The sequence below is a fragment of the Rhea americana genome, unplaced genomic scaffold (genome assembly GCF_003343005.1).
Source record: "Rhea americana isolate MKP2758 unplaced genomic scaffold, rheAme1 scaffold_248, whole genome shotgun sequence".
Lineage (NCBI taxonomy): Eukaryota > Metazoa > Chordata > Aves > Rheiformes > Rheidae > Rhea > Rhea americana.
Window position 1 is genome coordinate 173,227 of NW_028186366.1, and position 133,405 is coordinate 306,631.

At 37.2% G+C, this 133,405-nt stretch overlaps 3 protein-coding genes across 7 annotated transcripts in view; 1 reads left to right on the forward strand and 2 right to left on the reverse strand.

Annotated features, from left to right (window-relative positions):
* The window catches only part of INVS (inversin), a 101,425-nt gene extending 77,897 nt beyond the window's left edge, over positions 1–23,528 (reverse strand). Inside the window, exons 1-2 of the mRNA XM_085306805.1 lie at positions 23,402–23,528; positions 15,377–15,543 (exon numbers count right to left, since the gene is read on the reverse strand). Of these exons, the coding sequence (XP_085162931.1) occupies positions 15,377–15,543; positions 23,402–23,507 (273 nt within the window). The 5' untranslated portion in view covers positions 23,508–23,528. The remainder of the gene's footprint in view (positions 1–15,376; positions 15,544–23,401) is intronic.
* Positions 23,529–28,571: 5,043 nt separating this feature from the next.
* ERP44 (endoplasmic reticulum protein 44) lies at positions 28,572–83,453 on the forward strand. The gene is made up of 12 exons (XM_085306798.1): positions 28,572–28,936; positions 53,491–53,563; positions 55,290–55,329; positions 58,274–58,389; positions 67,210–67,394; positions 67,905–68,020; positions 71,018–71,075; positions 72,362–72,478; positions 76,390–76,501; positions 76,938–77,079; positions 80,447–80,549; positions 82,865–83,453. The coding sequence occupies exons 1-12, from the start codon at positions 28,880–28,882 to the stop codon at positions 82,964–82,966; spliced, it is 1,221 nt and encodes a 406-aa protein (XP_085162924.1). The 5' UTR covers positions 28,572–28,879; the 3' UTR covers positions 82,967–83,453.
* Positions 83,454–85,322: 1,869 nt separating this feature from the next.
* STX17 (syntaxin 17) lies at positions 85,323–120,763 on the reverse strand. 5 transcript variants are annotated; one of them, XM_085306803.1, is made up of 9 exons: positions 120,592–120,763; positions 119,255–119,319; positions 114,078–114,259; positions 107,436–107,501; positions 96,180–96,402; positions 91,074–91,192; positions 90,906–90,956; positions 88,603–88,689; positions 85,323–87,823 (listed from the first exon to the last, which is right to left on the reverse strand). In XM_085306803.1, the coding sequence occupies exons 3-9, from the start codon at positions 114,198–114,200 to the stop codon at positions 87,584–87,586; spliced, it is 909 nt and encodes a 302-aa protein (XP_085162929.1). In that variant the 5' UTR covers positions 114,201–114,259; positions 119,255–119,319; positions 120,592–120,763; the 3' UTR covers positions 85,323–87,583. The 5 variants fall into 5 exon arrangements, with proteins under 5 accessions (XP_085162929.1, XP_085162925.1, XP_085162930.1 ...); XM_085306799.1 differs by having other exon boundaries at positions 119,255–119,360; XM_085306804.1 differs by having other exon boundaries at positions 96,183–96,402; positions 119,255–119,360; positions 120,592–120,760.
* Positions 120,764–133,405: the final 12,642 nt, after the last annotated feature.

A 133,405-nucleotide genomic window follows, 5' to 3' on the forward strand; every position in this document is an offset into this window, starting at 1 on the left:
GATTTATCATCTTTAGAACAACATAAATCTTCTCCAAGAAGCAGAGAACAATGGATCGAAAGCAACAAGAAGAAAATACAGACAAAATTCAACTGGTTATACTGCTGTACAATGCAGKACTTGATATTAGTGCTTATTCTCTTACAACATCAAAATGATTGCTTATACCTAGAAAAAATATTGGCCAATTTACAACAAAACATTAACACAAAATGATCAGTTTCTTCATAGCTTCTGCTAAAGTGATTTTCTCCACTAGTGAGTATTTACCTTCTCTACATCATAATCTTTCACATTTATATATCCCATTTGAATATTTTACTTGCTTATTCTAGAAATATAGAATCAGTCTGACGTGGTATCATGCTGCCAAATCTGTTTCACACAAATTCTGTGCATGCATGAGTGCATGTGTACACGAACGCATGTACATGTGTCAGAGAGAGACAGATAGACAGAAAGGGAGAGAAGGCTATGCATCTTCATTAACCGCAGAGATATATAATTAAACAAACAGAGGTTAAGGTATACATTAGCCTATTCTACTTCTCTATTACTTTTTTCAAAGCTTTCATATGTCTTGGTCCTCATTTCTGAAAGCCCTCCATCCCTTCTTCCTTTCTGTAAGGCTGACATTTGACAGCTTAACAGAGCTGACAGGGTTACAAGCAGCCCACCCTCCCTATTCTMAATCCAATTAGACCTCTAATCCTCCAGATGAAAGGCCCAGCTACTCACGTTCCTCATGACAAGGACAGCTATTGATTATTTGTCACTACAGCTAACACCTTCTCTGTCGAGGCCACTCTGACAGAAGCAAACCTACCAAATTAGACAGCAMTTTATCTGCCCTGGAGGCCAAATGGCACAACAAGTAAAGGCTAATAAATGGTATAAAAACGAACAAATCATAACATTATGACAGGCTGATCGTTGCCAGCAGCTTCACAGCTCAAGCTTGATGCTCTGTTAGACCTGTTCCTTCTCTTTTCTCTTCCTCTCATGCTCCAACTTTGACTGAATTAAAGGCCAGAACAATTAAGGCATTTGACCAGCAAAGATAAGCTAGGATAGAAGTATCATCAAGGGACACAAACGTCAATAGCAGACTATCGTTTGTCAATAAAAACTTTCCAGAGTTGCAAATGCTCAGGACTTTGCTCTCCACTAGGCTGTACTGACTCCCTTTGTATAGCCCTCTTCTCAAACTCATACAGAAAGTCTGGAAAAATTAACCCCACAAAGTCAAGCTTGAAGTGGGAAACATTCTTACAAGATGAGGATTGGCATCATTAAAAAATGGAACTCTACTGAGCTACATGCTACAGAGGTGTTATAGTTTCAATTAATTTCTGTGAAGCTCTCCTTTTCTTTTTTAGTGGAGTTATATAAGCCAGAAACGCATCTTTTGAGTTTATCATTATAATAGAAGTATTCTTAATTTTTTTCTCAAGAAAAAAAAGCATGTTTCAAGGATACGGTACAGCATCTAGTAATACAGGACCTCACAAGTCATACCACTCTAAGGCAAACAGAAAAGTAGAACTACCAGCAAAACTTATTAATTGTACAGTAGCTGTATTCAAAAGCTTTAATACAGATCAGAGGCAGTGCCTGAACTAAAACTGTATAATGCAGTAAATGAGAAAATTAATAAAACAAAACATAAGAACATTAATAGGATTATGTAATTATAGGAATAATGTGAGTTAAAAAACACACATGCACAGAGTTCTTGAAACAGTTAAAAAGCAATTACCTCTGCCCTACAATCATTAATTAGTTGATTTCTTAACCATAGCAAAGAGCATGTATTTTCCAGTACAGGATTCCTATGCTTCTGAAATTATTTACTAACAATAAAATAAAATAATATTAAATTACATTAAAAGCAAATAAAAGTTTCATTAGTTAAAAGCATGTACAAAAAACGATTAACAGTTACTCTGTTTTAAAAAATCTACAGTTGAACTAAGGAAAATATTATTGCATTACACCTAGATTGCACAGATGCATATAAACTTATATGTAAGTACAGCATAATTTTTTTAAATCAATACTTTAATAAGATTTCTTCAGTAATAAAAATACTATTATGTAATATTGCCCTCAAAGTTTTTTAAGATCTTACATTTTAAAAAATATTCTATTTAGATTTGCAAAATATTTTGGGGTATGAACAAACATTTATTAACTTGTGCAATCAGAAACAGATAACTACACTCTAAAAGACGTGCATTTCAATACAATAATATCATGAGAAATAGATATTAAAATTAATAGTGGGATAAACATATCCCTTARGATTTCTATTGCCCTGAGAAAAAAGTGAACCTATAGGACATTTAGATAGTGGAGTCTCAGAAAACTCACACAGATAGTAAAAATATTAAAAAGCTGAAATTGTATGTAATATTTCTAGGAATAAACTTAAATCATTATTACACCATTCTAAAATGTACTCTAAATACAACAAAACACTAGAGATGAATACTTTAAATTTAAATGACATTCAGTCCTTTTCAAACTAGAGTAATTCCGAATTTGTAAAATCTATCGATCACAAAACTAGCTATGCTGAAGGGGACCTCTAGTGGCTTATCTAGCTGAATCCTCCACATCAGGGAGAATTAAGCATACTCATTCCAAACTATTCCTAACAGATATATATCTCGGTATGCTGGAAATGGTGAATCCACAGTGTTCTTAGGGGCTTTTCATGTTTTCCAGCATGAAAAAATACCTTATTATATATTAGGGGTGTATGTGTATGTATATATACATATATATAAAAAATTACCTTCTTATAAACCTCCTTGCTATTCTAGGTTATATTCACTACTATTGGCTTTCTTATTTATCAGATTCTAATCATTTCTAATACATACCTTATTTATAGATTAAAGTAATATACTCTATCATTCTCCTAACTTGAGTTCACCTAGTTCATTAAAAGTACTCTATCTGGGCTTTTTTGTCCTCAAAGACGTTTACCATTTTAAGAGTGTTTTATTTTTAACTGGAATGGACAAAAGAAAAGCAGTGTTATACTAGAGGACTACCTGGTGCCAAGCAGTGAATAAAATCTACTGTTCTTCTTAATTTCTAATTGTATCAGCAAAACCTGTAAGTAACTTTGTATAAGACTTACTGACCCAATGAATTGGCTCCTTCACGATTATCCTTTCATTTTCTTCTGCAACCCTTATTTATATTTGGCTTACGATCCTTACAATAAGCATGAATCTTCTATTAGTATTGGTCAGGATCAGAAATYATATCACAGAATCAGTAAGGTTGGAAGGGACCTCTGGAGATCATTCAGTTCAACGTCCCAAAGAACTCCTGGTGCTGGTTCCACTGAGGCTTGAACCCAGGACCTTCAGTGTGTAAAGCTACACTATCCCTCACCCTAATATGCTGTTGTGTTTTTCAAGTTGTGTTCCAGGAGATACGCCTGAGACTCACACTTGAACATCCTATACGCATAGTTGCATAGTAATTCATCTATTTATAAAAATCTCAGATATATTTATTCTTTGTTCTGCTTTTACATAAGGTTTGTAATCCTCATAATTAAGAGGAAATATTTCAAAGTATGGATGATGCAATGATGGCTGCCACTCTGAATATCAACTTTCAAAAATTCTAACTGCTCCAGGCAATCAGCAATCACCATTCTGTGTATATGAGCACGTGAAAGAGAATGCACCACTCAGTCCATCCCTCTCCACATACATATATTCTACTATGTGGTATTCATCTAAATAGTTAGCAGTACCCTTGGTTGTGAATCTCTTCAAAAGTGCCCCTCCATCTTCAGCTCTTGTTTTTACTATTTTAAATTGAGAAAGATAGTGTTCTGCTGTTATAAGTGGAAGTATAGAAGCATACTGTCTAGAGCAGGCTATACAACAAACCCATCAGATATTTATAGTGTAATGCATTTTAGTGCCTAAAACTGCTTTACTTTAGCCTCTTTTGCATTCCAATCCTATCCCAAGACAATGGACAGACACTACTTTCCTTTAACTAGACCGTAATTCCTGTGATGTTCAAAACAACTGCTGGGAAGTATATATATTCAGGGAGGTACCCACAAATTGCAAGTTATATTTTCAAAAATTTACTAAAATAAATTAAAATAGTCTATTTTACATGTACTATAGTCTTTAATAATGTTCATATCAAATTTGTCAGTGCAGTCTGAATAGGGACATAGGGCTTAAGTCTGATATTTAGATACTCTGAAATTCTGATCTTGAAGTCAAAAAAGCTACTCAGTCATGCAAGTTTGGGCACAATCTTGTCCTACACTGGGATTTTATACTAACATAAAACCAGTGACAAATCATATTCGGTTGTTTTGGTATCTCCTGTGTGACTGAAACCTGACATGTAAAAACAGTATTTCTAAGGTTTTATCTCCTGCAGACAAGAGGGCTGTCTAGATTTTAAGGCACAGTTTGACACAAGAGACAGAARATTGCAAAATCCCAAATGACTATAGCAACTTACCACTTAAAGAGACAATAAGCATGCCTTTGTCCCATTACAAATGCATGAGGAAGTGCGTAAACTGAAAATCTACTGCCTGAAAATGGGCAGACCACATACTGGTCTTGCAAAGTAGTGCTCAGGTCAAGCTCTCCCTATCAAAAAAATTGTTGTCCATCTTTTATAGAAAGCTAAAGTACCCACAGAAAGCTGGGCTCCAATAGGTTTCAATTATCCTACGCTATAATGTTTGCTATAACTGACTTGGAAGACCTTCCCTCTTCTTAACAGCTCTGGTGCAGCAACTAATCACAAAGTAGAGTTTTGGAAGCGAGAAGTATACAACATAGTTTTCTGACCATTTTCCTAACATCTAGTGTTGACTGATTCCCCAGAACCTTTTCAGATTAATCATTTTTTTCCCAGGCTAAGTGCAAAAGGGCTTGACTTCTTCCTTGCAGTATTCTTTCTGTAGGATCGTATTCCAAACTGCCATGAATATTTCAGTGGGTAAATGGTTAAATTTAAGATGCCCTAAAATTCAATTGGGATGCTGAGTTTCATGACTTAATACTTTACTATTTGCTCACTGATTGTGACAGGTTAATGCAGAAGTAAATTAAACTATTAATGAAAACTATAGTGACAGTCTAAAGCTGATCTATAGAGACACACAAGACACGCAAAAGAAACCCACACCTTCTATTTATCTCACAAACAACTTCAAAAGAATTCTCTTGTCCCCCCTCCACTCAACTAACAAAGTGCTAATTTCTTATCTAAGGTTTCATGAATATTTTTCTCCCCGTCTAAGTTTGCTTAGGAAGTTTCAGCTCTGCAGAGTCTCTGGCTGTTTTATTCTCCTTCCTCAGTGGTGACAGTGATTCGGTGGGATCATATAGTATATGACATCCCTGGAACAATATGAGTTTTTTCTTAAACTTTTTCTACAATTATTTTTAACTATTTAAATTATCTGGCTTATAACAGGGATCAACAATAGCATCAACACAAGTGACAATGAAATGTATTTGGGAGTGTAAGCACTTGTGCCAAACAGGCAGAAAACAAATCATTACTTTGTAGAGATCATTTTCTATTGACTCACTGAGCGAAAACAGCACACTACAGGGTAAGATACCTAGTTGTGAAAACAGTGGGGCGACTAGGGAGGGAAGAGCAATCCTGCACATCCATTTAACTGGTAAACAGTAGCTAGATCAGCTGGTTTGTGTAGTATAACACATAGAGCAAACTGTATCCTCTGTCCTTGAGCACATCCTGCACCTTCACCTTCAGGCTTCACTCACAAGAAAGAATCCTTTATTTGGTAGCGTAAAGAAAACATTTGCATCACAATTAGTGTCTATGGTATAAATAAACACAAAGGAAAAATATAGTCCTGCATGTAAAAACAAAAATCCCCTCTTCTGTCTGTTTGTTTAGCATCCCTGTTTCGTACCTCAGTCTGTTCAGATTTTTCACATTAAGTCAAATCACATGCTTGAAATGCGAAGTTTATTCACACTTCGTGAAATCAAACRCATAGAATTAATATTCACTCATTATAAGCTCCCACTTAAGATTATCACAAAAAGTGACCAGTCTAGGATAAAAAGAACATGAATTGTCCACTGTCAACTCCAAAAAGATATCAGGATTATTTATTTTCATGATACATATTGGGAAATAAAGTTAGAAGTGCATATGATCTTTTCTGCAGTTCAAATGATGCCTTATAAATAATTTAAGAGACTACAGCTCCAGAAAATACATCTTGAAAAAGGTAGTGAGGTGAAAATATATAAATTGCTCCCAGGCAAGCTTTATTCAGGATATAGACATCATTTACTCGAAGCAAAAAAGGGGGAAATAACATTTCTGTTTTGGAGCTCTTGGACTACCCTGACTGTATTCATTAGCTAAGACCTGGGAATAATCTTTCATAAAATAAGTGAACTAAAACTACCTTCCATCACTATTTTTCTTCCAGTCCCCGTCCTTGCCACAGGCTTGCTTCTCTCCTTCATCTGCATGGTTAATAATGATAGGTTCAACACYTGGAACAACACTTTAGCTGATCTAGTAATTGTAGGTCAGATTTAGTTCTATACGCGTTGAAAGTCTATAAAAATTATATTCAAGTCTTTGGGTCACATTATTTATACTGTACACATTCATTTCACATTAGTCCAAATAAACCATCAGTGCAGCATACAAAATGGGAAGAAATTATCTTTCTGGATAGGAAACCAGCTGAGTTCCATTCAGCCTGAAAGGAGCCTTTCATTGTTCTTGAAGTGTTGCCTAAGTCACTGCACTGCTTCTCTTATTACAGTATCTAAAACATCATTAAAATACATCCTCCTACTTTTCACAAAATTTCTAAATGCATCCGAGATGTCATGTCACCTGCCAGTAACTGTATCAGCAAAGAATAAGCTATATAATATTTAATGCTTCTAGATAATGACAGCTGCATTTTCCAACTGGGATGGTATTAATCTTTCTGAAACTAAAATTTATATCCTCCTGATAGTTAAGAATCCTGACAGATTATTTTAAGTGCATCTTAATAGTATTCAACAATAAAACTACTGAATTTTCTCTTCTATTCTTGTTAACACAAAAGGCTGTGCTTGAGGAATTCATAGAGACGGTTATCTCCCCGGAGAAAACAAATTCCTAATATGTGAGCATCCTTTATGAGAAAATCTGAAAGAAGTAGGTCTGTTTTTTTCTTATCTTAAACTGAAACTATATAATGAAATATTAATGAAAATACCATACACAGATAATCTGAATATGCTAAAATACTTCTGTTCAGAAGTATCACATGTGAGTATTTAAGTAAGCAAAACTAGAAGCAAACTGCTACCAGAATACCTACAAGTGAAAATGAAAGTCTGTAGTTAAACTGCAATGCCCAACACTCATTTCTGTCTACATAGCATATTTATTTCATAGTAATCTTAAGTTCTCTCAGTTTAAAAGATCTGGACATGCACAATAATACAGTGTGAAATTACTGGCAAATTACATTAATGATTTTACTTCTGTTACAGTCAGTTGCAATTTCAACTCCTAGTAAATGACTTCCGCGTTCATGATGTTACAACTATCCCCTGAAACGCCTGGCAATCTCCACAGGTGCACTCTTACAATACATTGCATTCTGCTTTCTGCTTAGCCTTTWAAAAAAAACACATGCACGCCAAATCCCCAAAAACAATTGTTCTGAAATTAGGAATTAATTTGAAATACTTGAAATATATTAACTGTTGCTCAAACCAAAATTCCAGATGTGAAGCAAGTAATGGCATGCTCATTAGCCATATTCTCCAGACGCTGGCAACAATAGAAGACAAATCAGGGAATTTGTGGTGGAGGAATAGTACATGAGCCCAAGCCATCTGTCATCCATTGAATCAGACTCATTCCATCAATAACAATAAATACTTTAATGAGACATTTGCAGAAATTGCAGAATGTGTCTTAGCACTTGTGTTATTAGCAAAACAGGAAGCTGCTTAATGTTGTAGAATGCATGCAGTACTAAACATTTACTTGGATTGATCAAGAAAAGGTGCTCAGAGATACAACATAAAACCCAACACAGGCATTTACCTCCACAACATAGCTGTAGGTCAAGAGATTCAGCCGCAAAGGAAAAAGAAAAAAAAATCCCCCCAAAACTAGAAATAACCTCAATTCCCCAACAAACTATACAGACCTTACCAATAGGTCAGTTTATCAAATTCTCATTTTAAAATGGAAGGGAAAGAAAGAACTACATAATGAAGTTCTGTACAAGTCCACCTACTCCAAATTGGACATTCAAACTAGTGTTAAAAAGAAATAGAATTCTAAATCATCTCATGAGAAGAAAGACTTACGTTATTTTGTATGAACTGTATGATTCATCACCAAAGGAATGCACCTTGTGCACTGTCATGGATTCAGCAAAGATCTGATCTAACTACTGTAACAGAAAGTTGGAACATGGAGCTGGAGAAAAGTTACTTTCAATGTGCTTTTTCAGGATTGATATGCTCAGAGAAAAGACTGGTTTCCATGTCTTATACTCTACATTATTAAAGTCCTAAARTTCATATAAACCTTTGCTGAGTTTTGACATGAACATAAACTTACATCAAGCCTTTTTTCAGAAAACATCAAATTTCACATACAGTTGATATTAGTGCAGTAAGCACAAAAGCAAAATTGACTTCATTTACATGGCCACCTGCCCGCAAAGACTGAAACAGATTGCTGTCAAAGAGCTGATGAACAAAAAAAAGGTACTATGAAAGATAATTTCAATGAAGATTTGAAAAAGATGACTTTTAAAAAAACATGTATCTTGGGTTAGATTCATTTGTCATAATTTAGACATCTACAACATAGAAAAATACATCAGGTAGATGTCTAAAAGGATGCCTGAGCCAATCACTGCATCCCTAGGATGAATGAACTGCACCAAAAATCTACCTACTTTTCTGTATTAAAAGTGATCTAGACAACATTAGCTCATGCTCATATACCTGCAATGCACATTTTTACAGTTACATGAAATTGTTCTCATTCCATCTTGCATCTTACATACAATTCATTTTACAGTTGCATTATACTATACACTTTAAATATTTTCCATCAAGATAAAAGATCATATTTGTTACATTTAAGCAAGGAGTTTAACTTTCTACTTCCTTATCCATGTTAAGAATTTATTTTAGATCAATAGGTAAGTAAAGCTTAACTGCTAAATGCAAAGGATGTTTATCAGCAGACAGAAGATATCATTGGAATTGAAAAGAACATACGGAAGGGCATGCATCAATGTGACTATGCAAGCAGAAACATTTTTGACAGAGATCATGAATAGCATCTATATCTAGTGCAGAAATGTTGACACTGTTTATTGATGTCCAAAGCAAAGTACAGTTATTTTTGTCACTCCCAGTTTTGAAAGATGGCTCCTAGGACATTTGTGAGACAGTAAGAAAAAGCACTTTAAGTGCMTCAGAATACCTGGGAAGAGATCAACTACACAACTGCAAATAGTAAGTAACTACTTAAAAATGAGTTAGAGGTGCCACTGGGAGAAACTGAAGCAATAAAGAATCACTAAGAGACACTCTATCACATCAGATCATGTTTTGTATGACCATATGGATAATGTTGTAAATTTAGCCTATAATTTAGAAAGAATTCTATACTATCAACAAATGAGGATTTTAATTTTGAATACTGGGCATGTTTATTAGCATTTTTCCCTATTTGAAGGAGTGGAAGAATTGATTTTAAGAAGGAAAATCTTTACACAACAGTAACAACAAGTATGACAGGTAGCAAAAGTTTAAAGAGGTAATATTCTGAAGACAGTGGCTGAATATGGATATATGGATAAAAAATGTGGAAGTTAAAAACAGAAAGACAGGTGGCATGTATACACACATACATATCAATTATGGCCATGTAACGTAAGTGATGCATGCTACCACATGTTCCAGAAGGGACAGACAAGACTTCACAGTGATAATGGAATGATGGAATGATGTTTCTGGTGTGCATTTAAGTCCTACCAATCAAAAACTGCTCCTAGAGAAGAAAGACAGTTAAAGTCCTAATTCACTACACCTAATACTAGTGACTGAATTCAGGATAATGCTAGATTTCTGAATGTTTGTTCTTAAACCATAGCTAAAAACATACAAAATATTTTACTAAGACTGAATGATTGGTGGTCCAGTCCTTTCTTCGTTTTTTCTTTTTTCTTTTTTCTTTTTTTTTTAATCAGTAAAGTCTCTAGATAAAGAAACAAGAATAGTTTTATCTCAAATGAGCAGGCATTTCTATCAGTACCTTAGCAGAGTTATTTGATACTGAAGAGAAACTACAGGAAGGAACCTTACATTGTCTGTAGTCTTAACTGATATTGAAGAAAAAGTACTGCAAGATCTTCATATAGACAAATGGCAACCATCCTGCAGATAAGGAAAACAAATCTTCCTTTGGATAAGCAGGATTATTAATAGTAGAGCCACCATCTTTAATCTGAACCTATTAGTGAAAACATGCAGTTTCCCTCAATCCAAGATGGCTAAATCATACTTGGCATTAGAAGAACACTTTCTCAAAAACCCTTTGCATCTGAGATTCTGAGGGGCCAGTTCTGCAGCTCCCAAATACAGCAGAAAGACCATTTTTGGCAAATCAAATGCAAGATAGAGGAATTCCTATAAAGGGACACATAAAAAAGCCTGTATAATGACAACAAGGAAAAAACATTCAAATTTTGTGGCTTCTCGGTGTGTCAGTAAGGTGTTCCAAAAAACTCCATGAGAGAACAAAAAACTGCAAAAAGCATGCAGATGTTAATCTTGGTGACAATTCCTTTTTGAGCAGTTTAAAAACAGTGCCCCAAAAATCTTTTTTTTTCTCCTGCTTTTCAAGTCTACTCAGTAAGTATATTTTGGTACGAGGTCTCAATATCATCCCATCAGAGCTGAAGGCTGTACCAGGAAGTAGTCCATCCTTGTTGCAGAGGGCAGAATATAACACACTAAGCAGAAGAAGGAGTTGGCTTTTGGCAAYTGGGATTGACAAAATCTGTCATGTTTCATATTTGTAAAGGAACTTTTTCAAAACACAACAGAAGAGCCATTTCAGAAGAAATGTTTGAAATATTAATTCTCATTTGCAGTGAAGGAACAGCAGGGAAAGTGTAAATAAGCAAACATGAATACATTCAACATATAAAAAATGTTGACAAAATGTAACAATGAGAAATGCCAGGGAAGCAAAAATCCTATAACGAGAGCTACACAGAAATGGGGGGATGGAAGAGAGGGAATGAAGAAATGGCTAACTTTTGGTCTTAAAATAGCTCCTTAATATTTAGTTAGGTAATATATTTCCCAGAAACCTTTTGGAAATTTTATCATAGTACAATAGTTTGAGCTGTATATTTAATATGCAACCAGAAGATGAATCCTGTATTGTCTATCGTTTTTTTCATCTCTATACTGAGCAAGGTTTGGAGTTACAAAGAAAGAGGAAAGAAAGATGAAGAAAATTCCTTCTCAAAAACCGTGTATCCCAGAATTTGGACAAGCTAAAAATGCATTTTTTTTTAATTTAAAAAACAAATACACATACACACAGACACTGCCAGGCAGGAACTTCTACCCACTGTCCAGACCTCTTGAAAATGCTATTAGTCTTGTCCCCAAAGGTAATCATGAATCTATTAAATATCACACACACATGCATGCATGCACATATATCTGTATATACACACATGTGTATATAGATATATATATATATGTACACACATACATGTGTGTGTGCATATATATATATGAATGCATGTATGTGAGGGGGTATTTCATACATAAATTTTTTTTAATATTCCACTTAACAGTTCTCCTCCTCTTTCAAGGAAGAGATAATTCTAGTACATAGAAAMGAATGTTCCTATCCAGGAAATCTAACTAGATTTTATGTCTATCTGCTCTAGTTCAGATTGTGTGTGAGAAGTTCTGTGTTTTCACCCTCCCCCCCTTTTGTGCCTGTGTATCTTCATCAGTTGCACATAGAGGTCTGTGCTTTAATCTTAATTTCTATCTCTAAAGAAAGCAAAAATTAGCATGCAACTTAAAGTGCATTTAAGACTCTAAATCTCTAAGCACGGTTGCTGAAAATGCCCTGTATCTATGACTACAAATTTACAGAGAATTACAAAGTCATGTAAAGCCCCAGAAACTGTTAATCTGTTTTTGAAGAAGCACAGGACAYTGAGTGACTGACATGCAAGCTTGCACACAAGAGAAGCATGACAGTGGCCTTGATAAATATGTAGACTCATGATTAACCAGTACTGACAGTAAGTTTGTAAAAATTGGTAATTTTGTAGCATTTTTTCTCTTCTTCCTTCAAAGCCAACTTTCAGTACAGCTTACAGAAGAGAAACTCAGCATTCACTTTGAAAAAAAGAATTTTTAGCCCTCATGTTAGAGGGAAACATAAACCAAAAGTATGAAAGAGGAATAATGAGAATGCAAGACATTATTCAAATAACCAAATCYGTATGGAACAAAATTGCTTTGAATTTCAATTTTAAAAATCTGCAGAAGGTATTCATGACAGAAATGTAGATCTTAAAATAGAAACAAGAAAAGAAAGACAACAAAATTTTACACTCACAAAATCTTAACTTGATAAGCTGACATCAACAGTAAATAACTCCTCAGAAGGCATAGAATACAATCTGAGAATACAGTTAAATTAGCTAAATGAAAATCAGATGCAAGGACTTTCTCCTGACCACTTTTGGCCACACTAGCACTAAGACGGCATAAGCAGCTAGGTGGCCATGTGGTGAACTACGTCCAGCTAAAACATTTGCAATAGAAAGGTATTTTTACTCTGACCTGGTTAAATTTTGCCTTAGTTCTTCACCTAGGAGTGCATGAGGTAAAAATGATACCTCTCTTTTCAGCTGCTGTGTCAACTGGAAGCACATCTACAAAGGTCCGACAGTATCACATGGTATAAACTGGCCTTTCGTGATTGTGGCACAATACAAAGGAAGAGAAAGAGTGTAGGCAGTTAAGGTATATTGTGATAAGACAAAACATCTCTGCCTTGAATAGCTAGAACACAAATACCCAAAACATGAACATACAGACAAACATTCAAACAGGAATTTATCTTGTTTAAATATGGTTAAAAATATATATATCTTTACCTAAAATATATGTACTTAATAAAATCAAGTTTTCAATATGATTAAAATGTTCATTTGTTTATCAGGGTCATAAAATCTAAAGATCATATGAACACCAGGTAAGTCTAGGTAAATATAGTATCTCACAGCAATTTTAAGTCTCTGACTTTGCTATGTTTATGGAATGCATTGGAACAATAAAATTCACAACAAGCAAGCTAGTCACTTAGAAACATGATGTTAACCCTTGTACATTAGGGACAAGGTTATGATGATGACAAGTATTTCATGAAGATACCGGAGAGGGAAGGTGACTGAATAAACCATTTAGCCTATTCTTACTAAACTATAACTTACTGTAAGTATAGTATTAATCTAGTTTCATTTATTTAGTGCATTACTGTACACATTTTAAGAATGCATTCACATTAGCTTTAAACGGCTAACATTCTCATCTGAGTTTGCCTGCAGAACTCGTGAATATAAGACATTATCTGAACATTTAAATCCCCAATACAAGATGCAACAACACAGACCACACTGTCTCTATGGAAACCCATTCACTGGAAGTGTGACTGAGCATTGTCCTCTGTAGTGAGAACACCTGTGGAAGACCTGGTGAGGAATCAGTGAGTGTCAGAGTATGTGATAACAGCCCCAGAGCATGCTCTCTATGCACTGACTGAGTTCCTGTCAAGGCTGGGCATGATGCATACTCCATTTTTTCAACAATGTCTAGCTGCTTCCCAGTCAGTAGATACTCAAGGCTGGGACACAGCCCTTAAGATAAAACAAGTTGAGTCCTGCCTGGACATCCAACCTGTGTGTCTAGCAGCTCCCCAACAGCTCCGTGCAGTTCTCAGGGCTCCCCAAACAGTTTGGAGCATAAGCAAGCCCTTCATTAAACCTATCCGGTTTAATATGCTTAAAAACCCAACAGTATCTTTAACTACCTGAAGTAAATGTACTTAATAAAATTAAATATAATTAAGATTAATTAAGAAGTAACTCCTCATGAACTTTGAGTGTCTCTCTACTCTGTAATCTGCCCTTCTGTTTTCCATCTTATGGTCACATCAGCTTATTATAACCTTATCAAATGCTTCTCTATTCAAATGTATACATCCCATCTCATTAAATACTGTACCACACTATGGCTACCTTACATAACCCTGAATAAAATAAAAACAGAAAATTGCAGAGTATATTAAAAACTATTAAAAATAGCTGAAAACTGTGAAAGATTATGAACACGTGAAAAGGTATTATAAATAGGAGTGGTTTGGTACAGAAACTATGGCAAGCACTCTCTGCCTTACTTGTACCAAAAGACACAACTTACATTGTCAAAACAACCTTAATTTTTGAGCAGTTACATTCTCAAACATAAGTATAAAAAGAAAAATAGTAAGTACAAGCTGTTCCTTTCAGTTTGAGCCTTATCTTCTCTGTGGACTTGTTTTTACATTCAGTTTATGAACTCACAAGTCTTGACTAGGCAGCCAACCCACTTTTTTTCTCTCTCCATCAGCAGTTTGCTCATTTCCCTGTTATTGTGGACACTTCTGCCCGAGTCCTGAAAACACTCAAAATTATTGAAACACTGAAATTAAACTTTAAATTACATTTTAATGGTTAAATTCTTCCTTTAGCACCCTTTATTGTGACAATGTAATTCAATAATATTATAAACTGAAATTTTAAAAAGAGCAACAGTTCCTTCTGTAATGCATTTCTCTCCTGGTCCTGGCACTGATTTGGCCTTATATCTGCTGAAATAAAAGGTAATATTCTAATCAGTACTAGTGTATGCAAAACTAAGCTCTAAGTCTTTACCTAAAACTAATTATCCCAAAATAGACAAGAATTGTTTTTTCCCAGAAAGTAAGAGTTCTTAAAACAGACCAAGGAAGTCAACTGTCTCCTCAAACTGTTACAAATACACTGAGTAAAAAAGAAAATAAATAAATAAATAAGTAAACTTCCATGTTGATTTACTTTGGCATGGGCCTTTTTTTTTTTTTTAATCTCTAAATATCGTAGCATTATTGGTCTCTAAAATAATCGAAGTGTCCAAAGATACAACATACTATTTGCTTATTTGCTTCTCAAGGCACTATAATGGCAGAGCTCTTTTCATTTTATTACCTTTTGTGCAGCAAGATGGAGAGCAGTCCTTTGGCTATGATCAGCTCTGTTAACATCTGCTCCTGCCTTCAGCAATGCTTCAGCACAGTCCAGCCTGTCAGCCAGTACGCAGTACATAAGTGGAGTTCTTCCAAATTGGTCCTCTTTATCTTTCAGCTCAGAGTTTCCTTAAAAATTATATAAAACAATTAGGTCTATCACTAACTAACTGCCAGTAGTATTCTTATTATTAAAAGGGAAATACACAAATGAACAGGGTGATTAAAATAAAGGAGCATAACATAAAAACAAAGTTTCCAATTTTTAATCTCACCTATTGTTATTGACGTAGGGAATTTGAAAATGTGTTTACAGAAAAAAAATACATGCAGAAACCATGAACTCCACAAATGCACCTACAATAAGTAACTTTATGCAGTGTATATCATTTAACAATAGTTACAGAGATTTTGGTTGCAAAGATTGCTTAAAAAAACATCAACAGCAAATAAACCAAATAGTCCTCCTGAAACCTATAAATTTACTTTAACTGAAACAAGTTTTGAAACTTCCTCACCATAAAATTCAGTTTTTGGATCATATCCTCAATATGCCATTCACCCAATACTAATGAGAATAACATCCATTACTATTGTGATTCCTGTCAATTCAGCCTCTCTGACCTCCCTTAGCATATCACACGCATCACCATCTGGTTTGATAGACAGTAATGCAACCCTAACACTATAGATTCTTATTTCGACTTTAAATTTCAATCATTATATTTTTTTTTTCTTAATTTATATGGCTATTTTGTTAATTTCACTTGAATCCAACATATGTTTTCTGCTTTAGTTTTTAAACATGTATCAGCACTCTTTCACCTACACGCCTTCCACTGAAATACCAGAATACAAACTATACAGGAAAGAGAGTGTCCCTCATTTTTTATTTTAGAAGCTTTCTTATGATGAGCATGACAGCAGAGTCTTAGATCTTTTTTCAGTAATCTACTACATAAATAAGTGACGGACATATTTTACTAGGGAAGAAAAATCAAATAATGGAAAACTTCATATGTAAACTTATACTTGTCATTTTTTCCTGCGGGGCCTTGAATAAGAGCTGCATAAGATTCTGACTGAATCTCAGCTAAGAACGAGAGAATGAAGTGTTGTATACGGCTTATTCCTTACTCCTCAAATNAAAAAAAAAAAAAAAAAAAAAAAAAAAAAAAAAAAGAAAAGAAAAGGTCAAAAAAAAGTTATAAGTTTATTTTATAGTACTATAGTTATAAGTAATTTCAAAGAAATAATTTGTAATAAGTTTCTAAAGGTGAGTTAAGAGTTGTGTAAACATGACCATGATCCCAACTAATAAGCCAGTTTTTCTAACAAGCTAACTATAGTCAGGTGTTGTTCTAGTATTAGCTCACTCAGTGGCAATTCAGACATCACAAAACCATATCCCACCGTTCATTGTTAACACAGCCTAAAAATCCTCTTAAATTTGTTGAAGATAATAGGACCTACACAGTTACATGTATTAAAAAAAATACAGAAACATGCAGCTTATAACAATAACCTGTTTTCTTAAATCAGTACTTTGCAGAACAAGTCCCTCTCTCTCAAATTCCAAATTGCCTTTCTGTTATATGAGACTATACAGAATGTACAGACTAAAAGAAAGATGTGGGTACAGGATCAGACTAGCAAACATGGCCTCAAGTAGAATATCAGCTCAAGTAAAGCAATGGACATTTTTCCCCCTTCAGCAACTAAAGAGTGATGTAGCTGATGAATGACAAAGGCCTTGAATGAATGCAAACAGCCTGGCTGAAAAACAAGCTAGACCTTGAAAGCTTGATGATAGTGATTTGCGTGAGGTTGCTACACTGCTTTTCAGGTAAAGAAACTATTTTCATCTAGCAGACTGCTTTTTATTTTGTCTTTTTAAAGGCCTCTCAAAGCCTTCTAATAGTTTGAGTCTTGCAGGTATTTCACTGGAAGCATGTCTGTGCTCAGCATAAGAGATAGAAAAAGGACTAGGAGCTACTATATTACTATCAGATGCTCAAGGAGACTAAGCTCATGAAATACACTAACTGCAAAAACTCATGGGTATCACAGTTACAGTAAATTACTGTTTTCTGGAATCAAGAAAGTACAGATAGCCTTTTAAACATTCAAAAATGAAGTAATTAATAAACTCAGAACTCACAAGACTACTGTACAGTACAGTACAAATACAGTATACAAATACAAATACAGTAGCAAGTATTTTACTACTTAATTCAGACATGAATTCATTGGTGTATCTGAAATGTGCCATTGCAAAATTAAATTATCTTCTGCATGTGAGCCTAAGAAAGGAATTCTGTTTGATCCTTCCACTTTCAGGATCAAACCTTCTTCACTCTCCCACCCCTCTCCCCAAAAAAGAGTATGCATTCCATAGGTTTGTTCACAGGCCATGAGTATCACAGAATCAAGTAGGCTATTTCTGAAATTTAATTTATATATTCAGATTTTATCACTTCCTTGCAGTCTACATAAGCTGTTACATCAGATTGTATAACATCTCTATACACTGTTATACCAAAAAGGGGAGTGGAAAAGTGGTAGGAAAACCTGAATTTTGCTGAATTTTGTGAAAGATGGCCTCTTGCTACTTGCACGAATCTTGCCTCTTTTTAATACCCCATTTAAGTTTTATTCAACATCCTACACTGACGAACAAGGAAGAGAGAGACAGAGAGGAGAATCAGAAGCATACATCTGCATATTTGCAACTCAGAACTTGTAGTTAACGTTTAAAATAAAAGATCTTATTGGAGATCTAAAAGGTACTTGTATCGCAGTGGTAGATAATAACAGTTTTAGAATGAGGAGTTAGACTGAATGGACAGCTCAGTGTAATGCCTATTTCTTTGTTCTTGTAAAGAGATTCTGCATGCTCTTTAAAAACAATTATATGCATCTCCCTTAAACTGTATATAAAAACTTTAAATGCAAAACAATCCTCCAACCATAAAACGAACTTTTGCACCCTTTTTGTCAAGGATTAAAATCATGCAGAGGAGTTTTAACATGGAAATACTAATTCAAGACATGTTCAATGTCATATAAAACACAGGAAACATCATACTGTGAGCATTCCCCAAAGCCTTACATTGTAGGATTCTAAAACAATGTTACACAGTCCTAGGCAACTCATGCAAGGCAAACAATTAGCATACTTTTTGTTCAAACATGGATTACACAATACAAACATGGCATATACTGTGTTTTGTGGTATTTATACCATAAGGTGCTTTAAAAGCCCTGTAACTAAGTTTCAGTAGTGGTTAACATATAGGAACAGTTTATTCCACAAACATCTTTCTCACTATAAATGGTACTTTTTACCTTGGATTCTGTCTATTTAGGTCTCTGAACTGGTAAAGGAACACAGTATCTGAAACACACTGTACTATTTCAAACATCGGTGCTCCTTTAAAATTACAAACTACGAGGGGAAAATTATGTATGTTCCCCTATAAATGAATTACATGGACATACAGTGTATATATTTGTATACATTCATGCATGCTTCATCAAGCTACAGTAGAAAATGGAATAACTGCCAAACAGGTTAGAGAGGCTCCTATTTTCTTAAGAAACTGATTAATCAGATTCTCTGCCCCTCATATGTTAGTAATTGCATGGGGAAAACTTGAAGAGGAATGTATTAATGAATTCAGAGGGAAAGGCTCTCCCTAAAAGGAGGAGAAAGTGATATTTTATCTTAGTGGATATACCTCTATACATATAATCAGATATAAAGCTTTGTTATGTTAATAGAATGTTGTTAAGTGATCCAGGACACACATACATAACACTGAAGTACTGTCCTAGATTACATGATGCTACTAAGTGCACTCATGAAGTCCAGCACATCAACTGCTCAATTTACTTCTGGCCTCAATTTATACCAACAGTGCCTCAGAAAAATCTAAAAATACCACTTTGATGTCAGGCTAGGCATTTCTCTTCTACTAGGCAATTACTTTTTCTTTTCTTTCTTTTTTTTTTCATCCTGTCCTGGCATAAGTAAAGCCTGTGTCATATCCTGTCAACGCATGAAAAAGCAGAAGAGACAAATGTTGCTATTACAGCAAAGACTGCAAGAATCATGCAGTTTTTCCTTCCCAAACACAATAGCCCCTTGGTTCTCATGAGGGACTTCAACCACCCTCAAATCTGCTGGAAATGCAATGCAGCTAGGCACAAAGAGTCCAGAAGGCTCCTGCAGTGCATCGATGATAACTTCTTGTCACAGGTGGTGGAGGAGGTAATGAGGAGGGGTGTCCTGCTGGACCTCGTACTAACCAATAAAGATGGACTGGTTRGAGATGTAAAGGTTGGAGACAGTATTGGCTGCAGTGACCATGAGATGGTGGAATTCAGGATCCTGCATGGAGGAAGCACAGCAATAAGCAGGATCGCAACCCTGGACTTCAGGAGAGCAGATTTGGGCCTCTTCAGAAACCTACTTGGAGGAATCCCATGGGCTGAGCCGCAGAAGAAAGGAGGGTCCAGGAGAGGTGGCTAGTATTCAAGCATCACTTCCTCCAAGCTCAAAAGCAGTGCATCCCAAGGAGAAAGAAGTCCAGCAAAGGGGGTAGGAGACCTGCATGGATGAGCAGGAACTCCAGGCCAAACTCAGACAGAAGAGGAATGTACACAGAATGTGAAAGAGGGGACAGGCCACTTGGGAGGATTACAAGAACGTGGTCAGAGTATGCAGGGATTCAATAAGGAAAGCTAAGACCCATTTGGAATTAAATCTGGCAAGGGACATCAAGGACAACAAGAGGAGCTTCTTCAAATACATCAGTAGCAAAACAAAGACTAGGGAAAATGTAGGCCTGCTGCTGAATGGAGTGGGTGCCCTGGTGATGAAGGATTCAGAAAAGGCAGAGTTAGTGAATGCCTTCTATGCTTCAGTCTTCACTGCTAAGGSCAGCCCTCAAGAATCACAGAGCCTGGAGATAAAGGAGAAAGTCTGGAGAAGGGAAGACTTTCCCTTGGTCAAGGAGGATCAGGTTAGAGATCTATTAGGCAAATATGATACCCTCAAATCCATGGGCCATGATGGGATGCACCCACAAGTGCAAATGTTATTGCTAGGCCACTCTCCATCATCTTTGAAAGGTCATGGAGAACTAGAGAGGTGCCTGAAGAGCAGAAGAACACCAATGTCACTCCAGTCTTCAAAAAGGACAAGAAGGAGGAATCAGGCAACTATAGGCCAGTCAGCCTCACCTCCATCCCTGGAAAGGTGATGGAACAGCTCATCCTGGATGTCATCTCCAGGTGTATGGAGGACAAGAAGCTGATCAGGGCTAATCAGCATGGATTCACCAAGGAGAAATCACACTTAACCAATCTGATAGCCTTCCATGATGAAATGACTGGCTGGGGAGATGAGGGAAGAGCAGGGGAAGTTGTCTCCCTTCACTTCAGCAAGGCTTTTGACACTGTCTCCTATAACATCCTCCTAGGCACGCTCTGGAAGCGTGGGTTAGATGAGTAAACAGTGAAGTGAACTGAGAGTGGATTGAGTGGATTTCTAGCTGAAAGGCAAGCTCAGAGGGTTGTCATCAGTGGCACAGAGTCTAATTAGAGGCCTGTGGCTCGTGGAGTTCCATAGGGCTCAGTAGTGAGGACAGTCTTGTTTAATTTATTCATCAATGCCCTGGATGAAGGGACAGAGTGCCTCCTCAGCAAGTTTGCTGATGACACCAAACTGGGAGGAGTGGCTGATACCCCACGCTGTGCTGCCATGCAAAGGGACCTGGACAGGCCTGGAGAGCTGGGCGGAGAAAAACCTCATGAAGTTTAACAAGGGCAAGTGCAGAGCCCTGCTCCTAGGGAGAAATAATCCTAGGCACCAGTACAGGCTAGGGGCTGACCTGCTGGAGAGCAGCTCTGCAGAGAAGGACCTGGGAGTCCTCATGGACAACAAGTTGAGCAATGTGCCCTTGTGGCCAAGAAGGCCAATGGTATCCTGGGGTGCATTAGGAAGAGTGTTGCCAGCAGGTTGAGAGAGGTGATCCTCCCCCTTTACACAGCCCTGGTGAGGCCACATCTGGAGTACTGCATCCAGTTCTGGGCTCCCCAGTACAAGAGGGACATGGAACTACTGGAAACAGTCCAGCATAGGGCTACAAAGGTGATTAGAAGGCAAGAGCATCTCTTTTAGGAGGGAAGGCTGCGAGAGCTGGGCTTATTTAGCCTGGAGAGAGAAGACTGAGGGGAGATCTTATCAATGTCTATAAATACCTTAAGGGAGGGTGTCAAGAGATGGGGCCAGACTCTTTTCAGGGGCGCCAAGTGACAGAACAATAGGCAATGGGCACAAACTGAAACACAGCAAGTTCCACCTGAATAAAAGGAAGAACTTCCCTACTGTGAGAGTGACAGAGCCCTGGACCAGGTTGCCCAGATAGGCTGTGAGTCTCCTTCTCCAGAGATATTCAAAACCTATCTGTACATGATCCTGTCTAACATGCTCCAGGTGACCCTGATGGTCTTCAGAGGTCCCTTCCAACCTCAAGCACTCTGTGATTCTGTGGTAACACACAGTATTTTTATTTTTTTGCAGCATGATCATCATTAAAAGAATAGTGATTTCCATTCCTGGTTCTAATGGCTGTTTTGTGGTATACTTGACAATATTTACCAGCAATATAAAAGTAATTATTCCTTCATATTTTCAAAGTACTGTCTTTTGGCTGTCATTAAAAAAAAACACACCAAATTCAACAAAAATTCTTTATTGTAACTTCTACTTGTTAGTAAAAATTTGAAAACTCAGCCTTTTTTTCCCTCCTTTAATGGTTAGCTGAAAGTTTTTGTAATATGCAGAGAACTTCAAAAAACAGGTACTTGAAGCTACTTTGTAGTGACATTCCACAGATTCCAGAAGTGTCAGCCTTTTAACTGCACTTCTGTTGTTTAATAAATGTTCTACACAAGAGTGACTGGATATCATTAAATGATCAATATGTTGCAGCCTTAGTTTTATCATAAGACAAAATAAAGCTGAAGGCCCAGCAAAAAATACTTCTTTCAATTTAAGGCGCTTCTGCAATGTCTGTTCCCTCAAACTTTTCCTTGGTTTAGTAAAATCATTTCTAGACGTCTTCTGTGAGAATTAGATATAGTCTATAAAGACAACCATTCACTGCAGTAGTTTGATCAGCAAGGAGAAAGAACAAAGTCTCAGATTCTGAAACTGCAATTAAAATTCTGCCCAGACAATACATTTCTGAAGATGCAGATGAAGTCTTACTACAGTGATACTTAATAATTTAAGATTATTAAATACATGTTTATCTAAATAGTGTAAACTACTCACCATCAGGTCTCAAATTTAAGAATTGGTAGGATACACTATTTTAAGTCTGCAAGATTGATTTGCTATAGCTACTGGTACTAATTTTCCTGTCTGCCTCAGCTTTGTATCTTTAACCAAGGCAGCATGGCTTTCTATGTCACTGACACTATAGATTCATATAGCTTACTATCTTGTCTTCAGCACAGGTCACCAGAAGATACAYAAAGAAACTAAAATGTTTAATATGATTACCATTAAATCCTTGATACCTATTAAAATTGACAAAAGACAGCATAAATACAGAACGAGTTTCTTGATATTTTAGTCCTTCATCCTCATCAACACCCAGAAATGAGATTTGGAGCCAAAATGCTTCAGCCCAAAGCATAATTTTTCCAGAATTTTAAAACAGACTCTTAAAACAGGAGTCTTAAATAACTCTGCTGGTCATATTGCTTTTACCAGTTTCCTGCTTCACATAGAAGTACAGCTCAAAGGCAATGGATGATAAAGTAATAATAAGCAGTTGTATTTTCAGGACTGCATTTATTTTAGAAATAAATTAAATTGAAAATGAAAATATTTTTTGTTTTAACTTATTGCTCTGATCTTTAAAGCTTCAGCTTTTAAGTCATCAAATTCACTTACAATGAAAACATTTACCTGCTATTAGCTTTTGGAGGGCACTCTTATCTCCATTAACAGCAGCAGCATGCACTTCAGATGCTAATGAGGAACCACTGAAGAGGCAGTTCACTGAAACATTCATACTCTTTCAAGGTATTATCATAGGTCAGATATGAATCAACAACATTTTTGTAGGAATTCAGTTCTAGAAAGACAATAAAATATAACCAAATTCATAATAATGTTAAGATTATTAAGGCAATGCTAAAGAAAATAAATTGTCCTGTAAAAAAAAAAATGTTAAATCCACCTCAGGTCTAGGTTCAACTAGAGAAAGCCTACTTTAAGGATATATATTATATTATAGTTTTGTTGCCTTCAACATAAAATTCAATCTGTAAGCTTTGCAAACAGCTGCAAATAGGATAGTGTATATACAAATACACTAGTTAACTTGTTCTTAAGGTGCTGGCATGCATGCTTCAAATCAGTAACACATGATACTTTATATATGATATCTGATACACTGTACTTAATATTTGGAGGAATCTTACCATGATGGTCTATGGACATAAGCAGGACAAGAGTTGTAAGTACAATCTTTTATTTGAGCAACTGGCATAACTGGAAAAGCTAGATCAGTTCTTTGATTCTTCTTCAAATTTGAAACAGAAGTAGGAAAAATATATGTATAAGAAAAGCCACAATGAATCAGATTGTCTGGCCTTAAACCCTCTCAGATTTTTTGACACATCTGCTTTACACTGCAAGTAGGTGATCTTCCTCCATAACCAAAACACAGACATTAATGGATTCATGGCTTGGTTAATTTCTATGAGCAGACTATAAAAAGGAACTGGAAGAATCTAATGTATGGAAGGTTATAATCATTTCCACTTTTAGGGTCACAGAAGATAGACAAACAGTGCTGCAATACACCACCACAAATTACAGAAACCTGAACTGCACWTGGTACTTAAGAAAGCACATGAAAATGCACATGCATATGTGACAATGCAGAGTGGTCAGAGCTGACCCAAGTACAAACAAGATATGCGTTAAGACATAGACTAAAATTAAATAATTATGCTGTAACAGTCTTTCAAACTGTTATAGATTCGCAGCAGCGCGAGTCCCGCTTGGGACACCCAAGGCACTGCAGCCCCGTCCGCTTGGGGTCTTTAACAACCCCACGGGGCCATCCCACGACCATTACTGGTCTAGGGCCTCGTTCCCCTCTGCGGCTATGCGGGGCCCCATGTTGCCCACAGCTCTGACCGCGGAGCGCCTCTCAGGCCGCTGCCCACTGCGTGGCTCCTGCCCGCTGCAGCATCCCTGCCGGCCTTGGGCGCAGCCCGGCAGAGCAGCACTCCCGGGCCCAACACAGTTCCTCTCCTTCAGTGGAACAGATTTTTGACTTTTGAGGACACATAATTGGCAAGTTTCCTTCCAAGTTAACTGTTCCTCCCAACTCAGCAGTATGGCTTTTGCTTTCTGTTATTTTCCCTACATAACACTGCAGATAAGCAGATGAGGCATTTTTGATTCAGGTAGATTTGAACCAAGTAAAAGGGACAGCATGAAATTGAGTGTGAATTACAAACAGCTGCAGTACTTCCCCCTCCTAGACCATTAATCTTCCCCTCCTCCCCCCTTGATTTTCCTATAGCTACATAAATTTGTCAGCTACATGAAAGAAACACTATAATATTCAGCTGCAATCTGAACAGGAGACAGGAGGGATAAGGAAGAAGGCTGCAGAACTGGGTCCTATGACACATCATTTAACACGTACCTGACATTAARACTACAATTTGTCTCTAACTTGTCTCTACCTTTTCCCAAAAAGCTTCCTCTGGATATAGAGAATATGTCAAGAGTCTCTATTATATGCACCATTGGAATTTTACATTTGTCAGGATTCTGAGGTACTCTTTTTATTCCCACCAATTATTACTGGTAACTTTCCTTCTAACTTCTTCACTTTTTATCTAAATATTTTCTCTTTCACTTTCATTTCAGCTGATCTGGAAATTCACTGTTGGAAGTGATTTCTTCAGGACTTGTTTGCTTACTGCATCTGAATATTCTGGACAATCCATTAAAATAAGTGAAGCTTTCTGCTTCTATCTCTTGTACTGTCTGTGGTGAATGCCCCCAAAAAAGGTCTATAGTCTGGAGTTTTCAATAGGATTAAGCAGCAAGTTTTTCCTCAAACACTGAGCGCATAGTGTACATAAGTGTCATTCGGTTCTGACACAGTTCAATCTTCTATGAAATCAAACAGATCTAAGCAAAGAAAGTTCTAAATGGAAACTTAATAAAATGAATTTAAAAGCACATAAGCTAAGAACTAACTGTTTAAACAGAAAGCAGGAGAACCTAAAAATAAAGCTCGTTTTTTTCATCTTGGAGGAAGTCTACAACAGTTCTTGGAGAGGGACATATGGGAATAACATTCTGAGAAGCACAAAACACTGATTAAATCCTGGAGTGAAACATGGCTTTGCTTCCACATCAATTTGGAAACTGACAGTAACGGTGGCTGGAACATTCGTGCCAGTAAACCTCTGTTGGTATTTTCACTACCACATTTGCTATATCTAGTTTTGGTAAGGTTATGAAAAAACATTATGAAACAGTTACGAGGAAAAAAATGCAGTTTTGCCTACCCTATCTCTGCCAGTGTTGCTAAAACAGTTTAATTAGCACAAATTTTATTTAGAAATTCTACATATTGATAACCCTTACAGAGTCATCACAAAAGCTAAGAGGAGGAATAAGATAATCACCTTACTACACATATGAAAGTGAACAAATAAAACTATGGCATAAAACCTCCAGAGCAGCAAAGTAAAAATCATCAAACGCTAAGAATCTTAATATAGCATCTGAAGCATCCTAATTACAAATCAACACTAATATAAAACTGGCTGCATACAGAAAAGAATACTGAAAGATGATGATAATTTCTGGTTGAAAACAAGAAGAGTCATATCTGTATAAAGTGCAAGTAATCATACACAGGAAAGAAGCAACCAATTATTAGTACAGTATAATATCTCCATTTAAATCCATTTAATGGATTTTAAATCCATTAAAATCTAATAGTGTTTCAGAATGTCTTTGATTCAGTAAGTAACTATAAAAGGAAAATTCGTAATTGCCCTTAGATACTTCTCTCATATATGACAAACAGATGAACTGGTACCTTGAGGACTGACTTGATAAAGTTCCTCATTAACAACAAAATGTCACGTTTATTTGTAAGGGATGAAAAACCATGAAAATCAAGAAAAAACCCTAAAAGATCCAATTATAAAAAAGGTACATAATTGGCATTATCTATAATACACACTATATTACTGGAATCAAGTAAATAATCCACTTTTTCTTTTTTTAAGCTAACATGCAGAGAAAAATTAGCCTCATCAAGACACTTAAATACAAGAACAGTCAAATGACCACCAAGAAGTCTTCAAAGTATGTGAATCTTCAAGCCGAACTATGATAATTCTACTTTGTATTACACAGATTAGAGTCGCATCATTTTCCTACACAGAAAAACACAAGGTTGTTAAATTCTAAAACAGTAAGACTGTTATGTCAAATTTTATAGCTACATTTGCCAAGTGTAGAATGAGATCCTATGAAAAACAGCAAATTATTTACAAATATGAATAAATTCAGAAGACAGTCATTTTACAGACTGAGGAATACTGATTCTTAAAGCAGATTTTGGCAGAACTGATAAAGCTAGGTTCCTATTTCTGTCTGTATATAAGGACATGACTTGTATACATATCAGTATGCTTACCTCATGAAAATGACAGGCCAAATGTTTTTCCCAAGGCTGCACATGAAGTCTGTGCCAGTAGGACTTGATTTGCAGTAAGCTGATATAGAGGATTTTCTTTTAAATGAAGTTGTGCTCTGTTTCATTCCTCACATTCCTCCACATGCTTACGTACATACTGGAAATGGGGACAATACTAAGTGCAGTTCTCCATGATCTTTTTGAGAAAGCTCTGCAAGGTCTCAAATGCGTGTGTGTGCACATACATACATATTTATTTATATATGTGTATGTATACTGCAAGCTCTAAACCTTGTAATACTAAAAAACACTGAAAAAGGAAGAGAACATTGAATTTTTAAGTCTTCTTCCTCCGAAATATTTAAGACTTAGTAAGTGTTAAAGGAGAAAAAATTATTTTCTAATGTGATTAAAATTCATGATGATGCTCAGCTTTTACCATATTATCAGGCTGAAATTTCAAAACTCTGAGTCACTTCTTCAYACAAACTTTTTTACAAACGCTTCATGTTCTCAACTCCTCCAAGAACACAAAGAATCCACCGCACACACCACCTAAATATTCCTCATCTTCACCGCAATCATAAAACTAAAGCTATTTTTACAGTCTCAGTGGCCAAATGGCCAAGGTAGGCAGAACGGTAAGCCGACGATACAATGCAACTGCTCGCATGGGAACAGGCAGGACTATCGAAATACCCAGTGAYGCTGCGCTTCCCTCATGCCGCCTGTTACCCAAGGCCTTTACAACGTCCCGGGCTGAAGCTGAGTTCAGGCCACTCTAGTATTTTTCGGGAGTTTTGTTCAGCCCAACCTCCCTCCTGGATGTGTGCACCCACGAGTGTTTCCTTTCGACAGCTGTGTTACAGCCATCCACAAACCAACTGTGTTAGGTCGGACAAAGTACGGTAAACCTTCCACGGGCGCGGCTGGGCTTACTAAAGCCGCCCGAGCAGAGCAGCGGCCGTTCGCGAGCGAACTGCGGAGAGGAACCGTGTCGAGCCCGCGAGCGCTGCTCTGCCGGGCTGCGCCCAAGGCCGGCAGGGATGCTGCAGCGGGCAGCGGCCCGAGAGGCGCTCCGCGGTCAGAACGAGGCCCCGGACCGGTAATGGCCGCGAGTCCCGGGATAACCCCGTGAGGTTGTTAAAGACCCAAGCGGACGGGGCTGCAGTGCCTTGGGTGTCCCAAGCAGGACTCGCGCTGCCAGCGGCCCTCACGGAAGGAGTTAATCCCGCCAGGTGCAGACGGCGAAGCTGTAACGCGCCCTCCCTCCTTCCCTCCCTGTGTCCGTCCCTAGCGCGGCATCCTCGCGCCGTAGCTCACCTCGACCCCCCCCTCCCCCCGCCTCCTCACGCCACCTCCCCAGGCCCCTCCCCTCGCCGCGCTAAGGAAGGCAGGAGCCCCCGCACCTCCTGGGATACCTGCTAACGCCCGCTCGCCCCCGCGCTGCCAGGGCACGGTGGCCGCCGTCCGCGTGCACGAGGCAGGCGGGGCGGCCGTGGCCCCAAACTACGTTTCCCGGGGTGCTCCGCGCAGCGCCGCACCCGGAAGTGAGTGACGGAGGCGGGAGGTGCGGGGCGCCGCGGTGGAACTTGTCCGGGTGTTTCCTGGCGACGGGGGAAGTGAGGCTCCGCCGCTGCCGCGGACAGTAGGAGCCGCGTTTCTCCCCCTCCCCCCTCCCGGGCGCCTGATCTACCATGAGACCCGCTATTTTCCTGCTCTTGCCTGAACCTGGCTGTGTCTTTCTTCTTCTGGTGAGTGACCGGCTCCTCCCCGCCCCCTCTTCCTACCCTTTTCTTCCCCGGCGCCCCCCACCGCCCGCGAGCCCCGCTCTGCTCGGCCTGGGGCGAAGGAGGGGCTCGAAGGCGGCGTGGCTGGCGGGGCCACCCCCACGGGGAGACGTCAGGCTTTTCCTTCTGTCCTGTTGCCGCCGACGCCCTCCTGAGCGTAGGGGAAGAGCTTGAGGCCGGCTCTGCCCCCGGTGACACTCCCGCACCTGCGGCGCAGCCCCTCTTCGCGGGGGCGAGGGTGTGACCTCGCCGGGGGCCGGCAGCGGCCGGCACCTGCCTGGCGGCGGCGGGAGGGCCGCGCGCGGCGGCTGCGGGAGCGGCCGGTTGGCCGGGTGCGGTGTTGTGGCCGCGGCTGATAGGCTGCCCGAGCGGAACGGGTCGGCCGTGCCGTCGGGGGGCGGGGCCGCGGGAGCCGCCGCGAGTGCAGGTCGGAGGCCTGGCGGGTGGCGGGGCCCGGCCCCGGCTGCAGCGCGGCAGGCGGTGTCGCGCGTCCCTTTCTCAAAACCGAAGAGAAAAAGTGAGGGATGAGGGAACAGCGCTACTGAGGAGCCGCGGACGTGTGTGGTCGGCACCGCTGCAGGAGCCATGACTGCAGGGAAGCGATTTCCAAACCGGCTTTGACTTAAGTGTTTCTCTGCAGAGACTGTGTATTATGTGTCTTTAAATTGTGCCTCCATTGAACTCGCGAGAGCTGCCTTCCTCTGGTAGAGCAAAGACAGCAAGGGGAGCGTGCAGCGTGACTACGGCAAAGCRAGCTGTTTGCATACGGCTGCTGGGCAGTGGACTCTGTCTGCCTTTCATTCGAGCATGTGGAGTAAAGAAACCCACTCTTAGCTTAAGTTGTCAAAGTTGAACAAAGTTACTGAACTGACTTGCCCAGTSAGGGGAGTGGTGAAGTTTGTCTTCAGCTGTCAGATTGCAGCACTTTTTCAGGCAGGCATTACATGTGGGACCTAAGCTGCCTTCTGGATTTGGACACACGCAGCTCTTTATAGAAATGCAATCGCTGATGCGTTTTGTGAAGATAAGTTGACTGAATTTTTGTTTAGGCAGGCCAATATAGTAGTTTTTACTTTTAGATTTGTGTTGGGCCAAATTCAGACCCTTTCATAGCATAAATGACTTACAGAGCTAAACAGGACTTGTACAGATAAGTTTTACAGGATTGGTTCTTAAGATATTAAGTTGTTTAGTCAATTTATTTTAAACACTTGAGAGTGAAATTGGCCAGAAAATGAAGGAATACTTGGAGGCAAAGGTAAATAGATCCTCGAAGATCCAGAAAAAAAGTATGTAGTGATATAACTACTAATAAATCAATTCAGCTCTTGTTTCCACGTTTTAATGAAAGTACTTGTTACCCCTTAGAAATGTGCACTTCTTCTATCTGTGTAGTTCTTGATTAAATTATTATAAACTTGCTGTAGTTTCATATTTTCTAAGTATATAAGCTGGTATGGTTTGAAAAAACACATTTAAAGTATTTACATGCAGACATCTATTGTGTTTTGGCTCATTCTATCAGAGACTAAACTGAAGAAGCTAGTATATTCAAGTCATCTGTGTATTAAAACARCAGTACTGTTGCTTATGTGCCACACTGATTTTCACCATTGTTTTAACTACAGATTCTAATGAGATGAAACAAAAAATATGCACTGTCACTTAGTGTAAAGGAGCATGTAAACACAATTTAAATAGGCAAGTACAAGTCTGAAGAAGTGGTTGTAAGATAATAAAAGTGTTTTTCTTCATAATACAGTCAGTGTATGCAAATTTAATGTGAATCAGTTAGATCTATGTGTCTACTACAAACATAGATTATGGCTAAGGTCTGAAAATTCCCATTTTTAGTTGCTTGTTTCTTTATGCGTGGGTTATTTTTACCRATTTTTAATGTGATTAAAAGTTGCTACATATACATAAAACTTTAAATACAGATTGGAATTTTTTATAATTACACATAATGTTATCTGAGTATTTCTCCAATATCATATCGAACTTGGCCCTTTGTTGAAAAGTCACTAGCTACATACAAGCCAATCATTCTTTTTGATAGATCTCCTAAGAATTTTGGAAACTTGTCCCAAGCAGATTTGGGGAGGAGGAGATACTTTTTCTTTAAAATAACTGTGTATACTAGCTTTCCTGTGACATTTGAAGAGTTTTGTTAGTGTGTATTCCTAATTCCCTTTAAAGTTCTGAAAACTTCCTGTTTTTTTTTCCTCTCATGGGCAGCCTTGAAGACTTAGGACCAGCCATATAAGTGGTCAGTGGTAAGGTTCTACTTTGCATCCAAAGGATACACTGTCTATACTTCTTAGTGTGACCATTGGCAGTTTGTGGATAAGTTAGCTTATTAGCATATGTCAGTGGTTCCTAAAACAGAATGCAATGGTATATAGTGATGGAAGTTTACTATCCTGGACTTAGTCATCAAATTGGGGGAGGGAAAAAATATGTATCAAAATTTTGGGGTAAGTATATTTTTGTTCTACACTGCCTGCTCAGGCATGCTCCTCTGATGGGAAGAACCTGTCCATAATTTTTTCATGTTTATTGGCTTTATCTCCAGGGGTTTGCACGCAGAAAATATTACAAACTGTTTTTTGTGTTCCTACACAATGCTTCTCCCTGTCTGTGTCCTTATTATGTTTTTAGATGTTCAAAGCAGATAACCAGAAAGAGATTATAAAATCTAATGAACTTGGTATATTCTGATTTGTATACTAACTCTGACTCCCTTGCTGACCTCCTAAACGATTGTACAAGATAGTTTTTCTCTCAGTGCTTCCATTTCCCCAGACTTCCTAGGGAACCAGGCTTCCTAGGTTTCCAAAGAGGGGAAGAGAAAACAAGAAGAGTTATAGCATATTCGGAAAGCACTTGGTAGGAGGACAGTATTGCGTTGCAGAGATTTCATCAGACTTTTGGTCTCACTCATATATATATATATATATATATATATATATATATATATATATAAATTTTAACTTTTTTCTCCTGATCTTACTGAAGGTGAATTCTTAGGATGGAGATTGCAACACAAAGCAGTGCAGGGATACCCACCAGTCCCAACACAGACCTTTTCCTCCCAACTATCATTGATCTCATGTGTAGCATTGTACTGGATCAGAGTGAGGCTGCTGTGAGGGGGTCAGTGGCTGGAGAGATGGCAGGGAGCATATAGGCTAGCATCAACCCCGGTTGTTTTATACCACAACTGGAGTGGAAGGATGAGCAGCATACAGCACAGGCTGTAGAGGATGCTATGTAGCTGGTTCTAAGACTAGAATCAGAGATATATAGTAATGTCATGTGGCACTTGGCACTCTTAGATTAATGTCTCTGCCGTGTTGATATATTGCTCGGTACTAGCTATGACAGACCTTTAAGACAAAACCCAAGACAGAGGAATAAATGCTGACGAGAACAAGACCTAATTCTTCTCTAAGGCAAGGTGTGGTTCTTTGGCTTTGCACTTACCAATCGTTATTTGTGTTTGCCTCTATTTGCACCTGTGCATACTTGGTTTATAAAGAAAATTGCAGAACAAGAAACTCAATGGAATGTCAAGGAGCACTTGCTTGTCCTGCATGTGTATGACAGACATTTGTTGTATTTCTTAATGCTCTATTGGGAGGCATGGGTGCACAGTGTCCCTGAGGAATAGATCTGAATAGAGAGAACCACCAATTGATGGGGGGGAGGGGACTTTTTTTTTCATTCTTCCTCCCCCCCCCCCCCAGCAACTATAAGAGGATTTCCCAATTCTTGCACTTCTATCTGTGAAGGCTTATTGCATTTCAAAACACTGCTGTTACACATTTTTGTTACAGTTTTTTGGGGAAAGTGGCCTAGATAAGCCTAGAATGTCTTCTTAGCACAGTCAATAACACTTCTTGAAGAACATGTTTATGTCCTCTGATATTCTGGAAATCTGGAGTGTTAYCTGAATCATAAAGTTTACCTATTTTTCCAGTAATTAGTAGAGTGCCTTCACACACAGTTATTGTGGAAGCCTGGGGTATATTACACTTATGATTCAGTGGCTACACAGTATATGGTTGTATGTTTTTCCCAAACTGATGCAGTTTTTCATCACTAGATAACATTTTGTGTTATGGTTGGGGTTGCACTACAATTTTCTAAGTTCAGTGACGCTTTCATAGTGTTACTATATAGCAAAGCAGTTGTAACTGGTTAAGAACAGTGTCTTAGAATTCACTACCTAGTTCTTCTGAAATTCCTATTAACTGAGAAAATACTGTCATATTTCATTGCAACTGCTTTTCCTGTCTTGTTAAATGACACCAAATAGCCAAGTTTTGAAAGTAAAAAAGAAATAAAATGATGTATTTTTAGTTACATATTGTAATAGGTAGTAAATTGCTCCAAGAAAGGTTGGACACTCTGCACATTTTACAATGTGTAGCAYGTATTTCTGTGCATTTGACTCTCTCTGCATTCATATTCTGGAATCCTGTTCAAAATGAAGTATTCTGAATGTGGGTGTTAGTCAAAGATTGTAATTGAATGCAAATTCAGGCCAGTGAGCCTTATTTGATAAAAGATGTCCTCTTCTGGAGTAACACGGGAGTTCAGAGTTCTGTACACCATCAGAGGTACACTCTAAAGAAAAAAATAATGGTTAATTGAGGAATTTTCCCTCCTAGGGAAAATAAAATAGGAGAACTTAAATTCCATTCTTCTTGCTATTCCATGATGTGATTGGCAAGTTCCCTGTTCAGAGCACTTGAGAGGGAAAAGAGAAGAAAAAACTGAACTGTTTCATCATGCAGAAGACTGAGATGATTCTGGAAGATGTATAAATGAGTTACTGACAATGATGTCAGAAATGCTGTTGGGGGCGACTGAAGAACTCTGTAGTGACATTTCTTACCTTCATTTTCTTTTGATACCTTTAAAGAATATCTCTTCCTTAATCTGCTTTTGGTTTTTGTCAGGAGAGCTGTCTTGAGCAAGAGACTGATCTTCATACAGCTAAGTGCTTGGGGAAAGTAGCATACTACTGGTGATTTTTATAATGTGTCCAGTTCAGGCAAGGTGAGCCTTCTGGATTTTTGCTACAGTCTGGCTTGGGTTTCTTGGAGGCAACAAACTCTATTACAAGTCCTCTGTGTGTGAGGAAAGCTCTGCTTGCTTCCCCTGCAGCAGGTCTCTTGAGATAGTAGCTATTTGAAACCAAAGCAGCTGGCCCGGCTCCTTATGTTGATGTTCATGTGGCATGAAGGGGGACATGCATACTTTTCAGATATTCCCACTGTTGACTGCTTGGCTTTTCTTTTCTTTTTTTTAACCTTAATATAAGAGTTTGTGGGAGGTAGTTTACTTGATGGAAGAGGAGGTGTGTCTCATGAGAAAAGGAAGTGTACAAATATATTGTAAAATGTTTGTGCAAATTTCTTCAAAAGCTCTTCAATGAGTCTGGAGATATTTTCCAGTAATATTCCTTCAATAAAGGAATGTTTTGGATGCATTAGCAAAAAAAAAAAAAAAAAAAAAAAAAAAAAAATTTGAGAGCGAGTTCTGTCCTCTCAATGTTTTAAAGAAAAAACATTTGAGAATTCTTTAAATAGAAGCAATAGAGTATTGATATGACAGCCTAAATGATGTTTTCTTCCAACATGCTAAACGAGAGAGAGCTCCTCTGAGAAATATAAGAGGGATGAGTTTATTGCAGTGAATTCAGAAAGGAAGTGATATTATGCCTTTGCACTTCCTTTCCTCCCTGATGTGTCTTCATTTATCAGAAGCTTGCTAACCATTGGTAGAAACATACGTGATTCCCCCCCCCCAAACTGTTCATTAGTCAAGCTATTTGCTCATATAATCAAATAAAAATTGAATGTACATATCTATGAATTTTTTTTATGTACTAACACTTTTGTTTTTCTCTAAAGTTATCACTGTGTTCAACATTACTTCAAAATACTTCTTTCACTTCTAATTGGGGATACTGATATAGAATGCTATATTTTTCCAAACCATGTAGAACCATGTCTGAATTAAATTATGATCTGGTGATTACAGGAAGTGCCTACTCATTCTTGGTGACTAAATGTATTGCAAAAGAGTTCTCTAACTTCTTCCTTTTTTCCTGTGCATTCTACTACTGAGAAACTGACTACCCTGATAATACTTCCTTTAAGGCTGAGGAACCATTCATGCAATTAAAACATCTGTGCAGTTTCATTACTGTGTCTTCCAGATGAGCATCTGTTATCTGCAGTCTCCTCTAGGAGTCAGCGTATAAACACCTGGAAGCTCTATCATACAAACACACACAATTTATCTTGAATTCAAGTGATCCCCTGTGCTCTTCCTATAGCTGGTAGTATACAAACACAGTTTTGTTGGTTGCACTTGTATTAAGCAAAATGCGAAGTGTGATAGTATGCATCTCAAGCCAAACACTGACTGAAATAATGGAAGGAATGAAAGCAGTGAGAAAAATAAATTAAATGAGGATAGAATATCATACATGGTATCTAAATGCAGGTGTTCTATACATATCTTTATGAACTAATTGGTTCTTTAGTAAATGCAGTAGACTTGTTCATCTGCTTTTATTGTGTTGTATGTTTTGGATTTCTTACTTTGCCTGTTTCTTGATCTATATTGAATTGTCTATACCAAGAAAACTTTTGCAAAGAGGGTCTTACCCCTGCTCAGAGGAAGACTAACTTAAATGAGGTTGCTCAGGGTCTTTTCCTGTTGAGTCTTGTGTATCTCCAATAGGTTCAATAACCACGGTTGGCACCTGTTTCTATGTTTGACCAAACTCCATGTAAAAATTTTATCCAAAGATCTATTCAGAATTTCCCTTCCTACACTGTGTGTCCATGGCCTCTTGTCCTACAGCTGTGCGTCTCTGAGAAGAGTATGGTTCTGTCTTCTCTATAACTTCTGGTTAGGTAGCTGACAACAACAGTAATACTTCCTTTTAGCTTTCTCTTCTCAAGTCTGAGGCTTAGCTGTCTGAACTTCACCCTGTATATCCGGTTCTCCCGCCCCTATTTATCTTGGTAGTCATGTGCTGCACTTCACTCTAGTATGGTGATGAACCCAAAACTGGACAGGATCCTCCCCCAGGTTCTTTTCTGCAAAGCTTTCTATCCAGTTTCTACCCAGAAAGTTTTCTATCCAGTTGGCTCCCAACCTGTATGGGATTATTCTATCCCAGATGTAGGACTTGCCTTTATTGAACTTCATGAGGTTACCATCAGGTCATTTCTGCAGCCTGCTCAGGTCTCTCTGAGTGGTAGATCTCCCTTCTAGCATGTCAGTCCCTCCTCCGACCTCCATTTGGTATCAGGAAATTTGCTGAGAATGCATTCTGTTCCATCATCTCAGTCATTAATAAAGACAAAAACATTGTTCCCCCCTGTATTGATTCCAGAAGAACATGACTGAAGACTAGATAAATGTTGGACTTGGTACCCTTGACTACAGACAGCCCTTTGAACCCAGCAGTCCATCTAGTTTGTTGCTAACCTTTTAGTCCACTCACAGCTAAATTGTTGAGATATGAACTGGATAAGGATATTGTGAGAGACTGTGTCAGAAGCCTTACTAAAGTCAATATAAATATCATTCTGTATTCCTTTGTCTACAGAGCTAACCTTCTCATTACAGAAGGCACTTGGGTTGATTTACTCTCGATTTAATCCTTTGAAACCTGTAATAGCAGTTCCCAGTCACCTTCTTGTCCTTCATATGCGCAGACATAGCTTCCAGGAAGAAAATTTGCCCTGTAATCCTTCTGGGAATGCAGGAAGATGCATTCCATCTGGTTCTGTGGACTTTTGTGTGTGATTCCTAACTTGATCTTCATCTCATGTAGGTAACGCTTCTTTTCCCCTGGACTTTGCCACTGGACTCAGGGATGTGGAGGGCCTGAGGACAGACCTCATCAGAAAAAAGAGAGTTAAGGAAGATGCAGGCAAGGAAGACCTCAACCTCTTCTGTGGCCTTGGTTACTAGGTCCCCTAACCACTGAGCAGTGGGCCTACAGCTTCCTTACTCTTTCTTTTGCTGCCAGCATATCTGTGAAGCCTTTCATGTTACCCTTAGCATSTCCTTCCAGTTTTAATTCCAGCTGAGCTTGGGCATTTATAATTTTATCCCCTCCTGCTCAAGCRATGTTTCTATACTCTTCCCAGGTATTCCATTTTTACCTCTACATTTCTGCATACTCTCTTTTTTTGTGGTTGAGTTCATCCAAAGTTCTGTGTTAACCTATGCCTGTATTCTACCATGCGTATTTGAGTTTCTGCGCAGTGAAGTGAATTATTTTTGTGCTTTGAAGAGGTTATCCTTGAAAATCAACTGACTTTCCTTTTGTCCTTCATGGGCATGTTCCGTGGCTTGTTATTAAGACCTGAGTATCTTTGGTTCTTGCTATTGTTTTTCTGGGGTTTTGCAATGTACATGTTGCTGTAAAAACATGAGTATCATGTTTCTGAAAATCTCTGAAAGGAGATTACCACACTCTTAGTTGCTTTAGTTTGGGACCAAAATTAAGGATACTTGTAATCTCCAGATTAATTAGTGTATATGGTTTGCTGCATTCAATTTAGAAAGGAAGATGCTGATTTTTGAAGATGGTGGAAGTGAGAGAAAGGATTGTTACGGGTTTTATTTTGACCACCGAAGCTTTCTGTCATAAATAGCATTCATGAAATTTGAACCTGATGCAGAAAATGAAGTCCTAGAAATGGTCTAGTAAATTATCTCATTTCTTCGCATACCTTTTGGTGTCAGTGTATCTTTAGTCTTGCCTGGCTTTAGCATCCATTTCATCCAGGAACATCTGGGGGGGGGGGGGGGGGGAGGGAAAAGACATCATTTTTTTAAAACATTTGTGGAAAGAACTGGGGAGAAGTAGTAATCTAATTTCTGTTGTCAGATAACTGGCAGTAAAGCTTATAGCTCATCTCCAAGTGGATTCATATGGCAACTGGGCATAAATTGGAGAGAACTTGTTCTGTAGGAATTCTGCAATATAGTGTGTGTTCGGAGAGGCAAGAAATAGGTGCCTATTCCAATGTTCTTGAAAAGAAAAACAACATCTGTGATAGTGTTTGCTATTTCCTATAACTGTCATGTGATTGTGAAGTGATAATATAATTAACTTTTTCGAGGGTTTCATGAATGCAAAGCATTTCAATGATGTATGCACATCTGCAATCCCAAGAGCTTTTGTTTCATTAGTTGCTATCACTTGCCTCCCTCTGCCTTTTTTTTTTTTTCTTTTAAGGGTTCATTGAAATCCCCTTTCTTAAATCTTGTTGGAAAGACTTAGCACCTGAATTCTTTGCCAGTCACAAAAATGATGGATTTTCATAAATCCATGTATTTTTTCTCCTCCTTGTTAAGTCAATTCCTTTGGACAAAATGAGTGAAAGACAAATTGGTTGCTTTACAAAGGTGATGAAGACAGTATGTGGTGCAGAGGGTGAACAGTTAGGGGTTCTTTCTAACTGATGATCCATTAATTAGTGAAGGGAGCTCAGCAAGTGTGTGCATCTCTCAGGAATTAACTTTGATTGACATTTAAAACTGCTTTGGTTAAGAACATCTAATTGCAGGGGGCTGAGGGCTTTTTCTTTAAATAATGTTTTATTTTTCCATCAATACAAGCCAGCAGAATTTAACAGTGTAAATATGTACATATGAAAATAATCAGTGTTACATAGTTGTTAAATATTCTTTTGAAACAGACCAACACATAGTTGTGATACCTTGCTAAGGATTTTGGTAATAATTTTGGTTACTGTAATTAACAGAAACCAGTCCTGTATTTTAAGAACAGTATTTCCCTACCTTGAGCAACTTCTGTGAATATGTGAAATTTATTCTGGTTTGATCTTAAGTTTTCTTTTGTTAACATATAGAATATTAGAGTGCATACTGATTTGAGTTTGGAATTAGTGTTGACTAACTGCTAACACTGAGTAGAATCAAGTCTGAAAGGTAAATTTAAGTGATTCTTTGTGTCTCGAGTGATCAACATTGCTACCTGTACATAGTTTATCCCGATGACAGATTAACCACATAGTCAGCACTTACATGCATGACCTGGTTAATTGCAGAACTGGTGTGTCTGATATTTGCTACCAGTTCAAGCACTGCACCATGTGAACATGTTAATACTGTTTCTAGGACTTGTCTGGAATACCCTGAAAATTTTTGTGGAGTCAGCACATACGCCAGCAGTGGGATATATGTGTATCATGTGCTTTGGTGCATGCCATATCATCTGTGACATATATGTGCTGTTCCCTGCATTATTTGCTATTCTACCGTCCTGAGTAATCCAGGATAAATTGACTGCATATGTCTGGCTGCTCAGAGTGGAAAAAAAATTGCTCTTACACAATTTTAAGTTGTCCACTCATTCTTCAAGATGTAACTTGCAGGTGCAAATACAGTCCCAAAGGTGAATTCTTCTCTTTTGATCCTCACAGCAGTGCTTTAAATAATGGTCTTCTGTGTAAGATAGTAAATTGATTAGTTGTAAACATGCATCTTATTTTTTTTCTCATTTAAATTGGGAACCTTTATAATGCTAATATGTATATTAGGATGCAACTGTGGAGTAGTATTTTATTACTGCTCATTTTGGAACACACTTATCCTCTCGTGCCATTCTAAGGTAGCTGTTCATTAATATTAAATGGTTATGAGGCAAAGCATTTGTATACAAAAGCTGGTGGGTTATCAGTGAAATTTATATATTGTAGTATCTGTAGGCTGTAGATTTCTGTTCTGTGAAACAGAAATTTGTGGAATACATGTCACAAACTTGCCTAGAATGATGAAAAGGAAGTCATCTAAGTATGATAAATAAAGATAATGTTTTAAGTAGATTTAGACTTTTCTAAAATTGAGAGTTCTGATGTTAAGGAAATGGGAAGCTGATGTAACAACCCCCCCCCCCAAAAAAAAAAAAAAAACTTCATGTTTTAGAAAACTTTAATTCCAAGATGTTCTTGATTTATTTGTGTGAGGGAAGGAGAGGAGAGCAGCAGCAACACAACAATGAATCTCAAATGTTTTTAAAATACAGGCAAAATTTTGATGTTATGGCTATGTTGTATAATACTGACTTGTCTTTGATAGTTGCACAGAATCTTAACCTCCTGCTGAGATGTGATGAGGTCATCTGAGGAAATGTAATTTCTCAATCATGTTGAAGGAGGAAAAAAAAAGAGAGAATCTCAGTGGTTTTGGAAGTACTATTGCTAAGAATTCTAGATCTTAGGCCAATAAATAGGGACAGTTGTGTGAATACTCGTGAATGGGTAGTTCTGACTTGAGACTGTAGGGAATAGCATAGCTGTGTAATTCTAAAAGGGGAAGAGGGTAAGAATTTACCGTGAAGTACTAATTGTCATTTACTTCTCTGTATTGAGAGTATTGCTGCTTTATTATGTGCTCAAAGCAACAACTATTAGAACTAAAGGAAGATGAAGAGAGGTAGTTATGCTAGTCTTTTTTTCTTTTCTTTTGGTAGACTGGGTAGGGAGAATGACCCTAGCTGTTTATTTCACTTCTTAAGTACCTTGGTAATCTATTAATTATTTTACCACTTTCCTTCTCCCACCTCCCATGCCACAGGTGCATTGTTTAAAGCAATGTGGTGATGTGAATGTGGATAAGAATGCTCTGTTTCTAGCACTGGCTTCCCACTAGCAAACATGCACTGGTTTGTGGCTTACTATACTTGTAGTTGACCTTGGGCAGAGCTCCTGACTACTTTCATTTTGGGGAATAAAAAATGGACCAGGGAGAGAGTAATGTGTTTCCAAGATGTTACCACCCAGAATCATAAATGGGAAATTATATCTGTCAAAGTGCGAATTTCTCAAAGGTTAGAATACACTTTTGTTAYGCCACTAGACTGCTGTTTTTTATTGAAACTGCTTATGAAGTATTTCTGTTAAAGAGGATTCATTTATACATGTTTATGACAGCCCTTCTATTTAAAATTTGCATTTGAAAAGTTAGTAATTCATATCCCCTTTTAAAACAAGTTTCATCTTGAAGGGTAAGACTTAACTAGTTTGTTACTGCTTAAAATCGTTATGTGTCTTTATATCACCAAGAGATGYGATAACTGGGTGTTTTGAGGCTGAAGAGCAAAAATGTGTTCAATATTGGAAATAAATTATATGGTTAATAAAAAGATAAGCAATTAAAGATTAATAGATAATGAAATCGAGCATTTCATTTGAATTGATTTGTTGAGCAGCAATTCCAGTATGAGTTAAAATCCACTGTAATTAATATTCAATAGAAACAGTGTGTGTGTGTGTTATTTTAAAGCAGGACAATGTGTGTACACAGCAGATACAGAAACTTCAGTTTGCCACTCAGAGCAATGGTTCAAATCTAAATGGTGTGGGAAATACCATTTTTGGTGAGAACTGCAGCTATTCTTAGCTTCTGCCTCCAATGCCTCATGCATTAAATGAGCAATTCTAAATTGTGTTGACATTTCTTCCACTGAATACCATAAAATCTTTGGTTTCGTCTTAATTCCTTTTTTCATCCCTAGTTTAAGACTGCACAATGTACTGACAAGTATCATTCATTGCGTGTTCTGCAGTGACCCTGTGTATAAAGACTAGAATAAAGAGCACAAAGGATTGATGGAAATCATACTTAGTAACAGAATAGTATGTTGCTTTTTGTAATGATACATGTGGATCTCAAAACACAGGTAATAAGGGTTATATTTAGACTTAGCTATTTAAATAAAATGACAGAGCTTCTTCTGCATCTTTACACATCAAAATTATTTCCTGAAGTATTTTAARTGTAAAAATGTCTCTGACTTACCTTAAAATGTGTAAAAGTATTGAGAAATGGTTTGCATTTCAAGATTATTTATGTCATCTGTGGCATATAAAGAATGAAATTCTAACTGCAATCTCCAAGAGCAAGTTTAAAGTCAGTACTGTGAATCTTTTTGTTAGTGACTTTTGTGCGTAATAACAAATGCCTAAGTAGAGAAGAGGTCTTTTTCTTTGACTCAGTGAAAAGAGGCAGCAAACTCTTCTGCTCTACTTACTTACCAAAGCTACCTCCTTGACAAGACCTATGGAAATTGTCCTTTGTTTTGTGTTTCTGTGTCAGCCTTTAAAAAGTTCAGAAACTTCAGAGTATTGGCTTTCATAAACAGCAGTGGTTATTAATTTGTGCTAATGATTCTGGAGATTTCATTTGTATTTTAGATTCTTTATTCTTTCTTGAAATGAATCATTGCATTGTGGCCAGGTAATCACATCAGCTGGTAGCTACRTCAAGTAAAGAAAAATAGGAAGTGCATGAGTTAAGATAACATGAGTTTTTTTCCTCCCCTACAGTGCTGCACAATTATGTATTTTTTTATACTTGACTAGAAAAACACACTTGTTTAACATATATATATTTTGATATATATATGTACAAAAATTAGTCAGGAACAAACATTGACATGCAGGAAAAAACACTGACATGTTACATAGCTAACTATACTCTATGTAAAATAAGACATTTTAGTTTTACGTTACTCCTAAAAACTTATTTTATCAAAAGATATGGTAGATCACCATGCCCCTTCATCCTCAGTGTCAAACTTGCGGCTTCTCAGTAGAGTACTTTCTTTTGGTTCAAACTTTTCTCTGAATCTTCTACTTTTAATTTTTGATTTTTAATTCCAGACAGAAAGGTGAGCATAAGGTGTTTGGTTTTCTATTAATTATGATGCTTTCAACTTCACTTCCATGTCGATACTTTACTTGATTTTTTTTTCCTTGTAGTGCCTTATAATGGGTGTTCATGTGAAAAACCTGAAAATAAATGTAAAAATATTTTAAAATATTTAGAATTAAGATGATCTTTGTGGTAATTTTAAGAGGAGTTGCTTCTTCAGCATACAGAACCAAAAGTTCCTGTTTTGGAGAAGTCCATAGAGTCCTTCTGGCCCTAGGTGGAAACACAGCCATAGATGTCTTTAGAGGAGGGAGCCTGTGAGGGCAGCACAGAGCCACAGGCTTAGTGAGAACAGGAAAATGGGAGCCATTTTGAAAGGTGAGATTTATTTTTCTGACAATAGCTTCTTTGTATACTTTGTTGAAACAGTTTGGAAGAGTTGTCAAAGATGAGAGGCTGATATGAATTCCAGGGTGGTTTAAAAGAATATTTATTATCTTAAAAAGAAACTCTGCATAAACTTTCAGTGATCATGAAATTTCAGATTTTCCATAAGTTGTAATTCTTTGCTGAAATCTTCAAAATACTGGATGCTTTATATATATATATATATATATTTTCTTTCATCCAAGATCCATAAGTATTTTCCAGCAGAGGTGCAGATGTTGTGGTTGTACAGTGAATTTAATTTTATTGACAATAGTCTTTTTCCTTAGTTTTTCACAGATGCTTCCATCTTCCCCACCCTCATAGTTGTCTTTGAACCCTCAGGAGTTCATAGGCAACAGAATTAAAAAGTACTGCTTCACAGATTTGGAGACTTTTTAACTCCCACTTTACAGGCAGCTGATTTATTAAACTTATTAACATATCAGTCAGTAGTTTGACTTGCATATTCACAGTAAATGCATAGTATCATAGAAAGGCAGTTTTGATTTTTTTTCAAGATGTGTTGAATTTTTTGTTTAAAACCACATGTAAAGACTTGTGATGCAAAACACAGAGCTGGAACTCTGATTGTATGCTTCTGCCTACTGTTATTTAGCAAAAAAAAATACCCTTTTTTTTCCCTTCTTTTTCCTCAAGCAAAGCTGCAATGAAAACTGAAGCTTACTTAAATATTACTTTCTGGTAAGTTCATATATAAACATTGCTATTAAAAGTATTATACACAAAAGAACCAAAGTGATTGCATGCCAARAATGTTTTAGCGTGGTTTATAAATATAGTAGAGCAATTAGTGTATAAAATAAAGGAGGAATTCTGGCTTCTTGTGTAAGCATAAGAAGCATAGCAAATAAAAGATATGCAGATTCAGAGTTTTAGTAAGGCCCTGGAGAACTGAATACATGGCTTTAAAGCTATGAAACAGACTTCAGGTTCTTATTTCTGAAGGACCACCTTATTATAAATTTTTCTGTTCATACACTGGGTATGTACCCAGTGGTAAGTAATGGATAAATATCTATTTACATCCTTTGGAGAAGTCTGAACAATTGCTTGTAAGAGGATATCTAAGATGAGGAAAATTGTGTTACAGCCTTGACTGCAGATTGTCCTTTTTCCTCTAGGCATAGAAGAGAATGGTTGAGGTTGGAAGGGACCTCTGGAGATCATCTAGTCCAACCCCTCTTGCTCAAGCAGGGTCATCTAGAGCATGTTCGACAGGGTTGCATCCAGGCAGGTTTTTGAATATCTCCAGAGAAGGAGACTCCAGAGAAGCTCTCTGGGCAACCTGGTCCAGGGGTCTGTCACTCTCACAGTAGGGAAGTTCTTCCTTTTATTCAGGTGGAACTCGCTGTGTTTCAGTTTGTGCCCATTGCCTCTTGTCCTGTCTCTTGGCACCACTGAGAAGAGTCTGGCCTCATCTTTGACACTCTCACTTCAGGTATTTATAGACATAGATAAGATCCTCCCTCAGTCTTCTCCTCCCCAGGCTAAAGAGGCCCAGCTCTCACAGCCTTCCCTCCTAAGAGATATGCTCCTTTCTTCTAATCATCTTTGTAGCCCTACACTGGACTGTTTCCAGTAGTTCCATGTCCCTCTTGTACTGGGGAGCCCAGAACTGGATGCAGTACTCCAGATGTAGCCTCACCAGGGCTGAGTAAAGGGGGGATCACCTCTCTCGGCCTGCTGGCAACACTCTTCCTAATGCACCCCAGGATACCATTGGCCTTCCAGGCCACAAGGACACATGGCTGGCTCATGGTCAACTTGTCATCCATCAGCACTCTCAGGTCCTTCTCTGCAGAGTTACTTTCCAGCCGGTCAGCCCCTAGCCTGTAGTGCGTGGGGGTATTTCTCCCTAGGTGGAGGACCTTGTTAAACCTCATGAGGTTCCTCTCCAGCCTGTCCAGATCCCTTTGCACGGCAGCATAGCCTTCTGGGGTATCAGCCACTCCTCCCAGTTTGGTGTCATCAGCAAACTTGCTGAGGAGGCACTCTGTCCCTTCATCCAGGTCATTGATGAAGAAGTTGAATCAGACTGATGCCTGCGGAACACCACTAACTACAGACCTTCAACTTGATTGCGCTGCTGATCACAGCCCTCTGAGCTGTGCGTTTCAGCCAGTTTTCAGTCCACCTCACTATCCACTCATCTAGCTCACGCTTCCAGAGCTTGCCTAGGAGGTTGTTGTGGGAGACAATGTCAGAAGCCTTGCTGAAGCCAAGGGAGACAATATCCACTGCTATCCCCTCATCCACCAGCCAGTCATTCCACCTTAGAAGGCTATCAGATCGGTTAAGCAGGATTTCCCCTTGGTGAATCCATGCTGACTCCTCCTGATCACCTTCTTATCATCCACATGGTTGGAGATGACATCCAGGATGAGCTGTTCCATCCCTTTCCTGGGATGGAGTTGAGCCTGACTGGCCTACAGTTGCCTGATTCCTCCTCCTTGCCCTTTTTGAAGACTGGAGTGACATTGACTTTCTTCTGCTCTTCAGGCACCTCTCCAGTTCTCCACGACCTTTCAAAGATGATGGAGAGTGGCCTAGCAATAACATCTGCCAGCTGCCTCAGCGCTCGTGGATGCATCCCATCATGGCCCATGGAACTGTGGATGTTAATTTTACCCAAATGATCTCTAACCTGATCCTCCTTGACCAAGGGAAAGTCTTCCTTTCTCCAGACTTTCTCCCTTATCTCCAGGCTCTGGGATTCTTGAGTTAAGATTTAGCAGTTAAGACTAAAATACCTGAATATCAGAATCTCCAAATATCAGAGTTAGCTGAGCTGAAAATGTATTACAGGTCTTAGCTCTGTGACTTCCTTTTTAAGAACTGCATCGTGTCCTTTCGAGCTCTGATTTAAACATTTTTTTTAAGACAGTGCTGCTTAGATTTTTTTTTTGCCTAAGACTTAAGCTTTGAAATTGTGTTTAGAAGCATAGGCCTGTTAATAGCTTTATGAAAAAATATGATGTGTCAAGCTGCACATCATGATTTAATTTTCATCTTTGTAATGTACTTTTTGAATGAACATCTTACATGTTCTAGTAATACTTTACAGGATGTTAGGAGCATAAACCTCTTCATTTTTCTGGGGAACTTGAACGCTATGGTAACAGGCCATTGAGGTATCTCTATGGCTGTGAATCATTCCCGATCCTGAATGTCACAAATAACAATAATCCTGCATCTTCTTTTCATGTGTATGAAGTTCAGTCATAGGAACTACTCATTGTAAGGTGATTTTTTTTTTTTCCTCGTTTGAAGTGTAGACTCAAGACCGCTTGGAATTTCAAAGATACCATCATAAATTGTGAATGCATGAATGCATTTTTTTTTGTTTCCAGCTTTTTCATCAGCTAAGAATTATTCAATATTCATAATATCTGCACCTGCATCAGGTACTTCTGTCAACTTCTTTAAAAAGGGAGGATGTAACAAGAAATGAGGAAAATCTAAAATCCCACCCTTTTTAATAAAGTAGTATGTCTACCTAACTCTGTCTAGTTGTTACAGCACTGTTTAGCCTTGATAGATGTTTCAATTTTGGAATTAATTATCCAAAGAAGTAAGTTTTCTTTTCAAATATATATATTATATGTATTTCAGTTCAGTTAGTTTTTTTATCTCTGTTCCCATGGAAGTTATAACTGCATTGCCTAAATTTATTTTCAGTAGCTTCCTTTGATTTTTTTTTTTAATTTATTTGATTAAGTTTAAGCTATGAGTTTTGGAAAAGAAATTGAAAAAGGTTTTGGTATTTTTGGTACCAATTTAAACATTGCTCTGAATATTCAATATAGTTCAGAAATGATTGTCTTTTGAAACAATATGGTTTTGTCAGATATCATTTATTTTTAACAGCCTTTATTGCTGATAGAAACCTTATTTAATCAGTAGTTTGGAGGTGGCAGTATTTAGTTAATCTACATTATGCAAATGTTCAGGCACATTCAGGAATATATTTATCCCAGTTAAGCGTTAAACTGCTCTCAACTGAGAGGGTGAGCTATGTCCTTTTTTCTTTTTCTCTACTGTTGTATATTTGCTGTTCTGTCTCTTCTGTGAGCTTTGTGGTTCGCTGTAAGCGTTTTGGGAATGCTACCAGTGAGATGTGCTTGATGGATGTTTCTGAAGACAAGCTTCAAGGGCTCTTACAGTCGCTATTGCTTCAGTGCTGTAGAATTTGTATCACTGCATTGCAAGCTGTAAACCCTTCTGCTTCTTGCTGTCACTGAGTTTAATGAAGATCTCACAACAGCAGCAGATTAGCAGTGTTCATAAAGAAAAATGTACGTAGGGATGGAAAGTCAACTGCGAAGTCCTGTAGGGCTGAGACTTCAGGTAGTAASTTCAGCATGTCAGTCTAGATTAAAAGTAAAACAGCTGCTTTGCAAACAAAAAATGATTCTGTCGTAGAGGAGAGAGACAGTTTACATATGTGCCTTCAGGATTTAGAAAGTTTAGCAAGTAAAAATGAAGACTCTTAATACTGACGGCATTGTAGATGGAATGCTCATTATCAGTCACAATGTTTCCAGAAATAATAATTATCTGTATTCTCCAGAGAGTTGGCTTTAAAAGTGAGGACCTCTGTCTGACTTAAATAATGAAAAACTGAATTACAGCAGACCTATTTTTTCTTCTTGTGGTTTTAAAACTCTTCCATGCATTGTTTGTTAAATTACTAGACTTTTCTGTAAGAAAATGGCATGTAAAATGTAATTAATTTGGGAGTGAAGTGTCCCTAAACCTATAGGCCTATCGCTTCTACTCAGTTACCAATTAGAGAACTGATAACACTAATTAGTAAGAGTAATATGACAAAGGTTTAGCTAACTACTCTGAATAACCTGTTGGTTTTGTTAATTGGATGTATGCAGTGGCTATTGAACCACAGCATTGTCAATAGGTGCTCAGTTTGTAGATGGTTTTTTATTTTCTTTTTGAGAAAAAGATAGGAAGTCTGACATTTTAAGTCAGAGGTCCTCCTTTAGTGGCTGAATGGAATAGTTTTTCTCTGGGCAAGGCTGCTTGTGTAGCCATGGGTCATATGTTGGAAGAGGGAGGGTAATATTAGTCCCGTTTTGAGCAGTGCTTTGAGGTTTTGCACTGGAAAAAGAAAATCAATATAAAAGTCAGCTATTTTTTATCTATTCCTCAGAGGTGACCAGTATAGACAGGCTCCCTCTAGAACTWGGTAAGTTATTCTTTGAGTTGAAGTGAGTTATTCTGTTACCAGAGCTGCAAATTCTGTCCTTCCTTGCGTTATTTTAAAAGCTGTTCCTCATGCAGCTGTCCACTCACTGATACTTACCAGAAGTTAACCTACAGATTTGAGGGGAAAATTCTGAAGAAATGCCTGTGATATCACTGCATGTTTTTAAAAGATTTTATGAATGGGGGAACTGAATCAGAAATACTAAGATTTCTATATTAAGCTTCCTAACAAAAATGCAGAGTAATCTTCAGAAACTTCCAGGAAATTGAACAAATATATTCCTGTTTTATTTGGCAGAATATCTGATGACAGGAGTGCAGATATATGTATGTCTCTTCCTCTTCTTCATTTCTTCCTCACCCGACCATATAAACTAAATTTTATTTTTGAATATGCATTGTTGTTGGTTTTATTTCTCAGCAGTGTATTCTGTATAAGCACACATAATTTCTGTACTTATTTGTTATAGTCTATATTTTGTTTTGTCTTTTTTAATGCAGACTTAAATGTTTAAGAATATATTATAAATGCATCTTCATTTAACGTGCACTTTCATGCTTCAGTTTTAGTGTCTTAGTACTCAATTATATCTTTTTTTATTCTTCCTAGCAAACTTTCTTTCATAACTAGTTAGTTTTGCCATCATATTTGAATAACTTAGGCATCTAAAAAGTGTAAAAATCTGAGAGCAACAGCATAGCATGCTAGAATCATATCGAAATGCAGTTAACTTTATCCAATATAAAGGCAGCAGTTGTTTTCGGGAATACTTATAAAACCAATTTTGCTTTTGAATTATTTTTGCAAGATAGCCTAGGATGCCTTCTTCAGTGAGTTTGTGGCTATCTTGTGAGGTTGGTTTGGAAAACTGTGTATATATATATTTTAAGTTATAAATGTAAATAGTTACTGTTGTGTCCTGATGTAGGCCAGTGAAATGCAAACTGAATTAATGCTGAAAGAGATATGGTACTTCTCAATTGCAAGGAAGAACACTTTAGAAAGGTACAAGACAACAGTATAATACAACATAGCTTGGATAGATAGTATTTTAATAGCCATTTGCTTGGTAAAGGTCTTTAAGGATAGTACCTTTAGTAGTAGTTAATTTGATAGAAAGAAGTTAGGGCTGAGTTACCTACCAAGAAACAAGTTAAAATTAATATTGTGGCTTTATGTTCTTTAAGTGTTGGGATACTTTGCATGTTTAGTTCATATTTAAGTAATAAAGCAAGTTTACATTTAAAGGAAAAAGTTTTGAAGATCTTTTCGTTAGCTAGTATGYTTTTGAGAACGTGTTCTGTGCCTGTCTTCTGACAACCTGTGCAACTGACATTGAAAAACAATTTCCTCAAAAATATCTCGTTTTCTGCCCATGGATATCATTCACAGGCCTCATCAAAGATCAGACAATATTTTTGAAACATTGTAGCCTTTTAGCAATTTAAATAAGCATTTATATTCCTCATATTTAATATTAATAAGAGTAATATCATAAGTCCTCTCCCATCTCATGGGACAGCAAGATTACTGGGTCAAAAGGATGTACTTTCTTCCTTATGGGCAGTATCTGTTCAGCTGAAGTGAGCATTTTGTATTTATTGGCACTTCTTAATGAAATTTCTCTTTTCTTGAGTAGGCTCGAGGATGAATAGATCTACCTATTGTGAAGATTTTGCCGTCTACAATTATTTTTTCAGCATAAAAATGTTAAAAAAAAATATTTATGAACCTATTCTGACAATATGGAATATTTCATGTTTTTAGTGAAAAAGTSGGTATTTTGATTAGCTCATGCTTTGTGTAGCTTTTGGGGAAAGAGGTTGTTAGTCTCAGTATTTTTCCACTAATGTTTAATATGGAGGGGCAATAGGATATACAACTTAATTTCATTTTCACCGTGAATATATAAAGATGATTTGGGATCTCTATTTGAGTGGATGTGTTTTGTACTATATTTTTCTGCAATAGGAGTTAAGAAAACAATCAAAAATTTTATTCTTGCCATAAAGAAGTACTAGTTTTATTTTGTTTTTTTTTTTGTATGTAGCACACTCTAGTAGAGGATTTTATTGGTTAGTAAACCCCGCACTTGACTTCCCAGTTAAATATTTGCATTGAAAGCTAAGGTGTATTGTAGCAATCTACAAATGAAAATACAGTTCCTATCCATATAAGTACATATGCTAAATAGCATAGTTTGTTTTCTGATGGCAAATGTTATGCTTATCTATATTATATTTAATTTATGATTAGTTTATCATAACTAGCATATGTTAGATAAAAGATTTGTTTTAAGAAAGTAGAATTTTACAGTAGCGACTGTAAAACTGTAGCAGAAAATACTGTATGTTTAAGAAATTGGTATCTATTCAGTTTGCTGAATTATAAAGTGCTGAAGCTCCTGTGGAAAATACTTTCACCAAAGCCTATTGCAGAGGTTGTTTTCGGATTTGAATACTGATGCAGAGCTGTGGGCAGCAGCTAAAAAGTTCCCCATTTCTAGAGGCTTCTGTGGATTTTCCCTGTAAACAGGTATTATCCAAGATAATAATCAGGATTAGTAATCTGGTAGTCTTCAAGGATACAATCAGAGGCTTTGAGACCTTCTCACAGGATGACTGAAGCCCTGGAATTTACAGATGCATTTGTAGAGTGACCTACGGTTAGACTGGACGGTGACTAACAAAAGCTCATTGAGTTATACTGTTCTTTGTTAATAAAACTGTATTTCCACTGTTATTGTTAATCTAATTGCTAATGCTTCAATTATGTATGAATGATACCTAATCAAACACTTGCAACAACATATAATTGCATGCTCATGCAAACACAAACCTGGCGACCTCATTTCTGTGCTCACCTGACCCGTTGTTACAAACCCATCACCTTTCTAGCCCTCAGTGCCTCGCATGGCAGTGCCACAGAGGTTGTGCCCCCATGCATCACCGCACTGATGCAGGGGAGGTACCTGTATTGATGGTGGCTGGCAGTTCTCATGCAAGCGCAGGTACTCATTGTTGCGAACCAGGGTCTACATGCATAGTTTCTCTGCACACAGTGAAGACAGGATCCTCTTTTTCTTCTTGCTGGTCAGCAGTCAGCTACACCATGGGTATCAGCTTTCAACTAAGAGCCTTGCAGCTTGATCACTAGTTTTGTTTTTATACTGGTCGTCTTAAAGCTACAGCTGGCTGGGTTTATGCTTGAAATCTGCCAGAAACAAGGGAATGCTGTGCAAATTCCTGCACAGATCTTAGACTTGCATCTAATACTACAATCTTATCTTAGCCTGAGCAGCAACTGTGAGGCACTAATCCATGTTTTGTGTTATGGAAGCCAATGAGTTTTCAGCCTGTAGCCCATAGACTGCTGTASAGGGCTAAGAAGGACTGAGTATGCTACACATTGGTCTAAATATTGGAAATACAATCAGTAGGATCAGTACCTTCACTGAGAAATGTTTAGTGAACCACAAATCAAGAGATTGAAAATGATTACTGCAAACTGACAGCTATTGGCAGTGTATTGCTGCAAAAGACATCCAGAATTTTCTAAGCTGATCTTAATGAAAGCAGCCATCCAGTATGTCTAGTCTTTTTGAGAGGCCAGTATTTGATACGCATTTGTACTGAATGCTAGAAAATTTGGTTTGACGTTGAATTAGTCTTGCAATGGATTGGAACCTGTGTCAAAAATCAGAATCTTAGCTGCTTGAACTGCTTCCTAAATCTAAGTCGTATCCTTATCTAGTCAAACATTGTCATGGCCCTGGTATAGGAGAGAGGTCTCGGGTTTTTTTGTAAATACAGAGCAATCCTTATATCACAGTGTTACAACTGCTCTATGTGGCATTGTTCAAGTGCTCTTTGTGTTTCCAGATGGATATTTCTTTGGTGTCTGTAGTAAAAGCAGCCATCGCCTCTGCCTCATCACAGGTTTTCTGTGCAGCTGCAAGGATTAAATCTAACACTTCATGAATTTAGGTATTGTATATTTCGTGTTCAGTTCTACCTCAGTGCAAAGACTAATTCTTCAGTTATCACTTGGAATCTCTGGTCTGTACTGGAGTTCTTGTTTAGCATGTATTTTCAGTTCTCTAGTGAAACCCTTCCTTTCACATCTTCTTCATCAGTTGAGAAATCACAGTCATGGGAAATACAGATTGGAAGGCATCTCCATAAATCATCTGATCAGAGCCCTGGTCCTACTTGGAGAAGGGATAACTTTTAGATCAGCTTGTTCAGGAAGGATACATTCATGTCCCAGGCCAGAATCTGTACTGTCCAGGTCCAGAACTCCTACACTTACCTCTTCTGAAGTGAAAATAAACTGTAGCTCAGTGCCTGAGAATGTTACTCTCTCATCTGGAATACACCAGCAACTTGAACCCTTTTTTTCTTCTATCTGAGGTAAAAAGACTGTGCCTATTGCAGTGAATGTGACATTGTATTCTTCTGCATATTGCTGTTGTAGTTGCACTGACAGTACTACATGTGTGGCTTTGCAGTTGAATCATCTGACTGATGTGCTTTCTCAGTTTATAGTCTGACACATTTGTGCCAATTATATTCTAGAACTAAAGCAGTATCAAGAAAAATTACAGAAGGGGATAGAAAACTGTAATTAGTTTATTTTTATACATAAAAAATCTTAACAATAATGAAAACGGAAGCAATTGTAAACTTTACCTAATGAGAAGCTTTTTTGCCAGACAAGCACTGTTAGTAATATGAGGAATTACTTGTCTCTAGGTAGAGCTGCTGTTCCTGCCTACTTCTGGGTCTTGTGGGATAGTCAGATGACTAAAATGTGTGTTTTATTTCACAATCCAGAGTGAACTTATGAATAGAAGCTACTTCTTAAAGGTTCAAAAATTACCAATAATATTTCTGCTAGCATAATAGAAGATGATAATATGAAGAGAGAAATAATTTTATTTCAGCTGTAAGGATGTGTGCAGTGATRTTTGTGGTAGTACAGCATCTGAAATGCATTGACTGAACTATTTTTATTTTACTGTTCTGCCTCTTCCCGTCCTCCAGGTCTTGATGTATTGTGTTTCAAATTGTAAATACATTGCTACTTTATTGTTGACTGGTTTGGTTTCTCTTTTTAGGTGTCTTGGCTTTTTAATCCAACAAGAAGTGAAATAACAAGTCTAGATAGTGGAAATATAGATGACATTTTAAGTGAGTACTTTGAATCTTTTTTCTTTGCATGTTGACAGTCATTTATGTCAAATTTCTAGCTTCAAAAATACGTATTGCAATCTAAATAGAATATTAGGTGCTTATGATCAAAATCAGCTGTCTGAGCTGATGTGTCACACAAATTTCTTTGCTGCACTCTTAATATAATTATCTAAGAAAAATACCTGGTGCCTTTTTTTGAAATGCTTTGTTATAAAAGCAAAATCTGTCAACAGAGCATTTTAAGAGTTCTCAAATAATAGCAGCAGCTGAAACCCATAGTGATAGGTTGTTTGAGAGTTACTTAAGTGTTGCAGTAAGTGTTGCTTGTTACATGTGCCTTTCCTCTTGTTAAACTTTCCCAAAAGCCACTAGAGTCAAGAGAGAAAGACTCATAAGTTAATGTTTCATCTGCTATCTTAAAGTAATCAGATACATATTTCTTATCTGAAACCTTTTTGTCAAGAAAAGTAGACAATTTACCTGTATCTAGTTCTCTTCACATGAAAATAATTACTGCATTATGCTTCAAAAAAGAGTGATCAGAAATACAAAGGAGGAATTTTGTTTTAATTTTCCTAATGTTGCTGGATTGCTTTGTGTAGTAAATGTATGATTGGATAATATAAGATCTATTTTTTAAATAACTTTTGTACACTGAAAAATGTACAATCCTGTCATAAAATATTTTACTGATAATAGTGAAAATAAGTACCAAGTGTAAGTGCTTTCTTAATTTCACCCTGTTAATAACAGTAAATGCTCATTGCCTTGGGGGTTACCCTACACATCTCTGTGTGCTGAGTTTTCATTAATTTCTTGTTCACCACTGCTTTCCTAACAGATGATGAAAATATTAAAGCGATACTTTTAATTAAAGCTGAGGTTTTCCCTAATCTTCTTAAAAGCTGTCTTTCCAGTACATGACATGCTGTGCTTAATATCTTAATCTTTGCATGTAACTGTTTTGTAATTTTGTCAACAGAGCAAACTTACCRAGCAAGATTTCTGCTTTATAAAGCTGTGACTTGTATTATATAGTACTAGTATTTATTTAAATTTATATTTTATTCAATATCTAGTCCATTACTCAAAAATCAGGTTTTTTTTTTTAAGCATCCCTTAGCATTTTCCTTTCTGGGGATGAGAGGTTTTTTCTTACACCTTTTGCCTTGGCATCCAGCTTCACAGCAAATAAGGCAGAGAAAGAGTGACTGGACCAAGTTACATAGGCAGGCTACATGTTGTCATTCCTCTAACCCAAATAGCTGATGTTTCAGCTTTTAACTTTTTTCCTAAACATTTGTGAATAATCTAATTCATACTTAAAAAGTATAGTAGAGTACAGCTTCTGGTTCTGAGTGCTCTAATAGTAAATCCAGAATTACTTTTTGTATCTTTATGTCACTTCTTTTGTATCTTTATGTCACTTCTTTTGTATCTTTATGTCTTAAGTATTGACATCATTAATGTCAAATATATCAATAAAATCAATAAAATACTTGACTAAAGGCCTCTCATCGCGCTTTCCACTTGCTATAGATTATATTTCAGATAAGATTTATCCTAATTTTAGTTTTCTAACCATCAGACTAAGTTGAATGTTGTATAATCTAGAAATACTGTTTTCACAGTTCTTATGCATACTTTTATAATCTCAAATTAAAGTGCTGTAAGAAGTTTGCCTTATGATGTGACTTTGTTTGTTTGTTTGTTTTTCTTTCAGACAATGCAGACGTTGCTTTAGTTAATTTTTATGCTGATTGGTAAGTTATACAAGTTCCTCTCTCCCTCCCCCCCCCCCACTTTTTAAACCTTTGGCTGTTGGAAACAATCATGTTTGACCATAGTATTCTAATCTGAGATGCAGTGGTACATCACTTTAAAAGCAATTCTTGCATGTTTTTTTTATATATACTTTGATAACTTCCCCTTCTTCTTCTTTGCCATCTTTTSTTTCTGTCAGAAGTCCATCAGAGGCAAAAAGTATTCTGTGGTAGCAGGGGATGGCACACTACATAATCAAAGTTTTTTTTCCCTGCTAGTAGGACAATTTTTATTAGCTTTTTGCTCTTGAATGTAGGGATGGTCCAAAAGATTCTATTTTTTCCCTTCTATGTTGGTCCTGTAGACATGTAACAGAAAACCTGAAGTTTGATTTGAAAAATCAAATCCTTCTCTAATTTGGAAGACCCTTCATGTAGAGAACTTGAGAGATTATAACTGAGAAATGAAAACTGAGAAGCTGGAAAAGGAAAGAATTTGGGGTCAGATTAGTTAGACATTATGAAAGACACCCTTAGAAGAATCTGTTTACTTTTTTTTTCCTTGCCTACAAAAAACATTTTTAGAATTCATTTAAACACTGTAACCCACTTTTTATTGTGTAAGTGATCTTTTTATTTGTTCTGTTTTGTTCACTGTTAATATTTCTAAATGAACTTTTAGCAAGTTTATGCTTTGAGAGCATAAACTGTCAGCTGTCCAAATTAGGTCTTCTAGGTGATTAGACTTGATTTCATTTGCCTTTCCACCTTCCACTATGTAGGTCTTCATAGGTCCATGCAGTATCTAAATTAAAAAGTACACAGATTTAAATTGATAAATGTACTGTTTGCCTTTATTGATAATTCATTCAACTGGTAGCAGGCTGATTTAAATCATTTTAAAAAGTGATTAGAAAAAAAATCATACATAATCTTTTTCTGTAGAATGAAATTCTCAATAAAGGTGTTCTCAGTACCTTGACTTAAACTTTGCATAAAGATGTACATGATACCAAATCACCTTAAAAATCACTGTATATACTTCTGTCATTTTAAAAGCAATTCTTACGTTGATTATTTTGCATCTATTCAGTTCCTTAAACAAACTAAATTGATGCCAGGCACATTTAAATAAAATTTTTTTTGAGAGAGATTGCATTCATTTACTGAGTAAGCTGTTTGTAATTTGCTATGACAGTACAATTTGGTATGTATTAAGCCCAGTCTCTTTTCTTGGTTATAATTATACTGTAAAGACTGTTTTTAAAATGAAAAACAAACAACCCCCCCCTGTATTCTAGGTGAGAATCAGGACAGTGTAGATAGGTCTTGCTAATTATTATATGTCTTTATTTCATTTAAATAACTTTCAAGATGGCTTATTTTCGGCTGTGGTGTGCAGATCCTGGGCTATTTTATTAAAGACAGTCAAGAGTGCAAGCACATTAAGAGTAAAGTTAAGTTTCCATATCACCATTGAAAATTGATTTGGAATTTTTGGAAAAGGCAAACTGCAGAAGGCTTAAAATCACTACCCTGATAATTCCAGTGATCTAGGGAATATGCCAATATTTTAAAACTTAATATAGTAAGGTGCTAAGAGACATATTCTGAACCTGTAAGTGTTGCTGTTTCTGCAATTCCCACTGTTACGCAATCTTCTCTTTAATAGATTTGCTCAGAATTTAAAGATTTGGATATACTTGCAAGTTCAGTCACATTATAATAGGACATAAATTTAAAACATTCAGTCTCAATTAGCATCATATGTAGATATTCAGTCATAAATCCCAACATAGCATACTCCTAACCCATGAAACAACACGAAGTTGAATGAGAACAGGTCAATTTTGCTGACATAGATACTCTGCTATCTATGAGGTAGAGGAGAGTGGGGGACAAGGAAGCTGTATGTAACATACATATGCACGTAAAAGTGTAACATGACTGTGCTGACAAAAGGCAGGTTTCTTTATCGAAAACGAGCTTACACCTTATTCATATTTTGACAGTAAAAACTACCTCTTTGCTTGGAGCATTTGCTGTTGTAGGCATAAGAGCATCACCAAGCTAACACTGTTAAGTGTAAGCAGGGCTTGAAAGCACATAATCTTATTACAAGTCAACTTTTGGATGTCTCGTTCTGACAGCTTCTGTAGTGCCATTACTGGTCTTCCATTTTAAAATTTGTAATGTGTCTGGAAGAACAGAAGATAAACTAAGTTAAGTGACAAATCAATAACATACTTTTACACTAGTGGTAATTTAACCTCAAAGCCCTTGTGAGGCCTCTTTATACATACTCATGCATTTTCTAAGACTAAAAACAGTTTGCTACAAAATCTGACATGACTGCAAGAAGGGATCCATGGAAATCTTTTTCTTCACAGTACCGTAATAGCAGCATGCTTAAATTCTAGACATAATTTCCACCTGTTTTGAGCAATAACATAAGCAATATGATTCCTAACGTTGATTCATATAATACTATCTCTGCAATACTTTTCTGAGGATGATAATTTAAGTGTTGGTCAATATTTAAACTTCAACAATCAAAGCAACTCTTATTTTATTTTTAAAATGTCTTCCCCAGGGATAATTCAGGTAGGAAAACAGATTAACAGACTTTCTGAATAGAATGGATTTTTTAAAGCTTACCTTAAGAAACACATCAATGGTGTTTCTTAAGCTAATAAAGCAGAGGGGTACATCTTGACTTACGTATTCATTTAGAATGATTTTTTTTCCCACCTGAATTATTCAAGTTACTTTTAAGCCTATTTTTATCCAATCAATTACTGGGATGATTTCAAGTTTGTATTCTTTTATAGTAGCTTCTTTCTCCCTCTCTTTTTTCCTGCAAAGGCTGAACTCTTCCCTGAGTCATCAGTCAAAAGTTTTCAAGTTAATCTTTTGAAATTATGAATTTGTATTCTTTCTGCAGGTGCCGCTTTAGCCAAATGCTTCATCCTATTTTTGAGGAAGCTTCCAATGTAATTAAGGAGGAATATCCAGATAAGAATCAAGTAGTGTTTGCCAGAGTAGACTGTGATCAGCACTGTAAGTAAATTCTGATTTAGTTCTTTCTATAATATCCTGCCAGTAAGTTATTCACTGTATTGAGAAAGATAATAGAAAGTAATCTCCAAGGTGTAGTTGGACCTGCCCCATTATTTAGCCCAGAGAGAATTGCTTGCGTACATCAACAGATCTCCTGACAAATTTGTTAGGGCAATCTCCAGACTTGCTTATTCACCACATTAATAAAAGTGCTCTTATATCAGTTCAGCCTATCTCATTTAACAGGAAAAAAATATCTGCAATTGTGAATTGAAGTGGCTCATTGAGGGTCAGAGAAGCCAGAGTGCAACAATTGGTGCAACCAGGTGCAACAACATTGCAACCAAGAAGAGGGAGGGAGGACTTTCCTCCATTGTCAGTATCAGCAAGATGCTCAACTCAGCTGCCCACTCTTGAGTAGGCGTCATGGTATGGCCAGTGGCACAAATTGGGAGTATGCAAATTGTCTTTCACACAGCCACTAGTGCTTTGCTGTTTGTACACTTATCAATAACTGTCTTTCCTCCCCACCCCCACCCCCCCGGAAATACATGAAAATGGATGGTATGCCAAACTTACTCATTTTATTCCAGTAATAATCCTAAAAGCTTTTTTTTTAATTCAGTGATAAATAAAATGTCAGGAACATCAGTTACCCATTGAAAGACAAATGGATTGCAACGAGATCTTATTAGGGTGCTTTCTGTAGTATAATATTGGCAGCATTACTGTTTTATGCTTTCTAGAACAACAGCATTTTCAGGCATGGATTTTTCATAGTGGCCTGTGATTCCCAGAGAGCCGTAACAGTTGCAAGTGATTTCAGATCACAGTGGAAGTTCAGTTCTAACTCATATTGATTATAATATTTAGACTTCATGAAACTGTCCATTTATAAGAAGAATCACACTGGGGAAGTCTGAAGAAGTGTGTGGAGTCATTAGTTTTTATCTGTAGGCATGAACCTATCCCAATCTCTTGAACTTACTGTTTATGTAATATTGGTGTTTTAGTAATCAGATTTTTTTTTTTAAACAAAGGAGAAAATCTTGTAGGACAAAAAATCAACTGCTTATCTCTGAGATGTACCTGACTTAATTTTCTTTCTTGTCTTTTTACCCTTCCCATTTTGACAATTTTACTTCTTTAGTATTAGAGAGGATTCTTCCCTATAAAGAGAATTCTTAGCTTGAAATGTCTTTGTTTTTACTTGCAGACTTAAAAGTGAGCAAATACACTTCAGCGTATTCCACTGACACCACTATTTGTGCTCTATTCTGTGTGCATACATTTTGTTGCCCCAGTATAAAAGCACCTGTCTTGCAATCCTGAAAAGAATCTCAAGCACAAAAAATACTTCTAAGGTGGCAAACTGTGTTAACTCAGTATCTGAAATTTCAAAGCTGATTCTTCAAACAGTCAGAAGTGAGTAAGGAAATTGTCTTTTGGCCCTTCCCAGAAATCAGTAAGACCAATACATAGTTGCAGAAAAGTTAAATGCCTCTGGGATTAAATCCTTGAATCATTGGAACTTAGAACCGCTATTATAGCTTCTTGTGGAAAAGAGACAGTATTCTCTTTTGGTACTTAAGTGGCATTGAAGCATTCAGCTGCTTTCTGATGTTGGAGCAGTAGGGGCAAACTGAGGAACTAAAATAAAACATGTTCTTGAAGGATAGTTCACAGAATCACAAAATGGTTGAGGTTAGAAGAGACCTCTGGAGATCATCTAGTCCAACACACCTGCTCAAGCAGGATCGTGTCCAGGTGGGTTTTGAGTATCTCCAGAGAAGGATGCTTATGTTTGATGCTTAGTGACAAAGCTATCATTCTGTCTGCTCTTATAGTCAGTATAAAGATGTTTTCTGGAACTTGATAGTTAGGCTCCAATGTGATTACATACAAATTTTAAACATTATCAGTATATTAAATCTCTCTATATACATGTTTTATACTGATTTATTGTGGAAGGTAATTACAGCTGGAAAGTGTAGATTTAGTCATCAATCTCTTTCATCATWAAGCTGATACAGATCATACATTAAATGTAAATTTAAGCTAATATTCTATTTATTTTCTAAAACTTCATACTTTTATAACTTATAAAAATTTAAGTTCAATTTTATTTCTTGCTTTTTAAAATCTTCAGTGGTTTTGATGTGTTCAGTTTAGTAATTCACTTACATTAAAAACTGTGTAACTACTAAGTGAAATACCTGGAAAAAGCAACCTTCACTAAAGAACTTCAGAAAATCTTTTTGTATATTGATTATTAGAAAAGGGTATGTGAGGGTGTATTTTTGTTGTTGTTGTTAAGCAGTAGCTTTGGAAGCCCAGTTGGTAGTGTGGATTTACTATGTTCTTTTGTAAATAAGCAAATATTTCAATATATGAGCCTCTGGAGCGTAATTTGTCTTATGAACTCAAAATTGGGATTTATGATACAGAATTCTTATGAATTGAAGTATGTATCAGTCTTAATTCTACTACATCCTTATTTTCCTTTAAAGTCTTTTCTGAATTTAAAAATATATTTTTTTTAAAAAAAGTAGATTTGAATATAAATCTTTGTGCTTCAGGACAGAAGCTTGTTTCTAAGACAACTTCCATTTCCTAGTAGGTGTTCCAGAACAGACTGTTTAGAAGAGTCTTGTACTTTCCTTGAAAACATGTATTTTTGGCCCCTGTTAGTAAGAAGACAGAAAAGTGAACTACTGATATCTATTGGGTCTGACTGTTTCTGTAATATATGTTAATATTAGTATTAGATTGTAGTGCTACTGTGCCTTCAGTAAGCAAAGTAACTCCTTGTGATAACAAGTTTTGGGTTTGTAAATGAAGTATAAAGGAACTTGAAACTGTAAGCAAGCATAAGGATTTCATTGTATTCCTACCATTTAAGCTGAGGGGAAAAAAATACCAGTCTGAAAGAGTTATCTTTGAATAAGACAAAGTAGAAGTGCTTCAGAGAGGATGCTGATGACTTTCCTCCGGAGACCAATTTTTCTAGACTATTAGAATAGGAATGGTTGTTATGAATGCTCCTTTACAGCAGAAGGTGGTCTAGGTTGCTGGTTTCCAGTTTCTTAGCTGACTTTGATGTAGAACATTGATTCCGTTTCTTATACCTCTTTTAGTCTAGTATGCAAGCTACTGTTAACATTACTCATGGGGAAAGGTTACTTGGTTTAAATACCCCCTCAAGGTCCTTTTCAATTCTGCCTCCTCTGAGTATTATGGGGTCTTACGATTGTGTGCAAATGTCATTAGAGAAGTAGTTTAACTGGGGAGGATTGATGCAGTATTATGACATACTTGGCAGTAACGTGGATGTAATACTTTTTGTATGAAAAAGCAGCAGGCAGAAAGTGCCTTAAGTGAACTAGAACCTAAAGAAAATGCTTGATTTTATAAGAGGAATAACAACCCTAAGTTAACCTACCAAACCTCCCAAGGCTACATTTCATTTCTATTCTGTAGTATTTCTTGGCAGATAGCCTAAGGGACTTCAGAAGTTACAGTACATCTCACGATCTCATATGAGCAATTGGAATACTCATCGGGTAGTCCCAAGATCAAATATACAACTGAAGGAATATGTCATCTTTGAAACAGAAGGTGGGGAGAGGAGTGCATGATTTGAGTATCAAATCTAATAAATTCAAGCCAGCATATTGGTTTATATAAATCTTGATTTATACTTTGAAGTATGTTTTGAAGACATACTTATGCAACTCCTATAACCATCATGTAAACACAAAATTAAAAAATGCAATAATGTGTGTTTCTGCTTCTTTAGACAGCATGATTAATCTCATTAGAAAAAGGTGCTAGAGATATTTTCAGAGATAATTTTAATGGATTTTGACTTCTGTAGTTTTCATTTTTCTTCAAAAGAGTTTTTCAGATTATGTTAGCCATCTATTCTGCATTTGAATTGCTTCAGGTTTTAGCTTATGGATGTTTAGGATAATTGTCAGTGTTGTTCAAATCCTAGTGGACATCTTTTCTGAGAGGAAAAAAATCTCTGAGAGCTAATCCTCTTAACTTAAGATCTAAATATGTGGTGGTGGTGGTATGAATTATGACCTGGGAGATTTGAACAGTGGGCTAAGGTAATGGTGGGGTTGCTATCTTGACCCTTGTAAGTATTGCTGCTGCTTCAGCAGAATCACCTAGACCACAGTGTGGGCTGGAGTCTGCATCAGTGGTATGTCTTGATGCAGCAGTTCATTCTTAGCCTCAAAAAGGTATAAATTGGACTTGAGATTCTGGGTAACTTATCTGATATATTAGATGAATTCTCTGAGAGGTATGTTGTGATGTTAACCTAAAGTGATGAAATTTGAAGCCATTTGAGAATCAAGGTACAGGTTGCTTCTTTACTTGAAGTTGTAGTTTAGATAATGTACAAACATTCCAGTGAAAAGCCTGATACCCAACACCCTCTAAATGCACCCCCCCCCCAAAAAAAAATGTTTTCAGCATTCCTTTGTTGAGTGTAAGAGTACATAATGCTCAGACAAAAGAGAAATGACTGACAGTGCTAGACATGTACAATAAAGATACAGTTCATGAGTGATAGCTCACAAAGCATGTTATCCTGGAGAAGCTGTTGCTCAGAAGGCTATTTGGGAGACTGACTTAAAATATATGAGTGTATGCTTCAGATATCATGCAAAAGTTTTTCTTCAAAACAACATTGAAAACCCTCTATTGTAAGAGGCAGCTTTTCTCCCTCTTCACTATTTTGGGAGAAGTATCAGTAGAGTACAGTTATGAAGAGTTATAACTTTGAAGGCATTCTTGTTGGAGTTTGTGGAATGAATAATAGAAAATAGTATGGACAGTTTAAAAGTGGATGTATGCTCACATATATACAAAAAAGGGAGGGGAGAGTCTTTTGAATTCTGCAGTTATTTGAGCTCTGCAGGAAATTTTTCCTTTACAGAAGACAAAAAGATTGAATATCTCAGTAGTTCCCATCAAAACTAGTGTGAAACTGTTCTGGTGGCACAGCCACCAGATTTGTGATTTTATGATTAATTGGGTAAAGTACAAACTCAATGTTTATATTTTTAAGAAAGAAAATATAAAATCATGGCTGGCAGGTGTTTTTCATCTTTTGGTAAATTATATCTACATTGAATCTCTTTTCATCAGAAAATGTGCAGTGAGAATGTCTGGAAATATTTTAAGATTTATTTTAGGATTTACTATAACAGATGTGATCTGTGAATGAATTCAAGCAATGTTTCATGTATTTGCATTATATATTTCCAATTTTAAAAGGAATATAATTCTGTCATAGCTCTGCTTACGTTAGATCTACCTGTATCAAAGGCCAGGATTTAATGAAATATTTAAGATTTACTCTGTTTGACTTTTGAATGAATTCAAACAACTTTTCATGTACTTGCATTTTATATTTTGTTTAAAAAAAGATGATGTTTTTCAAATACTTGTGTAGGACTATCATCTCTGTGTTAGTTCAAATATCAGTATTCCTGGATTCTCAATGTAATTTATAAAGAGCATGCAAGTTCTGACTTAGGAAATGGTGTTTGAATTCAGTCTTGACAGTGGATATTTTGTTATCATTATTATTATTTTTTAATGTGACTTTAGCACTTGATGAAGAGTCATGGCCTCAGGGAATGAAATCTCCGTCTCAGAATACTCAAGATGTACTGGCATAAATGTTCTGCAAAGTGTGCACATTATAATACCTTAAAAGTGTATTTTAACTCTATCTTGAAGAAAGAGTTCATGTTGTGAGACAAAAAGTGTAGTTCTGGTGTTCTCTTGCGGCGGAGCAGACTGTGGACCCCTTCCTCAGATTCTGTAATGTGATTAGTCTTTAATTTCAATATGYTTATGAGAGGTTTGGATGGGAAACCTTGATAGGTTAGGCTTCATGTCTTTTATCAGACTCTGGTTAAGCTTTGCTAGACTGACATGCTGTCATACTGAAGGTCTTTCTATCAACAAAATTGAACTTTTTTTCCCCCCCCCACTAAGCAAATACAAAGTGATCACTTTTATCTCCCTACACTTTATTTTTATATATGTGTGTGTGTGTGTGTGTGTGTGTGTATGTATGTGTGTGTATTTATTATTATAGATGTCCATTATACTTTGAAGCTTCTTGCAGCCAGTTTTTAAGGACTATAATTGAAAAGCAAGAGTATTTTAAAAGAGAGAAAGAAAGTATTGATCTAATACTTACTAATATTGAATGTGTTGAAAGGTTTTTTCTTGAGAATTTTGGATTAAATTGAAATAATAGTACTCTGAATTGAGGGATAAATTGTTTTTGTCTTAATTTTAACTGTGATTAGTGCATTAAAAATTACGTGGCTATTTAGGAAGCAGTTCAAGAAGCCCTTTCTTAGTCAGAATTGATGGATTAAATTCTGTAATACTTTACAGTGAGGTGAGGCATGTTATGAGCTGGGCTTAACTGGTGAAGTTTTTAAGCTTATCAATTTGAGGGATGTTAAAGAATGTTCTTGTACAACAAGAACGCTGCATGGTTCTCATTCTTTGCCATGTAAATTTAGTTTTCAGTTCTAGGACTAGGTTAAATTGGGCAGTTGGTATAAAAATTATTTCCTTAACTGAAGCTGTGAGAGACTAATAGCTCTTTATTAGCAGTTAATACAGATTGTTTCAATGAGTGTTCTTGAGGCAGCAAGGAAATTCAATTTTTGTTACCTCTTTAAAGTCCAAATGATGTGGAGTGCTTTATTGCTCTGGAGGGCAGTTATAGATTCAGTTCTCAGTTCTGTAGCAAACTGACAGACTTCCAGTTGCACAGTGATTTAATTTTGGTTTGCAGCTAAGAAATGTATGTTAGCTCCCCAGTTTCAGCAGTTTTTACATGATAACTGCCTCTAAGTAAGTTTTCAAAGACTTCTGTTGCTTTCCTTTTTAAAAATATTAAATGTAAGTAAATTTGCTCTGTATTAAATTTAAGTGAATATAATGGGCACTCTTGTCAGAMTTCTTACATTATTCACTATTTTTCTAGATATTGCTAATGGGTGGAATTCAGTCTTGTCTTCATTTAGTTGCCCCACTACCATGGGCCAATCCAGTTCACCTAAAAATGTATCCTTTGGCTTCTGTGGAAGCTGTGAAAAGTAGCAAGACATGCATTCATTCCACAGTTTCAGTGCCTCCTCATTTGCTCACTGGGCAACAGTGAAGTGACTCCAAAGAATAAGGCAGTCCATTTGACTTCACTGTATGTTGCTTTCCTTGAAAGGTATACAGGAAACAGTGTAGATATGGTTGACTAGAATTAGTTCATGTCAAAAAGATGAAGCCCTGGAAACTGATCAGGTCTTGAACTGAGTTGGCTTTTAGGTTAGATTTTGAGATTTAGGTAAACTGGAACCCGTCCTATGTTAGAGAACCCTCTGTTTTCACAGAGACCATGTTTTTTGTTTGTTTCTAGATGTAATTCCAGGGCAGGAGTTGGTAGGACTTTAACAGCAAAAAAAGTGCTGGCAGAAACCTATTGGGCAATTAGCTACTTTGTCTCTAGTGTTTATTTTTAGCCTGTTTTTCCTAAGAATCTGAAGCTTATGCTGGTGCCTTGTTCGTCCATTCAGTGCTCTTAAAACACCTAGAAGCTTTTTGCTAACCTTCAGCTACATTTGAAAGAGGGAAGAGAATTCAAAGCTATGAAGTACCTATGGACTTTGTTAAAGGTTGCAGTAAGAGCTTAACAGTGATGGATCCTGTTCAGTGTGCCGTTAACCACGTATGCATAAGCTAGCGTATGAATACATAACTGGGCTCCAGCTACTACGCCTGGTGCAACTTGCTGTGGCCCAGTAATTAACCAAAGTGGAAGAGGGACATGGGGACATTTGAAGTACTTTGGTAAGGTACGCATATGAACTGGATTGTTGTGGTAGTTGTGGCTAAAGGTATGGGACACATTCACAGGAAGCTGGACTTTGTTACTTCTACTGTTCGGCTTTGTTCCTCTTCTAATTTTATTGTGTTAAAACCTCTTTCCATTTTATTTATTTTAAGTTTGTAAACCTAATGAATAGCAGTTAAATAGCTAAATTGTTGTTTAAGGGTGAAAATCAAAAGTTCTTAACACTACTAATCTTTTATATTAGATTAACATGACATGCGATTGTATGAAAGTTCTGTGCTTCGTGAGAGCAGTCCAAATGTAAAAGAGAAGTTGGGCTACAAATATAGATATGAATGATGTCTTTAAGAAAACGCTGACAGTGGGTGACAAGAGGTATTTTAATTTCCAAAGCTGAAATTTTGTCTCTGTTCAAAAATCAAATAGCTCAGAATTATAATGGCAGTTGTCTGGCCTTCATAGATCCAAAGAAGCGCTTTGCACAGAGTTCAAGTTCTCTTAAATTTAAGAGATGACAGCTCTGTTTTCAGCACTGTGTTTGGGATTAAAATGGTAGTGAGCTTTAAAAAAAGCAGGGATGGTTTATTTTATTAAAATTGCTTTTTGTGTGGAATTACTGAGATTTGCTAAACTTTTAAAATTCTTGTTTGCTTGTTATGCTGTCTTTATCTCTTACATTGCCCTCCTAGTTGTTYATAGGAAGGGTACGAAATGAATGGAGTTAATTGAATTGAGCCTAGGCTTATGTACAGTACGGAAATGCTGAAAAACACTGCAGAGGAGAGAATGGATAGCTACAGGTGTTCTTGTTTACAGATGTGTGACTGCTGGTGCACACATGCTATGTGCACACATGCACGTATAAGATTTCATGTTTAGTGTATTTATTTGTACCTTTTTTTCTTCTTAATTTCCTTTTTTAGCGGACATAGCTCAGAGATACAGGATAAGCAAATACCCAACCCTGAAACTCTTCCGGAATGGAATGATGATGAAGAGAGAATACAGGGGCCAGAGATCTGTGACAGCAATAGCAGATTATATCAGGCAACAGAAGAGCAATCCTATTCAGGAAGTCCAGGATTTGGTAGAAATTAGTACTCTTGATGTAAGGCTTGATTTTCTTTCTTCAAAGTGTATTCATATATATATATTTTTTATTTTGAATTTGTGGAACATGATGTATTTGAAGCACATGTTGATATTGGGGAGGTGGGTGTGGAGTTCCATTCAATGTTGTGAGCATTGTAGTTCCATTCAGTGTTGTCTTTTAAACAGATTATTATTTCCAGTATTACAAATTAATTCCAATATTAATAACCCTTTCAACTTAATTAATTCTGTCAGAATAATACCACTACCAGATTAATTACTTTTCATTTGAAATGAAACAAGATACTTTTGTTATTCCTTCACTAGAAAAATACTCACAAGAATGCTTGTAAATGTTAAAATCTCTGAGTCTTTGTGTAATGCATATTGTTTGGAGGCAGAGAAGAAATTTTGCCCAATAATTTAGTGCTGAGAGAACAGTTATTTCTTTATTTACCCTCYTTGGGGAATAATGATAGTTTTTGATAATTTGAAATAAATTATAATTTAACGTTTGTTTTTACAGCGTAGTAGAAGAAATATTGTTGGATACTTTGAACAAAAGGACTCTGACAACTACAGAACTTTTGAAAGAGTAGCAAATATTTTGCATGATGATTGTGTATTCTTGTCTGCATTTGGGTAAGTCTTTAAATGTATTGATTTCATTACTCCATTACTGAAATTACATTAATAAATTACATATAATTTAATTGAAAGAACTCTTTTAATACGGTCATTGTGTCAGAACTGAAGGAACTAGACTTTAACAGATCAATACGCTGAGAGAAACCTGGGGAGGAGGGAGAGGAGGAAATCTTCCTCGTGTTAATGTGACTGAACTCTGAAATCTGACTTTGATTTACATTCTTTTCCTTTTTTTTTCTGCTCTTCATCAGTATAGTTGAAATGTAAAGAAGGAGTTTTTAGGGAGAGATGCTAGTCAGTTGCATCCCAAGAACCTGCTTCCTCAGAGGGAGGGGGAAGAAATAGGGAAGAGTTTGAGAACTTTTTGGCACAGATTTAACAGCTTTGTAACTTTGCAGACTGAGTAACTCCTTTTAGCAACCTCTTTTTTTATTATTATTATTTAAAGTATGAACGTTTTTATAGGATTTTTTCCTCTTTTCTGGGAAAAAGAATTTTTCAGTAATTGCTTACACTTTTTTTAACCTTTCAAATGACTTTCTGTTCTTCTCAGAAATGCCTTTTAAAAATCATTAGTGAGATGATGATAATAGCTTTAAGGTTCCCTCTCCTGTTGTTCAAGTTTGTTGTTCATTAGTTTTCTATAGGTCAGTTTGGTGTAATGAGAAATACAGTGTCTTCCACAGCACAATGTTAATATTCTGTTGTTGGATGCTGTTCTTGGAGTAGTTACTGTATATTTTTTTTAGATATGTTATTTTTAGCTCATGCTGAAAATAAAAAGTTGATGCCCTAGGTTTTTAACAGTAGTTGCTTCATTGTCTTTGTACTAATAAACTTGGACAGTGTATTTAAGTGTATTTAAGTAACCCTAATTCTGAGGTTAGCTGTTAGGCTTGTGTGGAATCCCTATCTTTGCTCAAGAGGGCTTGCCCTTTTGATGTGGAAGTATCACTGAAACTGCAATAGCTGGCTTTTCCAGTGAAGAAAGAAGGAAGTGAGGTTTGTTTCTTGTAAGACTCTCCCCCCTCCCCCCCCCCCGCCTCGAACAGTGCAAAGATGAAATAAGAACGTTTTTGATTTGATGTTAGCAAGCAAATGTGGTGGGTGGGTGTGATTCCAGAGGTTCACCTCATCTTCAGGTTATTGCCTCAGGAAGAAAAATCTAAACAAAAAAGATCTTTTTTTCATTTTGGTAGCAGTTTTTAAAGGGAGTATCTTCAGGGATTTGAGATTTTCATGTTATTTCCCCATGTTTTTTGACCTGATCAAAATCAGTCACAATTACAGGATTTGAAATGAAAGAACACAGAAGAGGACCTTCTGGGTTCCACAGTAGTCTGTACTCTCTAGCTTTTATTTATTTATACTACATTATGAACCTCTTAAGTAGTGATTGAGCAGGTGGCCTGTATTGTCTTCCCTTATTTAGTGAAGGATTGTTTGGGATGTGGGTGGTTAGGTAAGTGATGATGATCACAAAGGAGTAGTGATTCTTTTGTTCTGGAGCCGTTGTAATAAATTTTGTTTTGAGATATAGCTAGGTAAATGAAAATGGAGAAGAAAATTGGGGAGAAAGAGGAGTGTGCCAGAATCCCTGTTAAAGTCCACCTAATTTTGTGTTATTGGATCACTAGAGTACAAAAATACCTTTTTCTTTTAATACATATCTGTCAAAGTAATGACAAATGTAACATACCATGCAAGTCATCTTTTGTATCTGATATGAGAAGGTGATTGGATCAAATGAAATAAAACCTAAATACTTCAAGTTAAGTATTGTTGTCTTTTTTCGTTTGGTCCTCTAATCTATTCTGAACCCTGGGGATTCATCTCATTTTGCAGTGAGATAAATTCAGATATTTATACTTGTCGTCTTCCCCTCTCGTCTCTCTGTTAACCAGTCTTGAACAATGCTTACATTTAAGCAATTTTAAATGGATGCTAATTGGAAAAGCTGGAAACCTTAGMTAGAGTTTCTCAGAGGTTAACATACTTTCTTTTTTAGCCTATGTTTAAAGGCAAAAGAAATAAGTAATTAATTTCACTCTTTGTGACATATGCAGCTAGTCTATTCTGTCTTGCCAATGTGAGTTGTGCTGGAGAGTGGAGGAGAAGAGAGAAGACAGAAAAGGGGTTCATTTGAGGGGAGAGGGTTCTTTCCTCATTTTTTCTCTTTCCTGTTTTGAGTGTGTAGCTGCTCCAGTTACTTTTGACGTGAGATGCTTATTTCTGAGATGCAAGCAGTTTTTGATTGGGCTTAAGGTACCACAAATTATGCTGGAGACCAAGGGAGATTTATTAAGGTGAAATACTAAGCCGAATGGGAAAGAGGAATTGCATATACTGTCCAGGTACACATGTAGCAATGCATCAGAGGTCAGAATAGTGTGCTGTCTTGTGCACTCTTGATCCATTTTAAGGATAAAAAGCTTACTTGCTGCCCATCTCCTTTTTGTTACCTGTGCCAGAAAGGTTGAATTCTACAAGGCCCTTCTTTATCAGGGTAAATAAGACCTAAATTTCTAGCAGGAAGAATTCTTGTACAGGAAGAATAAATGCAAACAAAAATCCGCTTCTTTCTCCTTTCCTTCCTTAAGAAAAAATATATTTTTTTTTTACAATTTACAAAATTATCTGATTAATAATGAGGTGAAGATTATTCTCCAGTGGTATTCTATTTCACTTCTTTTTCCAAATCTATCCCTTTTTGAAAGTTGTACCAACGTTCATCATTTGCACTTTGCGCTTACTCCAGACTTCTTTTCTTGCAGATAAATCTTGTTGAGTCCCTTACTGCCCTCATTTAGCCAGACCAAGTTTCTGTGGAATCACTTTACAGTTTAATTGAAAGATCAATTACTTTAATTGTCAAATATTGAAGGGGAAAAATAGTAAAGGAGAGATGACAAATTAAAGTATGATTTCTGCTAACAAAGTTATCTTATATTCGTCTGTATCAAGACGTGCTTACTGGTTGGTTTGTTGTAGGGCTATTTCAAAACCAGAGAGATTTAGCGGGGACAATGTTATCTACAAGCCACCAGGGGTAAGTCTAAACAAAGTATTTTGTTCTGCTTATTCTCATTATATATGAATATGAACTAATGGGGACTATAGTTAAACCATTCAGTATGTTACTGCATCTTCAATCCAAATTTTATTTCATCGTCAAATATTGTGAGAAATAATTAGGGTCATAGGAACTAGTGTTTCTGAGTTGGTGAAATGAAGATCTCAGTCTCATTTGTTTTCTATTAAGTGTACAAAGCCTAAATCTATCATTTTAAATTTCACTGTCCGGTAGTTGCTTTTTTCCTAGAAACTCAGACAACCTAGCAGGTATTTAGATTTTTTGCGTTCTGTGAATGTCTCAAACTGAAGTTCACTAGCTGGTAGACCTTACATTTTCTCAAAGCAAGTGACAATTGCTCAGGCTCTTTTTACTCTCACTTACCTGTCTTACATGGCTTAGCCTACGTGGGGCTAAGAGTTGTTCTCTTCATAAAAGTATTTAGTAAAATTAACTGCATGTTATCAAACTCTCACGGACATAGTTTTATTTGAAATGYAATACAAAAGAAATCTGCAAGACTTTAAGAATGTAATTCTTATCTGAACCTATGCTTCTCTTTCAAATTTAATGTATAAAAAGAGCTATTTACGAAAGAGAAAAAAACTAAGGGGAAGTAGAGTTTCAAGCCTTGTTCTGAGAAGACGGAGTTTGTAAAATTACCTGGTTTATATAGGCATTTCCAAATTTAGATATATTTAATCATGTTCCTACTTCAACTGGTGTTAACCAAGATTATGATTACATTAAAAGATGGCAGCAATGATTTCTGAGTTAAAGTTTCTAGTAAACAAATAAAAAACATTATTTATTCATATCTCTCTGAAAGAGCAAATGTGAAATACTAGTTTCAAGTCCTGTAACACTTAGTTTTTTGGTGAATCTACATAAGTATCAGCATGAAAGAGCTTAGCATCTGCATGCAGTTTGTATCATACTGTTTTTCTACCTGACGGAAGTCTAAATATTTAGTTATTTATTCTAATCATTCCTACTTTAGAAGCAAAATATCTTTTCAATTCTTCTTAAATTATCTTTAAAAAGTGCAGTTAATTATATAAAGAGATCATTTTATTTACCCCTTGTATTTTTGGTAAGGTGGTTCATAGAAATGTTGCATATGGAATTGCTGAATTTTGTTATAAAATATTTTGTTCCATATATGTGTAAATATTGTCACCTGTATGTCATGTAGATAGCCTTATTTGCTGGTAGTGTCACTTTTATTGGTTCTCAGCTAATGTCTTCTTTCTTTTCAACAGGAAAATGCTCCAGATATGGTATATTTAGGCTCTCTAACTAATTTTGATTTGGTTTATGCATGGACACAAGATAAATGTGTACCTCTAGTTCGAGAAATTACGTTTGAAAATGGAGAGGTAAGAATTTTTTTCTACCATTCTCCTTTTGGAGGTGAGGTTCCCCCTCAAAACCAAAATGTCTCTTCCAAGGTGTTCCATTCATGGCAAAAAAATTTTCTGCATGCTTTGCTTTTTCACAGAAAATTGCTGTAATACAGTATCTTTTCATTGTATTGGAGCTTTTAGATTAGACTAGAAGCTTATTGGAAGCAGATTTGTAGCAGTTTCATACCATGCCAGTGTCAAAGATAATAATCATGCCTGTAGCTCATATCAGAAGAATCTGAAGATTGGCAGAGTATGTAACTTTGAAATGTAAGAATGAGAATATATGCATGTGTGAAGGCACATCTGGCTGTATAAGTGCTTTGGTAGATTTTTAGATTAATCTAAAATAAGCACATGATATTATTTAGGCAGAGGTTATGACTAAATGCTGATTTGTTTTAAAATCAATAAATATTGATTAAGTGCTTTTTGCATATATTATGAGCTTGAAATAACATTTCTAGTCAGGGTAGAAAATATCCATGTCAAACACATCTGTGATGGTTCAAAACAAGAAAACGGTTGTGGACTATTGATCAGTCATCTTTTTAAAATTTAATCTTAAGGATAATAGTAGAAAAATACTAATGTATTGACCATTTCCAAAATATTAGCTAATAAATAAATGTATTGAATGATGGTTGAACAGCTATGCAGCTGGTCATTTCTGTGAATTTTAATAAAAACTATGTCATATTTTTTGTTAAACACTGGTATATTCTTGATGTTTTTAGTTTTGCATCCCCTTTCCCTAGAGTTTCTTACTTTAGCTACAGTTCATAAGATGGAATTTGGGGGGTTACTTTTAAACATCTTTTTTCACTGTCCTTATTTTCTTTCAGTGTTTTTGCTATTTATTCTTCTGTTTCATCCATTTCCACATCAAATTTATAAATTATTTGTAAAATATACAGCAGAAAATAAACCACTTAGCAAGGTCACAGTAACTCAAAAGGAGTATTTGTAACCAGCCACATCATCTGTTTAAAAACTATGGTGAGGTTTGTAACAGATTGCAGCGCATTGTTCACATAAGACTGGGAAACAAAGAAACCAGTTGTATGACAGAAAAATTAGTTGTTTGTTTTCAATTCACAAACCTTGTCCCCATATATTTACACTCCCCCCAACATAAAAAATAAAAAGTTTTTAACATTTCGTCCTGCATGTAGGGTATCTAAAACACTGCTGTCCTGGGAAAAAAAAGAACATATTAGATTATGTTACAGAGGGAGGGGATAGGATGAGATGGACAAAATAGGTTGAGTACAGCCATCTAGTCAACACTGCCAAGTTTTATTGGTAAGTTCTGTTAGTTAAGCAATTTTTAATTCTTCATTTGCATCTCAATATGTAAAAGATGCCACATGTCAGCATTTTCAGAACTGCATGATAGATTTGCAGTGTACTTTTCCCATGGTGAAGTTGGATCTTGAGCCTCAGAAGCCAAGGATCTTCATTGTCAGTTTGTAGCAAATTGTGTCCTGATTTTTCTGGGTGTTCTTGTAAGCTTCTATTCCTGTTTACTTAGGCAGATGTTTACAATCTCAAGTTGTTCCAACTTGACATTTTGCCTAGCAATGTTTGTTTAAAAATTTCAGTGTTGCTGGTAACCAAACAAATTTAAATGTACCAAAGTGGAGATACTTCTGCCTGCTGAAATTAGGATTTAAAAAGATTTAGAATTTAAAAATAGGATTTAGACTCTGAAATAGGATTTAAAAAGACGCTTAATGTACATTGCCTAATACTACAGAGTAAAAACGTGACATGCTGTGACTGTTAAACTGAATTTTTGATACTAGAATACTGTATAAGTGAAGACAAAAGTTTCTAACACAAATTCAATTTAAAATTGAAATTGGCCTCTGTAAATTACTCCCCCCCCCCCATTTTCTTTCTTTTCATTATGTGGTAGGTATTTAGAAAAGGCTAGCCAGGAAAATGCAAGATTTGAACAGAGATCATCATTGTGACTTTAGACAACATACAGTTACTGAACTCTAAAATGTGGTCTTCTGCTTGAAATGACTGTCCATTTTAGAGAGACTCTTCGTACTTAATGGGAAAAGATCCTTGGAATCGCTAATACCTTTCAAAAGAAATCACTGTTTAACCCGTGCTACGTCTGTTTTGTTTTCTTACATGTTTTATGTAAACTTCTTGCAGTGAGTAATGTGGTGGAAGTGTGATGCTGAAGTGTAGATTTTTGATAGGGTAAAAAGTTTCACAAAGGCACATAGGAGCAACTTGGGAAGCTCAGATTCTGACAAAAAAAAAAAAAAAATCTGTTGATATTCTCAGTGCGAAACAAGCCATAGTTTGAGGGGACCAGTCCAAAGCAAATGAAATTGCTGTTGCATTTGCCATGTCCTGATCACTAAGACCTGCTATAATAGTTGGAATAGAAAAGCAAACAAAGGAAGATATTTTACAGAAACTAGCTATGGCCAAAACTACCAAGACTTTAGTAGTTTGCCACCTGTACTGGCAACCTGTTAGGAGTTGAATTGATTTCACAAGTGTGACTTACCTCACAAAGGGTTAAACTCTACAGATATTGAAGCAAAGCTAGTGCTTCTACCTGCTTTGCAAGCAAGAGTGGAGCTTTGAATACCCACACTATTTGAGATTTCTTCCTCTGAAAACATTACCTGCTAAAAGTGGCAAAGAAATATAGCCATAAACAGAACAGTATGAAACAGACTGGATTATTTTCCCCATTGCTAATAGGAGAGGAGCCTAAGACCCAGCCCAGTTCATCTGTATAAAAATGAGAATGAGCAAACATAATTAGTGATTGCTTTAAGTACGGAGTGAGAAATTTCAGTTTAGTCTAAGACCACTGAAATTCAGAGTATGTTCAGAATCCACCATTAAAAGATGAAGCTTTGTCTTAATAGAGCAGACTTGCTTGAGAGGAGAGACAGCCATCTCATGTACACTCTCTAACTGGTTATTTACTGGTACAGAAAGTGTTTCTTCAAACTTAACACAGATTGAAGATATCCCAAGAAACTATTATGTTTGCTGATCAAATGAATGAGTGCTGTCTTTCTCAAAAAACATAGATTTTATTCTGATACTGAATAGCATAAAAGGAACAGCAGCACTTGTTTCTACACCTGTTACACAAATGAAAGTTGGCAAGGTTGTAGATAGTTGTTAGATGATAAATGATTGTTTTGCTGACTCTCACAAGTTGAGTTGATATTCGAAATTGCCTAACAATCACTTCTGGAGCAAGAAAATGCTTGTAGTTGTTAAATAAAACAGAAATCCTGAATGAAATAGTCAAAAAGTTCCTACATTTATCTGTCCATAGAAGTACATTCTATGAGGAAGTAAAGTTTACCCATCCAACAAAGGTTTTCATTTCTTCATCAGTTTTAATAATATACTTAGTCTGTGAATCTAATAAGAGTGCTATATAGATGACCAATCAAGAGACTGTTATTGGCAAAAGAGCAGTATTTGATTACAAGGAATGTAGCTGTGTCATTACTTCTGTTTTTTTCTTTTTTTTTAATGATGGAGATATTTAAAAATACCCATTCTTTGTATTATGCTATTTCCATCTCTGAATGAATCTATGAGGAAGTTGTGGTTTCTCAAAATTGAGCTATTTTTTTTTTGAACTAGTATTCAAATACGTATTCATCCCTTCCCAAAATGTTGATAGAACATACTTCTAGTTCTTTGAATTGCTGTGTGATTATCAGGGAAGGTATTTTAGATGAATGGTCAGCAGTTAGTCTATAATCCTGTTCTTTCAGTTGTCTTTAAAGCAGAGATCTCACTGAATATGAAAATTGCTGATATCACTTAGATATCCTCTAGAAATGGAAGAAATGAGAATTGTTTTTTTGTTTCCTCTGCAGGAACTGACAGAAGAAGGCCTTCCTTTTCTCATTCTTTTCCATATGAAAGATGACTTGGAGAGTTTAGAGAAATTCCAACAGGAGGTTGCACGACAATTAATAAGTGAAAAAGGTTTGTAGTAACTTACTCTTTGACGTTTTTATTGATCAAGTTTTTTTTTAGGCAAATTCAGTAAAGTGGATAAAAGGGCTAAACAGTTCTAGTTTTAAAGCTCTTGAAAGTGAAGGGCTTTCTGGAATGAGGGCTGACTCCTCTAGAAATGATTAAAATGGAAACGAAATATGTTAGTAAGTAAACATTTCAGAAATCCTTCTTATCTAAATGAGTTCATACAGTTTGAGAGGTTGTTAAACAAAATTTCAGTTTGTTTTGTGGGCAGAAACATTTGCAGAAAAGGTGATACTTTGGTGGGCTAAACTATTTAAATAACTTTTGAATGTTGCAATATCTATATAATATCTCTAATTTTATAATATTTATGAAATATTTAAGTTTTCAGGATAATAAAAAATCTTAACATGGATTTTGTCTGTGCTCACAATTTAAGGTACAATAAACTTTCTCCATGCTGACTGTGATAAATTCAGGCACCCACTCCTCCATATTCAGAAGACTCCAGCAGACTGCCCTGTTATTGCCATTGATAGCTTTAGGCACATGTATGTCTTTCCAGACTTCAGTGACCTGTCGTAAGTACTCTTCCCCACCCACACACACAAACCCCCCCATGCACTTTTTGTTGAAGAGAATGAAGGAAAATACGTATGCTTGTATTTTAAACAGCACAGTTACAGGAAGATGAATAAAATCTGAGGTAGATAAGGCTAGCTATGTATGGTTCGGTGTCAAAGCTTTAAGGTGACATAAATTGGTGTGAAGTCTTTAGGTGGAGTTGCTTAAAGAGACTCTCACATTAAATCTATACATGCTGCTGTTCTTTTGATTCTAGATTTGGCTCTTTTCATAGTAGTTAGGTATTTGGAGCCTGACGTGGTATTTTAGTGGTGACTTAAAAATACCAACTTTAAAAGCTGTAGAGTTTTGTATAGAATGTTTAACTGCTGTATTATGCAATGAGTATTGTAAAATACATTGTATAAGAACTGCCAAACTGCTGGTTTGGTTTTTCCTGCTGTGCAGTTCTAACCTTCTTGCATGGAAAGCTGATAGAGAAAGCCTTGTGGTGTGACTATCTGAAGTTTGCTGAGCCCAGTATGGAATATGACTGTGCATTATCTGTGAGTGCTTTTGGTGAAATACCACCGATAATTCTTCTTTACATTAGCCTATCTCTGCATATTGCGTTGCCACAACAGCAGTCACAGGAAGTAGATTTTCATGGTTCATTTAAGGAGTGAAGAGGTGTGAACATTATCTTCAGGAACCATCAGCATGAAACAAACCTTCTGTCTTTTTTACAGGCTGTGTGTTAAGCTCTATTTTGCTTTCTCAAAAGGAGATACCAGCCTGTACACTGCATATTAATCCAGGTTAGAAGTCTAGACTTTGAGAATTTAATTCTGTCCCCTTCATACTTTTAAAAACTGAGGATATTTTCTTATGGGTTGTTTGGGTCAGAGCCAATTCAAAGCCCAGACTTAACACTAGGTGTGAACATAACCCAGTGTCTGTCTGCCATTCCAGCAGGCATTTTCCTATCTGAAGTGTTTATATCTGACAGGAGAGTTCAAACCTAAAATTCTCCAAGGCTTATTCTTGAAGTGTAGTCTGTCAGTGTTATATCTGTAGTGGTGTTTTTGAGCATCTAAAACTATGCACATTGAAATTTGGAAAGTGACTATTTTTTCCTCCTTTGTATTTCTTGGAAAGAAGATTATATTCACTGCACATGTCAGTGAGATTTTTGCAATTTGGAAGTAGTCTTTTCACTATCATTTTTGAAATAACCCTAAAAATAAATTAATAGCTCTTGTAGGTATAATAGAGATTCTTTTAGTTCAGCCTTTCATGCTGTTTTTTACACCCACTATTCTGTTTCTGTGATACACTATGAAGAAATAGCAGCTACTTGCTTGACTGTATATCAGTTGTTACATACAAATGAAAGATGAGGGAGATGTAAGGATTGTAGACAGTTGTTCAGCGGTAAATAATTATTCAACCTGGCTCCAACAGATTGAGATGATATTTAGAAGTACCTAACTGATAGTTTAGGAACAGGGGCGCTTTTTCTTTATGGGGTGATATTCTTGTTTGTTTGTTGTGTCTGAAGGTTTGTGGAGTTTCTTTATAAATTGGTAAAATCTAACAATTATGAGACTTTTGTACCCTTCTAAGGATTTCTGGCATTTAACTATATTTTGCAGACCCTTTGTTTCCAAACTGGTCCCAGACATTTCCATCTTGAAATCTCACTGTTGTCACCAACCAATGGGGTTTGGATGCTGTGCTTTCAGAACTGGCCTGTTAAGATTTCCTCAACTTTAATGTTGCTGTTCTCTTTAGGGAGTGTTTTGTTTGAAGAATAGCCACTTAACAGGCAGATTAGACTATCCCCCAATGTTTGTCCTTAAACTTTGGCCATCCAGTCCTATGCTGTACCAAATTGGAAATGATAGTAAGAACTGTTCAACAGATCAGTCATAGCTTTTCAGAAAGAGCTGACTGAGCTGCAAGAGACTTTAGGAGTCTCCATCTTTTATAGCATTTCAGTGTAGGTGAATTCTTAAAAGGTTAAGCATTGCAAGCATGGTATTTTAGTTTTTTTCCTACACTAGATCTAGAAGATAGTTAATGGCGTGGAGTTCTTCAAAAGAAAAAACAAAGTTCCTTCATAGTGGTGTATTCCTCCTGTGATGACCTCACTCACTTAGCAAGGAGGGAAGTGACTGTTTTGCAGCTTCCCTCCCTGAGTTTCCTGGGGATGCAGAACAGATAGGGCCTTCTTGCATAAAGAACAATCCCGTGGCTCAGTAATGTATGACATCTCTTCCTGCTTCAGGTGATTGTTTCAGGAGGCACCAAATGCCTTTATTAGGAGGGAAGAGGGTGGATGAGCATGTCTCTTGCAGTATGGCTGAGCTTTAGCAGCAYAGCCCAGAGGAAGGAGCTGAAGATTAAAGTGGGAAACAGTGATTCTGCTGTCCCTAGAATAGGATATGAATCCCCTTATCCACATTAGTATAATTTCTGATCCTATCCGGAAAGGGAAGAGGGCCCTTAATACTGATTATATACCACAGTATACCATATACACGTACATATACACTGTAATATGTATGTGTGCCATAGTAATACTGATGAGATACAGTTATGGACATTACTGTAATGATACCTTCTGATTCTGTGTTTACTACTTTTTATCTGTAAGTTTTATGATGATCTGTAGTACTGTTAACAGCCTCATTGTATACCTTTTCCCTAAATGTAGTAATTGGCCTAATACAAGACTCCCTACAAAACCTGTCTCCTTATTCATAAATTATTTTTTGATTCCATCCATGGTGCTCACATTAATTTTTGATCTCATCTTTAATAGTTATTAGGTCAACTCTTCATTTTAAGCTTTATAGTTTATCTGACATTTCACAGATAAAATTGGATGCTGTAGTTTAGCATATTTGCTGTGGGTGACAGTAGATGATCTCAGATTAGATTTAAATTGATATCCTCTTAGTGTTTATCTCTACTGCATATGCAATTACTCAGGCACTAGAAAACCTTTCAAACATGTTTTGTCAATACTGCTACCCGACCGGCATTCATATTTGTAAACTGTGTATTTGGAACCTGCTGTTCTCTCTTACATTATGGTTAGTGGGGAGCAGAAGTGAGTATTCAATGAAGTTATTGGCTAGCACAACTCTATGGGAGTTGATGAAATACTTGCTGTGTTCTTAGGAGACAATGGAAAGAAAAAGAAGCCGGCAGAATACCTTCATAAACCTTCTGTCCATTTGCCTTTCTGTCCTATATTAAGCAGCTAAAAGTGGTCTTACTATGCCTGATGAACAGATGCTGGCTACTTTAACCAGTATTTTAAATCCAAGTTTTTTGAGTTTAATTTGTAACTTGTTCTTGTTTGGTTTGTTCCAGAGTTCCAGGTAAACTGAAGCAATTTGTATTAGATTTGCATTCTGGAAAACTGCATAGAGAGTTTCATCATGGCCCTGACCCAACTGATGTAGCACCTGGTCAGGTAAGGTTACAACAGATGAACTTAATTTAGCTGTTTAATAAGGAAACATACTACTTTCTTTATGAAAGTAGTATTTTTTTAAAATATATGGGGGGGTTATATATAAATGCGCGTGCACATATGTACACACACACACTGTGACAGGTTGCTTCTAAGAGGAAGCATGAATTGACTGATTTATTTATTTACTTGTACAAGCAGGAGATAGATTATTAGAGCATCAACAAAAGATCGATAAGCAGCCATAGGGCTTCCTACTTTTATTAATGTGGCTAATAAGCAGCATTAATAGGCAGTGGTCACAGGCTGCATCTGTCAGTTTAGATTCCTCCCTTTTCTGCTCCCAGGTTGTTACACTCCGTGGAACATGCATGCATGGAAGTCAGTCACTACTGGGATCTTTTAAGGAACATAACAACTGATCCCTCTCCAGACAAAATTTGGGAGCAGCTCAGTGCTTAATTTAATCCAATAGGCAGAAAAGAGAGGACCTCACCATTCCTCATTCCCTTTACCCAGCCCAGTCTTGCAGCAATGGTTAGCTTTCTATCTTTGTGATGCACTCCTTGGCTTATATTCTTGGCATTATGCTGTAAAAGTGCAAAATGACAGACTGTCAGGAAATCTTGCTACCTCAGACCCCTCTAAAGAAATACCTTCTTTAAAAGAGACTTTTGTTTTTCTCCAAGTGTTGCATTGTCTGGGACTCAAAATGCCATGTTGGTCCCAGAGGAGAGCCTGTGCCCTTGTATTAGGGTGCCTTGGACTAGCTCAGAACCCATGAGTCAGAGACAGAGAAGATTTATGGCTACAGGCTCATTTCCCTGGTTATGTATGGRATGTGGAAAGGATTACTTCTTCGTGGAAAGGAGTGTAGTCTCCTGTGGCCCTGCTTAAAGTTCTAAAAATAAATAAAAGTATGAACACCCTGGAGGACAAGGGCAGTCATACGTAATGCAAAGAGTGGATACTAGAGGCCTGTGGACAAATGGCCACAAAGGCCTGTGGATTACTAAGCTGGTGATTGTTCCAAGGGCACCACAGTGTGGATGTGGCCTCACAGTAATTATGTGGTTGTAAGTGACTGCCCAGAGAGGATGACTAGACAAGATCAGTGTCATTCTAGGCACTAGAATGTGCCCATCTCCTTGCTGTTCTAACATTGTTCAAGTAAACTCTTAGGTGGCTTCAGAGTTTCTCAGAGCAAATGACATTCAGGCTGGTGCACAGTGCTGACATCTGCATCAAGTAGAACCTTGCAGGAAGAGTTCACTGAAGCAGCAGTCACTGGAGAGGAGGCAGATAGTCAGGCTGGTTGTATTGTGGAACAGGAGAGATTGCCCTGGGCTGTGAGAATAACTGCCTTTGAATGTTGTGATGACTGGCTGTTAAAACGTGTCTCAGTATTGTCCCAGTAGTAATTCACTTCACTGGTAACCCTCTGTGTTCCTTAGGAATTTATTGAGCAGCTTGAATTCAGGTCAACAGGACAAGACACAGAAAATAGAGTTGAATAATGCTGGAGACAGAGACTCAGTAGCTCTGAGCTAGATGGGAGTGTCTGAGAAAGAAATACTCTGAGACAATTGCTTTGAAAAAGAAGGTTGGCCAAGGAGCAGAGTGCCTATTTGTTGTCTGGATTCTGCTGCATATTTGGGCAGAGTCTAGTTGGCTAGAGTTGTATACTTGCTTCTGTCTCTATTCTGTCTTGAAAAAATTCCTTAAAATTCCAGATATCTAGGTATGTTTACTATTTCATCTATATATGGCACCCTGCCATCTTGTGGAAGATGTGTATGCCTGTGTTACGGATATACTAGGCTTAAAATTATACTGGAAGCCGCTGTCTTAGATCATGTCTCTTGGAGTTATATGTATTTTATTATTACTATTTCCACAGGAAAATAATTTTAAAATGTTACGTGCATCAGCAATGGCATTTTTGCTCTGATACCTCAAAAACAAATATACAAACCAGAATACCTTCACAGCAAGTGGCAGATAGCCTTGAACAGATCTCTGGCAGTGGATTACATTTGAAATACTTTGTCTTACACAGAAACTTATGTGAGGGCAGTTTATGAGATGTGCTAATGAAAGGGATGTCCTAAGCTGAAGATGCTTAATTAATGTATGAGTGGATATATATTCCACCTATATAGGAGTTATAATGTGCCTTCAAAAAAGTGCTCAATTTGTGAGAATGCTGGACACTTATGCAGTCTCATAATTAATGTTAAAAGTTCTATTAATGAAGGCAATAGATTATTAAAATGAGTCTAACCAGTGATTTTACTGTTTGTTCTGTTTTTCAGCCAGTTCAGGATTTAGCAAGCAGTCCACCAGAGAGTTCATTCCAGAAACTAGCACCCAGTGAACATAGGTACACCTTATTGAGGGAAAAAGATGAACTTTAAAAACTTGAAATAATCTTGCAAGCCTTTCAGAGAGCAGCATTGACTTCTGTGTGGTGGAAATAGTAAACCTATATTTTCATAATTCTATGTGTATTTTTATTTTGAATAAACTGAAAAATAATTTTTTTTCTCCCCAGGCTTGTAAATACATTTGTTTGGTGGGTCATTCTGTACAGCATCTTTCACACAGTACGTTCCTAAATGCTATAGTAAAATATCAGAGACCCACCCAGACTGTAACTCTGTTCTGTAAAACTTTTATAATCCAAATGAAGGTATCCTTGCCAGAGACATGCTGTTAACTTGCACTATTCCATTAAATAGGACTTTTGGATTGTTTTCTGTCTAATCTTGGTAGTATGAGCTTTTTTCTTCCTCTTTATGTGAACAGTTATCTTGGTAATCTATTTCTTTGTCACATTTTTCTCCAACTTATGAGGGTCTATTCTGGATACTTGGGAGGGGAATAAATTAAAGTTTTACAGAATCTTGTGTGGTGCTTTACTGATGTATATTTGCTGTTCGCTATTAAACAATTTTACTTAAAATATCAAGGAAGGGAAGGAAGTCCTAATGATATGGCTGTATCTTCAATGATAGGACTGTTTTGACCTGTACTGATTTCCTTGAGCTATTAAGATTATTATACAGGCAGTTACATTAAAAGAACATGCATGTTACCCTTCAAACTAGAGGAACATTAGAGGCAGACTACCAACTTAGTTTTGTCAGTCTTAAGTTGATCTCTGTATTTAAAAGTGTTAGGATGATCATCTTCCTTTGGGGCCCTTGCCTTACTGGCAGACAAGCAAGCAACCATTCCAAATTTTTGCATTACCTTGTAGTACCTTTGCAACCCTTGTAGTGTGGCTTACGTCATATTTATCATGTGTTCTTTGAATTCTGCTCTGAAGAAGGAATTACTACTTTCCTTATTTTCTATTGTGCTTAATACTAGAATACAAGCATTCTCGAAGTGTGTCAAAGCTGCTCAAGAACACTGCTGAGACATGTTGAGATGAATACATAAATAATTTTCCATCTTACAGTTTCTCTTAATGATGAGTGCATTGTTGGAGATTTGGGGTTTGTACAGTACTTGATTACAAGTGTCTAGGTCCAACACTTGGCCATTGCAAAATTTTTGTTTATGAGTGTAGTTTTTGATCTGTTTTGTGATTCTCCATTTCGGAGCTCATACTAAGTGCTTAAAAGCCAGATCTTCCCTTTCTGTCCCCCTCTCTTACCTCATGCCAAATCAGGTGTTTGGGCAGCTGAACCAGATCCCTTCTCAATTTGAATCCAAAGGTATGAACTAGGCGGCTGCCACTTGGTATCTGTATGTGCTGTAGTTTTTTTTTTTTTTTTTTTTTTTTTTTTTTTTGAGTCATTCAAGCACTTGAAATTTTAGTCAATTTCTGCATGGCCCAGAAGTATTGATCTTAATCCTTTGAGGTTCCTGGTTTTGGGCTCCTTATTTATGAATGCTTCTTGGTGGAAGGTGTCCAAACTTGTCTGTCTGGAGAGAGAGCCTACCTAATTATACAGCCAGCAGTCCAGTGGCTGGTGCTTTCATCTGGAAAGTGAGAGAGATGTACCTCTCCATTCCTTATTCCAAGTATGATTTTCTCAGTAATGACTTGTTCCCAGAGCTTTGGTATCCCAGCACTAGGCAGACACTTAGATGTGATGGATATGACAGTTATGCGCTCAAGTAATTTCATGTTGTGTATTCACTTCAACTGGACCTGATTCTGCTAGGTTCGTGGTGACCAGTGACTTGATGTCCTAATTTTTAAGTTGTTTTCTGTTTGCAAGCAGAAGGTTGAACAGGTGAAGTCTAGTTATGCCTGATGTGGTATTGAGTATCACTTGAACTTTTGAAGTATCTGATGACAAAGAATTTGCATGGAGAGAGCAAGTGCATCCTGCTAGCCAAAATGCAAAGTATGTTTCAGACTCTGGTCTTTTACATAGATGGTCTTAACTGTTGGGTGCTCAGCTAGCAACTACCTTGAAAGCTTCTTGGGGCTTTCTTGGAAGTTGTTAAGCCACTAGTTTTGTCCCAGTATAGAACAAAAATGTTCTAAACCCTCATTCTCTTCAAGGGAAGAAGTCAATTTTTGAGCTAGCATGTTTGAGTTACCAGATGCATGTGACATTTTAGGAACTTGTGTTAATTTCAGCCAATGTAAATATTTCAATAGCTGAAGCATATGTTTGGTAACTGAATACAGGATTCTTAAATTTTAGCAATAAAATAATTTTAATAATATAAAATTTAAGAGGCATTAGTCATTGATTTAGATGTTGAAAGGAAACAAAAAATGACACTAAATAAACACTACAAACCATCTGATAGGGAAAAAGCTTTTATTTGGTCTGAAAGATTTATGTATATTGTGTATATCTTCTAACATCCCTAGCAATTTAAATGCTAGTATGGTTTTTCAGTTGTCTGTGTTTCCTCACGTATGTAAATAACCCATCTATTTAAAAAACATAGCTTAAATAAAAGCATCCCAAATTTAGTGTGTACAAATGTTTTGAAATTGCTTCCTTAAAGATGTAAGGAATAAGAACAGTTCTTGTGCTAGAAATTTTGTAAAATGAGCACATACTAAGCTGACTTTGTCTAATTTGTGACAGTAATTCCATCCTATGAGCATAGATTGTCCTGGCTTTAGTCCAGCTTGGAGAGAGGGTGGAGTCTGTTACGTCTCTGACATGGTTGCCGTCATTCAACTGCACAAAGATTAGAAGCATACAGTAGGAAAGCAGGTAAAATCTTTTAAAAACAGATGGAGAATCAGTTTACAAAGAACATATTTTTTCCTTTAAATTTAGAAATTATTGAACAAAGGAATGAACAACCTTAATATGAAGTTGTTACAAGCTCTTTAAATGTGTCTGCATCCACAGTAGATGCATTTAAAGAAAAGCGGGTTTTGCATGACATGAGCAAATGAGCTGAATAATTCAAGTCATGTTTTTCACTACAGCTGATTTTACAGATATAGGCACTGTGGCTTTAACACATGTAATTTTGACAATCAGAGCTAGTGATTACTTGTGAAAACTATTCTTGCCCACATTCCTTCCCTGAGCCTCAGCCTACATAAAATAGACAAGATGTTCTGACTGATAGCAATTTTGATCATATTTTTATTTTAAAAATACTAAGCAAGAATTGTTCAGAAAGATACTTAATGCTGTAACAAGCAGCTGTTTGCAGTGTATCCAGGCACAAAAACCTATCATCTGCCATTAGCAGACAGTTATTTCCAATGATGATAGAAAAGCGTTGGTTAGAAAAGATCTCCTGTTGTTACAGTATGCGTCCTAATACAGTGTCCCCTGCTATGGAGTCCTATCACTGAACACTGACTGATGGTTCATCCAAATACAAACGGACTGACATATTATCTTGCAGGGCWCAGAAGAACTGACGGCCTAAAAACTTCAAAAAGCAGTTTTCCAACTGGTATTTCCCTTTTCCCAAATAGTAGCAGCAATAGTACAGGAACTATCTGGAAGGATGGAGGTAGGACCTCTTTGTGATGCATAGTAAGTTTATGTGAAAATGAGAACTTGTTAACACTCCTGTACCCAAAGAGGGAAGTTGCAGAAGTAAATGCATTTTTAAACTGCAAAGTAAAGATACAAGAAGTGAGGGCAACATCTAGCAGTGCATACTGCTTAAGTAGGCTGCTGTTTCTGGCTCAGAATTCCAGAGTTTGGCACTTAAACCTATACAGCAGTTCTTAGGACAAGGCCTGGAGCTGTGAATAATCATGGAAAATGATTGCTCCAAGAGCAAGTCTGCAGGTTTGTTTCTTAGGCTATTTAACTCTTAACTACACTTTGAACAAGATGAGTGTTTGCAGTAAACCCCCTCACCCCCCTCCCTCCCAAACTGTAGCACCTGAAAAAGGGTAAAGCTGATGCTAATCTCAGCTGGCCAATGCAGAAAAGTGCTGGGTATATATAAGGTGGATGGGGGGAGGGGGTTCTCTCTCTCTCTTTTTTTTTTTCCCCTCCAGAAGGCTAACCTATTTTCTAACCTTACCTTTCACAGCAATGCTTTCCTGTGCAGTTATTGAACAGGTGTAGTGTATGAAGACTTCATACACTGGCCTATATACAGGGGGAGGTTGTGAATAAGGAAGTCTTAAGGTACTACAAAGAAAGATGGCTGGGAGTTTATGCTCTCATCTTTGGAATTCTACAATAAATGCTCCAACTTTTTGGTGCCTTTCCTGAGGAAACCACTGTGCTTTTCCAAATGCCTTTCCTAATGTTGTCTGCAAGACATTTCATGCAAATTGGGCATGAAGCACCTGTTATCCATCATTACAGCTGTGGGTATGGCTCACCTAAGAATTTTATAAATAAAAGTCACACATATAGGCAGGATCAGTCCTGTAACTTGGAGAACTATCATATCTAAAAAGAAAAAAGCCCCGTAAATGCTAACACAACCATTTCACACGCCCCTGAACATCACTACTGTTGTCAAAATTAACACAACTCAGCCTTGTACTGACGACAGACTTGCAACCTTATGCTTCATCCCRACTACTATTCTGTTGTTCCTAGTCATAATGAAACTGTATTTCAGCTGGATTTTTTGGCAGTTTGTCGAGAAAGCTCCGGACAGCTGGAAGAGAACTGCTCAATCATTTTCTGTTTTCTTCTTTGTATCAATTTTCCACCTGTGAAACCTAAAATCCCACCACCAAGTGCAGCTGCAATTCCTGCCACTTTGAAGCCTGCGAGGAGACCAATAGGACCCCCTACCACTCCACCAATGACTGCACCTGCCACAGGCAGAGCTGCCAGCTTGTATTTCGCAGCCTGTAAAAGGGGGGGGAGAGGGAAAAAAAAGAAGGTTAGAATACTTGCCTGTGGTGATATGCATTTTCACCTCATTGCTCTTGGCAAAGTCTTGAATGCTCAGTGATAAATAAATCTTAAAAATTAGCATTAAAAAAAAGATGACCTACTATTCCACATGTATGACAGAATGTGCCATAAACACTTCAGAATTGAGCTATCTCATGTATGTACTTGGAAAAAGCAGATCATTTTACATATTACTGGATGATTATATACACCATCTATTACCTGGATTCCATCATCAGGTCAAGTGAGAAATTGAGAAGATGCTCAGACTTTTCAATAACATCCCTCAAACTAGGTTTGTGGCTTACTAGCAACTATCACTGACATGTACATAGCATGGGATCAAAATTACATATCATCATCAGCTTACCAATTCATGCTCATTTGATTCCTGAGAAGCAATCACTGGATACTCTMTCTTTACAGATACTCTATTCAAAGTAGCATCAGGACAGCATATAATGAGACTCTAAGCAAGTATTTCTTTTGTATGTATCTTTTATACATATATGTGTGTGTGTATATATACATATATATAAATAAAAATGTATTTTCTAGTAGCCTGAATGTGATTGATTTTCTTTTTTTCCCTGCTACCTATGTGTCATTTCTTCCTTATTTTCTTAATTGCTGGCTCCCTCAGCATTAAAGATAGCAGATCAATTGGGTTAATACAGAGGACTGCTAGGAGGCAGAGTACCATTGATTCACCAGCAGGAGCAGATCCCTACCTTCCCTAAGTTTTTGGTTCCCTCTTCAACATTCACAGCAGCATTGTTGACATGGTCTTCAATCCTGTCAATCTTCTCCTGCTGAGACTAGATGCAAAGGAATTATGAGTGAGGTAACCTGCTGGGAAGCTGCAGTAAGCCAATGCACACCATTTTAATGCCTGTAATCAGGGCCCCACAGCCACTTTCATCTACTACGCACTGTAGCCATGCAGGCTTAATGGTGGTTCGTTAATAGTATCTGATAAACCAAACTACAAACTTACTGGCAAAAAAAACCCTACTATTAAATAATGACATGGTGTGGTTATTATACACAACATGTTGCTACAGTTAGAGAAAAGCAGCTGTAAACATGATTTCTAAATCTTTTCTGTGGCTAGATGAACTTGTGTTCCAAAGGGAAAAGTAATCTGAGCTAGCACATTTGTTTTCTGCTGTTTCATGTTCAAAAAAATCTATAAAGAGCATTTATAAGATCAGTACCAACTACAACATACAAAGCTGCACTGAGAAATCTAAATAGATACATTTAATTATGACATTATAAACATCTAACTTAACTTTACAAATAAAATGTTGACAGTACTGAAACTACACTTGCTATCACTCCTTATTTTATTGTTGTGGGATGTATACAGATATGTTTCACATATTTTCCAGCCATAGTCCTCTGCAATCTCCCTCCGATAACTGGAACAGATGATGATACAGATTTTTGTGTTGTATCCATTTTTAATTTAATCTCAGCAGTACCTGAGCTATTTTACATCACAAACTTATGAGATGGCCAATGTTCAGCTTAAAATAACAAGCATTCTGAACTTTCTCCTCTTTCTCATTCAGAAACTGATGAAGCCAGTTATGGTATCTTCATCACCTATCCATTCATCATTAAACACTCCAGATACTCACTATCATATCTAATGCTGGTTATGTGTAAAATCCAGAAAACTCTGTGAACAGAAACTCCTCCCTGCTAGCTTTAGCTGCTAACATTCAGGCTACTGAGCAAAACGTTTTGTAGTACTTCTCTGGCCTAATGAATCTTGGTCATTTTTGTATGCGTGAATCAGCCTTTGGTCTGAATTTGTGCTAAAAGCTGCACCTATTCCAGCTAATCTAAGATCACAGAGATAAGTAACTCTCCTAAGTGATGAGAATCGTGGGTTTAAATCTCCTATGAAATAGGAAGAAAGTAAACCTTCAGACTTAAGTGTGGATGAGGAAGATGCACAATCTCTTTTGGCAGTTACATTTAATAAGAACAAAGAAAGAGCATGACAAAAAGTGAGGGAAACTTTCCTAGTATCCCTGAGTGAGAGATGAAAAGCACCTGAGAAACACCCAGCTGTGCAGGGAAGTCTATCATCACTGTCACAGTAAAGAATTGTAAGACTGAATGTGTATCAGAGCACTGGAACAGTCTTTGGAGATATTCAAAACCTGCCTGGATACGATCCTGTCTAACATGCTCTAGGTGACCCTGCTCGAGCAGGGAGGTTGGACTAGGTGATCTCTGGAAGTCCCTTCCAACCTCAACCATTCTGTGATTCTGTGAATGGGCCTGGGTAGAGATCGGGTCAGCAGTCCAGGGGCTGCTGCCAAGATTCAGCATGTGGCAAAGCAGGCACTGCAACGGGCACTGGCAAGCAAGAACATGGAACAACTACCAGCACTAGTGTTGAAATAGATTATTGCCTCCTCAGATAATTACCTTGACACAGTCTGAATCAACAGGACTGCTATCAAGGTACTTGTAGTAGGAAGTTACTGATGTACAGAAAGAAGAGCATTAGTATTTGGTTTTTTTTTCTTGCTAGAGTGGGCAATGGAGTACCTGACACTAACGCTTTTGCATATTTCTCACTGTTACTACTTGAAAGCCAAAAGAGAACCTTTCAACTTACTGTTACACAATCTGACACCGACATTTTGTGCATTACCTATGACTTTGGAAAGTAATCAATGTACAAACTTTGAAATTATAAGTGTATTTACCATAAGCATTTCAGCTCATTGTGGAGAAACTGCTCTGACTCCATTCAGTCACTGGCACTTTCCTGATGCTCCTAACAGTTACTAAGATGCTGTAATCTCAATTTGTTTAATACTGGACTGCATCAATTTAAATACTGTTATTCTGCTATTGTATCATTGCTATCAAGTGATACTAGTGCAATATGAGTTCAGATTAGGGACAAAAATCTTGCTCAGCTCTTCATTACTCATCTTAGAGTTCCCCACTAACCCTGTTTTTGTACAAGTCTCCAGCTAAGACCGAGGGCAGAATTGGTACTTACACTGACTAATAGAGAAAATTCAGTCACCAATTGGTTAAGCTGAATCAAATCCTACAAATAAAAAAATGATTGTTATTTCTTAATAACGTAAGAAATGTTTCTCATAACCATCATTTTTTCTCATAAAAAGAAGAGCACCAAAATGGCAGTAAGAGAGTTCTGACATACCTCCTCCAAATTTTCCCATGACTCAGCTGCATTTTCATCCTGAGGTATTTCAGGAAGGGGAGAATACATCTGGATTAAACTTCGGGAGCCATCCTTTCCTTCAGTGTTACATAAAGTTTCTAAATGAAAAACAGGACGTTTTTAAGTAAATGCACTGGATCAGAATGCAGATGACATAAGCTAATTTTCTTGTCGTAATGTTTCTCAAAGATATATTCATAGTTGACCTAATTCAAGCTAAGCAACTGTTTTGAAAGCTATTACATAGGAAAAAGTTCTCACAACACTACACAGCGTTTTAAAGAAAGTTATTTCCAAATAAATGTATTTATTTATTTCTAACAACATGCCTTCACGATTAGTTTTAAAAATAAGATTAAATTATACTGCTGAATTCAATGTCAATTAATTTTGTATCAACTGAGCATTAAAATTTTGCAGAAAAAGAAAACAGAGCTTGGGACAAAAGCTCTTCTTTTATATATCCCAAACTGAACAGGCAATTATTCATTTTATAATCATATTATTATTACTCATTTTATAATCAATTATTACGCTACTAGTTTGTTTTTCAGTCATTTACAGCAAAAAGAAGCTGGAAAAAAAAGTCTTTCAAAGTAAAAGCAACAAAAACCTGTTAACATACTCCTATATTAAATGCTGTGCCAACTGGGTAACAGTACTGTGAGAATGGCAAACTTCAAAACTCAGCAGTGTAAAGGAGAGATTCTCAGTCACCTTCCTTTCTAAATCATCTGGACTGATTCGATAAGAGAGGAGGATAAAGGGCTGTGGATAAAACGGGCAATGAGAAGCAGCTAAGCAAGATGGTGGGGAGCAGGTATGATGAATAGATTATATGTATGTACCTCCTCCAGTCCAGAAGAGCTCAGCCTTGAACCATTATGAATATAATGGACAAGTTTTTAATTATGGACAAGTAATGAAGTGGTAATTAAAAAGTAATACCGAACAAGTCTGGCTTGTCATAGTAAGGATTAAGGAAAAGCCTGAGAGTACAAGAGGCAGGCAAGAGTTTGTATGGATGTAAATACACTGCAAAGATCATGTTAATTTAGATTATTTCAATTTCTCAAGGAAAACAGATACTTTAGTAGAACACTGATGTTTACTTCCTCAGGAGAGCAGTCGCAGGAGAAAGCTTAATACAGGAGAAATTGCTTAAAGTATGTCTAATAATATTAAAGTCTAAATATCACATTAAAAGCTTCCTTAGAACAAGGAATGCCAAGGTATTGTAACAATATTATGTAACAGTTACTGCAACAGATACAAACCATGCAAAATAAAGAAAAATAATCATACTCAATAAAAATTCAATAACAGGGTATACTTGTTCATGAGATTAATTTAAGATAAAATAAAAAAGATACATTTAGATAATATTTGGCAATTTTTCAACATTTTTATTCAGCATCCCAAGAAACAGTAAGATTCTAGGATCAACCGCAGAAATCTCTTCAATGTCAGTGAAGCCAATAGTCAGCCATAATTAGTAGTAGCAGAGTAACAAGGATGCATTAAGTGATTTTGAGTTTTATTTTGGGGTTGTTGGGTTTTCTAGTTGTTTCTGTCCACCTTTCCTTAAGAATCCACATACCAACAGCACTTCAGCTTCTACAATCTTCTATTCTTTCAGAACCCATTTTTTATCTATAAGATAAAAGATCTATAAGATATAACATTAATTATGTTATATACTCAATTCCAAAATATTCCTCTCCCCTCTTCTGCATAATCAATCATCTATCCCAATGTAGCCATATATTCAAATCATAAAAAACTCACCAAGTAAAACTGGCCCCTTACAAATGATGTTCCCTACTCTGGTCTGTCCTTAACAGTCTATGCAGACCTACTGTTCAATAGTGCACACCCTGAAATACATAAATGATACTGACGGCTTTGCATGACGTCTACACATTCAAGAGAACTTAAAATTTTAAGTAGGTTTACACTGTTATCATTCTCTGATAAATTAAAACTAGCAAAAATTTTTAAGAAAATTCCTCCCTCACTTCAAAAAAGCATGGTAAAAAATAATAAGGGTAAAGAAGGTTAAGTACCATGTCGGCCAAAAATATTAATACAAAATTTATATTCAGAAGTTCTTGTTTTATCAAGTCTAACCATTTATAATAGAACTGAGAATGGAAGTGGCTCTACCAGTTCATCTACAGCATCTCCAAAGAAATGCAATAATACAACTCTACCCTGCAGCTTCACACTTCATTACACTTGAGATAAAATTTTAATGCTCTGGAAGATTCAATATATTGGTTAAGAGATGTTAGTAATTTTAAGAGAGGAGTCTCACCTTTTGTTAATATTTGTTTAAAATGCAATTAAATTTTATTTCTATTGGACTTCAGCTAAGGATACTGATGGGAGAAGAGACTACATCATCTCACTGTCGTGCTTCCTCAATGAGCAATTTGAATTTGTAAACTCCTTCTTTCTCTACTAGATGGGAAGCAACTTTCCACTAAGAAGAGGCACACTGAACTTCCTTTGATTAGGATCAGCAACCAAGATTTACTTTCAGGTCTGCAGCCCCAAGCACAAAAGAATAGGCAATATATTGCTCTGTGTTAGTAATTCAATAGAGCTGCTTTCAGAGTCAGGCAAACTTAAAAAAAATCCCGTATAATTATATTTAGCTGCCTGCCTGCCTGCCTGTATGTTATGGGGTGAATTATTTCTGTATTCTTGAGCTGACCTGTAGGAGCATGTCATTCCAGTAATATTTTTCTATTCTTCTCATCCCAATCATTCTGCTCAGTATCTTGCCTTTTTACACTGCAGTTATGCTCAATTTTCTCCACACTTTAAAGGTACTACAGATTAAAAAATTAGTCCTGTTCTTTGAAACTAAGCTGTAGTTCCCATTATAACCTATGTAACTGTTAGAAAAGCAGTTAGACAAGACAAAGACTTTCCAATATAATACCAGAATGTATTGAGGACAACTGGAGCAAGGTACTAAAAGAACAAATATTTTAAATTTTATTCTGATCATCACAGAGAAGAGTTTAAACAGGTAATATAGATGAAGGGGATCACAGTACACCAGCATTCAAAGACGAAAGACATCGAGCTCTCCCAAAAATATATCAACAAATTCAGCAAATTGATTAACTGGAGCCATTGGGAAGAAGTTCCTGAAGAATACAGGAATGCAGAAGAACTGGCATTCTCTAACACTGGCATTATCTAATAAAATAGACTGTACTGAAATGATAATAAATTATCCTGATGCAGAGGAAAAGGTGTGAAAACAGGAAACCAATATGGCTTCAGCCATAGCTCTTTAATGCAGCTCTTTAAGGTAAGTACAAAGGAATAGTAATGCATGGGAGGTTAATATTAGAAAGACTAAGACACAGAAAAAATACAACTACCAAGGGGCATAAATGGTAGCAAGGTTTCTACAAATACTACTGAAATTAGAAGAAGACAAAGGAAGTGTAAGTCTTTTACCAGGTAAAGCAAGAAAATAATGGATGACCCAGAAAAAGATGGAATACTGAATGCTTATTTTATTTCAGTTTTAATTTAAAAAAGTAGCTGTGATCAAATACTTGATGCAATTAAATCTAGCAAGAAGAAAAAAGCACAGGCTCAAACATAAAAACAACAGGTTAAAAATATTTAGATGAGCTAGATTTATTCAGGTTTCAAGGAAATTCACTCTAGACTATTTAAGAAAAAATCTCTGAAAGATAAAACATTCTTTCTGAGAACTTGTGGAGAGTACAAGGTGTCCTAGAGATCTGCAAAAGAACAGACTTAGCTGTTATCTCTATGTTTTCTGGAGGAGAAGTGGGATGCAGCAAATAGCCAAACTCTGAAACCCATAAAAACACTAGAACAAACTACTGAATAATCAATTCAGAAACATCTGAAAGCTAAAGGACATTGAAAACAGTCAAGATCTGTATGTCAAAAGTCAATCATGTCAAACCAATTTCATTTCTCTTCTACTGGCCTATGAGGAAGAGAGAAATTGCGTATTTCGTACATCTTGACTTTAGCAAGACTTTCTGATACCTTTGCACATGACATTCAAAAGCAAGCCCAGTCTTCCAAACTTACATTCTTTTTCTCTCCACTTGACTAATGTTAGACTTGCTTACTTGTTAATTATACTCAAAACAGTTATTGTAGTTCTGCACATAACAACAAGAAGGGTCACTGAATAAAATATGAATAAAAATTTTTACAGTGCCATTGACTGAAAATACACTTTCAATTTTAAAGACACATGAAATTTCCGAACAATCTGAAACAATACCGCTACTGCAACAATCAAACTAACTACTGTTCTGTGGAAGGATTTAATTCTGATGTAACCAGCTTTCTCACAGATCAGCCACAGAGAATTCCAGCTGGTACTAGAGCATAGTAAGAGGAAGAAGAGAGAAGAACAAAGGATGAAAGACACAGTTTATATGGAAAGTAGGGAACAGCAGCAAACATGTCTGACTTGTAACGTTACAGTGTGTTTTCAAAATCTTTTACTTACATGGCTTTATACTGTTTCTTGTTTTCTTGCCAGTTACCAAGACAAAATGCTACATGAAAATATGTTCTGCTTTATATGGAGACTTGCTCCTCCTTTCCAGGTATTTCAGCAATGCCATAGAATAGTCTGATGTATAAAAATTGCTTTTCTCTTGACACTGCAAGCACTAATTTAGTGAAAATGGTCTAAATGATCACTTGCAGGTGATAAGTGATTTGCAAGGGGGGAAATTAAATTCAGCTACTGTGAAACAAGAATGTAAGTATTCTTCCTATAAAGTCTTCTATTTCAAGACTCAAAGCTAGATGATCTTCCTCTTGGAAGGCCGCACCTATCTCATTTCTTAAGATACTTAGTTAAAGCATTTTCTACTTATAAAAATTCAGTCACATAATACTGTATTAACAGGTTATGAGAAAATCATGATGTAGTGGAAAATCCWCTTCTTGATTAACAATTATTATTCAATTGAAATCTCATTTGCTTATTTTAATTATATCTGGTTAGGAAACACTGACAGGATTCAACAATATAGACATAACAGAGAAATGATATACTACTACCTCCTCCTACAGTTGCGGATCTGGTTAAAGAGGTATCTTCCTGTCCTTCTAGTTGCCTTTTAAGTTCTTCTGCAGATTCAGAATGAAGCTGTAGGAACTCTTTTATGGCAAATGAAGCTTCCTCTTTAACTGGATTTATCATTCTTTGCAGATGTGAGATGTCTTCCTGCCGGACTCGCAAACAAAGCTTCTCCATCTCTCTCACATTGGCTCGTAGTTGCTGTAACAGTTTTAATATTTTTTAACTAATATGAAAGAGCACTAGACATCTTCTATATGCTGGGAAGCACACAGCTGGGAAGCAACTATTATCCTGATTATCTTTAATTACACCTTTTAAATAATTATTAAAAGTGCAATTTTTAAGTTTTAATAAACTAAGACAAATAAAACTCAAAAATTCCTATTCTCAGGCAATCTATCTAGGTCACCTCTCCTCTACATCCAGTATTTTTTATAGCTTTTATTGTTTCACTTCAGCTGGTTTGCCTGTCAAAGACGGCCCGTATTATTCCACAAGCCTGTATCTTTGATATTACAGTGAATCCTTCCTCTGAATCCATCCCTGCTCTCCCAGATTCTATGCTATTCCCTGAACTTTTTCTGCTCTGGCAGAAAGCCCATAAAAACACGGCTATCTGCAGAGAAGCTGTTTGTACTCATCTAAGGTAACTCAACCTAAAGTTGATCYGTTTTGAATAAATGACCTATCTCTTCCTATTCTTTGCAAGACAGATGACAGTCCTATAGCTCATGGAAACACACTGAATGAGACAACAGCTTGATCATCTCAGCCAGAACTCATGACAAAGACACAGCATCATGAAAAGTACTTCTGAGTGCTTTTTGCTTGAAGACACTAGCACATCATAACCAGCTTAAGTATGTTGCATTTTTTGTAATTTCTTGTGCAATATGAATTCACTCAGCTGTCTATATATGTGAAAAAAATGAGTAGCAGCAACTCCCTCTTCAATGGAATTTTGAGTATACAGAACAGTTTACATATACAGCACACTGAGTACTCAAATGGATGCACTGACTACAGTCTTTCTGGAAGTGGCCCATGTTCCATAAAGAAAACCAAGCTATCTGCCTCTCCTTCTTATAAGGAGAACGAAAGATTAATGAAGAAATAGTATGCATTATCTTCTCTGAAGAACTATTTATCAGGAATAGTAACCAATCCCAAAATAACAAATACTTTTTCAGTCATCTCCATCAATGTTTCAGTCTTCTTTATACTTCATTTTCTTCTTCAAGTAAAGAAGTCAGTTTGTTTCTTTTGGATTTATAAAGAGTAAGAGATTTAACTGTTTAATTAATTAACGATGTAAATGTTGAAGTTATTCTGGTGTCCATGATCAATTTAGTCCTTTGCCAAAATATTAGTATGAGTTGCAGCAAATAAACATAATTTTGGAATAAAATAAATGAACGCTTCTCAAATTATTTTTTTCTGTAATAAGCAATTTTTGTGGCGATCAATGCACTTACGGATGCAATCATTTGCAACCCAAAAATACTCCAAAAAAATCATTTTCTTTTTGTAAAGACATCCTCATGGACAATGGAGAAGGATTAAAATTTTTCACAATATTCATATTGTTTTTCAGAAGAAAGACAAATGTTTGATTGCAATCCCAATTATAAGATATAGAAATATTTCTTTAGATACAAGAGTTCTAAAAAGATATAAACTATTCACAACTAGTAGGAACAYTTTGCGTGTATGCATCTCCTGTGCAATAGTGTCTATGGCACAAATAAAGGTTTTTAATACCTAGGCTTTTAAAATCTAAAAATGCACAAATCTTTTTCTAAAAAAAAGAATACAAGAAATTTATATTTCAAATTATATTGCTAGTTGTTTTAGGACACAGTTTTTACATAATCATAAAAAAATTAAAGCTGCAATAACAATAATATTCATTGCATTATATTATAAGGAGATCAATAAATTATATTATTCATTGCAGTTTTGAGTATTCGTCTCATAGAAGAATAAGAGAATGGATTAGGAAAAGAAAGATTTTCTTCACAAATGCAAATCAAGAAAAGTAATGCCTTAAAAAAGCAATATTGCTTACCTGAAAAAGCAGGAAGTAGATGAACATCTTATTTATATACTCTAGAATATAACCTAGTAGAATTAACACTTTTTTAATGTGAAAACAATAGAAATTTGTTATTTCTGGTCTTAAAAGGATGTGTATGTAAGAGCCTACAAATTCCTTGCAGTAATATACTGCAAGAATTAGTTGTCCTAACTGTTACAGCATTTTTCCTCATGTCTAACAGAAGTCTTTCCTGCAGCAGTTTAACCCATATGCTTCTAATCCTCTCTGTCAAAAACATGGGAAAAGACTAGCTCTATGCTCCTTGCAATGATCTTTTTCAAGTTTGCAAACAGATAGCACAACACTCCTAGATCTCTCTTCTTTGGGCAAAATAACTCTATAATTTTTCAGTCTTTCCAGGTAATGCCACTTTTCTCAATTTCTGATCTTTTTCATTTCTCTCCCTGAACTGTTCCTTTATCAGTCCTATCTTCCTTAGAGGTGTAGTGCCCAAACTGGACAAAGCATTCCACTTGAGATCCTACTAATGCTGAGCAAAGAAATTACTCAAAAAACCACACAGGCTTTGTTCCTGTTTACACATCCCATGTTACTTGCCTTTTCTGTGTAAGTATCACARTATCGGCTTACTTCTGGTTCATGTCCCTCAAGTAATTTTATGCAGAACTTCTACTCAGCAATTTCCCATACCAAGCTGTTTCCCATTCTAAATTTATATAGCCAAGGATTCCTGCCTAATGATTGTCCTTGTCTCTATCCGAACACATGCTAATTTTTTCAGGTCATTTCTCAAAATCCCTTTGAATTCTAATCCTGTCTTCTCCTCCAGAATCCTGCGGTCCTTGTTTGTGTACCTTTTCTTATATGAAAACAGTAACAAAACAGTAATGTTACACAGCTACTATATAGTGCTTTCATCCCTAGGTCTCAAACGACTTTATTGGATTAAGGTTCATTATTCCCATTAAGCAGATGAAAAAATCGAGGCAAGGACACAAAGTTTGAGCTCAATTTTTTTGAAGTGTCCACTTGAGGTAAGCCTGGGAGTTCCGTTAGGATTTTATAAGCTATGAATAAATATAACAGTTTTTTTTTTCAAAAACGCAAATGAGAAGTGGTAGGATTTTCACAGATACTGCAAAAATTTCACAGATATTGTGAAAATCCTATTGACTCTATTAGCACATCCAAAACTAAAAAACAAAAGTCAGGCATAATTAAATTGCATTGTATCTCCATTCCTTTCAAAATCTTTACAAACATAAAAAATAAAGGTTCAGTTACAAATTTCACTCAGAAAATGCAATACAAACGGAGCGAGTGACAAAACTGAAAAGGAGAATTAGACAGCTGTGATATCAGTAATTAATTGCAAATCAGTAAGAAATGCTTGAATCCTATGAGTCTTTCCAGACTTTCTAATATTTTGAGATGTATATGCAAAGAAATTTTGCAGCTACAGCAACAGGAATGATTTGGATTTCGGAAGGATAATCACAGAAACACAGAATCACAAAATAACAGAATGGCTGAGTTTCAAATGGACCTCTGGAGATTCTACTCCAACCCCTCTGCTCAAAAAGGCTCACTAAAGCACATTSCACAGGATCACATCCAGGTAGGTTTTGAATATCTCCAGAGAAGGAGACTCCCCAACCTCTCTGGGCAACCTGTTTCAGTGCTCTGTCACCCACACAGGAAAGAGGTCTTTCCTCATATTCAGATGGAACTTGCTGTGTTTCAGTTTGTGCCTGTTGCCTCTTGTCCCTTCACTTGGCACCACTGAAAAGAGTCTGGCTCCATCCCCTTGACACCCTCCCTTAAGGTATTTATAGACATTCATAAGATCCCCTCTTAGTCTTCTCTTCTCCAAGCTAAACAGCCTCAGCTCTCACAGCCTTTCCTCGTAAGAAAGATGCTCCAGTTCTCTAATCATCTTTGCAGCCCTATGCTGGACTCTCTCCAGCAGATCCATGTCTCTCTTGTACTGGGGAGCCCAGAACTAGGCATGGTACTCCAGATGTGGCCTCATCAGGGCTGAGTAGAGGGGGAAGATCACCTCTCTCGACCTGCTGGCAACACTCTTCCTAATGCACCCCAGGATACCATTGGTCTTCTTGGCCACAAGGGCACATTGCTGGCTCATGGTTAACTTGTTGTCCACCAGTACCTCCAGGTCCTTCTCCACACAGCTGCTTTCCAACATGTCAACGCCCAGCCCCAGCCTAACTGGGGCATAGGGTTATTCCTCCCTAGGAGCTGGACCCTGCACTTGGCCTTGTTGAACTTCATGAGGTTCTTCTCCATCCAGCTCCCCAGCCTGTCCAGGTCCCTTTGCACGGCAGCACAGCGTGGGGTATCAGCCACTCCTCCCAGTTTGGTGTCATCAGCAAACTTGCTGAGGAGGCACTCTGTCCCTTCGTCCAGGTCACTGATGAAGAAGTTGAATCAGACTGGACCCAGGACTAGCTACAGGCCTCCAACTAGACTCTGTTCCGCTGATCACAATGCTCTGAGCTCTGCGTTTCAGCCAGTTCTCAGTCCACCTCACTGTCCACTCATCTAACCCACACTTCCAGAGCTTGCCTAGGAGGATGCTATGGGAGACAGCATTGAAAGCCTTGCTGAAGTGAAGGGAGACGACATCCCCTGCTCTCCTCTCATCTTCCTGACCAGTCATGCCATCGTAGAAGGCTATCAGATTGTTTAAGTGTGATTTCCCCTTGGTGAATCCATGCTGACTACTCCTGATCACCTTCTYGTCCTCCMYRTGCYTGGAGATGACATCCAGGATGAGCTGTTCCATCACCTTTCCTGGGATGGAGGTGAGGCTGACTGGCCTACAGTTGCCTGGGTCCTCCTTCTTGCCCTTTTTGAAGACTGGAATGAAACTGGCTTTCTTCCAGTCCTCAGGCACCTCTCCAGTTCTCCAYGACCTTTCAAAGATGATGGAGAGTGGCCTAGCAATAACATCTGCCAGCTCCCTCAGCACTTGTGGATGCATCCCATCACGGCCCATGGATTTGTGGGTGTCAAGTTTGCCCAAATGATCTCTAACTCCATCTTCCTCAACCAAGGGAAAGTCTTCCTTTCTCCAGATTTGTTCTCTCCAGGCTCTGGGCTTCCTGAGGGCTGGCCTTAGCAGTGAAGACTGCAGCAGAGAAGGCATTCAGTAGCTCTGCCTTCTTCGTCCCCAGGGCACCCACTCCATTCAGCAGCGGACCCACATTTTCCCTAGTCTTCCTCTTGCTACCGATGTATTTGAAGAAGCCCTTCTTGTTGTCCTTGACATCCCTTGCCAGATTTTTTACAAATGGGCTCTGGCATTCCTCATCACATCCGTGAACACCCTGACAATGTTCTTACATTCCTCCCAAGTGGCCTTCCCTTCTTCCACATTCTGTGTACTTTCCTCTTTCATTTGAGTTTTACCAGAAGCTCCTTATTCATCCATGCAGGTCTCCTGCCCCCTTTGCTGGACTTCTTACTCATAGGGATGCACCGCTCCTGAGCCTGGAGGAAGTGATGCTTGAATATTAACCAGCTCTCTTGCACTCCCCTTTCTTCTAGGGCCTTAACCCATGAGATTCCTCAAAGTAGGTCTCTGAAGAGCCCAAAGTCTGCTCTCCTGAAGTCCAGGGTTGCAATCCTGCTTATTGCCTTACTGCTTTCCTGCAGGATCCTGAACTCCACCATCTCATGGTCACTGCAGCCAAGGATTGGGCTAGAAGGGTTGGGCTGCCCCCAACCTTCATGTCTCCAACCAGTCATTCTTTGTTGGTTAGGACAAGGTCCAGCAGCACACCTCTCCTCATTGCCTCTTCCACCACCTGTGTCAAAAAGTCATCAACAATGCTTTGCAGGATACTCCTGGATTGTTTGTGTCTCGCTGTGTTGCCTTTCCAGTAGATACGAGGGTGGATGAAATCCCCTATTAGAACCAGGGCCTGTGACTGTGAGGTTACTTCTAGCTGTCTGTAAAAGGTCTCATCTAATTTCCTTTTCCTAATCAGATGGCCTGTAGTAAACACCCACAACAGTGTCACACGTTAGCCTGCTCTTTAATCCTTACCCATAAGCTCTTGATTTGCTCTTCATCCAACCCTAGACAGATCTTGATACATTCCAGTTGCTTTCTCACATAAAGAGCAACTCCATCACCTCGCCTTCCTGACCTGTCTTTCCTAAAAAGCATACAGCCATCCATGACAGCATTCCAGTCATGCAAGCTATCCCACCATGTCTCTGTAACTGCAGTTATGCGAGCTATCCTGCCATGTCTCTGTAACTGCAATGAGATCACGGCCCTGTGACCACAAACAGATCTCCAGTTCCTCCTATTTATTCCCCATGCTGCGTGCATTGGTGTACAGGCATTTCATAGAGGGAACCTAGCATGCAGGTTTCCCAGGAGAGGTAAAAGAGGAACCCCCATAGCCATGTCTCATATGCACCTCCCTGCCTGCATGCACCCGCTGGAGGCATCCCAACTTAAGCCATGTGCCGTCATAAATTCCTCAGAAATGTTCTCGAATTTGTCACATTTTAAGGGCAGTCCTAGCATCGGGGCCAGAAGAAAGAAGGCCTGGGAGCATGCCAGTAGTCAGAAAGACTGAATGGTGCCAAGAAACTCTGAGCTTTGGAAAAGGCACTGGAGATATAAGGATCTTTCAGTCTCTTTTGAGATGTCCAGATGTACCTCTGCACTGAAGAATGCCTGATTGCTTGGCTGTGTTTTATGCACCTTAATAAGATTGCTGCCTGCTATATCCATATCATATCAAGCATCTGCATCATCTTTTAGCTGTACTTGGAATCAAAGGTTCAAATGGGATTGTTAAACTTCACATGGCAGCAGAGAGAAGTAGCTCATTACTCACAGCAGCAGAGCAGTATAGCAAAAAATGCTGTAAAAGCTGGATAGTGCAGGAACAGTTTTGTTTCTGGACAAGTGAGTGACTATAAACACCCTGAGTCAACGGTCTTCCTAAGTTCACATTCTGTATGCTCGGGGAAGCTGTGGACCCAGAAGGTGTCAACCTTGTCCATTGGTAAACGTTTAAACAGCAAACACAGTCAGACACAACTGTTGACCCAGAAGATGTCAACAAGACAAGCAAGCCAAAGGAGAGCTTCTTCTAAAAACTGTTTTAAAATTACTGTTGCTGAAAGTGACTGCACATGTCTGCCCACTAGCTTACCCTATCGCTCAGGACACAGATTTAAATAAGTAAGACCAGGAATTAGAATTAAGTTTAGCATTTTTAGAATTATCTTTAAAACCAGAAAGTATTTGCCCATACTCTGCTGCTCCTAAATGGCTCATGAACGGGAGTGTCTCTACAGATGTTTTGAACAAATAAGAGAAGTGATAGACTCCCTTACAGAATTCAGAAGTCCTAATAGCAATTTTCAGTAAATCAGTAAACCTCATTCACACAAATGAGTAAAGGTTCTCTTATTTTCTTTTTTAAATATTTGTTCTTCAGAGCAGTAAATTTCCTTCCTAATTGTGACTGCTGAATTTTCAAAGTAACGTAACTCTTAGTGAAAACTAGATGTTGTGTTTAGATAGGCTTATCATTGGCCAACTTAAAATACCACCATCACTTAACACATGAACTCAAGAGTATCACCACAATGTTGTACCAGAATTTTCATTACATTTCAGAAAAAGTAACTGATGACAACAGAAAATGAAACTACTGCACTGCTGACAAATGCTTGCAGTAACTTGCAGTACTGTGTCACATCAGAGAGACTGGGCTACACTGCCATGATGTACTGTTGATTAAGTATGAGGATATACTAAGAACACAATGAAAAGATGTGGTAACAAACAGTATAAATACACTTCAGTGCTTTAGCGCTGATTCAAAATGAGGCCCTGGTACCCAGGATGAAACAACAGGTCTGAATGGTCATATCTCTCACAAATGTCAAAGGGCTGAAATGAAGCCAAAATCCTTGCAAAGGCAGAAGGGACTTTAGCTGCGGGATCGCTTTTCTACTCATGACTTTGGTCTCTTCTAGGTAACATGTGGTATCTCTGTCAGTTATGAAAAAAATAAAGTTCCATCAAAGGCCCTTTGTCCCAGCAACAGCTACTTTAAATCACATGTATTTGTTCTAGTCACGCATCCTTGGTAACACTAACTTTCCCAGAGCGCTCAGAACTCTAGCACTTCACTTTTCTCTCTTCATCAGCCCACACTGTTCCTAAAGCTACCAGCTAACTGAACTACTGTGGTCATGGCACTGTCACACTGACCTCTGCCACCACCGTTCTCCTGCTCTCCTCCTTGCTTATATTATCATTAAATATAATGCCATATGTATTTTTCGACATTTTACACTTTAATCCTAAACTATTTATGTTGAAATAGTACACTGAAGACATAGAAACTGTCATGTCCAACAAATGAGTCCTTTATATCTCGTCTTCTCTCTGTTAAATTTCCCTCCGATTCACATCTTGTTTTAAATTACAATGTAAGTAGTGCCTCCAAAAATCCCAAAATCTAAAAACACTCTCATGACAGTTTTGGGGAAGTATTGCACTAGTTTACCTCTACAAATGTAATCTTGTCTTCATTTCTCTAGACTTTGTTCCAAGTAATGTAACAAAGGATACCTGTTACAAATTCCTTGGTATAAATCTCACTGTCTGAATTGAAGAATATGTTTAACCTACAGCCAGCCACAGACTGCAATAATGAGTCGATTTTACATGACCCTGCTTTGATACATAAACAACCTCTTGCAGTATCCACTCTGCTTCTCATGCTCTCGAAGTACATTTGTGGGACCTTCCAGAAAGATAACAAGAATTTATTTTGAAGACACAGAACTGTAAAGATGGTACAGAAAGAGAGCAGACTAAGTTTCAAGGCTGACAGAAAAAACTTTTTTTACTTGTAAACTATATGCAGTTAAAAAGGAATCACGAAAGAGAAAAAAATTGGACTGACTTTTTTYCAAGTTACTTTTCAGGTTAGAGTAACACAGTAGAGAGACTATGCCTGCTTAGGTATGTTTTACAGAATAGGATCTCCATTTGTGGGTTGGATGTAGACCAAAGCCAGATTATGCAAAGCATTTTTTCTACTTTGTTCAATGTCTTATATCCTCTCTAATAACTACAGTATTTTGCTTCCTCTAACTATGAGTATGATAAGGCCCTGGGAGTTTAAAAGGTCTGCGGAATAGCCCTAAGAAGGAACATTAYAAAAGCACATCCGTGAAAACTGAGGAAACAACATACTACAGCTATTTTCTCAGTATTTTTGAAAAGATGGTATCACGTCACATACAAAGAAGATTTGCCCAGTTTCTCCAATGACTGTCTCCATCCATTTTCCTTTCAGAAGTTTTTAATGTGGCATCCAGTAACCAGAAAAAAGAGGTATACGTTTATGTTCCTCTATATTTCTATTATACTTTCAACCATCATCAAAAGTACAAGAGAAGTAATTATTCTGGGTAAACTGAAAATTCAGAAAAATGGCTAATTATGTGCACATGGATTAAATGTAGAGTGGCTGTGCATATATTTGTCTAAAACTTGTGGTGGATGCCTTGGGTCAATATTGACTTAGGGATTCCTAATGTATTTTTACAACATCTAATTCTGAGAGCAAAGTGTGTGCTGCAGAGAACATTTGGTATCACAATAATTAATCTGATTTCTCTGCAAACAAACAGAACACAAGTCCATTGGTAAACATTTAAACAGCTTATAGCAAACATAATCTACATGTCATATAATTTATTATCAAGCACTCCACACTCCTAACTATTTAATTAAAACAAAGAGCTAGTCTACATTTCTTGCATAGACCTAGACATTTATTTTGTTCTTTGAGAATCAGAATGTGTACCAATTTAATGCACACTTTCATCAGGATCTAAAAGCACAAAGTAGAAAATAAAAAATAAGAAAATGTGTTTTGCTTGAAAGTGAAAAAARACAGTCTTTAGGCTCAACAAAAACATAAAAATTTCTAGAGACAAATATGCCTTTTTACTCCTAAAGTATTTAATGTGTCTAAAACCAAAATCTTCAATATAACTGCTATTTCTATACCTAATTATTGATAGATTTTGTCTTGCTAAGCAAATGATACAGATGACAAGAAAGCTCCAAGCGAAGCCTTCCCTCCTCCTCAGATGTGAAAATATATAAAAACGGACACAGGCAAACAAGTACATATTATTGTACAAATCAAAAACAAGACGCCTCTCTTACTGGCAAATGTATGTCCCTCCCTTGAGTTCTGCCAGTACAGCAGTGTTATTACCCTTAGCTGCTATATCTGTGTCAGCAAAACTTTGCAGCACAGATCTCTTCTTAGTGTTTTTCTGCCCAAATAATCTTCCTGGGTTGTGTGCTATTTAACAGCGTGAAGGCTAATGTCTGGCATTAGCTTTTGCACTGTTTTTATCAAAATGTGCTTTTTTAGAAAACAGACATGACATTCCCTGTGTGCTGAATTATGGCTGACTATGCATGAAGTCACTGATATGAGGCCATGCACAAAAATGAGTCTGCTATTTTATCCTTTGAAGTTTTTACTCATCTAACAACATATCTGCACTCCAAACTAGTAGTCTGGATGTTCTGTGTTTGGTCTGAAACTATTTTTTAAAATGAAAACTATCCCACTATCGTAATTCCTAATCTTCTAATTTAGCAATGTAAGCATATAGTCTACAAAGACCAGAGTCTCCAAACCGCATTATTCAAAGCTGAATACAAATACTATAAACTATTTAGACACCAGCAGTCATTTGTACATTTGGAATCATACACACTATCTAAAAACTAACAGTATGTCCATACAATTGTATAACTTATTAAAAAACCCCCCCCAAAAAAAAAAAAAAAAAAAACTTACTTGAAAAGTTGACTAGAAAGTGTTTGTTCAAGGATCCTGAAAATTCCCATTGATAAGCCATATTCTTCTTCAAAAGTTCTAAAAAACTTGTGACTGTATCTGCTCACAGGGCACAACTAAGAAATCCCTACTTTTTGAACAAAGCTAAGGGGTATCAGCTACCCGTCAAATCCATCTGTCAAACCTACATGTCTGTCAAAATCTGTCCCTGAGGTAACTAGTATTACGTATATAATTTAATTCCATTAATATCACACTCATTTTAATATTCTTACCTGAACTGTCCGTCCTGCATTGATGTGTTCTTCATGTAATCTGTCCCAGAGCCTGCATCTTTGATACTAAAATACAGAAAAAATACTCCATATAACTGCAATTTTTACCAACTGCCTATGCAGAGAAAGAATCTTTATTGAATAATCACTTTACTATTCCAAAATTGAGATTAGAAAAGCTAAGTCACAGGCATTCCCACTGCAAAACTGAAGAAGTAAATGGCAATATATTTTGTGAATAATTTGGGACAATGTATTTTTGTTCAATCACAAATAACCAAGGTTCTAGTAACAGTTTTTAACAATGAAGAGATTTTGCAGTATCCAGATACTGCTCATATTTCACCCAGTGATCAGTAAAACAAAGAGCAGAAGGAGGAAAAAGGAATGGAGTGCAGGATAAGCAGTAGTGGTCATGTAAGACCATAAGTTATATATTATCTGCAAAGAGAAGTTCATTCATTACAGCACACTACTGTCCCCATTTGCACTTATATTTTTAAAAAGTTACAAACACAGTTAAGAGAATCATCAAAGCAGATTCTATATCTACATGAAGCTCTACTAACTTCAATGGGAGACTATCCATACAGCACTTTTCATAGGACAGACACCACAATTCTCCAACTGCAGAAAGCAAGATTTGCAAAATCATCAATATCATCACCAATAACCTTCTTCTCATCAGTAAAATAAACCAATCTCTGGTATTGCCAGCTGACATAAATAATACAGAGACATCTCCATCACAAAAGTAAAAACCCTTAATAAAACAATACAGAGCAGTACACACCGTGATTTTTGGGGTACAGGCAGAAACCATCAAAGAATGTATTAAAAATAATAAACTGTATTAGAGCATTTTTTAATTGTTTAAATGACAGAATAAAAATATTTAGCATGACTTTTGATGTGTTTTACATAAAATTTAATTCTTTTAATTTCTTAACATCTCATGCTCCCAATAAACAAAATTGCTTTATCTACAGCCTACATCTTTTATTAATCTTTTTTTTAATTAGAGAGACCAGAGCAAAAAGGATTACAAGATATTTGTCTTGTTTAGGTCTCCTAGAGTACGATGAGAAATTTGAAGTTACTTATTTGCAGAGAAACTACTATTTTGTACTACTATGGAAGGACAGTGAGCAGTGACACTCATGGGCTGGCAATTTTTCCACATTGCCCTCTCTGTGTCACCCCAGAGCTCACTACAGAGTATGCCATGCTCTTGTCTGATGTTCACTGTGGGTGAATCAAGGTCAAATTGGATAACTAGCCTTGAGGACAGATGATTTCACCTCTGTTTATCATCAACAAATAAATGTAAAGCTAAGTAAGATCTATGAAGTAAAAATACCTATGGAATCCTAACATCTTAAATTGAATTTTGTGCTATAGCATAACATAGTCCACCTCAGGAATACAAAATACAACGTTGCTCTCACTCAACCTCTTTTCCTGTTCATCCAGCTCACTTCTGAAAATCTTTAGAAAGAGACCTTTGTGCTTTTGCTTTGCATCCCTTCCATTTCTCTATCAAAGTACAGAGTGGACATGAAGTACTCAAAAATGTTTCAAAATATCCTCTGCATTCATTTTTGTAGTGAGTAATACCCACCAATGTTTCTAAAATTTCTACCATATTTTTCTTATACAAGGCATGCACTGTGGTGACAGCTGTGGTAAGATCAAGATCTCTTAACTTCTCAGTTCGCGTCACCTCCTCTTTAAATATCTTCATATCACACCAATGGTTCCCAATYCATGGGAAAATATGTTTCACGCAAGATCCTTCGACTTTTGCACAGTCACGGGAAATGAACTTAAAACTGAGGGCAACAGAGAAAAGCATGTCATGGCTTACAGCATATTTTTTTAAGAATTGTTGCTTATCATCAACAAAATTTAAGGCCAACTATTTTCCATGTAAGCATGCAGCATGCCAAAATTTTAATTTTCTTGCTGTATTATGACAACTGCTTTCATCTAACAGAGGCTAACATACATTTGATAATTTGACATGGTTTTGGTTAAGTATGCATTTTATTCCCTATTTTGGAGTGAAAGGCTTTTAAATCCAGATAATGTGTTCCAGAAAACAGGAATTCTTCAGGAAAATAGAAAAACTTAAATCCTGTARAGTCTTGATTTCTTCAGGAAGTAATCTTCAGGTCTTTAACAAACTATTTTAATTTGGAACACTAGAAGCTCTTATATGGAAAGTCTGACTCAAAACAGTATTTCACTGCCATTTTTGAGAAGCAATGGTGAATTTATCATAGATACTTCTTCTAAAAAGGTAGACTCAAGGTCAAGTTTCATTATATATTGATCTTATAGTTTCTTCAAACAGTGATTTAGTAGATTAATTGTTTGGACTATCTCTGGAACCTAAGGTTTAAATCAATATTCATGAAATGAGGTTAGAGATATTGACTTCATCATAAGTAAATAATGTTGCTGCTCAAAGCAATTTGACATAATTAGTTATTTTTGCTTAAAAGTAGCCTGTAAAATAAACAGGACTAGATTCTACAAAATTATCCTTTTGCCCCCCAGGGATGTTGGGTTTACATGGCTGAAAGTTAATTTCACAGAAGTATTTTACAGTAAATCATTTAAGCTGCTGATGCTGACAGCTCACAAAACTACTGTAACACTTTCATTATGGCTAAAATGCATATTAAAGAGAGAAAAATGTAAATCATTATGGAAGCATCTCAACCAAATTTTTATTAGTAATCCAAAACTATCTAGAGTGACAGATTTCAAATTCAGAATTGCCATATTAATTCTCACTTTCTCATAAAGCTATTGATAGAATAAACTTCGGAGTATTTATGGTTCTTAAAGCCTGAGAAGTATTTTAAGAAAATTTAAAGAAACTTTTTAAACTTAAAGAACRTTACAGTGATGGTGCACTTTAAAAAAATCAGGCATTTTGGAACTAGCTTTATACTCATGCTTTTTACTTCTCATAAATTTTTATGTCTTATATTTTTTGTCCATATGCAGAGGTTTCTGAAGTTTTCCAACACCGTTAATACCTCTTGATATGGTGACCAATTTTTTATTTATAGGTTTTATCCACAGTTACTTGTTTCTAATAAGTCTTAATTACTACTTCAAACATCAAATCTGCCAAGACCTACACTCTCTAGGGACTCAGAAATTTATAATTAATAGCATTTTGAAATCAGAAAGACACACCTGTACTAAATGTTGCTGCCACTTCTTGCTTYCATAAAAGTGTTGTTTTAGAGGAAATACAGTTAACATCTTAATTTTAAAATCTGTTTTAAAAATTWTTTAAAGAATTTCTGATACGTAAACTTGATTATTGATTCATATACATACCATCAACAACCTGAAAAACCTCAAGAATTAGTGACTTTTACATAATGCAGGAGATTCAAAATATAGATAATATTACATTCAAAATATAAAATTCTACTAGTCATAAAGTACCCTGGTATTTCAATGTGGACATTAAGTACCATCACAGAAACACTGTAGTTTGAATTGCCTGTAATTTAACTGTGGTGAAGTACAAGTGTCTCTCACAACGCTTTGTACACAGTGAGTATTAAACCAGAACTAACCTAAAGACTCATTTCATCCTGAGTGCTAATACTGCCTACATTTTCTTCTAGTTATAGAAAAACATCTTCATAAAGATTTCCCCTTCTGCTTGCAAAACTGGAAGGCTTAACTCCAATCACTGGGCCAAAAAGGTCTTCAGTTTACCAACATATTAACATTACGGAGTTTAGCAAAGTATATTTCATTCCTTCCATGATACCCTCATAACAATATCTGCCTACACACAGTGTAATTACTCTTTAAATACATAAAGTATTTTCAGCAGGATCAACCCGGATGGTTGATGGCTGGCTATACCTCCTCACTGATCAGCTACTGCAACAGTATCCCTTCATTTCAGATGCCTTCCCTGAGACTCTGAAGAATAGTTCACATAACTGTTGAACATTCATAGACTGCCATTGATGTTAAGTGGAGTACTGCCCTGAAGATATATTTTTAAATATATTTTAACATAGGCCAACTTCTCTGCAATATCAAGGGATTAGGGAAGATTAGGCGAACAGCTGATTTTGACAAATGCATGTGGCTTCTAGGTCCAGATGTGCAGCCTGCAGTTAGAGAAGGCAACAACTTAGTTACCAAGACTGTCTCTATCTGAATAAAACAGACTGCATGGAAAAGGCATTAATATCACGCTTCTCTCTAGCCATCTCTGGATTGAGTCTTACTCCCTTATTATTCTTTGCTAGTTGCCATTAGTTAGTCCTAGAGCCACTAAGTTCTGGCCATGCACACTGACAGATGCACTCAAGGATCCCTGAAGGCTGCACAGCTCCACAGCAATTTAACAGTTGAGGCTCCTTACTTCCCCCATCCTCTCACCTAGGAGCAAGCTGTATCCTAACTCTGGATCTCTGCCTCTCCACAGCTTGGCTCCAAGGCAGAGTAACTCAACTAACTGCTCTTCGAGAGAAGCTGAAGAACAGAAAGCGGCTGCTGGCCACTAGAACAAAATCTGGCATCAGTTGCAGCAAAGTGTTTCCAAGACAAAAATAATGTTAAATCCTATGGCATTTAGGAAACATTACAAATTATACAACTATAAAACTACACAGAGTAAATGGCACACTATGACTGAGAAAATAGTTCATCTCATTTAGGAGCTACTGCTTCAGACTGTCCAAGTATTATATGCTACCACACTTTTCAAATTGTGAAAACTGCAGTTTTTATGCTATTGGATCTTCTTTGTACTCTTAATAGGAAAGAGTCAAAYGATTATTTCCCATCATTAGTCTCAACAGCCACAGCTCTTCCCATAGTTACCTGCTATTTCTGCTCTCTCACCTTCCACCCAGATGTACCTCTGCACAAGCTCCCCTCCAATTCTTTAGTTTCTGTTCACATGAGCCACCAATAGTTTCAGTTTCCCCTTGCACATCAGCAAAGGAAAGTCAGACACCGAGACAGCAGGAACATAGAAATGTTTTCATTCTCAGATTCAGGATCAATCAAGTTAGCAACTACAGAAATAGTTGCAGTAATTTCTAAACACAGCAGCACATGCAATTTTGGGCACCTGCAAACCACTTCTTTGCAGAATCTTAAATCGTGGCCAAAACATAGCTTTTTAGAGGCACAGAAAAGTATAGTCCTAACAAAGACCATGCCTCAAACAAATCTCAAACTACTGTTGTGAAGTATGTCACTGCTATTAAAAGAAATGTTTATCACTTAGACTAGGCAAAATAATGCATTATTTTCTGTTTATGTTCTCAGAAATGACTCCTCTCCTTTCCACAACCCCAAACTTCTTGAGGTAGAAATCTGGCAAGGAAAATTTCATCCAAATGTTACATTTGGTAAAGCTACAGTAAATTATGATCAAGTTGTGAACAACTGACAGCATCAACATACTGAACAGTTTCATTAATACCATTATATACAACCTTCAGATATACCTTTCAGGGAATCAGAATCACATTCACAAACTATGTTTTCTTTCAAACTCTTCATTCTTTCCAAAGGTGTACAACCCAAGTACCACTTTTTCTAAACAAGTAGTTTTTATTAACCATTTCAAAACTTCCATCTGAATGTTGATATTACAATTATATGCTTATTTTCTGAGCCACTTCCTTTTTTCACTTGTTCTAGTAAATCTCTTATCCATCTTCCTTGAAGAAAAAACATTCTCTATTTCCACAAGCTATCTCTGTATTAATAAACAGAGACTGTTTCAAGTCTGAAATTTGATCATCTCTACAATCTGAAAAAAAATGGCATAGTTTTGGGCTAGGCCAAACAGTACTGTCATAAAAATAATTGCTGAGGATGACTAAGGAGTTAATATAGGACAGACACTCTCAGCTAGCAGTGAGGATGTAGCCACCGTTTTGCAGAGCATGAGGGTTTACCAATATGGATATAAGTTTTCCCATGTCAGAGAACTGTCCTCAGCATGTTTAATTTCCTAGTTCAGTCATTGCCACAGTGTATACAAGTATTCGACCTGACATTAATTTTTCTTGGAAGCTCTAGAATGTATTCAGTTTTACAGGACTAGAAAGCCATTTCACTATCAAGTGTGAGATAATGTCTACAAGAAGCATACAGGCAGGCTAAAATTTTGATATAGGTAATTATTTTTCTATTCATTTTAAGAATCCAATATCCCTTCCTTCCTTTCTCTCTCTCTCCGCCCTCCTTTCTCTCTTTTTCTTACCTCTGTTAAAAAAATCTGTATATAGGGAAAGATGGATATAAGCAGTAAGCTATTCAGAGTAGCTGGCAGCAAACCACTCTAACCTAAAAATAGGGAAAGAATATTGGGATGTTTTCCTTAAAACAACCCGTTAATACAAAACAGTAGTGTTTCCTGCTCTGGAGTGACCAGTTTCCACAAATGTAAAAGCCTTTTTGCAGACTGAATGACCAGATAGTATAGTAATTTCATTAGCAAATGAGCAATAGCTAAGTTTTAATTGAAGCATTTAATAACCAACACTTAATTGAAGTCTGCATATAATATTCCACTATGACTGCTTCTATACTGTAGAAGGAGTTATATTTGTAAAAAATGAGAATATTAACCTTCTCAATATTAATTTGATGTTTTCTCAACCTCTCCAGATCTGTTGGAATTGCCACTTTAACAAATTTCTGAATGGTAGGTTCAATTCGACGGAGCATAACTTTTTCATCATCTTCAGCCATCCTGAAAACAGCTTTCAAGTCAATTCTTGTCCAGTATACCCTTATCAAGGTAGAAATCCCTAAAAAAAAAATAAATAAAGAAGTATAGGCTTCCAAAAATGTAGCAATTTAGATTCACTTTTAAAAGCAAGCAAAATAAGGCATTTCAGTATTTCCAGTAATCACCTCTCTTTCAAAAACATACTTAAGCAGTATGAACTACTTAAAATTTGAATACCTAATTTGCATATTAGGGTTTGGGGGGATCATTAATCATAGATAAAACCTAAAACTAATAAAAAAAAAAGCTAAATAATTAAGGCAGATGCAAATGTGCTTAGTAGCATAATGACAGATTTGTTTAAAAAGAAACTCATGATTAGATGCTTTACTTAATCAGAATCCAAGTTTTGCAAATTCACATTCCAATCATCCTAAAAACTGTAAAATTTATCCTGAAGAGACACCAAGATAAAATTAATTTTGTAAGTTCACTTCCTTGTAAGATCAGGAGCTCCTGAATGAAGGCTTCCACTCCAGGCTGGATTTGTCCCCTGGTGAAAATTTCTAAGGCATCACCTAACAAAGAGTTYAAACAGGTTGCTGAAATATCTGCAGTATTGGTATGTAAGCAATCTCAATTCTGTTCTCTGCATATGCATAAAACATAACTTCGAAGCTCACTTCTCTAAAATAAAGATATGTCGAACTATATGTAATAGCATTATATACAGGGTGGGTGTTTGAGTAATGTAAAGAATTCCATTATGCTGAATGTACACAAGGAATAAGAGAAAATTAGTGTGAGATAATTTTTAGTTAGCCAGTTTTAGTTTAGTCAGTTTTAATACTGTATAAACAGGTTATAGCAATCAGATTTTCTTTTTGTACACTTTCTTTTTTAACGAAAACAAGAAGTTGAAGGATGAACTAAAGACAGACGTGAATCAGAAAGTTTTGTCAGAACTGTATCAGTAAAAAGACAAATGCTGACTCACTTGCATTAAAGCACTTGTACTAAGCCAGTAACTACACCAGAAGGCTTTCGCTGACTTTACCCTATCAGTAACCAAAGTACTTTAAAATAAGTAAGATAGTACAACCCTCTGGTATAGATTAAGAGCAATACGCAACAGGTAAGCCATTTTACCTATTTTTACACAGCCAGATATACAATCGGCATTGAAATTAAGCATTGTTTTTCCTATATCTAACTGAAATGGGAGTGTGGAGGGAGAATGTTCATTTTTTTTAACATCTGTGATTCCTGTAATGAACTTAATGACAGATACCAGCTGATTAAATTAGGTCTAACTGAACCTCTCAGGCAGGCCCCTCACTTTTAGGCCACCAAGAGAATACAAATTTTCTTCATATTCAAGGATCCAAGCAGTAAGCATCTATCAGTCCAGTGAAAAAGGTAAAAGAACTTCTGACAAAGCAAATTTGGGTTTCTAGAGGAAAACAGTTCCAGATTAATGACTTTTTCAAACAAAGCTACAAATAAAACTGTTTTCTGAAGAAAAGAATATTAAAAGAGGATCCTTCTCCTTTACCTACCCCATCCAGCAAAGTAACATCTTAAAAGCAGAATATTTACTGAAGGTAGAACAAGTTTGGGAAAATCAGTTATAAAGACTTCACTTCAGAATTACCACTACTGTATTTTTCCTTTTTCAGAATCTCAGAAAAAATTATTTCATCAACCAATTTTGCAATCATGCTAAATCATTCCCACTTCAAATTACAGAGATATAGTATAAAGGAATCTGAGACATCCCTTTCTAAGCCAATGCGTTTAATTCTTCTTTGTGCACGTCTTCAAATAAACATGCAGCAAGTGGCCTCATGTTTTTCAGGGTGTTAAAATAGATTTAATATTTTTGTGTTGATTTACCCTTTGCATCATTCTAAAAAGAGTATTCTTAAACATGAGATGATAAAATATGTCAGTTTGTTTATTATATTTTGGTCACTACAGTCCCAGACAGTTCTGAAAGACCCACTCACATCTCAAAATTGAACTTCATTGTAAGCTTAGACCAGACTCACACTCCAAACTGCAGTACTTCTTCACTGAATACAGATTTATTTTCGTGACAGCTTATAAACTAATCTACTACTTTATGAACTAGAAGAAATTTACCATCTATGTCATGCTTCTCTTTAATCCTGAATCACTCTAAAAAATGACACAAATTCTTCAAATTTATCAAAAATTATGAACTGAAATCCACAGCCCATTCCGTACTTGAGTGAATACAGCTCAGACTAATCTAAATTCACAGTAATTTTGTAACTTTTATTAATATCTAGAGATTGATGAGAGTCAAATCATCAGTTTAGATTACATCTAAATTGGACTGTACTATGATAACAGTATGGTTAGTTCCAGGTGCAATTTTAATGAAAAACTAAGGTTTCTTGCACACTTTACTGGGTCTGTGTTTTCCCAAGCATCACTTTAGTAATTAATTTGCAAACTATACTATCTGTGCTTTTGAGTAATCACAAAATAAAAAAATAACTTAGGTTGGAAGGGACTTTCAGCTAGTTCGCACTGAATTAGATGTGGTTGCTCAGGCTCTTACCCAACTAAGTCCAGAACATCCCCATAGCTAGAGACTCCAGGCACTCTCTGAGCACCTGCCTCAGTGTTTGACAATCGTCCAAGAGAAGACAAACAAAAAAAAAGTTTCCTTATATCTAAACCTGAATTTGCTGAGTTCCAGTTTGTGTCCATTGCCCTTTATCTTATCACTATGCACCATCCAGAGGAGTCTGGTTCTATACCCTCCTACTCACAGCTGTAAGATATCCCCTCTGCTTTCGACAGCCCACCATGTAGTTGGCCACCTTCGCTGCAAGAGCACTCTCTGACTCATACTCAACGCATGGCCCACTAGCACATCCAGGTCATCCTTTTCTGCAAAGCTGCTTTATCTCAAGTCTGTCCCTAGTCTGTACTGGTGCATGCAGTTATTCCATCTCTGATGCAGGACTTTGTTTCTGCCTCATAAAAGTCCTGAGGTTTTTGACAGCCCCCTTCTCCATTCTGTCATAGTCACTCTGAATAGCAGCCTTGTCCAGCCTATCAAACACTCTCCTCAGGCAAGTTAAAATATTGATCTTTAGCTTTTCAAGAAAATTATTTTTACTTTATTCTTGGATCTGATTTACACTCAGCACGTACAAGAATCTGCAGAAATTCTGAATCCTCTTACAGAGAGTGCCATTAAAATACCAGAATTTTGTATGACCTGCCAAGAAAATCACATCATCCTTCCTCTTTGACCTTTTCTGTGTACGACTGTCATTGTAACAGGGGCTTAGGCAGTCCTTTCTACAGGTATTTACCAAGTTGCAAGCCCAACAAAATCTTCATGTTCTGTGAGACTGGAAAACAGTGCTATGGTTCTCTAAAGTAAATATAAGATTGAGTAAAAAAAAAAAAGATAAAAGATAATATCTTAATATGAAATCAGTAACTAAAAAAGTTAGATAGAAGTGAATGTAATTAACTCTTCTTTATCATAATTACTGTGCAATACACTTTGATAAACACAGAAATTACAGAATCTTGTTTTCAAACACTGATGCTGCACTACAGCCCTACAGCCCTGTTAGTTTATTTCCTGAATAAAATACTTTCAGTTTAACATTCAAATTCATGAAACAAAATTTCATTATATTTCAGTGAAAGAAATGCATTAATCCAGAAGCGCTCAAGTTTCAGATGCAGATTTTTTAGTTGTTATAGAAAAAGACATACTGTAGCAGCATTATGAAAATATATAGTATTGACAAAAATTATAATATCTCTCTCCTTAAAATTTACATTTTTTGGATATCTGCCCCAAAATGGACCTATAATTATGAAGTAAATTTAGCACAAAAGAGTACCATCAACTTGAAATCTGCACTTAATACGGAAATCATCTAAGATTCTTATGACCAAAGATGGGGAAAAAATCCTTATCCAATTTGTTCACCCCCATATCCTTGAAATTATTTAAATATATCTTGCATAAATAGTTAGTCCACTCGCTTTTCTTTGTGAGCACAACTCATGGAGCAATAGAACTTGAAGAGTTCCACTAGTTCAGTCTTTTCTTTGCTAAATAAATGGGCAAGTAAAACATAAACAATTTTTTAAAAACAGATCACTTACTCTTTCAGATTTTGAAGGCACAAACAGCATATATCTTATTTCACAGTTTCAATCAAATAATTTTAAGAGGTAAAAGAGTCTTAAGACATACAATTCCCAACAATAAAAGTGTGGATTSAATTCTGCCATTAGCATAAAATCTCCACTTACTTTCTAGAGGTGCACAGAAAGCACATCATTCTAGTCAATGAGAAGTAAAATTCTTACTATATATGGTAACATACTTGAACCATAAATTCAAGTAAATGCTGTTAATCTGCATCACATGTAATGCTCATACATTTCTGTAAAACTTTATAGTGTTTTCCATTCAAATATGGTAAGAAAAATACAAAATTAATCTGAAGAGTGCTGCTTACCTACGGAAGTGCAACATAACCCTCATATTTGATAATGTTAATTCCCTTGTGACACTTTAAACACCCACCGATACAAGAGAAAGTACCTCTACTAAAATATATACCTTGTTTTTATGGATTATAAGGCCAAGAGGCTTCAAATCATTATTTTTTTCGGTGTAAATAAAATTCTCCTTACAGGAAAATAACCAAAAAATTAGAATACAAATGCTGGAATACATAGGCACACAATAGCTTTCTTAGAATAGTACTGGCCCCAGAATTGCAGTCACAAAGAGCATCAGCCTAGCACTGTAGTTAGTGAGGAACATGCTCCTTTAGAGATGTTTTAGAGCCAATGTTTGCTTCTGAACCACTCCTCTAGAAGAGCCTATCTTTCTCCATTGTCTGTAAAAGTACCCAAAGGAAAATAGCTTTGTTAGGTTCAAATTAGTCATTGTAATTAGCCYCAAAGTGTTCCAAAATTGACATGAAACTTAGGGAGATTAAAAAGCGGTGCATGTGGGATCTCCTGCAGAAGAATCAGAGTTATTGGCTGTACATATCAGGTTGAAACTTGGGGCTGTGGTTCCTACAACTTGTAAGAATATCCGTGTGCTCAGGGATCACACTGCAAGACAGGTTTGATCCATATAAGACAAGTGCACACACCTGCACTTTCAGAAATCAGAGCAGACGACAGGAAATCACTTTTATGTGTTTAAAGGTAGAAACTTGCAGAAAGGCACACAAGATCTACTCATCCTAAAACCAGATGGTACTAGACTAACACATCAACGTTTTTCAGACAAACCTGAAGTAGAAGAGTAAGTTTATAGTGGATCAGCACTTTGTAATATGTGGTCATAACAATTTTCAACCTGTAATTAGAGCCATAATACTGATTTCTTGCACTGTTGAACCGTGGCTCTGCTCTCACAGTAGCAACCAGCACCTTGACTGAGGCCTATACTTCCTGTATCTCTCCTTAACAAGCAACAGGCTTATGCAGTGAAGCACAGACAGAACGAAATGCATAAAGATATGGCCCATATCAAAGCTTTAAGTGGACTTTGCAAGTTTCATTTTTCTGAAAGAGAATTGTTTTAAAATGCTTGCAAAATGCACGGCTAAACCATTCCTCACACTGTTTTGGCTTTTTCTTTCTTTTTTTTTTTTTTAATCCAAGCGGTCTGGCAAGTTCTTCTTCAGTTTAACCCCCTGAGAGTCAGCCAAAAGTATTGCTCCTCGCGCCCTCTTCCGAGCGCCCCGGTCTCCGTGCCCTGCACAGCACTTGGCGCAGCCCCTGCCGGCGGCAGCAGCGCAGCCCGGCCACGCTTCTCCGCCAGGCCCGCCAGTGCCCAGCCCACGCGGGCGGCAGCGCAGCGCCCGCGCCGGGGGCCGCGAGCCTTCGGCACAGCGATGCGGGCCGCGGCGGCACCGGCCTCTCAGCGCAGGGCCCAGCCGGGGCGAGAGGGGCAGCCGCACGCCCCCCGCCTCTGTACGCCGCGCTCGCAGGCGGCAGCCCTCCCTGCGGATGCTCAGGGGGGCGAGAGGCGGGCCGCACCGCTGCGCTCGGGAACGCGGCCTTCCCGTTCCCCTGGCCCGCCTGCCGATTCCTCTCCGGCCGCTCGCGGGCGGGGCGCTCCGGTGGCCACCAGGTCCCTACTCCTGGCCCCTGCCGCAGACCCCGGGCCCGGCCGCAACCTTTCCGTAGCTCCTCGGGAAACGAAAGCGAAAGCAGCGGCGCTGCCATCTGCGGGCGCAGGCAGCCGCCGCGGGCCGCGCCGCTGCCGCCGTGCCAGCGGGCCCCCCGAGCGGGCAGCGCCCTCTCTTCGCCCGCCCCGCGCCGCTGCCGAGAGGCTCCACCGCCACCCCGCCGCTCCGCGCCCCCCGCGCTCACCGTGTGGCGCCCGGGGCCGCCACCACGACGCAGGGCCGGAGCCGGCGCCGGCGCGCAGGGCTCGCTACAGCGGGTGAGCAGCCCTGCCTCTGCCCCGCCCGCCACGCGCGCCCGCGCACACGGTGAGGTGTGCGGGCTGCCTGCCCAGCCGCGCGGGCCGTGGATCCGCTCTCGCGTGTTTCAGCGTCGCCCCGTAGCGCGCTGCAGCCCCCTGTCTGCGTGCGCGTCCGGGCTCGTGCGGCCGTCGAGGCCGAGTGGAGAAACGCTGTCGGCCACAGTAACAGCGTCTGGGGTAAACGCGCAACAAAACAAGCATCTAACAAATATTTCTCACCTGTATTTTGGAAAGAAGTAAAATGTATTTATACCTCACACTGATCATTACATCTTATCACAATGCTTCAGCCTCTGGCAAGCAGTCCATCTGCAGGTATGCTGGCAACTACAGGATAGGTTTCATCTGCATAGAGCAAATGCAACTAAAATACCTCAGAGCAGCCTGTTACCAGTTCTGGTCATTTTACCACCTCTGAATAATACATGGAAAACCAATTTGCTACGGAAGTTATGCTACTATTAAAATATTACTGAACTGCACTCGATAGCATTAAGAGACTAAGAAGATCTCTGAACTATCAAAGATGAATTTTAGATTATTTTGATTTCCTGAACAAGAGCTATGTTATCTGTCCATCTGCCTGTCATCCCAGGCCCTTCTTGGCCAGTTCTGACCTAATCTGAAGAAAGTCATTACACTCTTTTTAAGTTTTGTGGAAATTGATGTCTCACTGAGGAAATAAACCTAAATTTATTTCCTCAGCAAAGGAAAAGCAGGCAAAAACTCAACTCTTACACATTCCAGTTGGCAGCAAATCACTGGACAATCGATAGATGTATATTAGCCATCCACTCTGCATACATATAGCTCCAGACTGCTAGATGGGATTTTCATATGACATATGAGGAAGAAATTGTAGTTATTGTAATTAAGATTATTTAAGGGCTGAAGGATCCAAAGCCACAGGAAATCAATCTTCGTTAGTTCTATTGCTCACCAGACAGCTACTTAACAATGGAATACTGTGGGGTGAAGCTTACTCTGAAAGTATATTTTAAAAAGGATAAAGAGGATGAAACAGGCTTAACCAGCTTGACATGGATACTGGGATACAGTCATTAAATGACAGTAGTACAATGCTAGCCCAAATGACAGTAGTACAATTGTACTAMTATTGCTAGTCCACACACTTCTGTGAAAAAGATTTGCTCAAACAGACTTGATTTTTTTAATAAGAATTTGAGTTTAGTTGATACAGGTGATTATGTTGATTTGATAGACTTCATCTGAGTTAAAGCTGTATGCCATTCTCATAGACATTGCATGGAATTTTGTGGAGTTCATAATAAGTGTATTAAAACTGGTTAAAATGACAGTTCTCAAAAAAAAAAATGTAGATGAAAGTGTAGTCTTACAGGTATCTTTTTAGAGGAGTTCTTTGAGATTTTATTCTTGGCCTGATACTATTACAAATGATCTAGGCAAAAATATGTGATTATTGTTTTGCTGTTGTAAGTAAGAGCAGGTCACTTACATCAGCTGCTTTGAATTGCTTTGTAAGATATTCTCTTTTGTAAAAATATTCTTCCTAGAACAGTMAAATCGAAGGCTGCATAGTTATAATAAAGTCTGGAAGCCACACTTGAAAGCTGAGGGACAATAACTGGCATGCAGCAACACTGGAAAGGACCTAGACATAATGGGACATAAGCAGCTGAACATGAGCTCCTAGAACAAAGTTTTTGAGAACTAATCCTTTGAGACAAAATCAGAGGAACATGAAATGCAGTTAAAAGGTGCATTACCCATGCTTGTAGAATTAATGAAACTATTATTGAAAAATTACATCTAGTTTTGGTATTTACATTTCAAAAGGATATTAAAAGTGGAAAAATTCCCCCCAAAAGTATTAAGGGACTGAAAAATATGCATTAATGTGAGGTATTTTAAAAGCACAATCCAACAGAGGTAAAGAAGTACCTTTGTCATAAATGTACTAGTACTTGTATGCACTAGCATGTTTGAGGAGTAAATGAAGTGTTGGTTTTCAGAAAATGACATTTTAAGATCTGAAAACATATTTCTGAAGGGGAGACTAGAAATAAGGTTTATATTAGTATTAATTGACTGTAAGATTAAATTCTCTTTGAATCTGTTTTGAAACGGTACAAAATTGGCAGTAAAAGAAAAAATGGAGATCGTTTTCACGGATGCTATATGCTATACCTCAAGCACACACAGCTCTAGTTTTGATGTGGAATATCTTGTCAGAGGTTCTGTCTGACTGTCTGACTACAAGATTATACTTGGTCTTTTCTGTCCTTAAACAACTTTACAACTCCAGAAGGCCAGAAAGGCTACTTAGATAGCAAAAAAAAAAAAAAAAAAAAAAAAAAAAAAAAAGGATCCCAAAGATGTTCCCAGAAAGACTTGTGTGAGTCCTGACAGGCAAGGTCAGACATATCTGACCATCCAGTTTTGCTACCATTGATCTCCTGGACAACTCAGCAGTGACTTCAGAGAATTCCATATTCCTTCAAGGAAAATAATGACAATGCAAAGTTCTGTGTCACTCATATAAAGATCATCAAAGGAACAAGAGTTCCACCTTCAGGTTTGGGAAAAAACTACCTCTGATGGCAAAAGATATCTCAGAAAAATTTTTAACATGGAGGTGGAGCTGGACTTGCTGAGTTACAGATTCAGACTTGTATGACATGTCTGTGATCAGTCTTGAATAGTCTCTTAAGATCTCACAACTCTGTGTTTTTCTATACARTTATCAGAAACTGTTCTGTATCACTAATAAGAAACGTAGAAGAAAATCATGAAGGACTTGTATTTAAAGTACATCCAAATAAGGAAGAGCTGCAGCAGTTCCTTTGTCCACATGAGATCATTCATAGTTTTCAGAYATATGGATTTAGGACCAGGTTCTTAATGTACAGTTCATTTAATATGGTTTTTTCGCTTTGTTTTACTGCTCAGCCCTATTCTCAGCAGTCCTTCCTTTATATGCAGTCTGTCAGATAACTCATTCTGAGGACAGTATGTTAATGAGTGTTGTTCAGTAAACACAGAACTTCCCAGATACTTACATTATGTTCCCAAAGACATATCTTTTTCCTGTAGAACATTTTAAAATTCTATTGCCTTTTTCACTTCATTATTATTAAAGATTTGACTGATTTCACTAGCAAGACTTGTGCTGGCAAGAGCTGATGATAAAGCTTGCATTGTACCATCAAAACTAGCCATTACCGTGTTACAGTGAACATTGCTTCTTCTCACTGTCTTTCAAGAGTACAACATAGTTCAAAATGAGATCTCATTCTAACATACATTCTTGAAAAAATTAAACTAAACCCTAGTGAGGGATGTTTTGTGGAATATATGGCAACTTTTTCTGGAAACTGTCTTCCTGAGCTAAGCAAAATATTACAGGTTGGTTTTGGGCAGGAGGAGCTATTAATTGCTAGTAAAAAAAAAATGTATTGAATTGGTAGAATTGGTTGGTAGAATTCTCATGCAGTGTCTTTTAGTGTACTTCTCTTCAAAATCAACTCAAATCTATTTGACGATCCTTTGTATAATATTGAAGTAAGTAGGTCTCCCAAATGGAAATTAACATTATATGCATTAACATATTCACAGTACCAGTAACAATGAATAGTATGTAAAAGCAACAGAGAAATCAATTAGGACAAAGAAGATCTTACTTTGAGAGAAAGTTACTTGCTCAATGGTTGCATTGGTTATTTGTGTCTTTTCCAGCGCAGTCTCAAGCCTTGCACTGTGATCTTGATGTAGGAATGGTTTACAATAGCTGTTCTTGATACACCCCAGCAATACAGGTGTAGGAAAGTCTGTACAGAGAGGATAGTGGCAACAGAAATTATTTCCAACACGAAGTCCACAGTAAAAATTCCCTACTGGCTGGAGCAGGCCAAAATAGGCACCACTGGCTAGTGAAAGATCATCTCTAGGGCACTTGGGGAATGCACATATACAGCAGGGCCCGGGGAGCCTTGAACAGTACAGCTTCTATTTTGCTTTCCATCTTTCCACCACTGACATAACCAGAGATAAAATATTTTTAAAAGTATTTCTGGGTCTGTGACTCTTCCTGGGAACTTCTGCGTGACTGGAATTTAATCAAGACCCATGATTTCTCCAAGATCTCGTTTTCCCTCTGGGTCTGAAGAGGAATTCTCACACTCAAAATTAACAATAAACTTTCAGTGTGTGCTATTGCGGTTTTATATCAGATACTCTCAGTTTCATTTATAATGTCACATTAGCAGTTTTAAAAGGTTGAACTGACAATAATTGTTTTAGTGGACTGTCTTTTGCACGTATTCTTGTCTGGTTATAGGTGACACTTGTACTGCTGTCAGCTTAAGGTAAATCTATACAAGTTACTCCAATTGGCAACAGAGTTTCCACAGAAGACAGTTTTACGAACTGAAATAAATTGGCTTGATTTTGGTTTCTATAGAAGCCTTAAAAATTATATATTAAATCCTAGAAGCCTTAAAAATTATGTATTAAATCCTAGTGCCATTCAAGTTGATGGTAAAATTTCCATTAAATTTATGTAAGAATTTCACTCTTTGTCCATACTTAAAAATTTAGTGACACAAGGAAACACAAAACTGTAGTCAAGGGGAAAAACTAGAAGTTARCGAAACAACTGAACAAGCATTCATTTATGCAGTTCATTCACCATAGTTACTTGTAAACACTCCTACTAGAAAACCTTGATAGTGAGATTCAGAGTGTCATAATTGCAAGCCAGGGGTGTAATATCATGGGCTTACATTTACAGTCAGATGATAGAATATTTTTTAAATTATTCTTTAATTTTTCTTGCTAAGTTAGGAAAGTAATTCTGGTACTGCTTCTTCTGTAACCCACACACATCATGAACAACTGTCTGTTCAATAAGAACTTCAGGGGATTTCAGGAACTAATTAAAATTTAGAACACCCACATTCGTTTTGGATGCTTTTTCATTGACTTAATGTTACAGCTCTACTGGCAAGACCTCTAGAGTTGGCTTTGCCTCCTCTCTACCCCRTTGTGGGATAATTGTAAGGACAATGTATTGCTCAGGTCTGCCAGAAAAGTTCCCTGTACTAACACGTGAGGTGAAAAGACATGAAGATCTTTAGTCTGGCTGGTTTGGATTATAGAATATTTTCGGAAATCATTTTTCTGGAGATAGAATGAACTGTTTCTGATTTAAAATCCATGTCAGACTACAAGGCATGTATCAAGTTAAACGAAAATTTACTTTTCTCTCTCACGACCTGTTGATGACTCTGCTGATTCGGACAAAGGCCTTGTACAATGTCTGGCTTTATATTGTCTCCAACAGTGGCCATAAGTGGACAGTGAGGGAAGAGTAAGAATAGGGCAAGCATTCATGGTATTTCTTCCTTAACATCCTCCCAGCCTTTGACTTTTTTAACATTAGGRGATATCCTGAGCCAGGTGTGGTTTGTTTTGCCAGTAACCCTGGTGGACCTCTCTTTCAAATGTTCAGCTAGTCTCCCCTAGTACCAATGAACTTTCTTGCAGCCACAAAGTCCTTTGGCAAGAATTTTCACAGGTCTACTGCCCATCACATGAAGAGCTCCTCCAGGCTTCATTTGATGCTGCTTTGTTGTTGAAGAGATAATGAACAGTTGATTCCTGTCCACCTTCTCTATGCTACTTAATATTTTTTAGTTCACTATTGTAGATAATTTCTGCTCTAAATCATCTTTTTTTTTTCTCCAGGTTTGAAAGTCCTATCTGACTTAATCATTCCTTGTGGGGAAGGTACTCTGTAGCTTTTATCATCCTTGTTGCCCATGTCTGAATCTCTTCCAGTTCTAATTATCCATTTTTTGAGATGGGGGGGGACCAGAACTATACACAAAATTCATTTTATGGGCAAAATAAAGATTTACAAGTTATAATCACGCTTTTTTCCTGGAACTCTGTATCACAACCTCAAACTCTTGCTTTGGGTGATGACAGCCAGCTCAATGGATGGCTACTTAGCTTAGGAACTGGCCATACACTTGCACTGAAAATGATTGAAAGCAATATAATAAATAATGTAATTGTACAGAGAAACAGTTGCATTCAAAAGAGGGAGGTTCTTGCTAGGAGAAGTGAGGATGAGTCAGGATGAGAAATGAAGAGGTGGGATGGCTAAGGTGTAATTCAACATCTATTATTCAAAAGTACTTGTCATTTCTAATATGTGGCAAGGCATATACAATTTTAAATGCAACTGAAACATTATTGTAATAAAATCACAAAAATATACTTTCTCAGATCAGAACATGCTTTGGTCCATGCTGCATTATTTCTAGCTTGAACATTTTCTAGAATCTTATTAATTTCTTTCTGTCTAGGGAAGCCCTCGTGACCTGGATATTTACAATTATGCTCACCGGTATTTTCTTGAAAAATTTAAGTTGCGTCTGGCAGAAGTCAGACCCCTTTCTCTGAAAGATGTAAAATGAGAAGGTGGTCACTTACAATTAATTCCTTCAATGTACCCTGTTTCCTGGTAGGTCATAGATTTATTTAAACCATGAGGTAGTAGGCTGGCATGAGATAAATGACATCACAGATTCAGATTTCAAACTTGTTTCTTTCTTCCCTGGGAGACAGTTCTACCATAGGGGTGTTAGTCAGCACTTCTTGAAAAAGAAGAATGGCATAGTGTCAAAGATGCAATGCTGAAGGGTATCAGTTCCCTTGTGAAGTCAAGGTGAGACCTTTTCACTACCTCGCAAGGAGTGTCATGCATGCACTGAAACTGTCAACTGCTGAAGTACTAGAGCAATAGAGTAGAGATATTGCATAAGTATACATTATCCAAAGAGACTTAATTCCACCGTAAGGATTTTTTTTCTTTTTCTAATAATGTTTGAATCATACTCTATTTACTTTATTATGTCAGTAACAGTGTGAAGTTCTGAAGTTCAGCCTTCTAGAGATAGATACTTTAAAGTTTTATCTCAAAGAAAGCCTCTAAAGCCTATTTTAGTTTAAAATGTAATTGAAAGTTTGATTCTCTTGATGAGCCCTTTAGAGTACATGTTCAGCGTGCTATCTGGAGAATTAGCCATGCAAGTCCCATTCCTGCTAATGCTACTACTAATTCCCTGCACATCATACTGAATATTTACATCTTTCTTAGTATTTAGATTGACTGTTAGAATATCAGTTTTTCACTGTTACAATAATCTATTTTATTAAAAAAATCATAAACCAGTGGAAAAGACAATATTTAGCTATTTATTGCTATTTAAAAATATTGTTAATGTTTTGAATGTAAGCCTGAATTGTGACTAAAATGGCTTTATTTCTCCCCTCAGAAATAATAAATTGGGTTAATATTCTGTGTGTATATAGACATTTGCTTCGTGTGCAAATCTCTGGATGTCGGAGAAGCTGAAGAGAGGTATTAGCTTATGCTCGGGTGGTGCAGAGAGTGGGTTATTTTAAATGCAGGTGGGAAATCCACAGGATGTATTTCAATGCTTTATGAATAGTCTTTTTCTATATCAGGCATAGACAGGTAAATTGCTGGGCAGAAAGATCTTTAATTGGTGTGTAACTGACAACCTCGCACATCGATAGCACCTTTTGACTAACATGACTGGATCTTATTTTCAGCCGGCCTGACTGCTTCTTGCTGAAGGTCATTTCTGAAATGAAGAACAGTCCCAGAGTGAATGGGATGGAGATGATGAGCACAAAACAGCTTTTATAAACCATAAGCCTCTGCAGCAACTGAAGCAACATTTTTATAGATCTAAGTGCAAAGTCTGTTACACAACTTCCTTTTGCATATAGTTCCTTAAGTCTCTCAGGTGTTCTTCTAAATGGTAATTCTTAATGTGGCTTTGATTTTCTTAGACCTTTATTATGTGTTTTACTGCTCCACCACTACACTTACTATGATTTTCCCAGTTTCTTGCTATGGCTGCCCCTCAACAATAACAATTGTCATTATTTTCCCAGGAGCAACACGACAATTTTAGAGGTAGAGAGGGATAGCAGTCCTTTAACACCCAAGGAGTTCTACTCAGACCACTACTATTTTTCTTCTTCTTCATTCCTCTTGTGAAAAGTTGTCGGCTTCCCTTCATTGCTCCATTTCACTCTTCAACATCAGTTCTAGGAAGCAGAGGGAGAATCTGCTACAGATGCTCTCACTTCTAGTCCCAGAAATTTTACAGGTGCAAACTTGATGTGGAGGGTGGCTAGATGTGGGGGCTGACATGATGTGGAGCAGAATTGATACAGTGAGGGCAGAAAAAACCTGAACAATGGGGAGAAAGGACTTCAGTGAAAGTAGCAGGGAGTCCAGATTCAATTTGTTTGGCAAGTCTGGCAGCTTTATAATGCAAGTAGACTTGTGGGAGGAAAACAGCTCAAAAACCAAGACAGAGCAAGCTTTAAAACTGTACACTGGCATATTTTTAAGCTAATGCTGTAAAGATTAAACTCTTGGTTTGGGGAATGTGACTCGGGGGTTTATSAAACTAGAGTTTGCCTCAAATTTAAAAGTGTGATGCTAAACAGAGGACAGTTTGAGAGCTGATGACTACAGAAATTTCTAGGGGCCAGTTTAACTCAGTTTGACTGTATTCACAGTAATGGAGTCACAGTAGAGGTTTATGTTCAGAATGTTACAAATGAGATTCCCTTGGACTAATTTAGACTCCAATTATGCTGGAAGATTTCTGAAGACACACTAATGCTACACATACATGTACCACTTCATGAATGTCTTAAAATTTAATTCAGGAGAATTAATTGGTCCTTCCTGAACTCTCTCACTGCAGCCTTCTTCCTTCTATGACTTCTATTCCAGGTGGTAGGAAGGCATGTATTGAGTGCAAAGACTTGTCCACCAGTTGGCACTGTTAATGCAATACTCATTTCCAGAACAAGCTCTTTATGGATAGTGAATTCTAGTAAAAAGGCTGCACACAGACGCAAGTGGAGCAGTAATAAAGTAACTTGCACTTCCCTTTGAAGTCCATTGCCTTGACAGGTAGTTCCGCAAGTAAGGAGCAAAACTGGGATCATGGTTTAACTCTGGGTTCTTTGCATACAGAAGGAAGCTTTTGTGGAGCTGTAGGATGAACTTGCTGATGAGGATTCTGAAATCTGCCATCTCCTTGCCCATAACTTACACATACATTTCTTGTTTTTAATAGTCTTGTTCTGTCTTTACATTGCCATTTTCAGAGTAGTCTGCCATTAGTCTCTTCTCCCTGTCATGTCCCTTCCTCAACTCTCTTCCACTATGTATGACTCATCTCTGAAACTTTATCTTTTCATATGTCCAAATACCCTAGATGGATACTGCTCTGTGGCAGACTTAAAAGACCTGTAACATTGCTGAAAACACCTATAATAATATATAGTAATGGTATCAGTATTGTAAGGAGCAGAAGAGGTATAGTTTCACTTCCATGCTTAGCTGAAGCAAAAGACCATCAGAAAACACTAGTGACCACCATAACAATTGAGATAATTGATTTTACATCATCAAAACTCTTCCCTTTAACAAGAACAAAAATGGCAGAGATGTGTTGCACATCTAAGGCTATCATTCTGATGCAGGCTCTTTTCTATCYGTGCTCTTTCCTCGTAAGAAAGATGCTCCAGTTCTCTAATCATCTTTGCAGCCCTATGCTGGACTCTCTCCAGCAGATCCATGTCTCCCTTGTACTGGGGAGCCCAGAACTAGGCATGGTACTCCAGATGTGGCCTCATCAGGGCTGAGTAGAGGGGGAAGATCACCTCTCTCGACCTGCTGGCAACACTCTTCCTAATGCACCCCAGGATACCATTGGTCTTCTTGGCCACAAGGGCACATTGCTGGCTCATGGTTAACTTGTTGTCCACCAGTACCTCCAGGTCYTTCTCCACACAGCTGCTTTCCAACATGTCAACGCCCAGCCCCAGCCTAACTGGGGCATAGGGTTATTCCTCCCTAGGAGCTGGACCCTGCACCTGGCCTTGTTGAACTTCATGAGGTTCTTCTCCATCCAGCTCCCCAGCCTGTCCAGGTCCCTTTGCATGGCAGCACAGCGTGGGGTATCAGCCACTCCTCCCAGTTTGGTGTCATCAGCAAACTTGCTGAGGAGGCACTCTGTCCCTTCGTCCAGGTCACTGATGAAGAAGTTGAATCAGACTGGACCCAGGACTAGCTACAGGCCTCCAACTAGACTCTGTTCCRCTGATCACAATGCTCTGAGCTCTGCGTTTCAGCCAGTTCTCAGTCCACCTCACTGTCCACTCATCTAACCCACACTTCCAGAGCTTGCCTAGGAGGATGCTATGGGAGACAGCATTGAAAGCCTTGCTGAAGTGAAGGGAGACRACATCCCCTGCTCYCCYCTCATCTTCCTGACCAGTCATGCCATCGTAGAAGGCTATCAGATTGTTTAAGTGTGATTTCCCCTTGGTGAATCCATGCTGGCTACTCCTGATCACCTTCTTGTCCTCCCTATGCCTGGAGATGACATCCAGGATGAGCTGTTCCATCACCTTTCCTGGGATGGAGGTGAGGCTGACTGGCCTACAGTTGCCTGGGTCCTCCTTCTTGCCCTTTTTGAAGACTGGAATGAAACTGGYTTTCTTCCAGTCCTCAGGCACCTCTCCAGTTCTCCAYGACCTTTCAAAGATGATGGAGAGTGGCCTAGCAATAACATCTGCCAGCTCCCTCAGCACTTGTGGATGCATCCCATCACGGCCCATGGATTTGTGGGTGTCAAGTTTGCCCAAATGATCTCTAACTCCATCTTCCTCAACCAAGGGAAAGTCTTCCTTTCTCCAGACTTGTGTTTAGACTTTTTTTAGATGGCAAGACTGGCAGTATGTCTTGAGATAATGCTGACAGTATGTTTCTTCCCTGGAACACTGATGTCCAGTCTGGCTGCAGCCTTTCAATAGACTTTTTTTTCTAAGATAGAGGGTTATTTATCACTAAGCCTGTGCAGATACAGACTGAATCATCAAATCAGAACTTTAAAAACAAGTGAGAGAGAGAGAAAAAAAAGAAGGATGGTCATTCTGGAAAAGGCAGTTAACATTGGGACCTATCCCAATCCAAGAAATGTTTTTTTTTTAGAGAGTCTGGGTTAGCTATGGATGGACAAAGGCAGAGCTGCTGAGATACATTACAGGTAGTGCTGTTGTGTTTTGTTGAATTAAACCAGAAATCAAAATAATTTCCAATCAGATTTCTCTTGTGGTCCCTGTGGTGCTATAGGCAGGGATGTATAATACATGNCTATCCCAATCCAAGAAATGTTTTTTTTTTAGAGAGTCTGGGTTAGCTATGGATGGACAAAGGCAGAGCTGCTGAGATACATTACAGGTAGTGCTAAGTGTATGCAACTGAAGGGATTTTTAGTTTTTCATTGCCTGATACATGAGGTAATTGTTTGCAGTGATGATCAGTGGAGGTAAAGCCACAACAAAACTGATGTGAGAATGTGTGTGCCTAAGTATTGCTTGGCAGTTAGGAATACACTAGATTTTTTCAATCAATCACCTCTCTGTCTTATGAGTGAAAAGGGAACTCAAATTTAAATAAAAAGATCAGTGAGACTCAGTCCATTTTCTGCCAATGTACACTACTGACAATATTTAGCAAAATTATAATATACAGTCCAAGATCCACATTTAACTGTCATGGCTAATGAACCCTTGGGTAGTGTGCTGATATTTTTTCTTTGCTCTAGGCATTATGGCTGTCATCTGTGACTGAGCTCAGTTTTAACTACGCTGAAGGGTATTAAAGACTGGGCAGTTATTGGAAACATTGGCTGAAGGATGACTTGTGTGCAGAGAAAGAAGGGGAATTTTATCATCTAATACTGAAATCATCCTCACATAGCTTGTATGCAGAATTTTATCACAAACTTCTTGGTTGCAAGAGTAACTTACGCAGCCCAAACATTCAGCTTAAATGGAGACTTCATGACAAACTGAGTGTACAAGGCATGGGAGAACTATAAAGTCAAAACAAGCTGAGCCAGACAAAAGCAAGAGGCTGAGGACACTGAGAATAGCAAGTAAAAGAAGAAAAAGAGGGAATCGAGTAAGGGCTGTGGCAGCCAGATGCAGGCAGTTCTGTGCACAGCAAAATGGATGGAGGCAGCTTTCCTGAGGATTTGTATCTCAGGACTGCACTATGCAAATTCAGATGCAGTGTTCATATTTCAACCTCTGTTTTGGTAGGGTCATTAACAGGGCTTTCTTTTCTCTCCTGTGTTCCTGAAACTTGAATAAGCTTTTTATCTCTCCAACCTCTACTTTTTCCGTCATATTTGATTGAAATTGCCCAATGGGTTCAAAAGTTATTAGTGGGGAGCTGAGGGACAGATGGATTGCATAGTATCATAAGCTTCATTTGCTTAGGAAGCTGGGTCGAAGGGGATATTAAATAGGATCATAGGGGTTCATGGTACAGATGGCTCATGTAAAATGATTTAAAGAGAAAAAAAAGTATTCTTTGGAATAAATAGGAGGATTCCTGAGGCAAAAAAAGCACATTTTTGTGTCATGAAGGACTTTATCCCAATACACAAGAAGAGACAAAACTATGTTTCTTTGGGCATAGAAGAGTATTCTTGGTCCATGTATTTCCTAAGTTCTAAATGCTTGACTTCAGCTAAATAACTTTTTTAATAGTTTTTTTTTTTTTTTTTTTTTTTTTTTTTT

Bases quoted from the DNA above. Each gene is read 5' to 3' on its own strand.
- ERP44 (XM_085306798.1), top strand. From the start codon at position 28,880: ATGAGACCCGCTATTTTCCTGCTCTTGCCTGAACCTGGCTGTGTCTTT. The intron at 58,390-67,209 runs GTAAGTAAATTC...TTCCTTTTTTAG, and splicing joins AGTAGACTGTGATCAGCACT to CGGACATAGCTCAGAGATAC. The intron at 76,502-76,937 runs GTTTGTAGTAAC...TCACAATTTAAG, and splicing joins ACAATTAATAAGTGAAAAAG to GTACAATAAACTTTCTCCAT.
- STX17 (XM_085306800.1), bottom strand. From the start codon at position 114,200: ATGGCTGAAGATGATGAAAAAGTTATGCTCCGTCGAATTGAACCTACC. The intron at 88,690-90,905 runs GTAAGTACCAAT...CTTTGCATCTAG, and splicing joins AATTTTCTCTATTAGTCAGT to TCTCAGCAGGAGAAGATTGA. The intron at 87,824-88,602 runs GTAGGGATCTGC...CCCCTTTTACAG, and splicing joins GAACCAAAAACTTAGGGAAG to GCTGCGAAATACAAGCTGGC.